At 40.5% G+C, this 144,179-nt stretch overlaps 3 protein-coding genes and 1 long non-coding RNA gene across 7 annotated transcripts in view; 2 read left to right on the top strand and 2 right to left on the bottom strand.

The window, feature by feature from the left end:
• Positions 1 to 5,223: 5,223 nt before the first annotated feature.
• LOC130150130 (uncharacterized) lies at positions 5,224 to 17,376 on the bottom strand. 2 transcript variants are annotated; one of them, XR_008822125.1, is made up of 3 exons: positions 17,041 to 17,376; positions 5,974 to 6,037; positions 5,224 to 5,874 (listed from the first exon to the last, which is right to left on the bottom strand). It is a non-coding gene; the product is annotated as an uncharacterized LOC130150130 (long non-coding RNA). The 2 variants fall into 2 exon arrangements; XR_008822124.1 differs by lacking the exon at positions 17,041 to 17,376 and adding an exon at positions 8,046 to 8,249.
• Positions 17,377 to 18,239: 863 nt separating this feature from the next.
• PROSER2 (proline and serine rich 2) lies at positions 18,240 to 43,937 on the top strand. Of its 3 annotated transcripts, none has more exons than XM_056341244.1 (4): positions 18,240 to 18,434; positions 27,752 to 27,960; positions 39,025 to 39,277; positions 40,155 to 43,937. In XM_056341244.1, the coding sequence occupies exons 2-4, from the start codon at positions 27,826 to 27,828 to the stop codon at positions 41,144 to 41,146; spliced, it is 1,380 nt and encodes a 459-aa protein (XP_056197219.1). In that variant the 5' UTR covers positions 18,240 to 18,434; positions 27,752 to 27,825; the 3' UTR covers positions 41,147 to 43,937. The 3 variants fall into 3 exon arrangements, with proteins under 3 accessions (XP_056197219.1, XP_056197220.1, XP_056197218.1); XM_056341245.1 differs by lacking the exon at positions 18,240 to 18,434 and adding an exon at positions 19,200 to 19,489; XM_056341243.1 differs by lacking the exon at positions 18,240 to 18,434 and adding an exon at positions 30,324 to 30,408 and having other exon boundaries at positions 27,839 to 27,960.
• A 12,996-nt stretch (positions 43,938 to 56,933) lies between these two features.
• On the bottom strand, positions 56,934 to 125,258 carry UPF2 (UPF2 regulator of nonsense mediated mRNA decay). The gene is made up of 22 exons (XM_056339121.1): positions 125,104 to 125,258; positions 119,334 to 119,713; positions 115,458 to 116,237; positions 110,954 to 111,114; positions 109,756 to 109,953; positions 107,746 to 107,895; positions 102,499 to 102,602; positions 101,898 to 101,983; positions 95,058 to 95,166; positions 93,781 to 93,894; positions 92,511 to 92,627; positions 86,594 to 86,779; positions 85,858 to 86,061; positions 84,972 to 85,247; positions 82,992 to 83,175; positions 79,190 to 79,329; positions 77,282 to 77,386; positions 76,249 to 76,347; positions 75,263 to 75,430; positions 69,772 to 69,913; positions 65,924 to 66,044; positions 56,934 to 58,240 (listed from the first exon to the last, which is right to left on the bottom strand). Exons 2-22 carry the CDS (start codon positions 119,693 to 119,695, stop codon positions 58,231 to 58,233), a joined length of 3,816 nt encoding a protein of 1,271 aa, XP_056195096.1. The 5' UTR covers positions 119,696 to 119,713; positions 125,104 to 125,258; the 3' UTR covers positions 56,934 to 58,230.
• Positions 125,259 to 131,149: 5,891 nt separating this feature from the next.
• Positions 131,150 to 144,179, top strand: part of DHTKD1 (dehydrogenase E1 and transketolase domain containing 1) — a 20,699-nt gene continuing 7,669 nt past the window's right edge. The window contains exons 1-9 of the mRNA XM_056340558.1: positions 131,150 to 131,329; positions 133,042 to 133,197; positions 133,967 to 134,178; positions 135,999 to 136,193; positions 136,515 to 136,784; positions 139,817 to 139,988; positions 141,541 to 141,739; positions 142,626 to 142,938; positions 144,003 to 144,087. Of these exons, the coding sequence (XP_056196533.1) occupies positions 131,179 to 131,329; positions 133,042 to 133,197; positions 133,967 to 134,178; positions 135,999 to 136,193; positions 136,515 to 136,784; positions 139,817 to 139,988; positions 141,541 to 141,739; positions 142,626 to 142,938; positions 144,003 to 144,087 (1,753 nt within the window). The 5' untranslated portion in view covers positions 131,150 to 131,178. The remainder of the gene's footprint in view (positions 131,330 to 133,041; positions 133,198 to 133,966; positions 134,179 to 135,998; positions 136,194 to 136,514; positions 136,785 to 139,816; positions 139,989 to 141,540; positions 141,740 to 142,625; positions 142,939 to 144,002; positions 144,088 to 144,179) is intronic.

Here is a 144,179-nt window from a genome sequence, read left to right as displayed (position 1 = left end):
TAGCACTTTGCAAACCTTCCGGTGAAATATTTTTTCTTAAAGTCCAGTCTGAGCCTCGAAGCAGCATTTTTTTGGCCAGTACCCCTTGTCACATTATCTGACATGGAGAAAATTTCAGTTCCATTATCTTTGTAACTCTCTTCAAGCAGTCACAGGCTGCAGTTAGACCATGCATAGATTCCTCTGTGCCAGACTGAACACGTTCAGCTTCCTCCACTTTCTTTGTAGGTCATGTTCTCTAACCAGCTTGGTAGCCCTCCAGTGGACCAATTGCAGTTTCTCCACATCCTTTTTGTACTGGTTGTGCCACAACCGGACTGTATTCCAAATAGAACCTCACGAGTGCTGAGCTGAGGAGAACAAAATATTCCCTGTATCTGCTGGCCAGTTTCAGCCAGTCAGTATCGCTCAGTATGTATGCATTTTGTCTTATTTGTGATGAGAGTGCACTGTTGGCTCATGTCCCGTTGGGCATCCACCATAAGGCCGGTTTCAGCAGGACTGCTGCCCTGCCAGGCAGCACCTGGCCTGTACTGGTGCTTGGGGTTGTTCTTCCCCAGGTGCAGAAACTTGCCTTTCTCCTTAGATTATTCTTCTGGATTGAAGCCAGGCCATTTGGTGTGTCAGCCATTCCCCCGGTTTCTCATCATCTGCAAATCTGCTGAGCATGTATTATTGATGATGATGCCAAGTAATATATATGAGCCTCGGTATCAATCGATGTTGATCATGGGATGGTGTCTCAGCAAAGACATTTTTTCTACAGTTCCACCTAGCCAAATTGTGTAGGCTCATCTGCTTTATCCTTAAACAGGCATCTTAGAAAGACCAGGTGAATCACTATATGGATGGGCCTTTTTTTATTTGTTGACAGTAAAAGTAGCCCAAAGTACTTAGCTCAGACTTAGATGTCTTAAGTTAGATCAGATGAGTCCTACCTACAGCTGCTAAAACTCCAAATATGGAAGTATCATGAATCAAGGATTGTTTTAAGGCATGTTTGCTCCTGTGTCCTTGGTTCCCTGTCTTGTATGAATGTTAGTTCATTCCTTAGTTCTACTCTGGAGTGAATCAGATACCTAGGAAAGTCCTGGCACAGTTCTCTCCAGGGACTGATTACTCCTAGGCAGTAGGGATGAGTCCACATGAGTTTTGGCTCGCTCAACCCTTCACAGTGCCCTGATACCACACCCATAGGCCTTGCCTAACGCTCCTGAGCATCCTTAGCATTATGCTAAAAACCGCCCTGCCAGCAGGCCTGCCTTTATCTTGGGCACTTTGAACTGAAAAACTGCCACAGCAAAAAGTCAACACTTCCGTCTTTGGGCCTTTGGGCCATGAAGCAGCACCTTCATAGAGCTAGAGGAAGCCCAGGGCAAGTGCTATGCAATGCAGTTGATGCAGGTCTAATTCAGAATGACCTAAGCATGAGAGCCACCAAGCAAAGGCCATTGGTGGTGGTGTCAGCCTTGTTGCTGTCCCCCTGTTACGAGAAGTGGTCTCAGGGTTCAATCAATCTGCCTTCCACGCAGCAGCAATGGGCTGCACTCTGTCAGGTGTGCTGCTGGGGTCCAGGCGTTGGATGACATTTTGCTTCCTGAGTAGCGGTACTAAGTTCTGTTATTCCTTATAGTGGAACAAGACCTGAATAGTTTGGGGTAAAAATCAGCCTCTTTTCTTTCTGACTGGCCTACACATTTTCATTCAGTAATATAAAATCTCCTATCATTTATACGTATCCAGCCCCACACAGCAGTTCCCTTTTCCATCTACAAAGCATATTCAGAATGAAAAGAAAGCAATTTCCAGTTCTGCTGCTATTTTTAATGTGATGAATTAAAACTTGAAACTTGAATTTACCATTAAACTAGTTTGTTTCTACAGGAATGTGAAAAATGTGGATCATTGGGAATAGCTGCTTTAAAAATGTTCCCATGAGGAAAATGGGTAAGTTTTACATAAACTCACATAGCGTATTTAGGTTAGGAACTGTTATCAGCATTTAAGAGATAGAAGGGTTAAATTGGAGCCCAATAACCTTCATCATGTCCTTTTTAATGCAGTAAATTGCTGCACTTAGACTCTGTTCCCACATGCTGCTCTAAAAGCATTAGGAAAGAGTAAATTGTTTTTAAAAATATTTATACTTAATGGCTATCTTGCAACTACTCAGCAAATCTCTACTGGCTCTTTTGTTCCAGGCTTTTAGAATAAGTACATTACCTTATTTTTGCAATCTTTCCAACTAACTGCAGTAATAAAATGGTTTCACTGGCCATCTTAAAACATGAGTGATAATTTAGATGAGGATATTCTTTCCAATATTTAGAAATTCACCTTCTGCAGTTGATTGCCACCTATACAAGACGGGCTTTGGCATTATTATTAACTCCTGGTTATAATTTCTGAAGGAAAAAGGTCTGCATTTTAAAAGAATAATAACTTCATTTTAAATTGTTATACTGCAATGGAATCAAATTCTGGTCATCTTATTCCTTCACGTGGATACATTGAATTCAAATGGCCTTGTAAGACAGCGGTATTACAAAGACATACAGGTATCCTTGGCCTTTTTCGCTATGAGCAGGCCGACATTAATGGAAGTGCTATGTAAAGTTAAGAACAGGCATACTTTAGCAAGACAAAACGGTGATGGGAAGTTAACTATCAAAAATTATGTTCTGGTTGTTTATATGATAGGCACAGGGTAGGAGTGTTACCTTACCTTTGGCTTTCCCTGTAAAAGACCAAACACCACACTGCCTTGAGCTCCTTCACAGTTCAAATCCATGGAAGCTGAGGAAACACAGTTCTCTGGATGACTGAGTTCAGATCCTTAAGAACACTGCTTTTCTAGGCTCATGGTCTTTTTCAGTCTAATTCACAGGTGTGTTAAATGTTTCTGTTGTCCTTTCAGGTTGTAAGGAGAAAAAATATTTGTAGGTATGTTTTAACTCAGTTTTCACGGTATTCATTTGTACGACTTCATGCAATGAAGTAATTATGTACTTAGTAATTGTCTGTTCCAAAAATGATGACATCCACAGGAACATTTCCCTCTTGTTTGAACCACTAGACAGAAAAGCTTCAAAAGGTTTTAGAACATTCCTGCACTGGCCCCTGTAGATTGACAAAGCAATATAATTTTTTTTTCTGACTTGTATGGGATTTTTATTTTTGCTCACATCTGCCTTTATTGTTTAGTTGAATGGATTTACTGGCCATTTCTGAGAAACAGACTGGTTCCAGTATTGTTAATTAAGTTCTACAGCCAAGAAACAGCAAACCAAATGATAGATTGGGAGCCTTACCACTGTGGCTATCTACTGCCTGAGGAGAGTTTGTCCCAGAATAGCAAAGAGTCTATCCCTTGTCATATCCATTTTTATTAAAGAATCTGCTCTGCAGCGATATCTGCCAGGTAATTAGCCTAGTTTCAAGTGGCCCTGACAGCATGTGGCATACACACAGCCTTCTCTGTAAACTAAGAAGGAGTTCATCTGCGTACAGCCTCTAGGATGCAGCTTATCACTGCAAATTACAGAGAGGTACGCATTTTCTATTCATATACACAGGAACAGCTGGAGTAGAAACTCGTCAAGAAAACGCAAGTGAGGAATTGCCAGTATGAATGTAATGAACTATCGAGCCACTGACCTCAGTGGCCCTGAGGAATGGCTTTGAGACTCTACCTGGAAATTTTAGAAAAGATATATAGGCAAAATCTGGGGATACGATCATATCACTTTATGATGTAACTTTAGGCTGCTCTCATAAACAAGGCAAGCAAAAAGCCGGGGTGCAGCAACAGCTAGAGCAACACTTGGAACAAGGTTTTTCCTGATTCATGGACCAGGCAACAATCCGCCTCACCACATCAATTAGGAGATGTATGCTGAAGATAGAGTCAGACACCTTTGTCTGATTTGGGTGATGGGCAAGGGATTTATACCTTTCACGTTCCACAGAGCCGAAGAACAGGATGGGACTTCATATAAGCTCATATATAAACCTCATGATGTTTTCTTAAGGCCACCCAACCCAGGATTGAGCAGACTGGGTAAGAATTAGTTTTGTGCTGGTTTGAAGTAACATCCCATAGCCGTGGAGGAGAGAGCTTGAAAATCTGTACTACAAAAGCACAAAAAGCTGGATGTAGGTAACATTAGAAATGCATGACTAACTCATTGGCCAAAGTCAGTGTGGTAGTTTTTACCATCTAGCTCATGATTTCTGAACATTTGGAAGGCAACACTGTGTCCTTCATAGAATTGCCTCTGGGTAATTCCTGTATTGTCATCCCTGTGTTGCAGATGGGGAAATGGAGGCCAAATGTGCTTTACCTGAGGTCTCACAGTGAGCCAGTGGCACTGTAACAGTGGCATTCAGAATGCCAACACCTGCTCCTCATACTTCTTCAGCAACAAAGTTTTAAGCAAAATCAGAGGAAATGAAGGATGATTACATACCCTAGAGAAACTGCAAAGACTTCTGAACAGGAATTATGAGCTACTGCATCAAAGGCCCCATGCTTGACATTTATTGGCTTTTTGATTAACGTTGGGGTAATTTTACTATCAACAGTTTCTCATTAGGAACTGGCAATGTTCTTTCTGACCGTTATCTCGCTCAATATCACATTGGGTTGCTACAAAGAGCAGGGATTTTATGTAAAATCCATCCATCTCTAGCTGCAAAATTTTGTAATAATTCTACATTTAAATAATCTCGTAGAAGTGCTTGCTGCCTTCTCTAAGCAACAGGGATAATAGAGAAACAGTTAAATTTTCATGAAGGCCTAAAGCTATAGGATAAATCTCATACTGCAATGAGCAGGATTAATTTGTCTTGATTTCGCTGGCATTGCACCTTGATCATACTAATTCTGAATTTAGCCACTGAAGAACACATCCCCATCCTGTTTTACACTCACAAAGGAGGGGGAAAAACATCAGAGCTATAACCTTCTATTTCTCCTTTGTATGATGTACCATCTCCTGGCTGCTTGTTGCCAGTATTAGGAATTATTTTTGTCAAACCCGTAGCTTTTATAAAAAGAAAATAGTAGAAATGTACCCCTAATATCACTGTGTATTTGAAAGGGTGAAATTGTTCATTAAACTTCCATGTGTCCAAATGTAGTCATATTCATTATACGGCCTTTTAAAAGTTAATACTTATTTTAAATATTTGTATTCTGGAGTCATGACAATGTGAGCATCACAGAGTTATTGTATATTTTATTGATCATGTTTGTTATAGAGAAAAAATCGAGAACAAAACCAGGTGATAAAATAACAAATTGAATTTGTAGTGCTAAAAGTTAAGCCACATTCATGGGTTTGATCCATGACTGCTGTTCCTAGCTACTTGATACAAGAAAATTTAATTTTCCCTCTTTAGGTAGAATAGTGTTTTCAGCCTGCCGAAACCAAAACTTGTAATGCTGTGGAAGTAGTTCAAAATAGGAAACATTCCTGTAGCCTAGATCAAAATACAATCATCTCTTTAAACTAACTTTCATAGCAGTGCAAGTTAACCTGTTGGACTTAATACAGATATAGGTATAGGTCTCGACCACCAATTCTGCTGAAGGAAAGTCACCTCCTGGAAAGGCATAAAAGGCATGGATGGCAGTATCTTAGACTATCTGCTACTTGGCTCATTAGAGCCACATGCCAGTGAGGTCTGATGTAATGGGTCATGTCTAAGAAAGCAGAAGCTCCAACCGTAGTCTGCTCACTGAAGGAGTCTTTAAGGACAAATTAACTGCAATAAAGAGAATGTTGGCATTCAGGCTGCCTCAGCTGCTGATGACAGAGAAGTCCTTAGGTCTTCCAAAGGGGACTCAGGTTTTATTCCAGACCTGTCCTCCTATAAAAGTTACAGTGGATGAAATCATTTTTGGAAAGATGAGCAATGTTTTCCCTGTCAACTCTACCCTGTCAACATTAAGGATAATGTAATATATACCTGCTCTGGTCTTCTCCACTTCCTGGCCCAAAATCATTCTCAGTGTAGACAGCGAGTGATGCTTCTGGAAAGAAACAATAAAGAATTAGTAAAACTTACATAGAACATGAGGGAAAGGAGAAAGCAAACGAACGCATTAAGTGATTCTCCTAATTCTAGACACAAATATTTTGTTTCTTATACCTCTTTAATAAAATGTACCCTTCATGCCATTAAAACTTTATCCTCTGTTGTTTAAGGGCATTAATCCTATAACAAAAATCTCTATTCTGAGTGTTAAGAGACTATATAAATATAGACATGATGAATACTTAGTCTCCGTTCTCTTTCAAGACCTCACTAGATTAGGTTAAAAATACTTTAAGATTAGTGTGCTTTTTCTTGCTTTTTTGTTTTTGAGTCTTTAGTGTGAAGGCAGAATTTTAATTCTGTTTTATCCTCTCCCTCCTTGGGTTTGTTGTTTGGTTTTTGTTTTCATGAGCGCTGAGGTCATTGCTTCTTGGCCTGCTTACTCCCATACAGCATTGGCCTGAATTGCAACTTTGGTTGAGCTAAGGCAATATCTAACTTTGTGAAGGAAAAAAGAAAAGGAAAAAAAAAAAGGAGAAAAAAAAAAAGAAGATGCCAACAATATGATCCATTACCCTTGCAGTCAGAACTTGTAGCTTATTTCTGCTTTAAATTCATCTGACTACAGCTTCCAGACAAGGTAATAGAGCTGCCTTTCTGTGGGCTCAGCTAGATCTTTCAGTATCTCAGCAGCCTTTATGTAAAATGGTGCTGATCATTCTTTTTTTTTTTTTAATTATTCTTTTTTTTTTCTGTCTTTTCTCTGTAGACAAGCTCGCCAGTGGAAAATCGGCTCTCACTCCATGTACACCTTGCACAACAGCTTAGATGTGGGATGATTGATATGTAGCATCTAAGTTATAACAGGGAGAAAGGACATTAAAAAATCAAGCAATAAACACCGAAAATCTCTGAGAGAGGTTCCTTCAGTTTACTGCAGATCCTCAGAAATCCTTGCTTGCACAACAGAAAACCCATTTTAAACGTGATGGCACTATTAGCAAATTGTCAGCAGAGGGCAATAACAGCTCACATCGTGAAGCAAATCCTGGTTACTGTGCCAGACCAGTTCTGCCAGCGTTGTTTTTCTACTTGCCTGCTCACAAGGAACGAGCCCCTAGGTTAATCAGGCAGCTCTCTGAACAGCACGTGTCTCAGAAAGCACTCCTGGAAGTCATGCAAGTCATGGGTCTAAACTCTCTTCTTCCACTTTCTCTGCAGCCCCTGTCTTTGCATCCTCACTGATTACATCGGAGGATCAGTTGCAGTCCAATAGTCGAGGGACGGTTTGGTACCAAATGCTAGGAAGATCTTTGGAAGCAAAAGGAGACCCTGTTCTGCTTTAAGAAACACAGTTGTGAAAAATACAGATGTGTCTGGGGTCCTGGACCAGTCAGCAGAGCACAGTTTGGGAGAGCCTCGCTGTTCTGGCTTTCCTAGGGAGTTTTAATTGTAGATCCAAATGAGCTTGTGTAAATTGGTAAAAGGTTCTGGAGGGAACAAGTGATTCAGAAAGACCTTCCAGGAGACTGGATCAGCAAACCAGGCAGAAGAGGTGAGCAGAGTGTGACAATCATGCCTTCATGCCTCTTTCAGAACAAAGGATAAATCCACAAAATCAAAATGGATTTCTAAAGCTATCTTCGTCAAAGGAGTTAAGAACAGAGGACACCATTAGATTTTCTCTCTTACAATCCAAGATCAATTCTGCAGGCCAAATCCTCAGCCAACATAAATCAGTCAACTTCATTCAGACAAAGCTGACAGGATTTTATACTGTCATTCCAGATATATACTGCAATCCAGAGGATGGGTCTCTTAGCCAGAGTTTGACCAGCCAGAATCTGTGTCACCTCTTCCACCCTTCTTAACAGTGAACTAAGTGACACCCACCACCTCTGGTCTCCGTGGCTCAGTTTCCCCACCTGTAAAGCAAGCTATAAAGTTCTCTGTGACACACTTACGGCAGTGAATGATAAAAACTAATCAACTGTGCTACTCACAGCTTGGTGATGAACTAATGTGCTTGTCACACTGCTGGCCCATAGTCTGCTGGGTAGATAAGAAAACTGCTGAAGGTGTTAGTCCAGATGGACTGTAAATGCCAAGGCACAACAGGAACTGTTGAAAAATAAAAATATTCTCTCAAGTCCTCTCCCAGCAGGAACAATATTCCAATTGTAATGCAGATACCCTGCATTCATCCCTCATCCATCCCTTAGGGCAAGTGAACACTTTGCAAGAGTCTGCTAATCATTAGACTATTGTAAATATTGAAAAATACAAATGCCAGGTGTTTCTTTATCTGAGCTTTAGCTGTACGCGTGGCTTCATGAAAAGTAAGAAAACATGACCATGCATAATGATACCATTATTAGTATTTGGAATTTCAGGGAACAGTAGTTATTAGGCTGAATTAACTGATTCTCCCCAAATTCCCATACTGTAGAAAAAGGATGGGGAGCAATTACATTGTTCAAAGCCACCACAGTAAACATCAAAAGAGCCAGTTGTACAAGGCTGTGCTGAAGCTACAGAGAAATTCAAATAAACAACATTAAATGACCAGCTCTGGAATGCAGTGAACCCAGGCTGGGTCAACAAGCACACTGATAAGTGTGCCAGGTGACAAGTGGGGTCCAGCCCAGGCTAAATCTCCGGCAGCCCATGGTAACGGGGTAGAGGTTATGGCAGCTTTGTGCTTGGCAGCTTCTAGACAACTCTTACCAGCAGACTGAGTGGAAGATGTAGTTTAACTGCTTCATCAGTTTTTACTACAAAGGCTCTACTCAGACCAGAGTCATCCCTATCAGTCATGATTCAGTGCCTTTTCCACTAGACAGCTTTTCAGCACAGTACAATTGTGCTCCCACACAGCTGAGACAGAGGTGATCTGTGCCCTCTGTTTCGTTTTCCTCTCTGCCACTTTTTGATCTTTCTCTGACTCAGAGAAGCTGGTGCACGCAAAAGCCATTTCAGACTATGGCCATCTGTAACCACAGAAATTGAGCCACCACCAGTAACACTAAAAGCAAGAAGCAGAAACTTTGAAATGAAAAGCAAATATTACCTTGGAGTGATAAGCAGCTATAACAACAGACTTGGCAAGCCAGCATTTTAAGCCAAAAATATGTTAAAGAGATATTTTTGCAACCTTTTTTGAAATATTCTCTTCAAAGAAGCTAAATGCTGGTCTTAGGAAAAAGGTACTGAACATCAGTTTTAAGCAAAGTTATTTTCTTCTTCTGGATTAAAAATCTACATTTTAAAGAGTTTAAACAAAAGTTTATGCAAGCATTTCCATATAGATGAAAAAACCCCAACATTCTTTTATGTGGACAGAGAGTTCCTGTTAAGGCAGTGGTTGCATAGAGGATACAAAAATAGCTGGTAGCATAAGTATATACGGGATGCCATTAAGAAATCAGGTGCTAATGAGACTGCTCAGGACTGATTCACGACTGCCCTGTGGCTATTCCATGACAGCTCTTCCAGGAGGTGTTCTAGCAGCCATGAGTCAGATCCCTTCCCCTGTGTCGATCCTTCAGCAGGAAACTCCCTACAGAAAAGCTGGCAGGTATGTCCTTAAAGGCAAAGGAACCAGGGTTTTCCCGTGATTTAGCTCTTCCAGCTGCAAGAACTGAGGCAGCTTGGAGTGAGCACAGATAAAAGCAGCCTGAGAAGTCTCTGTACACTGGCACAGGCAGGAACCCGTCAGCATCGCAAAGGTACGAAAGATGGCTGTGAGCCAGTTATTCCTGTTGGTCCTTGAACTGATGCTGGCTCTGACACCCTTGTGATCTTGAACACAGGCCTAGAGGACAGACTCTTTATTGCCTGAAATAAAATCCTGCCCTCAGTTACCCTAGGCAAGGTTAATGACTATAATTTATTAAAAGACCTATAATGATTTGTTAAATGATGTTGAAAATGGTAGTTTCATGAATACAAGTTACAAAGCAACCTGACAAACAAAAGGTTTGCACTGTACTTCCTTTTAAAAGGAACATGGCAGATACATCTATTTCTCACTTCTTTTGGGCCAAGAACAACACATTAACTATATACATTCGTATCTACCATATACACACAGGTGCCCTATACCATATTGTTTCTTGATGCCCCAAATGCAACTGCACAATGGTTTCCTTCCCATTGCATGCAGTCCATGGAATTCACGATAATGGTACCGATAGCGGAGTCTGCGTGGAAAGCAACAAGTGAACTAACTGTAAACCACTTCTTTTATTGCTGTCTTCCTCTCGCAATGTAGTCTTAGCGAAGCAGCACCCTTCCTTTTGAGAACCAGCAAAATATCCATAGGCATTACCTCCCGAGAGGCAGGGCTGGCAAGAAGGGAAGAAATTAGTGCACAGGTGACCTCACCTGTCCTGTTTGTACTGATGTTATTCATAAAACACTTTTATAGCTATTAAAGAAAAGCCCAGTATTAAAGACTAACAATGTTACTTTGGTATTTAGCATTTGCAAGAGACCCTGCATGGCTGGAACTCAAAAGTCTCCAGCATTCAAACAATTTTCTCCCCTTTCCAGGGTCATATGCTCTCACTAGCCTGTTGTAAATCTCCTGATATCCAGTGTTTGGAGCTTAGGTCCCCAGCCAAAAATTATATCCAAGCCCAGAGCTAATTGTCCAGGTTCCTTCCATAGTTATAAACAGAAATAAATGTTTCAAAAGATCAAAACACCCGAACTACTGGAAGGTACAGAGCTGCCTAGCAGCAGCTGGTAGGGAACTGATGTCTCTGAGCACTTGACCTTTGCCAGAGAAATCCTTGAGTGCTGGAGTCTGACACATTGTCCTGAGCATAGGAATATTTTCAGGAGTAAAACAGGGCCACTGTTTTCCTCTTGAAATGCACAGAAGATTGTAAAATAAACTTTTTCAATGCTATTATGTTGCTGTGCACATATATCGTTACTTTGCACTTATTTAAGAGCTTGAATATTGCTTTCATCTTGATGTAAGCCTTTTTTATATACTTTTTTTTTTTTTTTTTTAAGTCAGGAATGTCTCTCCCACTCCAGTTTTAGAGATGCATATGATAGCAGTGTCCTGACCTTAGAAACTGAATTCTTAGTGCAAGATTTGGTACTAATTGTCACACTACCTCTTCCATTTGTCTGCACAGCATCAAGAGGATAAAAGGTGGGTGGGTGGAAGCAGTAACAAATGCGCTTTCATTCCTCACTTTTAAGGGTGAGATTTCCCTTCATGGGGGTAGATCTCAAATTATTTACTATTGGAGCCTGATATCTTTAATAGTATCTTCTTTCACCAACAGAAGAAATTCTTCTGAAAAAAAGCCAGTTCTCTGCTTGTTGCCACTGCCAGCTGCATGCAAGTACAAAATTACAAAGCACTCACTTAGTTGAAGTGAATACTTCATTAAACAATTAAGCAATAAGGCAGAACAAAGTCTGTGGTTTCCAGGCCTTGTTCTGTAATTGTATCCTACAGCATTAGGAGAACCAATGCTCCCATAGGGTTGCAATTTAGGCTAGGATTATCCTCTAATAACTTTGTCCTGTGGGATTAGAGGATTGCCATGATGGGGAATTTTTTTATCCATCAATGGCAATGTAAAATAGATGATTTGTCCTTGAAGTTCTGGAGGTGAGGATTCACATCTCTTTCCTCCTTTCATCATCTTGCTGTAATGCCTTGATTAGAAGCTTTTATCTCTGCTTTCACTTTCTGAACCATGAAAGCTATCCACCAGCCCAGTTTCTATGAAGGTACAGTACACAGAAAGCCAGTTTATAAGTAAGTAACACTGAGTATCCCCAAGCACACTGTGGACACTTTGAGCCTGAGTGACATTGAGGATGGAGAATGTGTAAGCCACTACGTTGAACAAGACTAAGTTTGCGCTGAAATTTTCTGTTCATCTCATACAGCACGTGCAGCTAGTGAACTTTCAGGTCAAACTGAGAGGGACCTACAGAGGTAAGGCAGATGCAGGTTTAGATGGCTGGTAGGCAGAGATTGTTTGGATTGCAGATGAAATTTAAATGTCTGAAGTCCATCTACATTCTGCTACAGAGGTCTAAACCCCTTTCTTGATCTAGTAAAGCTCTGATTCAGCTCCTAATGAAATTACCAGGATTTGTTCTACTGACTTGAAGTTGACCCTGGACAGAGCCCACAGCCCTACCAGAATCCCTTTCCAGAACAGTTACAAAACATCCTGGATGGCAACAGCAAGTCCTTGCCTCAAACATGATACATAAGGAATCCCTCCATGCTGTTCTCCTTCTCCATATTCAGTTCTGCTGAAACAGAAAATACATCTCAAATGCAAAATACAGCTCACTGTATGACAGGACACCCTGTCCTTGGGAAGTGGAATTATGATAATCCAGATTCATATTACGGGTTAATGGAAGACCATTAGAAGAATTAACTTCCAGTTCTAACAGGAATCAAACCAGAAATTAAAAAAAAAAAATCTAAACCCATAAAACCCCACAATTTAAAAAGACAAGTTTATTTCTGAATATATGTATCTTATGCTGTCTTAGAATAAATAATTTTCTATACCTCTTTGATTCTACTTGCACTCCTTCCCTTTAGAAATAATATGATTAATATTTAATTAAATTCAGTGGCATATGTCTCCATTCCCCATAGGAAAATAAGTTGCATTCATTTCAGACTTACTGACACTGGAAAATAACTAGCTGCCTATACTCACTGGAATGTATGGGAGAACAAACTATCATTAAAAGTCAGAAAATACATGTTTTAAATAGTAGAAGCCAAGAAAAAGCTATTGGGTATATTTTTGTATTGCATTAATGCTACAGGAGCCTGCTCAAATTGGGCCACTTTCAGCCAGCTACTGCAAAACCAGTAGAAGGCCATCCCACCTCCCTCTGAACAGACAAAACATGGGACAAGGGAAGTATTTGCCCTAGCGAGTAGGATCTGCTGAAGGAAAGGATGAAGGACTAGATCCAATAAGGATTTAGGAGCCAAAACGAGGATTTAAGTGAAAATGAGGTACTGAATGCCAAAAATACACCCCAGCTCCCCTTTCCCTCCCCCCAGCTGAACTGCAGACAAACCCTTGAAGACAGCAAAACTCATCAGGTAACTTCTTTCTCTGTACCTGCAAAACCTTTTCTCATCAGTGAGGTGTACTAACATCAGAAGTAAGGCAAGGAGAGAAATCAGGTCCAACTCATTAGACAAGTCACTAGTATGCCTGTCAGGTTAGGCTCTGGGGCCACAAGGAAGAGGAACATGGTTTGACAGAGACAGAAGGCTGTAGGAAGCCACAAAGACAATATGGAGAGCTCTGGGGGAACAGGGTAAGTCAAGAAACACTGGTGGCGTGGGAGTGATGATGGAGGAGGCAGAAGGGATGGCTTGGGGACAGTGAGATGACCTCAGCAATACAGGAAGGAGATAAGGTACTGAAGAGTGAAGGAGGCAGGAGTGAATCTGGGTATCCACAAGACAAAAGGAGGACTGTGAAGGCTGGCTGGAGGCAAGCTGATAACCACAGCTGCCTCCAGTTGTGCTTCTGCACAGGTACAGAATGGCACGGGCCACAGCAGTTTCAAAGGCAATTTCTCAATTAATTTAGAACACAAGCTGGAACTTAGATATTCTGGCTTAATCACAAATAGAACTAAATGCTAAAGGTGTTCCTAGACAGCGCCCAATAAATGCTGATTGTGTCTGCTCTCCGCAGATCCTATCTTGGCTGGTTTTTTACAGCAGGTGATGGTATCTCAAGTGCTTGTCTAGGAAGTGTGAGTCTAGGAGACTCAGTTGTCTCTGAACAATCACACCATTCGAACTCACCTCTCACTTTAGACACATGTACCCTAATCACTCAGGGGAGGAATGGGAGTTTCTGTCTGCAGCTCAGAATTTTTCCTGGCCCTGTGGCAACAGATCTGGTTTGAGAGGTTGTTATCTGTCTCCCTCAATGTAAAGTTTGGTTTTGTCCCATGACACTCTAAACAAAGTACAAAAATATCTGTGTAAAAAAAAAAAAGATGATACAAGCTCTGCCAAATATGTTCATGGAATCATAGAACAGCCCAGGCTGGAAAGAACCTCAAAAGGTCATCTGGTCCAGCCTTCCATGGGAAAGGGAGCCTACATGGGATTCACCTAGCACCCTGTCCAGTCACATCTTGAAAATCTCCAGCGATGGGGACTCTACCATGTCCCTGGGGAGGTTGTTCCAGTAAGATTGTTCTCACTGTAAACAATGTCCTTTTTATATCAAGATGAACCCCCTCCTGGTGCAACTTCTATCAAGAAGGCCTCTTGCCTTCTTGATGTGGCTTCTTGTGAAGACAGAGCCTCCACTCTCTTTGTAGCAGCCCTTTAAGTACTGGAATACTCTGCTGACATTCCCCTCAAGTTTTCTCCAGGAAGAAGAGACCTAACTCCTTCAGTCTTTTCTCACAGGGCAGGTTCTCCAGTTCTTTGATTATCTCAGTGGCCCATCTTTGGACCCTCTCCAATCTGTGTTTTTTCTTGAATTGCAGAGACCAGAACTGGACACAGTACTCCAGGTGTGGCCTGACAAGTGCTGAGCAGAGTGGGGGGATCATGTCTCTACTTCTGCTAGTAATGTCCCTGTGGATGCAGCCCAGGATCTGATTTGCCTTCATTGCTGCAGTGACACACTGATAACTTGCACTCACCTTGTTGTCTCTGGGACACCCACGTCCTCTCAGCAAGGCTGCTCCCCAGCCACACAGATGCTGGCCTGTATTGGGCTCTTGTGTTTTGTTGTCCCAGGTGCAGGGCCTTGCATTTGTCTTTGTTAAACTTCATAGCGTTCTTGCTAGCCCACTCTCCCAGCCTGTCCAACTGTCTCTATAAGGTGGCTCTCCCTTCTGACATGTCCACCTCACCATCCAGTTTAGTGTCATCAGCAAACTTGGTGAGGGTGCTTTCAATCCCATCATCCAGTGTTGAAAAGCATGGGGCCCGGTATCAATCCCTGGGAGATCCCACTTCTGACTGGCTGCCAGTCTGAGTAAAAACCACTGATCCCCACTTGTAAGCCGATTTCTTACCCATCTCACAGACCACCCATCCAGTCTGTATCTTGCAGGTTTGCCCTGTTTGTTTTGATCTAGTTCACTACGCAAACCTGACTGACAGCACCACAAAAGTCACTGGTTGGGCACGAGAGAGGCAGCAGTGACATCTGGGCTGGAATGTCAGCCTGCTGCTGAGTCACGGATAAATCCCAAGGTTTTGACTACTGTAAGTTTATCTTGCTGTTTGGAAATCCATTCTGCCAGCTAGGCACTGAAAAGCAAGGTGTGCTGTCACACCAAAGCCTGTCATTGGCTCTAGCTGTAAGTGCCTTGCCAAAAAGAGGACACGGTCAGTCAGGAGGAAAAGTTGTATAAATGAGTCATGAAGCCTATTTCATGTGGGATTACTAACTGTAAACAAGAATAACAATGACCGTACACTACCTGGTATTTATACAATACTTTGTACAATAAACCGTGGTCTTGTCTTGAGGTTTCCAATGGCACTCTTCTACAAATAACAAATCATATTACCACATTTATCACAACAGTATGTCAACTATAATGACCATAAATGTAACTCAGCCTTCACTTTGGATAAACCCTGTTTCTTCCACAGTTATTTCATATGTCAATGCACATTTATTCCCTATTTTGTCTACCTGTTGCCTTATGTCTAAAATGTAAGTTACCAGCTTTCTAAAACAGGATTATTTTTTTTACTTTATATACCCTGCCTCACATAAGGGGGCTCCAAATTTTAACTGTGGAACTTTCTAAGCCTACTGAAATTCAAACAAATAACAGATAGCTTTCCACCATTATACATTTTCTTTCTGACTGCTCAGTTCTACTAATTGCTTATCAAACCCAGGCCACATGCTTGGGGAAAAAAAAAAAACAACCAAGAAAAACCCAACCAAAACAACCCTAAAATGAAAATTCTTTATAAAGAAAGTCCAAACCAGGTGAATAAGATCTTCTCTGACCACAGCTGCTTAATTCTATGTGTCTAGTGTCAGCTGTTCGCAGTAATAAATATAATAAGCACATTCTGTGAGAAGAAACTTGAATTTTGACCTGTAACACAAGGAAAAGGAGTCAGATTGCCAAGAGGATTTTTGCAAACACAGGCTTCATCTAGTAGCTCTGGTTTGGGTGGCATTTCCAGAGAAGCTGCAGAATGGACTTCCCATGCATAGGACTATACTGACACTGGCAGCTGGGAATGTTATGACGTCGATGTTGGAGTATGATAGAAGTTAGAAACCCACATAAAATAGTGTTTTGCTCTATTAAGTAGCAACCACAAATGTCAATATCACATGTTAATTAATGATTAATGTTAGAGGAAGGAGATGCATGCCTGACATATTTTTAAACTGGTACAACAAGTTTCCACAGCACAGAAGAGGGAAGTTCTCTAATACATAGTAATGGACTGTGTATTTGGAACTGTGCACCATAAATTTCCCCACCTCCAGGACAGAATGTGTCAACACACGGTTGCTCTCCTAGAATAAAGTTAGTGCTGGGATTAGCAGCTGGTAACGTTGCAGAACAAGGAAAGAAGAAAAAACATACAAATGACGATCAAAAGGAAAAAAAAAAACCTACCACCTCTTTCAGACACACCTGGGGTAGAAAAATGTCAACAGGGCACATTTTTAATATACGACTAGACCTCGTATTACAAAGTGCTGAGAGTAGATCAAGAAATAAAGAAATAACACTGTAGAGCCAACAAAGCCCTGGAACTGTAAGATCTTCCTCAAGGTGATATCCTACTTAGCAAGGAGAGCTTTAGCTCAGGCAGGATGAGTTGGCATATACCTACAAATAACACTGTAAGAATAATACATTGAAGTTATCTAACATCCCACATTGATGAATTCCAAAGCACTCTGCATTTGTGTTATTAGTGCTCCCACACTGGAAATCAATAAAGTACATGCTTACCTTTAAGTACATTCTTGAATTAAATATGTTTCCCAAATAAAGATATCCTCCTTAACCAGGGTCTACATGCTATATGTAGTAGACACCACTCCCCTTTGCTCCTTAATGAAATAATGCACTTTCCTCTCCTGTACTCTTGTGTAACAGATGTTACCCAGGACAGTCATACGATCCTGTACCAAGCTGCTGGCAAAGCCAAGCATAGAAAATAGAGGTAGGCGCACACTGCACAGCTCCTCCTTCCCAGTTCTGCTATGCCATTTACTTTGGGTAGGTTGCATCCTTTTGAAACATCTCCATCTTCCACAGTTTGAGGTCCTTCCTGCTCTAGGATTATTTCTGCCACCACAGCATGGGTGAGAAATAATGATTTCTGAGAGCATGTTGAAATTTTTAGTGTGACATAAGTCAAATAGTTACTTTGACAGCTGTCCTGGCTTTGTGCAACGGAGGAGGGAGGAGACATGACTGCTTGATAAATACCAGTGAGTATGATGATATATTAGCAATAAATAGAAGTACAAATAGGCAATATTTGTCATTGAGCTGCTAAATATACAGGTGGCACAGATGATCAAGGCACGTAAACCTCTTTCCTCTTGGCTGCGGACGCAAGCTCAGGCAGGGAGCATGGGGCCCCAGGGAGAGACCGGCTTCTCCTTCACCTCTTACCCTCAACGTTTCCCAGTAGGTCAGTGGAGGAACAAGCCCCACAGACACCAGATCCAGCACGGTTTATCCCTCATGATCGGGGCTGCCCCCGTCGCCCTGAGAAGCCAGCGCCGGGCAGGGTTTTACCTCAGGGCTCTCAGGGGAACCCGAAGGTATAGTCTCCCACTTTCACGGCTGCGCGCCGCCATGGTGCCCAGCTCACCCCCACCCTCACAGGGGGGCTGTGAGGACCCGCCCTACACACGCTGCTGAGGGGACACTGGGGACCGCTGCTTAGCGAAGCCACCTCAGGCAGCACTGTAGATGCGGGGACACGCGTTTAACCCCCGCTCCAGGGGGACTGTCAGCAACACAACGCAGCCCCCCGGGCCGGACAGGGCCGTACTGCAGGCTGCCGCCCCAATCCGCCCAGGGAGTAGGGAGGAGTACCGGCCTTATGCCCTGCCCAGAGGGTCGGATCAAAGGCGCCCGGTCCCGCCCGAGCTGAGGTGGAGCCATGACGGGGCGCCGCTCCCCCCACAGGGTGAGCCAGCCCCGCCTGGCGCTTTAACCGCCCGCCGTGGGTGGTGGCCGGGCGCAGTGCGCATGAGTTCGGGGCCGACTACCCGGCGCAGCCCGTGCCTGGCTGGGGCTGTCGCTCCGGCCACCTGCCCGCTGCCGCTCGTCCTCCGGGCTCCTCCCCGCCCTCTGCCGGGAGAGGTGCGGGCTGCTCCCCGCAGCCGGTGAGTGCAGCCTCCCCGCAGCGAGCTCCCCGCGCGGAGCCCGGCGGAGGGGACCCTCGTTTCCTCTCCGGTGTGAGGCGACCCGCTCCCGCCGCCCCGCCTCGCCCCTGGCTCAGTCTTCCTCAGCGGCCCCTTCGGGGAGAGGCCGCGGAGCGCTCCGCGCGTTGATCAGCCCCCGATAGGAACGGTTCGGTGTTGGCTTTGTTACTTGCTAAGGGATTTTTCGTTATTCCTCGCCCCGCCAGTTACCGCGGCTCCCCGAGCGGCGGGGGGGACGGCGCGGCTCCCTGTGGCGGTGCGGGCGGCGCTGGGCTCGGCTTGGGTCGCTGGGCAGGGGAAGGGAAAAGCTACGAGCCAGGAGCTTCCCTGCTGCCTGGGAGGCTTAGTTTGAGCTATGTTAAGGAATTATTTTTTTCCCCTTGGATTTCTTGTTCTTCCCCGTCATACCCTGTCTAAAAACAATTTGCACGTGCTAACTGGCAGTTTAGAGAGCATAATAATTAAGGAAAGGTTTTGTACCTGTGCATTGTTAAACTTTGGATGTGTGATGTTACTGGGGATGTGTGTGTGACTAAGGGTAATGGGAAAGAGCTGCCTTATTCCTTTTTATTGTGTTCTGACTGCAATGTAATGTTACTATTGGAAAAACTGTTGGCTTAAACAGTAGCAGATTAAAGTATCTTTTTCCACCTCCTACCCCGTCAAGTGCCTTTTCCATCTGGACACGGCAAGCATGAGATGGCTGGTGCTTAAGGTGGTAGTTCAGGTGAAGTTTAGTACGCGTAAGAGAAACCACAGCCTTAAAAACACTCTCGGGATTTTCAGTAATCCAGGATCTCATGGGCGTGTTTCCTGAATAGTTTTTGTTTTACTGTGGCACTGAGAGGAGGAGGCAGCTGAGAGCAGAGCTCTGTTCTTGGTCCTTGCACTGGTGTAGCAAGAGATGATTCCTGCGGTCGCAAGCACGCCGATGAAATAGGAGGGAAATCTGGAGGAGGCTGTCTCTCTCTCTAAAAATTTTGCGTGGATTGTAAACTATAACAAGTATCAGAAATGTAAGTAACAATTATTTCCTTTCCCCTTCCTTTTATGAAGGGCACAGAAGGAAAGACTTCTTTCCAAACCCTAAAGCACAAGTCTTAGTTTTAAAAGCTTTTGCAATTTCTGTCTTAGGCTAATAAAAAGATATTATTTTAAGACTCTTTGGCTAATGCAGCACTGCAGATGGATTTCCTTGTACAGGTGCTACTGTAAAAAGTAATGATTGTGGCTTTTCTCCTTCCTTTGCAGTAATTACTGCTGTACAAGGGGGAAGCTGGAGTGTAAACAGCAAAGGGGTGTACATGTGTGTGTCCTCAAGCTCACTCAGGTCTCAAAGAAATGAAGATTATTTCTCAAAAATGGAATGATTTTTTTTTCCAGCTGTGTCTCTTATCAAGGATTTGTTGGCATTTTTTACAATGGAGAGTGAATAGCTGAAATGAAGTGTTATGACTGGAATTACAAGTAATACCTGGCATTGGAAAGGAAGAGGGAGATTCTATAGTACATTTCTCTATTTTGTCAGTAGTCTTCTCCTGTTGGTCATAGCTGCTTTTTCTCTGCATGCCTCTGAGAGAAATATTAACCAAGAATGTTGGCAGAGGGGCTTGCTGGTTGGGTATAGTAACTGGAACAACATAACTCCTGAGCAGTTGACACATCTCAGGCTGACCGACCTTCTGAAATACTGGAGCATGAAAATAAATGAGCATATGAATGTTGCTTTCAGAGCCAGCCAGACAGGCTTTGTCAAATACTGTTACCAAGTCCTCCCTCCTTTTTTTTTTTTTTTTAATGAAAAATAAAAGCAAAGAATTTTAATTTCTAGTGTAACTAACTGCCTAAAGATATTCTTTTCAATTGGGTGTGTATTGATTATCCCTGTACCAAGGCAAGTCCAGGGCAAGAATTACTGCTCTGTTTTGCCAGTACTATTTTCAGCTCTGTTTGCCTTGGGCAGGCAGACCTTTATGTACTTACATAAGAATTAAATGTGCATTAAATTAGCTGCTTTTTAAAGTAAACACCTCTCCTTTGTGCTTCAGATGTCTTCTGCCCTCCTCCCTATGCCAGTACAGCAGTCACAAAAAGAAACATAGGAAAACAACCTAAGATCCAGTTGTGAGACTGTGACACAGCCCTCCTGGGGCTGAAAATTATCTTGCTGTCTTACATACTTTGTAAAACAGGATTTGGTTCACCTTTGCTGTGGCTGTAGCAGTAGTTACATAATGAAATCCTAAACCTGAGTGATGCTGCACCTGTAACAAGACAGAAGTTGACTAATTACAGAGGAGTCTGTGCCTGAAATTGTTTGTATACATTTCATGTTTCTAAAGTGGTGGCTGTCATAGATAGCACCACCCTGATGTTAACAGGGAGGACTTAAAAAGAGTAACTTTAAAAGACCTGGACACTTTCCTTGTTGAAATTTACATAAGGACATTTGTATTCAGAAGAGGCCCCAGCCGTCACCTGGATGTGTTTAAAACCCCACATAACCCTGGACTAGAGAGCCCTGGGTATCGTATATAGTTTTCCCACTGAGCAGATACTGGTCAACAAATCTCAGCTTTCTCAAGTGAGAGCCTTATTATCCTGGGGTAAGACATTAATCTAAAGAAAAGTAACTACTTGTCACTGACTGGAGTTCTATTTTTAGTTGGGGCAGTGAGGGATTCTGGTACTGTAAATACATACGAAATGTGAGCACTTCAGGGATCTTTCTCTGGTTGGTTAATCTATGAACCATTGCCACTGGCCTTCACTTTAGGTAATGGGGTTCACCTGAAGCTGTTGGCTGATGTAGTGAACTGGGAACAGAGTTTACTTGCAGGGTGTAAGAGAGAATATGCCTCACAATTGTGGGTTTTTTTCTTTCCCCAGTAAAGTCTGTCTTGAGGGTGGACCAATGTGCTTAGCATCATCAAATCCTGTATTGGTATTCCACTGTAATTCCATTGGTATTCCATTTAAAAAAAGCAGCATTTCCTAAACACTGCAGAGAGGATGATGAGGTAATGATGATCTAAGCTGTCGCAGAAGGTCTCTTGTCTTGTGTTTGCTTGGTTGCCTTCAGTAGGTAACAAAGTTTCTAAAATGTAGGTTCTCAAAAAACTAAAAAGCCTGTTCTTGAAAATCCAGAAAGACCAGTTAAGAATGAGGCACAGTACTGAACCTTCTCTTTCTGGTATCTTGAGGCTTGGATTAACATGGTCAAAGATGTGACCTTAAGCATTGTTTCTGAGCAAAGCGTGATTTGGAGAATTCAGTGTAGCAATTGAATTATTATTAGATGATGAAAATGTTGGTTTGTGATTGTTTCCTTTCTTTTCAAGTGGTTGCTACGTTTAATTTGAGATCCAATTCACCAAACCATTTAAGCATGTGATGAAATACCCTGGTGAAGTCAGCTGGATTTAAGTTTTACTGAATTGGTGCCTTGCCCATCTAGTTCTTTTAAAAACTTATGTACACAGGATTAATTATTTCACTGTTGGCAGCTCTTGCCAATTCTAGCGTGAGTTGTATGAATGACATTCAGTGTGTTTCTTGAGGCTTCAGCTTCCAGGTTTAGAGGACTGAGAGAATCTTTGTGTTTAGTTTTAAAACTAACGGATTTTGTAGTTCTCCAGTGTGTAGAGGAAAGTTTGAATTGTCACAAGTGCAAACCAGGAATCTGAAAGTTTAAAACAAAATAATGGGGTTAGTTTCATTAAATTTTCTTGAATTCTGGGAGTCTTGCATGGTTGTTAGCCCTCAGTTACTTTGGTTGCAGTTGCATGTCTGTCATGCTTCTGTGAGAGTACCCCAAGTTCCCACTTCGCTAAACATTGTTCAAATTTACTTGTCACCCATTCTGAAAATCTCAATCAGAATTGATGTCCCAGGAAGTGTCTGTAAAAATGCTGTTGGCCTGGTGGCTCTTGTTTAGAGGACCATACTGTTGTAGACTCTGTGTGTGTGTGTCTGGGGGTTTTATTGGGTTTGGGTGGTTGTTTTTTTTTTAATAGTCAGCATTTCTATTTGGCTGGCTGTACTATGGTGACAGTCCCTCTCTAAATAAAGGCAGGAATATTTCCTGGTTGCTGGATGTTGAATAACCACGATTGTCTCAGGAATTTTCATTAGCAGATAAGGAAAGTGCACCATAGTAAAATGCATTAGCTTATTATCATAAGCATCTACACTTATGATATGGAGAATAAAAGTTAGAGTTTAACAGTGTTGGCCAATTTTGGTTTAACTTTGTTCCTAAATGTCAAGCACTGTTGATTGTTATTTCAGTTTTATTTTGACTCTTTCTATAAGAACAGCTTATGAATTTACTGTCTGATTCTGGGGTTTTCATGCTCAGTCTTAGTTAGTCAGCTTCCCTGTGAGGTTTGTCCTTGGTAGGCAGTACTGTTACTTAGTCTATTCTTCTACCAGAAAGCTTGAATTTTACTGTATATCACAAGAGTAGGGCATGGGTTACCTCTAAAGCTCAAGAATTTACTCTTTCATATACTGAAGGAGGTAAGAATTCAGTTGCTGATAGCTGTGTTCATAAGGAGGAGATATGTCCATCATACTGGATCAGTTTTGAGGAGTTTGTAACAGCAATGGCTCAGTCAAGACATGTCATGGACCAGTTGGTTTTGTTTAGCTGTGATAGTGTACAGCAGGCCTAAAGGTATGTTGCAGGAGTACATAATACAAGGAAAAAGTCATTAGGTTATTAGACACAAATCCCTGGCCTGTTTTGGAAAGCCTGGTGGCTGACCACAACATGCAGGAATCTGAATGAATTCCTATTCTCTGCGTGCCTTGCTTTACATACTCTTCCCTCTGCTGCGAACTGGCAGAGGTTAATAGCGATACAAGTCTCAAGGCTGCCCCTATATCATCATTTTTATAAAACCTATCCCACTGAAACACTTCAGATGACCTCAGAGTGCTTTCAGATGTTTTTTCCAGATGCTTAACTCTCCAGACTCAAGCACTGCTGTGGAGTGCAAGGCAACTGATAGTGTACATTGGTGTGTCTGTATACAGCAAACAGATTAAACAAACCATGAAGTTCACTGGCCAGTTCTGTTTCAGTTTCATCAGTAAGAAATAGCTATTCAAGAACAGGCAAAGTATGTGTGATGCTCAGAGTACAGTCCAGGCTTAGAAATCTAACTTAAGAAATGGTTCGTGCAGAGTGTTCTAGAAATTGTATGTATATTGAAGGGAGGGAGAGACTCATTGTGCCCTTTTAAAAATGTATGATAACTCTCTAAAAATTGTTGACTCTACTTACTTTAAATATATCGTGCAGTAAATGGCATGATGCTATCTGCTGACTTTCAGCTCCTGGCTTATGTAGTGGTTGACTTTTAGCCTCTAAATGTCTTCAATTTTTTGTAGGATTTTATTTATTTTTTTTGTCTAATAACCTAGTCTTCAAACAGGGTTGTTAATAAACAATTTTTAAAAAATCTCCTGCTACTGTAGGAACAGTGCTAACATTGAACTTCAGTGAAGAAGTAATCTTAGTCAGCAAAACTATAAAAATATCCTTCTTGAAAGGACAGACTCCACCTCACTTTGATGGCAGCTTAATGCAGTCTGTGAGTTATATGCCTCTGTCAAAGCAAAATTAAATCTTTGGAAGTAAAATTCAGTGTTAACTTCTGAATATTTCAATTTCCTACTACTGGTCTCTGACAAACATGTATGATATGTGACTTGGTTTAAATATCTCATAAAGGCTAGCCCTAGTGTAACTGAGAAGTGATCATTTCAGCTGATGGCATCTTTGGGCCGTTGCAATTCTTTTTTGGTTTAATATTTGCAATATTTTCTCCAAATAGTACTGTTCCTGTCACACTTCTGCACTCTTGTATCATGGTCTGACTTTTTTTTATTAATCCCTAATAGTACAGGTACATATCTCTTAAACCATGAAAAAAAAATAAAACAAACCTGACAAAAAACAACCCATTACAATGCATTGAATAGACCAAGCAACAAATCCTGTTGTGAGCAACTTTCATATTTAATGCATCTCTGAAGGTCAGGAGGAACAGCTGCCTGTTATCCTCAGAGAGCAAGAACAGCAGGACAGTCACCTTATTTTTTTGAACCCTTGCTTGTTACCTAGGCAATTCTACTGAAACAGGCAGTGGGGGTAGTCTTGAAATTCATTAGTTTCTTGGCTATTTCTGTCTTAAATCCATTAAGTCCTTCACTTAAAAGAGAGAGCATAAAAATTGTGAAGAGACTTCTGTGTTAGCCATGGTTAGGAGGGGAATTTGTAAAGCTTGCTTTATGCATTCCAGCAGGGTTAGGCAACCTCACATCAGCTGTTGCTGCACAGGGCACTGTACAAATATGTTTTAAGGGAGAAACCCCTACATAAAAAAAACCACAGAAGGGGAGAGGAAACAATGTATATGAATGGGTTATGATCTTGGTAACACATACCCTTGAAGTGTTGAAGATGGTGTAAAAGATAGAAGGAAACAAGATTTTCTCCTTGCTGCCTTTCTGCAGGCTCACAAGCTATCACACAGCTCCTGAGCTTTTCTGAAATGAGTAAAACCTCCAAAGGAGTCACAGCTTACAACACAAGCAGAACCAGTACCGTAATGCTTGCTACTTCATCCTGTGTTCATAGGTCTCTTAACCAGTTGCAGTCAGTGCCTTTATTCATTGTTTGGGAGCTTTGTGAAACATCTGAACTTGAGCTCCAAAATGAGCCCCAGGAGCTTGCTGGAAGCAGAGTTATTTGTTGTTATTTTGAACTTGTGGCTTTAATGTTTATTACTACTGACTCTGGGTGTTCCTGCTGTCCTGGATGTGGATAGCCTATTATGAAGTTTAGACCTAGCTGTGCTAAGGTTTTGCTGTCAGAGAAAGCAGAGCAGTACTCTTAAATATTTTCTTCTCCCTCAAAGTTTTGGCCTATTGATTGGTTTCTTGGTAACTTGGATTAATATCTTTATTTGTTTAGTCTTTAAATGTGGGTCTTGTCTATGATGGCTGTTGTAATCTGGAGCTATAACCCCTCGTAATGTAATCTATAAAATGTTTACAAACAGCTCTGAGTATAATTCCAGAAATCTAGTAGTTGTCTATAATATATCACTGAGGGACTGAACAAATGTGGCATATCCAGGGATACCTGGATAAAAATTAATGCTGCAGCTTAGAAGTGCGGATGACAAATAATACTCACCTTATGTTGGATGTCAGTAGTGGTACTCCCCTCTTGCTGGTCCCTCCTTAGAAAAATACTCTTCAGTCCCAATGTCACTTTAAAGTCATGGGATGAAATCTGAAATCAGTGAGTGTTTTTGGTGAATCTGAGTTTTCAAAATTTTCTCTGATAGTCTTGCCTCCTAAAAATGTTACACATCTGTGTCTGTGCTTTGAGTAGCATTTCAGAGGAGTCAAGACTTTTGCTGATGATGTTGCCTTCTAAAAATGATATATATGTTCTTGTGTGTGTGGCTGTTCAGTGCCGCAGGGTTTCTTGTAGATGGAGCTGCTGTTGCAGTGTGTGTTCTAGACTGATGCTGTTCTTTTCCAGTTTAGCTTTTTGCAGCATAGCTTTTGGGGTTGAGCCTGGGTGCGCGGCAACCAGAGGTACAGCAGCTGCTGCAGTGCTCTCATGTCTGCCTGTCTTGTGATTTTGAAAACCAGGACCAAGAACATGTTTGTACCTCTGTGGCATCACTTAAGGACCATTATCCTGAGGATGCAGTGTATCTATTTATAGCTAGCTATTAATAGAAGAAAGGAAGAATGTTCTTTATGTAAAAGCAAGGCTAAATCTTAATTGTTAGCCTGCCTTATGAACATTAGGTCTATCAGATGATTTTATTGTGGCAATCCAGTGCTCTGTTTGTGGACTGTGCTTCCAAGACTTGCTGGACCACAGCCTAGCTACACTGTGTGGGAGCCTTCCCATAGGACACAGTTGGTGCTATGGCATGGGTGAAGGAGCTTCGTGTGTACCTCTGGTAATGTCATAGCCCTCTCCTGGGAGGAAATGATCAGCAGGATGGAATTGTTGCTCAGTACCAGCAGATGCTATCTCACTGCTATGAAACAGTAATCTGCTTACCAGGAGTTCTGGTTTCTCAGCCTGACAGGGGAAGGGAGGAAGAAGAAGTAATCCAATTGAATTGGAAATGCAGACTTGACTTTGCTTCTCATGTTACCTCTTGAACTATAACAAAGGGAGAAGCACTTGGGAAGCAGGACCATCTCCTTTCATTTGTACAGTGTGAGATAATGGTATCCAGTTCCAGCTGATTGCATATAACATGGTACCTCAGAACAAACTGTTCTGAGGAATGCATCACTGCTGTTTCCTGGTCACAGGCAGGGTGGGGGAAAAAATTAACTTCTAACAAGGCAATTCCTTGTTGCAAAGGATGTTTTAACATCTTGGAGAGATAAATTAGTTAGGTTCTGTTTTTTACCCACCCCATGTTTGTGCAGTTAGTGCACGAGGATGTCATTTGTTTGTGATACTTTGAGAATGAAGGAAGAAGTTCTGCCAAAGTGTTTTGGGAGATGACAACAATTCAGAGGGGTATTACAGCACTGAGCACTAGGATAGCTTAAAAGACTGGGGGCTTTTGCTCCAGTAAGTGTTGGTGCATGTGTCTGTTCCATTAAGCATCTTCCAAATGTACAAGCACTGTTCTTCATGGCTTAGTGAAATAAAAGCTCTGTAAGCTTTAAAAAGCAATTTTGCTGTGTAATGTGATGATACAAAAATGGCACCAAGTTCTGTTCGTGGACCTTTCACCAGGAGTGGTTGGCACAGGAATTAACTGCAGCAGTGTTGGGAAAAGAACTGGGTTCTGTTTCCCCCGTGATCTGATAAATGGCATTCTTGTCTAAAAGCTAATAAAAGATGAAGATGCTTGAACTGGGTCAGTTGATATCTCAGCTGATGGGATTTTATTGCAGTTAATGATGTGTCATAATGGAATACACAAATTGAATCTATAGGACCGGTGTGTATGCAGGGTCCATGCTTGTAACTGTAGACATTTGGTTTGGAAGCACATGAGATGGGGTATAGAACCTTGCTATGTTGGAATTTTAAAGTCAGCTTTTAGAATAAGACGAATTATTTTTTTTTAAAGGTACCCATAGGTAGTAGACACTTTCCAGAGCATAAAGATATGGCCTTTATCAAGAGGGATACGTTTTTAGTATTTATTTTTTACTCCTTTTCAAGTATTTTAAAACCAGATTTAAATGTAACACATTGTTCTTGTTTTCAGAAATGAGTAAGGCTGGCAGCCCTACATAATACACTGATGGCATTCTACGCAGTGTCGGGATCAATAAGAGTGTGATGCCTAGAAATCTCCTCTCAGATTCTCCTGAAATGGCAGCTGAAATCTCTCCAAAGCATGCACATGGGAGCATGGAGAGGGGTGGCGGTGTGGAAAATCATGGCAGCCAAGCTAGGTGCAGGAATCTTGCCTTGGTAAGTGTTTAAAGAACCTTATGTTTAGTAATACAAATTACATCAGTAGCTCTGTTCACATCCCAGGATTTATTTTAAGTGCTGATTTTTGTCATTTCTAGTCCTAAATGGTTGCTTGTAGTCTATGAGTTGCTAACAAACTGAAAGGCTAGAAATAACTGCTCTGACTTGGTACAACAGCTTGTTATTCTAGCTCTGAGAGCTTGGAGAGTGCTTCTCTCTTGACATACCACCATTCCCAGGTCTCTGGGAGGAATGGAGCATGCATTATGCTGGCTACTTGGTGCAACCCACCTACACGTGGTGCACAGTTTGGGGTGCATCTCTGCCCTTGCTTTAAGTAGCTCGTAAAGGAACTTAGGGTGTTAGTTCTATATGCTGTTTCTTGCTTAAGCTGTTTGTTGACACTACTGAATGAAGGTCTTGGCTTATTCCACCTTCATATAATTAGGTGAGTAACAAATACGTCACCATAAACAAAGCTGTCTTTGCGTTAGTGAATATGAGTGTGTGGCCATTTAAATAGTATGTGAGTAATTGAGGGAGTAGGATGCACTTCTGCATTTTTCCAATTAGCAGGATGATTCAGGCAATGAACTCAACAGTACTGTTTGTACTGTGGCAGGCTAAGCCTAGAAAGCAGATATGGTTCCGTGCATGGTTTTCTTATCACAACCATTTGAAAAGCATCCATTTTTAATTGAGGAAAGAACACTACAGTAAACATGCTTTCCCTAAATGAAAATCTAGATTTCTGCTTTGCCTTAAACATAGAATTCTGTATCTTTCCCTTTGACCTCCCTACTAGCTTCCTTTTTAGTGAAGTAGTTTTCTGTGAAAGAATAAGTGGCAGAAATAAGTTGGCAAGTTGATACCTGTATTTGTCTATATACCACAGAAATGCGCAATGGTTTTGTGATACATCTTGAGCTTTTTGGCAACAGGAGGTAATTGTAACTATGCTCCTTCTTGGCTGTTTCTAATGAAAATGCAATTGTGAATATTATGCTGTATCTTTCAACTTGTGTGGCTAGGTAAAACATGAAACAAGTACTACTAAATTTAGTCCCTTAACTTTTCTGATCTGTGATGGAAAAAAGTTGTGAAGAGTCAGGGTGGAAGAGGTCAAGAGCATAGCCAAGTACACCATTTGGACTCGGGTATTTGGAGTATGTTGTTTATTATATGAAGATTGGTTGGATCTTAGAGAATGGCAGTGGGAGCTGGACTTTGTTAAATATTTACAACTTAATTTCATGCAGAAATACAAGTTAATTCTACGCATTACTCTGCAGTTTTCCCAGTTATCAACTAGTTGCCAATTACGTTTCCATGGGTTTTATTCTTAGCTGCAGTAGCAGGCATGAAAGTAGTCATTTGAAAAAAAAAAAAAAAATCAGTGTTGAATAATGAGGCTATGTATAAATCGGTATGTTTCTACTGTCTCATCCTGAGTCTGCTGTGTCAGAATGACAGATTCCTTTAGTCTAACTAGATCTTACCATGTGATAACCAATATGATGATGCATCAGCTAGAAGTGGAATCTCTTTCTACTCTGTAATGCAATAATCTCTAGATGAAGTAAAAGCTAGCTGCAGGTTTAGGCAATTCCCATCAGACCTGCGCATCAACAAAAGAAGTTTCTGAAGCCTTTAGTTTGTCTTGTTTGAGTTTGTGCATGAGGGAAGTGAAATGCCTTTAATTCTGGTGCCATAAATCCCCTTCCATGACTGTTCTTCCAGCAATATAGTAGGTGGCATGTCTGATAAGGCTGACAACTAGTATGTGTAGAATAACAGGTTGGGGAATTAAAATGCTTTTCAATAAAGGCATAATTTTGGTTTCTGAGTTTGAGAAGGAGTCTCTGTTGAACTGAACATGAAGGAAATCTTGCCAATTGTGATTTAAGTAAATAGTAGTCAAGGCTTTAGTGCTGCTTAGGTCTTTCCTTTTTGTGATCTGGTGTGAGGAAAAAAGTGTAATTCTACAGGCTGATGCCTTCTGTCTGTTCAGCCTTGACTGGAACAGGCTTTAGAAATCTTCAGGGTAAAGAGCAGCAGGATTCTTCAAATATTTATTTTTCTATATCCTTGTGTATAATTTTGTACTAAAAGAGTGATTTTTATAGTCCACTAAGCAGATCAGGAGATCTATAAGAGGAAAAGCTAGTTGCTGGAATATGCTCCTAGAGACCCTAACTTCTTGCTTCATTAGTTTTGTTACAAAGTTCATTAGACCCTTAAAGCTTCTGCATCTTCTGAATAGGAGGGGATAGCTAATTCTGTGTAGAAAATTTCTAATTAAACTAATTCTGAGAAAGTATAGGGCAGACTCTCAGGAACACTGTACCTTCCCTTCACAGCCCTGAAACGGAGCAACTACAGACTTACCTGCCTTCTCATATATCGCCTTTCTGGGTCTGTTCACCTAGAGACACAGCAAGAAAGGTCAGGGTTGACTTTAATTTTTTTTTTTTATTGCCTTGCCAAGGAAAGAAGTGTAGCAGTACTTTTTATGACAGGCCAGTACTGCTGCAGATTTCTTCCTACTTGATTACAAAAAAGAGGCTTTTAAGCTTCTTGGTGTCAAATTACATTAGTCACTAAATATAACCTTTGTATTGCATTTGTGGAATTCAGAAAAACCTAGGGATGTGATAATAGAGACAAACATTTGGACTAGCCTATGCTGACTGCTTAGAGCTGGTTTGGCTGACTGTTGGCTGTTCATGCATACTCTGTGTCAGCGCTGGCATTACTTGCTGTGGAACTGGTTGTTGGTTTAGGAATGACTAGGAGATGGACATGAATTGCCATAAGGCAAAAACGTCTTAAAATTCTGTGTGTGATCCTTACCAGTTGGCTGTCATCAGTTAAGTTTAATTTTGCAAGATTTCTCACCTTCTTACCTACGCAAAGGTGCTTTTAGTTATTGTTTGACAATCGCAATCCTTAAAACCAAATTTATTTTTTCAAATGGAAAGCAAGGTGCTGATGTCCTGTCTTGATTGTAGTAGAATTTTCCATATAAATGATAGATTTGGCAGCATAAATCCAGACCTGAACATCTATCACAGCAGCTGAAGACAAGCACAAGAGCCTACATTTAGATGGAAAGAACATTTGCTTTGGTATCTTCATCTCACACCACCTTTCATAACCGTAAAAGCTCTTACAGATGAGGACATGAATTTGCACAATATTCTGGTTTCTTTTTAATGAAGGTGGTATCCATGCATATGCTTGGTAAAAGCATGAGGTAAGTGTACCTTCTCCGTACATGGAATCTGTTGCACTGTCCAAGGGGGAGGGTAAACAAAACCACTCTGTTCTGCTTCACAGTTCTGACTTCCAAAACTCATTCTTGAATGACTCTGACATGTGGTATAAGAATTAACTTGCAGTGAAATACAGTTGCAGCAATTTAAGGACACTTAATTTGGAGATAAAACTAGGTCTTCACTTTTTTTGAAGCAATTTGTCTTCCTCCGTTGACGGAACAAGCACAGACTGACATCTTAAAGCAAATCCTCTTTCAGTGCTTCACCTTGGTAATTGTACTGTGTATCTATTCTCAGCCATGAGTAACTGCTTTAGTTTCTAGGTGTGAACAACATGCTAGAACACTAGTATCGCCTGTGAAATCACACTAAAAGGTGCTGGTTGTGCCTAAAGTGAACTGTGCTACTTGGAACTGTGCTAGTAATAAGCTGTGTCAGTGCCTTGGTTCTGTTGACACGACATCAGTGCTATACCTTCTGTATTTCAACCTATCTTACTGAATGATAGGTTTGAGGGATAGTGAGTTCTTGTTAATCTCAACAGATTGTGCTGTGGGCGTTGTTTTAATTTGTTTTATTTTTGCCACGGTTCATCACCAGTCTTTTTGGGGCAGTGATGACCTCCAGAATTTGGCCAAGTGACTATTGCTTTTGGTCACTAATAAAGTGGTTTAAACTGGAAGATGGCGATGAATCTGAAAAGATGTCAGTCTCATTCCATTTGTTACTTCCGCCAAGTAGCTTCCTCTGTGGCTCTAACAAGACAGTCACTGAAAACAGCTTGTCACTACCAGACACCTTGTATAATACAGGTGACATCTTGAACATTGGTTACATAGACAAGGAGAGCAAGTATCTTGTCAGTAGTCTGAACTGCCTCAGTATCTTATTTTGCACACTTAGTCATTTAACTCAGCCCTGACTTCGTTATTTTGTGGTTATGATGCCTCTTGGAGCCTAAAAGTTAGTTGCTATGACCTTTGTCCTTTTGGGATCAGTACAGATAATCCAAATGCAACAGACCTGGCTCTTTAAGTGTACCACATAACTATATTTGCCCCAGGCTCTCTGCAGATGTCCTAGGATTCCAGTGTAGTTTTAGGAGTTAGTGGAAAAGGACAGATTCTGTGTCTGTTAGCCCACTGCCACCTTTTTTTCCTCACAATTTGAGTGTGCAGAGTCTTGTGATGCTGAACTGCACTTTGGGTGCATTCAAGGGAAAGTCCTGAGAGATTCTTTTCATAAAAATGTGGTTTTTTTTTCCCCTTGATACTGATACTTTATAGGCTTTGCTGTAAAATAAGGTCTTTTTCCATGTCCAACTACTTTGCTAAATAACAATACTCAAAAAATGAGAAGAATTCTTGACTGATACTTTCAATGGATACAACTGTCTTTGGGCAGGCAGAAGCCATTCCTTACATGGTATGGAGAGAAGAGCTATGCTGTGCTTCATCCACTTTAAATTGATATTGGTATGACTTGGAAGCAGTATGCCTTGGAAAAATAAGAGTTACTGTTCCTAGCAGCAGGGCAAGAAGTAGAGAGGAAGAGGTGCTGGAAGACTGTGTGCTTTGGGCCATGGGTATAGAGCTAGGGTAAAGAGCGTGGCTCGTAGCAAGGAATGGCCTTGCTGTAGAATATGCTAGTGAGAATTTAGATACTGAAGACAATTTATGCGCTGTGCACAAACTGCATCGTTCTGCTTCAAAGAAGCATCAATCAGGTAGATAAATGTTATTCCAGCAGGTGGGCAGCTCTGCTCTTCAACCCTCACTGATAGCCATTCCTGAACCTCCAAAGTGGTTTCTTTGTACTCCACCGCTTTTCAAGGAATACTTGGATTAAAATTCTTGTAAAATGAAAGCCACTTTCCACTTGTCTCACCTTTAGTGCACGTATAGAAAATTATTTGTAATGATATAGGTGGTCAACTTTTAATATATATAAATACATACAGGGCTGTGTCTGCCTACCACCCATTCCTCCTTCTCTGTTTTAAAACATAACATGCTCCATTCTTCCAGCCTTCCTGTGCAGCTAAACCCTCAGCACTCCTTGCTTTGTTCTGGACCCTATCTGGCTTGGCTGTATCCTTTCCGAAGTTTAGCGATTGAACTGGAACCCTGTGTTCCAAATGAGGAGTGCTGTTATTTCATCACCCTGGTTAATATATCCCAGAATGACATTTGCATACCTGAACAGCGCTCTTTCCTCTTTACAGCACTTAAACTGACCTGCAGTTCTTTCTGTCTAGTATTGCTACTTAAACATTTTTCATCATTCTAATGTGTTTTTCAACTGAATTTCATGTTACAGACTACTGGCACACTTAATATAGCTCATGAAGGTATCTTCTGCCTTAGTTCTTGCAGCAACATCTTCCAGCATAAGGGGATTTTCAAATACTAAATTAATTTTCTACTGTTGTCAGTGAAGTATCAAGTTCAGAAGTGTAGAGATAAATCTGTTCAGGATTTCTTGCATTATACAATTTGCAATAAATCGTGCTACTTCCCAAAAACAACTCTCCCCTGCCCCCCAGTTACACAGGTACCTTGTAGTACTGCATCTAGGCATAGTTTCCTTATTCATCCATGAGTGTATTTGGGGGGGAGGGGGGGGGGTTGGGGGGGTGGCAGGGGGGGCATGTCATGAAGCCTTCAAATCAAGGTATATGACATCTTGTGCTTATACCTATTGGCCAAGTCAGTAATGCTTTCATGAGAAATGTGATTGGTGTGAAATTACTTGATTTTTATAGACAGTGCTTAGTGGCTTTTGCCTGAAATGTCTCCAATTTTTCTCAATGTCATTCTAGCATAAACATTAAAGGGAAGAAAACTCTAAGCTTATCAGCCGAACTTTGATAACCAAGGTGATGTCTTCAGAGTTTAAGTAGATCTTGCATTGCTCTATCTTGCTTTTTTGAAAATTAGGTTAGGAGTAATTTAATCAGTTTTACTTCAGTTAATCTAGTGTATTTTTTGTTTCCTCACTTATGACCTATTGATTATATGCTTTGCTAACTATTATGAAGCACACAGGTACAATTATGTTAACAAACTGAAAAAAATAACATTCAATATTATAGTCTTCAGCAAATGAAATGGTATTATCAAAATCATCAGATAGTGGGTTGTAAAGGAAGTACTCTTTGACGCAGCACACAATTAAACTATGGAACTCATTGCTACAGAATGCTGTGAATGCCAGCCATTTAAGTGGACTAAAACAATAAGAAAAATTCATGCTAGAAAGCTTATTAAGGGCTATTAAGTACACAGATACGGATGCAACTGGGAAGTCCTTAAATAATGTGTTGCTGGAAACTGGAAGGACGCAGGGAAGAAAAATATAAACCTATCCAATATACAGGAATACTCCTCCCCCCAGCCACATTCCCCTGTCCTGTGCATTCTTGGTGGCTGAAGGCGGGCTACTGAGCTAAATGGACTTTTTGGTCTGATCCTGTGCGGTAGTTCATGGTCTGACCTGTTCTTATCTCTTGCTTCCAACTTAGGCAATGCAGTGGTATGACCCATTCTGTTTCCCTTTCCTGTAAATATAATCAGAGGTACTTGCCTTTTTCTTCTGTGCTGAAGCTTTTGTACCTGTTCCTGATACTGTTCCTGCATGTAGAGCTTTCACTCCTTACAAGTAGGACTGTTTGCTCTGTTATTAACAGGCTAAGGCATAAGTGCTGTTATACTGGTCTCTTTCTACTACATATTAGGATCGTTTGCTCCCTTCATGTTTTTTTGAGAAGCATCCAGTCATTTCTCTACTGTGGAACTATGCCTATTAATTCTTTGGCACTGTCAAGTGATTTATCATTAATCAGTTTAATCTGGTGTTCTGGTATTTTGCTAATTGAAATTTGGTTCTCTAGCAGTTTTCACAAGGAATTATTTTTTTATTTATTTTTGACTGCTACAGATGTCCTGTTATTTCCCCTGCTGTTCTGTTTCTGTCAAAGCTGTACTGGTTTTAAGATTCTAGGCCTGGGTGTGACTTTAAGAATTTCTTCAGATGCATGTGAAAAATTGTGGGCCTCTGATAGATATTAGGTTACTGTTTTGGACAGGTAGGAAAGGGATCTTTTCTATGAAACAGATTCTATTCTGGTCTTTTCCCTTTTTTTTTTTTTGTTTTCCTTGCTTAATTTTTCCTTTTTTATACCTAACACTGTCATAACAGACTCTTTCCTGTTTGGCGGAAGCAGGAAACGTTTGGCTGCACAGAGATCTAAAATATTAATGCCAGCTGAGCATATTCAGCTATTTCAGCTGTTTGTGTCCCAAATTTCTTCTGTCCAAGCAGTCTTTTTAATCCTCAGCTAAGGCACTATTTTCAAATTTTAAATTTAAGCTGTCTTTTGACAGTAGCTTTAAAGTCGGTAGTGCTAGGTATACGTGAGATCGATCTAATTTCGGGAAGTGTGTTTGTGTATTAAGAGTAGGGAGCTGGTGGAATGTATGAGGTAAATAACTTCAGTAGCTGAAAAGACTGCTTTGACTGTTGAAAACCCAGTTTCTTCAAGGAGAAAAAGATGCCTAGAAAACCAGCCCAGAAAGAATACGAACTGTTCCAGTACTCGGAATATGTCAAAAAGGCACTATTTGCAAATGGACTTGGTAACCTTAGTTAAAACTGGCACCAGTTAACTTATGACAAAATTCCTATTAAAAAAAAAAGCTTTACTATATTGTTAGTAATACAAGTGGGCATTTTATAATACCATACTGTTCTCAGACCAGTGGTAAAGCAAGTCACTGCTTGCTTTACATCTCCAAACTCCTTTGGTTTGACCAAATTGAGTAGGTTTATTTTCACTGTGCTTGTGTGTCTAAAATTGGATGATTTCCTTGTCTTGTAAACTGAAACATGCCCTGCCTGAGGAAGTTTCTAGTCAGGCTGTGTGCCTTACATCTCAGTACGGTGACCTGCCATAACGCTGCCCATTCTCCAGAACTGCTGTCTGTCTTTTTGGCTGAGGAGATGTGATATTGGTCATCTTGAAGGAAAACTGCATGAGGAAAGAGACTGAAGTGCTAACTGAGACGAGGTTGGCCATTCACATCTAGGTATGACACTTACTACAAATGTATTTGCAAAGGGTTGATTACTCATTTCAGATCATTAATCTAAAGGGAAAGTGCTCATTCCAGCAAGATCTGTGAGGGGTGGTAAATTTGGCATAGCTCTGCTGACCAGTCCTTCTGCAAATCCCAACTGGCATCGAAAAGTGCTCAGTCTTATAGCACGGAAACAGAAGGAAGGGCTTCTGAAGGTCTTTGCTTCAATTCACCTGTTGTTTTGTACAGCTCTTGATCAAATGTGTTGAGCTCACGTGGGAGCAGGTCTTTTAAATGAACAGTGTGTTGCAGTCATTTCTGTACTGTACTGTATTCTGGATCTGCTGCCACTATGAAATTCTTAAACACAACCCCTTCTTTTCCTTTGCTTGTGGAAGTCTGGCTCTTGCAATGAGCTCACCCACAGCAAAGGCTTCTTGGAGTCCCTGTTCAGCTCCAGCTAGGGCCTACCTAACAACAGCTCCTTTCCTGTCATTCTCTTGCCTACTAGACATAGCAGCTGTATGAGTATTTGGGTGGGGAAGGAAGGAGATTGCAACATCCACGAAGGAGGGGAAAAAAAAAAGGCTTGTCTGTCTCTCACTTCTCAAGTGCAGCCGTAAAACTTTCCTTGGCCTTTGAAAACTGAGCTCTGCCATGTGGTGTGCGCAAGCTGTGGAATACGTCAGCCTTTGAAATTTGTCCTTTAAATAGGCAATTGCAAATGGCATCCAAATTTAAGCTTTTGTAGCAGTTTTGCTGCAAGCTGGAATAAGTTATTTTTTTCTGACAGAGCACTGTGGATGGTAAGACTAAGTTACAAATATCTACACCCCAAACCACGTTCACCCTGATGGCAATAAAACTCAGTCTCTAGAAATGCAGTTGTAGCATGAGCCTCTTGTTGAAACCAACGTTGTATTTCCCTGCAAGGCTTCAGTCTTCTGTTTTAACAGAAAATTGTGCCAGCTGTGACTGAAGGATGCTGTGTTCATGTGATTGCAGCCACAGATCAGAAAACCTGCCCCAAAGTGGCTGGCTGAAACGCTGTGTGTCGGTCTTATGTCATTCATTTATTTACAGGGAAAATGTTGTACAGGCCACACAGAAGGCAACTAAGAGCCTTAAATCACTTATTTTCTCATCTGTAATATTTCGAGTGTTTAGAGCCACTTGGTACAATGCAGCACTTTATAGTTCTTTAATCTATAGGCATTACTTTTCTACAGAGGTACATTGTTCTTATTTTTAATGCTGAGGACAGGGATAAAAGCTTTGTTTGTGCAAGGAGTTAACTGGTAGAGCTGCACACAGCTTTTTCTATTCTAATCTAATGTAAGATGATCTGAACAGGCACAGAGTTTGAAGCAAGTTGCTCTGCCCTAGCAAGAACATATCTACCTCTGGGATATTTGCACTGCATTCCTTTGTGTTTACCTAAATACCCCCAGTCCTCCATTGGGAAGTAGCCTTGTTACCTTGCCTGCATGCATGATCAGATGTCCTTGGAGAAGTGAAAAGCAGAGATGAGAAAGGAAATGGTCTTGTATTGCTTTGCTGGTGCCTTCTTAAGTTATTGACAGCAAAGTTTCCAGTATATGCCTGGCAGGAGAGAAATTCAATCCAGAAAAGGGAAAACCTCACTTACTTTTCAACAATACTTCATTATGTTCCAGAATTTACACAGCTCTCTTGGGAAATGTCTTTCCTGTATCCATTGTCTTAATGTAGTGCCTTTCCTAATCGTTCTTTGTCATCTCCAAGCTTCTGGAAAAGTAAGTGTTTCCTAGGGTGTAGGTGGAGGGGAAAGAGTTCGTGCATTGCTGCCTAGCCTAGCTTCTCATAGTGATACAGTGTTAATCAAGAGCAGTGACTCAGAAAGTGAGAACTGGATAATCCAAGTGATAATTTATCACTTCTGTAGTCTAGAGGATTGTTCCCGCTGGAGAAAATACCCCAAGAAACTTTGCTGCTAGGGAACATATCTTCATATTTACTCTAAATTTTCCTTTCTGTAACTCAAAGGTAAAATCTTTAGAAACCTTTTCCCTCCTTATTATTACTTCTTTGTAATCTATCACGCAACTTCAGATAACTTGGAGATTGCAGTGGTAGAGCCAAATTTCAGCTCTAGCTCTGCCTCTAGAAGCCAAGTCCCACTTTGGTGTAGAGCAAAAAGAGAATCGATGCATTTGTTGGACTGTCCGGAATGCACCCCTTCCTTCCCATGCTGCTCCCTGAGTCTTGTCCCTGAACCTGACACAGCAATTGAAACAGCTTACCCCAGTCTGGAGCCCAAAGAAGTGATCTTAACCCTTGTAAAGGCACAGGGGTGTGTGCAGAGGGTGTTGCCTTTTTTTATTTATGATCTTTTAGCAATTTGTCTTGTCCAGCTGTCGTTCAGCAAAAAAATATCCATTTGAGTTGGGTACTTTAAAGGACAAAATACCAGTTGCTGTCCTTAAGTCATAATTAATGCCCTGTAAACTCCTGGCTTTGTGTTTTTTCCTCTTGCATTGTAGTGGCTGAATGCTCCTTTAGGAAGGGGTGAAACATCAAGCAGGAGATGCCTCTGATGTGACTGCTGCCTGTTTCATCCTGCCTCTTTCTGCCTTTGAAAAGGGGTGCTGTGTTTGCTCTCAGTGTACTTACCTGTACTTGTCCGTAGGAATTAATCTTTCTGGCTTTTTTCTCTTTCCCCATAGGATGATGAGAGTCTGAAATACTTAACTCATGAAGAGCAGGATGTTCTTATGTTCTTTGAGGAAACTATAGATGCCTTAGAAGATGACTTGGAGGAGCCGGTCCTACATGACAGTGGCATCCACTGTCAGTCTCTAAGGTCAACAGAAGAAAATGTGTCCAGTCATTCAGAGGCTGAAGATATCATCGACTTAGTACAGTCTGCACCTGAGAGTAGTGACCATGAAGGCCCTCCTAGCAAAGATACGGAACCAGGTAGTAGTATTTCCTGAAAGTGTGTTTTTTCCCTTTGATCTAGCCCTGACATTCTAGTTCTCATTAGAAACAGCTGAAGAAAGTCTGTACCTTCCTCACTACCTCAAGATGAATCTGTTATGCATCAGGAGCTCTAAGGACCATGATTTCAATTTGATTTGGGATTTCTGGAATTATTGCTGTTATTGCAACTCTTTGTTGGGTTTTTTTCTCATGGAGTCCATGCATATGATGCTGTTGGACTCTTCTCTGTCCCCTACCTGGTGACAGAGTTGTAACAGAACTGAGTATTATGCAGAGTGATCGCAGCAAGGCAGATGAGTGTTCATCAACGTATTCACACTCTGCCTCTCTCAAAGACCTCTTAATACTGTTGCTAAGAGTTTTAAGATAGCAGATTGTTTGTAGTGCTGAGAGGCACTTGATACACCATTTTGTTACAAACTTATTGATAGTATTTTCTTCACCCTGTAGAGTTTGCTCTCTCCGTTCTTGGAGAATGGATTTATCAGCTAGCACATACAGTGGGATGTAATGTGTCCTCTCCTGGCTGTTATAATAAAAAATAACTGCAAAAGTCTTACAGAAAAAGCAGCCATTGAAACACAGCGGAGCTAACATGCAGACTGTGAATGAATAGCAGGAAGGGGGCTTTTAGTGAATGCATTGTAAATATGGGGATTTGAAGCATAGTGTCGCTTACAAGATGCCATTGCTAGGAGTTCAGTTACAGTTTCTTCTGGCAGTGTGGGCTGAGTTTGAGTTTGAAAGGCTGGGAGAGGAGGGTACAGATGCTTGCTAAGGATAGGTGAAAGAAAGCCTTGTATTCTACTCTGTGTGAAGACTTACTGACATTATTGCCACTTTGTCTTTCAAGCGTTGGATGCTGCCTGGAGAGCTGAGAGCCCTAAGCCAACTGTACCTGCTGACCATCCCCCACATCCCCCTGTACCACCACCACTGATGTCAGAGATGCTTCCTCTTCCCCCTCTGCCCCCTCCCCCTGTGCAGCATCCAAAACTGCTTCGTTCTATCCCCACTCCGCTCATCGTGGCTCAGAAGATGTCTGAGCAGCAGGTAGAAAGCAGGGTGCGCTTCCCCAGTGCCCTTAAGGAAGGGAATTTGGACAGGAAGAAAAGCCCAGTAACCAACGGTGATTATTCTGTGGCTCCAAAGCACCCTCCTGCACCTGCACCCAAACTGCACCGGTTCCCGAGCAACATCAACATAACAAATGTCAGTGGCAAAGAATTCAGTGAGACTATTTCAAAAGCAGCGGTTAATGTCCAGGAGCGGAGAGCTCAGGTGCTGGCCAACATCAATGGAGGAGCTGTTCTGGCAGCTGAACTGGAGGAGAAACTGCAGAAAAATGATTTCTTGTCACGTAACAGAAGTTCTTCCTTAAGGGATCTCTCCTCTGAGCAAACACGGTATGAGGCCCTGACAAAACTTGGCCTAGTTAAGGAAAAGCCAGCTGAGGACCAAGTGGACCATGCTGCAAGCACTCAGCAGCTTAATGTGCAGCCGAAACAGGCAGATGCTGTTCCCAATGGATATCAAAACATCCATGAGATTTTAAAAAGCGAGCCTAGCCCTTTCCTTCCTATGGGCAAAACTGTAACAATCAAGCCAGACATAGCTCTTGCTGCTAAGAAGGTCAGCAATGCACAGGAGGACACAGCAAAAAGTTTTAATGATTATAAACAACCTAGTCTAAACCTGGATATGAGGAGAAGATCGGGTTCACTGCCTAGACCTTCAGGATTTCGATCGCAAGGGATAACGGTAAAGTTTTCTGGCCGCGGCTCAACAGAAGAAGCTAGGAGAGAGGCACTTCGGAAACTGGGACTACTGAAAGAGAATGTGTAATTCGGACGGGAATGTTGTGGCAACAGCGGGGAAGTCGTATCATGGCTTTGTTGGCTTTGTGCTAGGATAGTCCCAACAGGATTAGGATCAAACAGATCGGAAGAAGAAAGGAGACTTTCTCTGCTTCAGGCAAGTAAGGAGGTACTAGACACTGCAGAATGACTGCTGGTGTTTATCCTAGAAGGACTGGCACCATGTATGGTCACTTACAGCAGCGGGTTTCAGCTGTCCTTCCTACAGAGAAACTCAGCTGTTCCTCTTTGTGACTAAGAGGAATTTTATTTAAGTAATGCTGGACTATGAGACAGCATCTTGTTAATGAAGTGTACAGTGCAGTATTGTTGTACGTAGCAAACCGAACAGTAAATCTTCTTTGTGCTATTTCTGAAGCCAAAACAGAGAGTTCCCTCCATTTGTCTTGCCCACATGTCTATGTCTGTTCATGGGAGCTCAAGAAAATGTCAAAACTGAAATTTCTGACCAGTGTGACACACCTCCATGACTTCTTGTTGTCTGTGTTATCTGGCTTGGCTTTGTTTCCTACCGGGGCAGAGTCGCCTTCCTCGCTCTGTGCCCACTTGACTCGAGACTGTACAGAAGGGGTTTCTGTTTTGACCTTCTTGACAAAGCAGCCCAAGCTTTGAGTGGGTGACTGCATCACTCTGCTGCTTTGCTTGAGGTCTTGCCTTTCTTCCCAGCCACCTGCTGTTTGGTCACACTCTAGCAACCTAAGCGTCCAGTGAAAGACACCAGATAAGCCTCAAGGATATGCACCACGCACCGGTTTTCTCACTGACAGCCAAAGAGTCTCCTGACAATCTGTGACCCCAACTGTTCTGTACCACTGATGATCTTATAGCAGGGAAGCCATAAGAACAAGTTAATTTTGTACCAAATGAGAGAACCTAATGTTAAAAGTCTTACCTCTTACATTGGGGTTCCCATGAAAAAACTGTTTTTTTTGAACAATAGCTGTACTACATTGAACAGTTGTGCGTTCTGTTACTTCTAAAAAGCCTGTAGTATCACAGCCCCAATGATCCTCTGTTCACAGCCTTATTTGATTATGCCCTGCCAATGCATAACAAGTTACAGCCAAAATTCTTGCAGGCTAAGTGGAGTTACAGGAGAGAGCTGTATGTAAGAGCATGGAGCTGCTGACTGGTCTGAGTTGGCATTATTTTGCCTTTGTTCAACAGACATGCTTTTAAAGATGGTCCCAAAATATATTTTTGTGGTGGTATGATTTTTTTATGGCAAAGCTGCTCTTTTACATTAAAACTCACTTCCCTTTTTGTACACATGAAAACATCAAAAATAGCCATTTTAAAATCAAATGCCAAACTCTGGACCCTATAAATTTCTTGTTATTCCTGCATGTTTAAGAGTTCTCAGTGTTTTGGTTTTTTCTAAAGGGAAAAACTCACTCTCTGCACTTTCTAAAGTCTCAAGCAACTCCCTCTTTTTCCCCGAGTAGCTAAGTAATAACCTTGGAGAAGAGGAGGGGAGCAGCTATTGTAGAAACTGGCACACCCTTCAGTGAGAAGCTCTGATGTAACTGTGATAAACAAGTCTGTAGTCCTTGTGATAAAAGTATTTCAGACTTGCTGAGCTGTACTTTTAAGTGAAGCTGTCGTGAAGGAAAAATCTTTGCGTCATTTTCAACCTGCCTCATAAGTTAAAGTGGTTTTTGTTTTTTGTTTTTTTAATTATCTGCTTGCTGCTTAAATTTTTAATTGTGTTGTTATGGTATCTGGCTGGTTCTGTTATGTAGTATTTCTTTCAGCCTTTTCACTGGGTAAGTGATCATGTTCCTCAGTGTGACAGGCTTACTATACATAAGCAATCGGTAATTAAAATATGTGGCCATTCCTCAGTCTGGCAAAGCACTTACACATGCATAATCAAATGTGAGAAGTGCTGCTGAAACAAAAAAGGCTTCCTGTACGCTGAAAGTAAAGCACGTACTTGTTTTGCTGGGCTCTGAGTCTGTAGTCCTAAATCAGAAAGACAGAAAATACTTTCAAGCACCTGGTTCAGTGCAGCCTGGAACGGAGTCCTACATGTGCATGATGCATCATAACTTATCAATGTAACCTGCTAAGTAAATATAAATGTTTCACGACCTTTGTGCTTTTAAATCCTTTTAAAGTAAATTCTTTGTTATAAATGTGAAGTGCATACAACACAATCTTCACATCTAATAGCTTCTTTCTAGCTCTTTGAGTGGTTTATAGCTGAAAGTCCATGCTAGGCAAACGGGGGGGGGGGCCAAACCAAAACCCTGACACTAATTGTTTCATTGAAATGCAGTCCTGTTCAATAAATCTGTAATATAACCCTATTTAAAAAAACCCACATAAATTAGATGTTTAATATCTGAAGTATAAAGCTGCAGTATGCTGCATTAGCTGGATCATGTTCTTTCATACTTTGTGCTGGGCTGTGTCCTCAGCTGGTGGGAAGTGAGAGTTAAGATTTTTCATTAGGTAAACAGATTTTGGCCCAGTGAGGACTTGGAATGAGGTATTCATTGTGGCCCTTCATTATAGCAAATATCCTACTGGTAAATTCTTCTCTGTGCCTAAAACTGTAGTAAGTAAAGCCATGTACTAAATGAAGTTAAGAGTCTAGCTGCTAATAACCTGTATATAAATTTAGCTCTATTTTGTGTATCTTGTTTTGTGTGTATATGTTGGTGTGATTTTATTTTTTTTCCCCTTGTGTTAGAGGTAACTGTCTCACAGAAATCTGATAAATAATCTATTAAACTGGGATAAAACCAATGAAATGATGGCTGATGGAAGGTGGAATTTTGTTCTTTGTCACTCAGTACCATGCATCTTTCTTGGAGGAGGGAAGTGACTTTCTTTGATAGCTAATACCAACTTAATGGCTTTTCTCTTTGTAACTGTGGATGTAACTTTGTGTGTGGGGGCCAGTTTCTGTCATACCATGGGTGAAGGAGGAGTAAGGGGAAAAAAAAAAAAAAAAGGCAGGGGGGTGCGGCAGAGAGAATTATGTCTGTCCTCTGACAAGAGATATGTGTTCTCACTGCCAGATTTCAGGAACTGTGATAAGGGTCCTTGCAGAAAGCAAGTTCATCCTGAGCAGTGTTTGAAGTAGACAAAAGCCCCCCCTCTCCTAGTGTTTTGCAATACTGAGATGAGTTTTCCAAAAGGAATATTGTTATGTGAAAGAATAGTAATTAATCCTTGTGTTTCCGTGGCTGCCTTCCATGGGTGTTACTGTAAGTGAGTGTGATCCTGCCGAGGGCAGAAATCTATCTTGTTGCACAGGCCAAAGTTCCCCACTAGAGAATATTCCTACCTCTCCCTTCTGAGCATGTGCATGTGTGTTTGCAGCCTTTCTGTCTTTTGTTTGGATACTTGCACATCAAGACTGCTAAAACACTTCCAACAATAATTAGTGCTGACTCTGGCATGCATTACTGGAGTTACTGCTGCTGAGTCGAGCAGAGAGGTGAATGTTCCCTGATGAAATGCTGTGCAGCTGAGGTGGTGGCTAAGTCATCTTGTGCTGAGATTTGTCCCGCTACGAGCAGGGAATGGTTTAGAGCCAAAGTTAACAAACTTGGATTGAATAATGACGACAGCATCCTCGGAAGAACAGCTGTTCAGGAATGAGTGGCTGCTTTTTGCTCAGACTGGCAAGGGCTGTCTTCAGTGGCTTCAGTCCCTCGTGCAGGCTGCTCTGAGTAGGAGGCTGGAGGGTGGCACTACCACTCCAGCTCATACCTGGAAGGAATCCTTGAAACAATTCTACTGTTTTGAAGACTTATTTCATATATATATATATATATACACACAAGCATTGTTGAGCATTTGACCAAATCTCATGTATCATAAAAGATAGGTTGGTTTGGTGCTTTTGTTTTTAGAGTGATTTACATTCTAACTCCTGTTTGCATAAGATACTTTTTGGCTACCACCAATATCCTACCTGGGGGCATTAAAAAAAAAAAAGTATCAGCAGGTCTAGCAGCCTGTCCCCAAGCTTTCCAGGGCTGCCTTGGGGCTCTGGTATGTGTCTCAGCCAGGCCAGGTGGCCTCCTGTAACTGCATCCAGCTCCAGCCTGGAGCCAGTGTGAGAGAATTTAACTTGGCTCAATCTCTAATGAAACTTAAACTAAGTTACAGTGCCTCACCCTTGCCTGTAGGGTAAAACCTCACAGAGCTGCCCGTTTACTGTCAGCCTTCAAGTGGCTGCAGCTTTGGGAATAAGCTTTTGATGTTTTGATCCTTCTGTGCTTGTTTTATAAAATTTGGCTTCTCCCTTAGACAGCTTCAGAAAGTATTATCCATAAACTTATCAGGGAAGGCATGAGGCTAAAGGTAGGTGATAGTTTTAGCCCAGCAGCTTGGGCTGCTTTTCTGTACTGTTAGAGGCACGAACAGAAGGGCTGTAAGTGACAGCGCTCCTGAATGAACTCTTCACTGTTTTGTAACTGAACTCACCAAGGGAAAAATGATAGAACGTGTTTTTCACCTGGCTGGTTGGTGGTGGTTATTCTTGGCAGAGCAGGAGTCCAGGGTAGCACTGCTCAGAGCAGCGCGTACTCCACTCGTGGCAGGGTGTTGTTCAGGCTGCGCTGGAGGCAGCTGCAAAGCTGAGCCCTGATGGTTCAGTTCTCAGGTGTATCCTGTGCCCCTACAGCACCCATAACTCCAACTAACTTGTTCTTAGTGACTTGGACCCTAAGCATGTTGTTTGATGTCTTTAATAGGTCAGCACTAAATGATGCAGAGGTGAATTTGAAGTGAGTGGGAAAAACTTGAAAGTGTTTACTTTATGCAGACACATTTAACTCTAACCTTTCTTCTGCTCTAAGAATCTAAGAATCTTTTTCTCTACCATTCTACTTTTAATATTTTGAGAGGTCAGAACAGCACCGGCTGCAGCTAGGTTGGCAACAGGCACACAGAAAATGGTTTGAGTGGTGTCTTGGGGCCCGTGTTGGTAGGTTGCATGACTGTAGTGACAATGGCAGAGCTGGGGGAGGAAGGGTCTTGGAGCAGGAAGGCAGCAGCATAGTGCTCAACCCAGCACGGTGAGGCTCTCACTTAGCACTGCTTGGCCGCTAGCTGAAATGTGGGTTACGGTAGGTAGATGCCTGTTCTGTATGTAGCTTGGTGTGTAGATATGGACGCTCCCTTAGGTGTGATCTTGGAATAGTAGAATCGTTGAGATTAGAAAAGACCCTTAAGATCTTCAGATCCAACTGTCACCCCAGCACTGGGACCTGCCTCTCACAGCCCCACGCTGGCGGGGCCCGATCCCCTGTGAGCACTTGCTCCAGCTGCCCAGGGTCTTGCTCCCAGGTAATCCCTGCGTCATGCAGAGGCAAAGGCAGAGGAGTGGAGTCTTCCCCACGTTACTGACTCCCAAACTATAAATAACTTCTCCCCTGAGGTAAGGAGGGTCCTTAGACTAGATGGAGCCAACCCCTTCCACGGGAACACACCCTTCTCTGTGTGTTTTGTTTTTGTTTGGTCATCTTTTTTCCCTTCAAAACAGGCCGCTCTCTTCCCATGTGGGGTGGCTCCTCCCATGTTAGGAAATGCCTGGCTTGAAAAGTTGTCAGCGCAGCCGCGACTACTTCACCTAACGGTCAGATGCATTCTTGTCTCAAGGGTTTTGCCAGGAAAGATTATTTTTGTTAATAGGGCTGGTCAATACTTCTCAGCCTTTGGATTTTTCCACTGGGCCATAATTACCTGCTGCTACTTGCAACCGGCAAAATAAAGAAAACCAGAAGAGGCTTCTAGTAACTTTAGGATTAAACTGAACAGGCACGAGGAACCAGCTGGCAGGCTTGGAGAAGCAGCTCGGTTTCAATGTCCTTCTTGTTCGTGAGCCTTTGCACCTGCCCTGAGCTTTCATGAATGTCTCGTGGAGCCCCAGGAGTCAAACTAATTGGGAGAGGTTCCCCGGAGCTGCTGAGGCACTGTTATCCTAGAACCATTATTTTCTCAGATGGGTGTCTCTGTGTCACAAAGAAATGCAGCTGTTACAGTGTCTTCACCGGAGGGACAAAGCAAGCCCAAGGTTTTGGGGGTTCCACCCCTCATCATTTTTTTTTTTTAAAGTATAGTTCCCTTTCCCGATAAAACCTGGCATGTATGTTGAAGGTTTGAATTTAGAAGACAGACATAAAATCCTTCGCTCAACCATTGAATCAGGGTGCAGCTCCAATTTCCAAAGCCTGTTCCATAGCCAGCCCAGGACTCTGCTGAGCTGCTGCCCGAGGTCTGTCACACATAGCTGTTTGCCTTAGTCCCTTCACTTGTGATTGCTCAGCCAGTACAGTGTCCCCCGTGGTGTCCCCTTGGCCACCCTGCTCTCAGACTAGCCCTTGCCTCAGTCCCTGCCCCAGGCTGCAGCAGCCACCTGACCAGCAAAACACTGTGTGGGGAAGGAGGCAACGACTGTCTCACCATATCTATTGCAAAATTTTCTTTATTTGTGAAGCAGCAGCCCAACGCAGAGCTATGAGGAACCTGGGGCAGGCTGGGTTAGGACGTGCAGCTAACTGGTGCCATTCATTGCATAGAAAAGTGCTGTCTACCTTCCACGAGCAGCCCCTGGCGCTGCCGTAGCAGAGGAGCCAGGACATCCTTCCTCTCCATTTCCTGGCTTGCAAATGGAAGATTACAGCAGTTACTGAAAAAGCACCTGACCAAGAAACTAGCAAGACAGGACCAGCAAAGGTCAAGGGATGTTTTGCCAGAGACCGGCCAGACCAGGGGGAAGCCCAGCTTAGCGGGTACTGCTGAACACCACACATGTATTTGTGAGTTTATGCAGAAAACTACAGCCAGGCTCTCCCAGTAAGCTCACATCCACCCCCCCAGCATCACCACACTCCCTGCCAAAGCCCCACACAGACCCTAGGACAGGCCCCATCTCCATAAACCATGGCTTGTCCTGCCCAGGAGTAACAGGGACCTGACGGAGCTCAGTGCAGCTGTATGACAGGGTGCAAGCATCCTTCACCAGCTGGAGAGCCAGCGTGGAGCTGCACGGGGCTCCGGGGACCCCAGCTCTTGCTGGGTGTAGCGCACGCTTGTGCTTAATGGCAGCTGTCACAGTACTCCTCTCCTGTTGCTGACCGTGGCTTCCCATGCAAGTCACTTCCCTCTCTGATTCAGCCTCGGAGAGCTCTTGTAGTGGGATCACTCATTTCCTCAGAGGTTTGGGAAGGTCAACTTCACCATCAAATGTTCGTGATGTACTTTTTCCCATCATTTCAACGGAAGTTCTCTACTCTGAGCTTTTGTTATTGTAAGCATCAGAAATATGTGTCATTTTTTATCTGTTCTCTGCTGGCTTATCCGTCCCCACGAGGAAGGGCAAGGGCTGCGTTTCCCAGCTGGGAAACAAGGACAATGATGTTAAGCCACGAAAAAAAGAGCAGAGATGAGCTTGACCTTTGGGTTGCCAGGTTTATACACTAATCCTGAATCACCCTGCCTCTCCCACCACCACACCTACCACTTCAGTAGCATTTCCTTGCCAGCCCAGGAGAAAAACCAGCAGCCTGGAAGCTAAGACTCACGTGTGCAATGAGTTGTTCATACTGTGATTAACGAAGATAAGCCACCCATTGTGCTGATGCTGAGAGGGTGGAATGACACCAGAAGGAAAAGAGTATTCCTACCAGCCGTCATGGCAGGAGGGAGAGTATTTCTTCATTTCTTAGGAAACAGTTGTCAGCACATTTCTATTTCCGATATACAAGCCAGCACAAAGGTAGAGGATCGACAGGGTCTTCAGGCTTCATGACACAAACTTCATTACCATGGAACATTTCCTGCCTCCTAAACAGGTTTACCTTGCATGATTAGGTTTAAATTTTATTTATGGCATGAGTTCTCCAGCATGCTCAAGCCCAGGAAATAGGCACTGTGTGCCCAGCACGGCAGTTCCTGCTACATCCTGTAATAAATGCCCGGGCTCTGCACTGGCTGTGCCAAGAACAGACTTTCCTCTGCGGCGTGTCACCCTGCAGGCAACAGCGATGCTTTCCCTGAAACCAAAAGCTGGTTTGGTTTTACGTTAGGTAGGACTCACAGCTAGTAATAAACCCCTAGTTTCACAGGGCTTGGGATTTGGGACCCACCTGAATAATAAACCACCGACGATTACACCTCTCAGGTGTTACAGTAAGAAAGGGAGAGTTTGTCTAAGTCCTGCTGTTGCATCCGTCTTTCCACTGGAAAAGAAAGGCTGCCGCAGAAGGGATAAGGAACTGGTGTCTGCCTGGAACAGCTTGGCTGAATTCTCATAAAGAAGCAGACTGCTCCTCCTGACCAGGCTGACCGATGGGTCTTCCTCCCAGGAGAGGGTTCTTCCTGCCACAGGCTTGAGGAGGAAGCCATAGCCCCACCACCACAGGAAAAGCTTCCCAGAGCAGAGATAAGAAAAGTCCCTCTCACTACTAGGTTACCTGGGCTTCATTTCTGTCACTCCAGGGATGCAACTCATAGCAGTTTAATAACCACTTACTGGATTAATACAGCCTAAGCACCAAACCTCTCTTCAGGCAGTTATAAAAGCCTTACCGATGCATTCAATTCTTGCTTCCTGGGAGAGAACACCTGATCTTTAGCTTGCTACAAACAGACATACGAGAGATGTATGTGTGTGCATGTATGTATATCTATACATCTATAATATACCTAATTTTAAGAATTGGATACTGGCGCAGCAAGGAGGATGACCAGCTCAGCTGGGCAGTGACACTGAGACACAGGGGAGCTCTGCAGCCAGGACCAGCTCTTCCTCGTAGAGCAGATGTGGACTTCCCATCACAGCCGGAGGGGCTTCCAGCAATTGTTCCCTGAAGAAATGCAAGCAAGGATGAGCGGCAGCCCCGACACCAGGCAGGCACAGTGCGCGCAGCATCCTGGCCCTGCCGGTGCGAAGGGTTTCTGAAGCTGGCTCTCTCAGGGCATCCTCTGGCTCGGGAGAGGCGGTTGCAGTCCCTCACTCACTGCCGTTTCGTGGCATTGCTATGTTCGATCAGGAGCTGCCCAAGAAGGAAGCCAAGGGTTCAGAAATTAGCGCCTATCTCCAAAATGGGGATTTTTGATTAAATTTGATTTTGATTTAACTAAATTAACCAGAAAAGAGGCTTTTAAGGGACTGAGTGGTGGCTGCAAGCCCTAGGAACTAGGAACAGCAGGTGGAAAACTACAGTCCTGAGCAGGCTGCTTGGGTATCCCCAACTCCTGTACTTGCACAGGCTTGTCCTTGTTGGCAGCGGAGGCGCAGCTGACGGTAGTGGCTAATGCTACCAAAATCAAGACTCTCATTAACTCTGTTTCAGCATTTCTTCTCCCGCAGTGAGCTGACTGCTGTCAGAGCAACCCAATTTGCTTGCTCACAGGTATTTTGAGATGTTTCATGCCCTAGCATACCTTGTCTGAGCCTCTGCTACCACTGGAGGAGGACACAGGTCTACCCCAAGCCCCATATCATATCCGCCAGTCCCACACAGATGCCTTGGGTAACACCTCCAACAGCCTCAGTCACCTACGGGACTCAGCTCCAGATGAAGATGTGAATTTTGGTGGCTATGCACATGTGGGACACCCTGCTCCCACTACTGCAACAGAGATCTCACCCGTGACACCTAGGCAGTGACTGAAGTCACCCTAAAGAAGACACCTAGTAGCTGCTGAGGCTTCACTGATCTGATCTCCACCAGCTGTAGCAGGACTTTGATGCCTTCTACACAGTGTAGACATCTCAGCTGATTTCCACACTCAGGCACCTGGTAGATGCAAGAAGTAGGACCTGAGCAATTTTGCATCTGTATGAGACTTCATGGGTACCAGAGGGCTTTTTTTTTTTTTTTTTTTTTTTTTTTTCACAGAACTGGCAGGAAACAAAACATCACTCTTTACAGCATCACTCCTTGACTGTTTCACACCACCTTTGGTGGTGCTTCCATGGAGCTTTCTGCATTTTAAGGTCTTCTTCTTCCAGTTCAAATTCCTATTTTGAGGAAGAGCAGTACACAGAGGGAACCCCTTCTCACGCACACAGAGCTCAAGTTCCAGTGTCTGGGAAGGAAACTTGCGGTCTAAATACATAAGTGAGATGACGTGAATTCCTACAACAAGCTCTGTCTACCCTGAAACAAGGGTCCTCACCTCTGTCACTGCCAGGATGCCTACATGGACAGAGGAGTGGGGGTGGCCAAACAGCCACCAGGTGTGATGGAGCTTGCCTAGGACACAGCAGCATGAACAGGTTTAGCCATACAGCTTCTTAGATGCAGAGAGAACACCCTGCAGTCATGCCTGGAAGGCCAGTGATAAAAATGCATTCAGGCAATCAGCACACGGGAATGGCCCTGGGCCATGCGGGGAAGGACAGCCCATTAGGACAAGCCACCACAAAAACCATCCCCGTGTTACCAAGGGGGATCCGATGGCAAGAGGAGAACTGGCTACAAGTATCTGCTGCAAACAGAGCTGAGCAATGAAACCAGCCTTAACATATTGGGTAATCTATCAAGAACAGGCCAGCGGTGTTATTTCTTGGGGACGAACATAGCGCCAAGGATTTCACACCGTGTAGATAAAATCAGTAGTTTCCCAAAGTCAGAAGTTTCCCAAAACTTCAATCACTTACACCAAATGGATGGAGCAGAGCGCGCAGCCAGGTACCTACCACAGCCATGTGACCCAAAATACAGGCATCCGCTGGCTTTCTCATCGCACTGCTGACCCTAGGGCTGCACGGTACCTTTAGTGGAGAAGAGCATCACCAGTATTCAAGATCATTTCCCTGGTCCTCACGAGTATTCGGGCTGTGAAACCCATTCGTGAGAATGCGACGTGGGTGTCCTTACCAAGACAACCTTGAGGTACTACCAAAAAATTGCAGACAATTCAGAGATAAATACAACAACGTTTTCAAGCTCTTGGGCTGTCAACCCTGACTCGTTTCCAGCAGAAAAGGCCACTCTCCTTTATCCCACACGCAACAGGAACTTTTTTCTTGCAGGTAAATGCCAAAGAACAAATAAACATCAGCAAAATCTAAGTTTCTTTCTCCTTTTTAAATGTCTGAACCATTTTTTTATTTGCCTGGTGGCTTGGATCCAGACAGTGGAGGGAGGGAAGGAAGGACTGAGTCTTTTTAACAAAACACCATTTGTTCTTCTAATGACATAGATAAACACCAAGTGTTTTAATGGCACAATCATACCCCAACAATAACTTAAAAGCAAACTTTATAATCCAAACAATACAAGTAAATGTTTTGACATTTACTCACTTGTTTGATTCCTGCCCAAAATAGCTTCCTGCTCCCAGCACATTGGGATCTCCTTACCAGTGGTTGGAAAAAAGCTATTTCTAGTTGAGTTCTGAGAGGAGACTATGAAGCGTCATCTCAGATGAGCATCTTCAGCGGGGCAGAATGGCGTGTGGCTGAGGAAAAACCTCAGTGTGGAAAAAATTAGTGGTGAAGCTGAAAAGGAAGGGAAAAAAAAATATTTATTAAGGGGCAACAACAGGCTTGTGGTATCATTATTATCATATTTATTTTGAAAATATTCACTCACCTGGCTAGGATATGTGGTCAACAGCACCGCATTTTGAGGGTAATAGTAACTATCACAGTTTTTTACTCACTGTTTCATTCATCTACTTTAATTTATACCCCTCTGACAGAAAAGCACAATGACCATCTTGATAACAAGTGTGTAGCTGACGGCAGCCCAACAACCCTGCTCGGGCAGCGCAGCCACTGCTGCCGGTGCCACCAGTGCTGCTGGTCCTTCAGGTCCAGCCTGCATGGACTACTAATGGCTTGCCCTTGGTCACAGCCGTCCTGAGTCGGTGCTGATGCTGAACAGCTGGACGAGCTGTGAAAAGCTATGCTGCCAGCTGACCGAGCCCATCCTGGGTGATCTCCCCAAGTCAGCACTTTGCGACAGCACCACATTTACTGAAGTCAAAAGTGTTCCCACGTCAAGCACAGAGAAGGCTGCATCAGCAAACTGCCGAGTCCAGCAGCGTAACTCCTCGCAGCTCTCATCACGCTGCCCCTGCCAAGCCCACAATTACTGCTTTGCTGGAAAGGGCAAATCAAAAAAACCTGAAAACTTGAGCAAATCAGGCAATCTCCACAATACAAAAGTACTTTTCTAAGCCTTAACATACATAAAATTACATTCTGTGTGTGTGCACTGCGGCATGTGCGTCGATGTGCTTGTATATATTTTTAGCTCCATAACAAAGAGGACAACAGTTCTTCCCTTTGAAGGCCTAGAAAGTTAATAAAATTATAGCAACATATAGCTGAAAACTCAGCAAGTCAGGAAGAAAAAAGATCTTTTCTTCTTTTATCACGTTACAGCATTGCAATGGTAGAGAAAGAGAGCAGACAGCACCAGCTGGAGTTCAAGGTGTTGCCTGTGATTATGGACATTCCCAGTGAACCCACCACTTTCCCATTTAAGAGCTTCCCAGCCACCTCGGCTCCATCCTGGAGCAAGGACCAACACAGTACCTCAGCTCAACAGCCTTCCAAGTGACGCCCCATGAATCCTGGAATGGTTTGGGTGGGAAGGGACCTTAAACATCACCTAGTCCACCCCCCTGCCACGGGCAGGGACACCTCCCACCAGCCCAGGTTGCTCCCAGCCCCGTCCAGCCTGGCCTTGAGCACCCCCAGGGATGGGGCAGCCACAGCTGCTCTGGGCAGCCTCTGCCAGCGCCTCACCGCCCTCACAGGGAAGGGTTTCTTCCTGATACCTCATCTAAATTTCCCCTCTTTTAAACTGCTGCCTCTTGTCCTGTCACTACGGGCCCTGCTAAGTCTCTCTCCAGCTTTCTTGAAGCCCCCTTTATATCCTGAAGGGATGCAGTAAGGTCTCCCCAGAGCCGGCTCTGCTCCAGGCTGAAGAACCCCACCTCTCAGCCTGTCCTCACAGGAGAGGGGCTCCAGCCTCTGGGATGCCCCAGGGTGCATCCCATCGGGTCCCATGGACTTACATATGTTCAGGTTCTTCAGCTGGTCACAAACCTGATCTCCTCCAGTGGGAAGGCCTTCATTTCCCCAGCCCCTGCCCTGAGCTTTGGGGGCTTGAGAGCTGCAGGAAGAGAGATTACCATCTAACACCAAAGCCACAGAAAAAATATATGAAGTACCATCATGCAACACACTTTCTGGTTGTCAGCAAGCCAGCTCAACAAGCCTCACATCTGTGAAGGCACAACTTCAAATATCCAGACCTGACTTTAGTCCAAATTCTTTCCAGAGAACGATAACAGAAATCTTTTATGCAAGAAAGAATTTCTCCATCTACGTATGCTTTCCTAGATTTAACTACTTCCATGCATGCTCAGGAACACTACTCTAGAAATACTCTTTGCAAGAGCATATTTAACTAGCATCCCTTGAGAAACATTCCTGGAGGAACATCCTCTCTCTCATCGAACAATGCCACACCTTGAACTTGGTGTGATTCCCCCAGTGACCTGGTGCACCTGCAGGTCACCGTACTCCAGGCAAAGAGGAGATGCTCAGGGGGCTGGAGCCCCTCTGCCGTGAGGCCAGGCTGGGAGAGCTGGGGTGGTTCAGCCTGGAGCAGAGCCGGCTCTGGGGAGACCTTGGAGCAGCTCCCAGTACCTAAAGGGGCCGGCAAGAAAGCTGGGGAGGGACGTTTTACAGGGGCCTGCAGCGACAGGACAAGGGGGAATGGCTTTAACCTGAAAGAGGGGAGATTTAGATTGGATACTGGGAAGAAATTCTTTACTGTGAGGGCGGTGAGGCGCTGGCAGAGGCTGCCCAGAGCAGCTGTGGGTGCCCCATCCCTGGGGGTGCTCAAGGCCAGGCTGGACGGGGCTGGGAGCAACCTGGGCTGGTGGGAGGTGACCCTGTCCGTGGCAGAGGAATGGAACTAGATGGTCTTTAAGGTCCCTTCCCACCCAAACCATCCTACAAATCTATGATATTAGATAAAACTTCATTAATAAAAATAAAAATGTCATCAGGATAAAGCAGCGATACTCACAGGTAAGACAAGCACTGATCAAAATACAGGTTATTTCCCTGTTCCTGTACCGAAAGCAGGCTGCTCACCTCGCCATTTTCAACTAAATATTCTTTAAACAATGACAAAGCATTCTAATGACATAAAATGAAATGACATTCCAATGACATCTAATGAAATAAAATGACTATGGGGTGCTGTAACCCCTACAGCAACAAATTGTACGTGACTCGGGTGGAAAAACTGCTCTGCAAGCAGCAGGATGGCACCTAGCTGCACCACATCTGTGAGGCTGTGGGGCCAGCACAACGGAGAAGCAAAGAATAGATAGGATGCAAATATTTTTTTTTTGCTGTGTATGTTCAAACATCATTGTTTCACTCGCAATGACTTTTGACATAAGATTTCTATTCAGCATACCATCAGAATAATTTATTTTGAAATTAAACTTCAAAAGATTTTTGAGGTCAGCCTGAAGTCCAGGAAATCCCCAACTGACCACCAACTGTTTTCAGCGAGTAATTTTATAAATGTATTTCCATCGATCCAAATTCCATCCAAGACATTAGATTGACACACACAAAACAGCTAAGGTGAACTCACATTTTATGTTTATGCAGTTATTCAATTCAGATAAATTAAATGCTTTTGAAACTAAGCAGCATTTTCAGAAAAGGAAGCTGACTTCAGTTTGAACCACAATTAGATGCTTAATTTGCTATTACGAATTAGTAGGTATTTTTCATCAGGGAAGTGGAAATTGGATTGGCCCGCTGGATACAGTCATACTGCCGTAAGAAGATGTTCCTGGAGGAGCTCAGAGTTACAAATGTGATTAATAAACATACCCATAAATTTTATGTGGAAAAAATTCATAGGAAAAGAAACAGTTGAAACGAAGACCTGGCCTTCCCACAATGTACTCCTCCTTGTAGGGCAGGTACATCCCACAGCCATGCCACGTGAAGGACCTTCTCCAAGCACAGGGACATTTGCAAACAACTGTGACAACGTGGGGTTTTTAAGGTGACTGTACACTTTCAGGATACTTGCCTCCTTACTAAATGATATCCGGCAGCAATCTAGCAAAATGCATCTACACATGACATTGTAAAACCTTCAAGCCACGCCCTGCAAACTGGAAGTTGTCTACCAGCAGCCTGAGCAGAGGTGTCCTTGGGGAAAATGCGCTCCAACGATTTGAACATCTCCCAACCCTGACTGCTGTTACAGCGCACAAATGAGAGGAGCAGACTTAAAGCTGCGCTTGCACTTTGTTCACTCCCACTGTTCAATTTTGTGATTACAGAACACAACGTTAAGTAGGCACATTGCAACAACCTTGAATCTTTCTGTCCAAACCACATCACTTGAATTAAGGTAGGCCAGTTTTCCAGTTCAGTTTCCCAGGTGGCTGCAGCAAGCCCCGGCTCCACACAACACCAAGGGGGCAACAGGAAGCTGCTGCAGACAAGGTGGTGTTAAGCCACTTCTTTCAGAGCCACTGTCAGCATGACAGCTTATGGGATGTGAAACGATGACCTGTTTCACAACTCCTTGCTGAACAAGAAAACCTTGCATTTGGTAGGTGTGCTTCCAGTACATTTCTTGGGGTAGGAATCCTCCTGCTTTGGTAAAATGCCATCTGTTTTTACATTACTTGTCCGAGCTACAGCCTGATGATATATCACAAACTCTTCAAAACATCGTTTCAGAAGGACAAAGTCAACGTAAAGAGACAGACACCAATTCTAAATTACAACACTTTATTGCAGCATTGGCAAAGATCAGATTTCTGAAGCTGGTGAAGATCGGGCGGCATTTCTGTATGAAATGTTGCATTTTACAAGTCTCTCTTCCTACATGCAGAAACCAAAAACAGTGGTAAAAAGGATTTTAAAAGAGCTAGAAAAAAAATTAGTAGTAACATACAGATGAGCTCCTTAACCCAATTAACTATCTCTACCTGAAAGCAAACAAAAATCTATGCTAATAAATAACAGATTGTCAGAAACAGACCAAGAAACCTCAATTTCTACTTAGAAAAAATAGAAATTCTACTTGTTTCCAGACTTAAATCTTGTGGGTTTTTTAAACTTTTTGTTTGTTTCAATAGACACAGAGGCTTATCAGCCCATGAAGATCAACAAAATATTTGGATCCACTCCTTGACATCCTTCTGTTACGCTGACCGGCACATTTTGGTTTTCAATGATACATACAATGGGCTCAACCATATCCCTGTCCTTAGGCTGGTGTCAGGCTGTTCCAAGCAGTTCAAGTCAACACCCTGTGTTAATCAACTTCACATTCTATTTTAAACCTCAACAGATATTTTACCTTCTTGCCTCTTTAAGTTTTTCACACCTTCCCACCTCCTCCTTCCTGCTCATCTGGCAGCAAAAGGCTATTCCTTAACCAAAACCTGTATTGCTGAGGAGTGTTTGATAAGTTAACCTACTTGTCAGGGGCTTCTTTTAGATTTCACTGTTTGCTCTACATTTTTCTATTGTAGATTTGCAGCCCCCAAGGAATATCCTTCCAACACAAAGCGCTTGATTCGGAGATAACGTAACTTGCGCCAAGTTTAGAACTCTGTTCTCCCACATACTGAGCTGTCCAAGACCTTTTCCATTCCAGTGTGATTTATCTGAATTTCAGGTTGATCTTTGTTTTCACCAAGCTGCTCACCAGTCAAGTTAACCATCTCATTCATTTACTTCTGCTCTTACAAAAAGATTAACCCTCAATGTGGTTCCCATTACAAAAAGCTTTTTTTTTCCTTTTATTTTTTTTCTTTTTTTTTTTTTCTTTTTTTTTTGGTAGGCCATGACTGGAAGCTTCCACTTGTTCTGTGTGTATTTGGGGGGGAAGAGGGGAGGCTGTTGTCTCTGCCCCATGGCCCCAGCCTGTCCCAGGTTTTGATTCTGAACGCTCTAGACTGACATGCTGAGATGTGTCCACTGCTCTCATTTAATCACTGGAGAACTCCACTATCCACAACATCAGAGATACAGGACCTAATGAAATGACGCTTGCTGCTGGATCAACGTCTCCTAAGAAAAGGAAAGATAACAGAAATACTTTAGTTATAATATATCCAGTACTATGCAGGTTAGCAACCACTGAAAGCAACTGCTAGCAATTTTGATATTCTTTTACCCTATACATATTCAAGTTAGGTATTTCTATTACCTGCACTAATTTTTTTCAAAAGATTACATCAGATATAAGAAGGTAGATAATGTGTTTCAGGAAAAAGTCCCCTATACAATCTCAGCAGACGAATCTAAAATTGTTCAGAAATAGCTGCCTTATTCTCCCAGATGAGATGCTAAACTACTGAAGTGCACAACTGATTTGTCAATTTGTTGAAATACAAGTTATACTAAATCGTTTTCATCTTTTTGTGCAGTTTCTTAATGTTTAGAAGTACTGCAGAAATGTCAGAGGGCTTTCCAGAGTCAAATAAACATTTAGAACCTTTCTAGAGTCAACAGTTGTATTAAAATCTTCAATCATCCCTTGTTCACAAAATCATGTCCCAACCTAGAAAAAGTCGCATTTAATTACTCTTAAGAACGTAAATATCCATTGAAAAGTTACATCAATTTTCAGGCATGTGACTCAACAAGACCAGAGTAATCTAGCAGTAACGCTAATCCAGTATCCCTAACTTCATCACCACTGTCGGTTACTGGACCTGGGCTGCTTTTCATCTGATTTCTAGACTGCAAATTAAAATCTAGTAGTACAAAGCAAAGTTAAAATTAGACACTATTATAAGAAAGCTCCAGGGCTACACACCCAAGTCTTTTACCATGTAAACGAAACAGTTCCTATTTCTCTACATTAGTGCATAAACCCCAAGCATTTGTGGAACAGTAATTTAATCTAAACTTAGTTTTTATTGAGAAACTTGCAAGATAAATGTTTCAAGTATGTTAACTGGACATAGTAACTATAAAGCTTTCACAGTGATACTGTATTCTTATGTATTGCTTTGTTATGTTACCCAGTATTTGTGTATTTTACTTCAACATACTGTATGTTTTTGCCAGGAAGTACTGAGCTGATGCATCACTAGAACTTACTGCAGTATTGCTTCTATTACTTGGTTTTAACCACCTTTTAGTGAAACATAATATAATACTCCAATTCTTTGTGGCACACTCAATATCAGGAACACTGGCTATGTGTTTGCAAAAGAGAGGAATTATAATTTTAATATATTTAGTCGAATGAGATTTCACTTGCAGAATGTTACAACTTCCAACATCAATGAATTGCAGAATCATGCTTTTACCTCTACATGTCCCTTTAAAAAAATAATTCTGCTGTTGATGGGAAGGGAAGGGGAAAGGCTAGGACTAGCTGCGTGTATTTAACTTCATAAAAGTTACTCTCATCCAAACCAGCATGTTGGTGGCAGGTAAGGGAGAGTAAGCAGTGTTTCAGTGGATTACGGCAAGGTGCTGCTCATAAAAATCTTAGTTGTAGTTTTTCCAAACACAGGTATTTCACATGGCATCTCTCTCCAAACTAGTAAACTTGATTCAAACCTGTATCTGTGGCAAGGTCAAACTTGGTACACAGTTGTAATTAAAAAAAATCCTGAAATCTATGTGCAAAATATATCTTTTTTTCTGCAATCTACTCCCCTCCCCTACTTCCTGCTACCAACGCAGTTATTAATTTGTGTAAAAATCGTATAGTGAGCTTCTCAATGCCACTGCGTAAATATTAATAGTGCCTACATACTCCATGTGATGGAGAAACACATAGATACACTTTTACATAACCATGGCCACAGTAGAAAACTGGAACTCATAAAAATGCACAGAAACATTACACTGTAGTATACGCTACAAAATAATCACAAACCTATTGCACATGTGAAGTTGGGAGAGTCTAAGTCAGCAAGACAACATTATGGCTTAAGATGAAACATGCCCAGGAGAGTACATTAAATCAAGTAATTTCTGCACATCACCGATGTGTCCAGATTATATAAAAAACCTTATTATTTCTTAACATGTGAGACCTTTGAAATTAAACTGCACACTTCTGCCTAATCCCCTCAGGTCCTCCATCAATCCACAATGCCCTATGCATTTCTGAAGTACTGTATTTCTTCACAAATTTCAGGCACCTTCCTTCTCTGAACACCTCCTCTCAGAACTCACCTGGTGCTTTGCTTTTCATGACTAATCTCGGTTTTGGTGCTCTCTGTTGCCTCTCTCCCCTAATCACATTAACCACAAACAGGAATACAGTGAACACCTGAAATTTATTTTTCTGTTTTAAGCATACACTCTTCCACGAACAGCTCTTTTCTTTGTGTGCTTTATTCTGCTGAAAGCACTTTCTTGCTTTCAGATGCATGAGCTTGGGAGGGGACAAACAATTTCTCAGAGGGGAAAACAATCTGAAGTTCAGATTCCTGCTCCAAGCTGCTCCCTGCACGACAGCAGAGATAACTTACAGAGACGGATCTTTGTTTTCTCAGCTCTCCTCCCACAAAACTGCCCTTTGACAGTACGTATGCATTCCTGTATACTGGCAAGAGAAGAAAAATACTGGCAGATAGCAATGTAAATCCTGGGAAACTTAAATTCAAGCACTCGTCAAGCCACAGTCTGCTTCTTTCCTATCTCACACATCTATGGCATTGGACAAAGTATCCCTTGTCTTCCCCATGGCAGTACGCAAGTATGTTCACGTATCAGACCATGAGGTGATTTGATTCGACAGAAATGAATGCAGTAACAGAGATTACAGACTTACTGTACCTTAATACGGGCTGGAGAGAAACATCGACAAATGTAAAGTGTTTAGACTCATTCTAAACACTTTGCTACTGCTCATGTGACTATGCTCTCAACAGCAAAATTGAAAATTACGTTCTGTAGAATGTGAGCCTAGCCATTTCGTATTGCAAAGAAATAGCACTGGACTTTAAACAGCTGTTATCAATTTAGCAGTGCAAGAATATATTATCTGGAATAATCATATTTCAGACCATGTGTTTCCGGACTAATAAAATACTAAGACGCCCATGGCATTTCCTAACAAAATCTGAATTACCAACTTCCATACTGTAAACAGCACAGATTCAAACAATCCACAAAAGCTAGACTCAACTATGTAAGAGAATCTTAAGTTGTGCAAGTTCTTTTTTATATTCTCATCTGTTCAACAAAAATTAAATAACCTGACTAAATAAAATCAAAGTCATAGTATGCCAGATGGGTTATTACCAGGAAGGTGTTTTGAGGATTGTAAGGTAGTTTCCAGAGGGCCACAAAACTGCAGAGGTTTTTGTCTGCTTTATTAGTATGATTATTATTGAAATAACTCTTTTAAACAAAGAGTCATTATAAACTAGTATGCAAATAAATAAAATCTTGCCTTCCTTTCCCTCTAAACTCTAATTGTGATCGGGGTCTCTCCACCTTTGCTACATGGGTTAGACTCCCACCTACATTTGCAGAGCCCAACAAGCACCACCTTGCCAAGACAAACACCTGAGAACCTGGCTTTTCTTACTTTTTTTGGTTCAATTCCAGTGCAGACCATCAAAAGACGCTGCAGGACTTGGCCATCCCCCTACCCCCTTCATATTCCCACCCTGGGCTTCCTCCCATAAAACAGCTGAAGAGGGAGGCTGGAATTTCCCTGCTGAGTTTGGATGGCTTTCGTGGAAGGCTACACTAGCATGTGTATGTATTAGGGAAAAGGATGTAGTACAGGATCGAGAATGACAACTGAGAAAAGGTCAAGATGAAACTAGTAGTGAAAAAGATGGCAAAGAGTAAGGTCAACTGAGCTACCACACAATTAAATAGATGACTGAATTCTTTAGTATCTGTATCTAGTACTTGTATCTAGAATGTAAAAGTGGGAGCCACTTCATCATAAAAATCTCTGAAACTAGCAAAATATTACTGCTAAAGTGATGACCTTTCAATTTTATTTTTTTTAAAGAATACAAGAGATCATTGAAAATTACAACTAAAAATTTCAAAACCAGCATGAATAACCAAGAAATACATTTGTTAGTTGAAGACAGTGCCACACCAACACCCAGGAGTCTGTCTCATTTTAGAAAATGACAATGGTAGTCTATGACAATCAGCCAGACTGAGACTAACAGAGAAACTGGATTTAGGCTGCCCAAGACTTCTGGTATGTCAGTAAGAAGTGAATTCAAACCTTCAAAATACAATATTGGTCAATACATCAGCTACATGGCAGGTGATGTATGAAGTGTGTTTGTCCAGTAGCTGAAACAGGAAATTGTGTTAAATTCACACTTTTCCTTATTACCCCATGCTCTGACTTTTCAGCATTAATGCAATACTATTCATTATGAGAATATTTAGCTAATAAAATCCTAACATTCTGTTACTGCCGTTATGCTTCACTTTTATTTATTAAGTGGGTTAAACAGAAGTAAGAGTCAGATGCAAACAGAAGATGTAAAATTACCAATTAACTTGAATATCGTTTAGTTTATCATAGTGCTGCATCCCAATGAACCTTTAGACACAAACAGGTCCTCTTTCTTTACTATACTTTCAGAACAGCAGTGAGTTTTGAGGTTACTGCTTTTAATAAGGAGAGGTTTAACAAGACAAAAAACCTCCTTGGTAAGGCCCACTTTCTCTATGGTCAAATACTCACTGCAATTCTTGGTAATCAATGTTTTAAAACAGATTTCACAAAATGTGGTTGCTTTCATTTCACTTTATAAGCAAGCCATTTATCAGGTATTCATCCTCTTTAAAGAAAGGAAAAAAATATTTTTGAAGTGAGAGGCCAAAGTCCTCTTTTAATACACAAATGCTACAGAACTGAAGGCAAAAGTGGAAAGTGTTGCCTTCCCAGTTTGCTGAAGCAAATCAAGGAACCCTACTTCCAAAGGAGTCACAGTAAATTATCTTTAAGGCCAGTCAGTCTTGAATGTACGAGTCCCAAAAAGAATCTCCTCCTTGCAGGATTAGCAGGTCTTAAAACCTGAGGCTAAACCAGGCGATTACAAGCAAATAACAATAAACTCCAATTTTTGATCCAGGATTTTGCACATGTTAAATAAGAAGAAATCTGACAAAGTCTGTAAATCTCACTTCATTTAATTCAATATAGAAAAAGTACATACATCACAAAGTAAACACTGTGAAAGATTTCTCTCTTGTTTTTTAACAAAGTGCATGTTATATAGCCACAGCCACTAATTAATTCTTTCATTTACTGTGGGTTTATCACAGGCAAAAGAGGCATCACATCTGTGGGTGATTTTGTTTTTTTTGGGTTTGTTTTGGTTTAGCACCCCACTAGGCCCAAACTGAAATCACAGAAAAATTTAGGTTCCAAGGGCCCTCTGGAGGTCATCTAGTCCAAATCCTGTGCAGACAGCAGGGCTAACTGCAAAGCCAGATCCAGCTGTTCAAGGCCAAAAACATACAAGAGAACAACCAGTCCTGCCCTCATGAATCTCTGAATCATCCATTACGATAGGTCTATTTGGATTTTACTTGCTAAAAGATGTTTGAAACATGGTGCTTAGGACATGTCAGCAGCACAAAAGGATTTGGTGTTTTTACCTTTACATTTCTCTACTCAACAGTACTTAAAATGCAAGAAAGTCCTCATCTCAACTTCAGCTATCAGAACCCATCATATTGTACATTACAGTGGAATCAACAAGGAGATTTATTTGCTCAGATTATCCCTAACCTCAGAAAATTTAAAATAAAAAGTTGCATACCTTAAAGAAAGTAACATACATTATTATTTCCAATAAATTCGAGTTACTATTGTAAGAAAATAATTTATCAGTTTTCCGTATATATGAAGAAACAATGCAACACAGCTCACTCATCACAAGTGATAACAGCATCCCGTAGGAAAGTGAAAACTTCTCTAAACAGATACTAAAATTAATAGCTCAGATCTCTCAGCAAATCGGAAACACTCTGGTGTCCTCTAAGTCCACGGGGTAACTTCTTAACTAAAGCATGACGGGAGTCTGGGCAGAGACTGCAGTCCACCCTTCAAAGTCAGAAGACAATCTTTAATATTCCCTATAAATCAGAAGCTCTAAAAACGTAGGTGACAGACAATCTATACCTGAAGCGGTAAGCCACTGGTGGACCCACAGTCTCTGGTAAGAAAATCTCTGCTTAAATATCTTTCAGTTGGGGTTAAGAAAAGCAAAATTCCCTTACTACAGGCTAAGATGGCTCAACTGATGCATGACCACAAGCCTGAGCACTGCATGACACAACAAATAAAATATGCCTGCTAAAACAAATTTCCTGGTCCCTGCTCTAAGGAGCTTACAGATTAAAAGGAACAAAGAGTAAATTACATAATATAAAACTACATCAGAATTGTAAGTACACGGCACAGCTATTTGAACAAGCAAACACTACTTAAACTGTTTGCTGGACAATGTCTGACCTAGTTTACAGTGAAGTCCTAAACTGTATTTTCCCTAAAACATTTGAAAACAAAAAGCTTTCAAAAGAACTCATTTAAAAAAACCCTGCAAATATTGCACCTGCAGGTCTGGCTGCTGTTTTTAAAGAATTGCAGTGTGCTCCCCATACAGGTTGCAAGGCATTTGGGAAAGATGACCCAAAGAAGAGAAGGCTGCACAGTTATTTATGAAACACCTGCCGATATGGCAATTCAGTGTAACTGAATAGTTTCTATTCCTGTGACAGTATTAGGCCACAGTGCTATGAAAAAGCTAAAAGGACAGCACTGATCATTTTATTGAGTTATATTTGGTTAATTTTAAAAAAATATTATTTTAAACTGCAGCCTGTTTTCAAAAAACAGAGGGATTGTTTTGTTCAAGCAGTATCTGTATAGGGTCTCATTAGAGTGAGTGATCATCAGAGTTATTTTGTAACTATAAAAAAGTACCAGAAAGAATTTGGTAATGGTACTGTAACAGAGGTTTAGTATATTACGTTAACTTATTGGTAGTTTACAAAGACAGACCCATTAGTAGGTAAACTCTCCCTTCCCAGTTGTTGCTCCTATGTGTCCACGGCCAAAATTAACTTGCAAAGAAAACAGAAACATGAAAGCAGTCTGTGTTTCACCTGAAACTGTCTATTCAAATTTGTGCTGCAGGGTTAATTTAATAGTTTATTTGCAAGCTTAATTTGAGTGAGAAAGGACACACTGAGATACATTAAAGTCTCAGAATTACTATTAGGCAATCTGGAATGATTCTTTTCATGTTAATACTGGTTTTGGTATGCTCTCACACACCATATATCAATGGTTCTCCTCCTCCTTCCCCACCTTTACTATATTTACTTTCCATTCATGGCTTCAAATACAGAGGTATAGCTCTCAAATTCACATTCACCAAACTGAAAAAGCACAATGAGAATTTCTCTAGACATTCAATAATATCCTCTCCCCTCTCACTGAGAAAGCAGACTTGCATCCTTTCCTCTATAAAAAAGAGGCTCAGATTCTCCCAGTCATTTCACAACTGAAAAATAATCCTCTGGCTTCCAAACCTGTGTCAAGGAGGTGTTAATAGACACCGTGTTAGAAGCACAAAACACTGCTCAGTATTTTAACAGAGTGCTTTAGAATGGAAACTACTAACAAATGCACTTGCAAGTACACAGATCATTATCTATTTCAATTATGAAGGTAATTACTTGCCTAGAACCGGAATTACCACATTTAAAAGAAGATTGTCCTACCTCCCACCAGTTTTAAAGATTAGATCTGCGTTAGGTGCTCCCTTCGGATGCTGGTAACGAGGCCGCCGTTCACGATTAGTATTTGCTGGAGCTGGACGCTGTGCCAGAGACTGCAGCATCTCTGTAATTTTACACAGAAGAAAGTTAAACACATTTTCTATGCATCATTTTAAAGAGGAATTTACACAAGGATATTTCACCACCATGTAGTAAAAAAGACATCTTATTTACAATTGGCAATACTTCAGGGTTAACACTCAATTTGTTCCACAACAGCTAATTTGTAAAAAGTTACTAAATTGCATAGACAGCTTCGACAAATCCAAGCTACCCCGTAATAAGAATTTGCATTTCCAGATGTTCTTACAGAAGCAACTGCCAGCAATGCTTTCCATCATAGGTGCTCACAAAAAAGGCCTGTGACCTTTTCTTTGTAAACTTATCAGCCACCACTTCTTTTATCAGTGATCAGGGACAAAGCTTCACAACCATATGAGAAGCCACAACATGAAACTACCCTGAAATAGTAACAACCAGACAATGCTACTGCCAATTAAAGACTCAGCAAGAAACCTGTCCTAAAATTAGGCACTGAGAAGTCTAAGCTGGCCATAATAGGATCCTTTTACAGAGAAGACAGGAACCTGAAGAGGGTGACTCAGCTGACCTACATTACACCAGCTGTCCCATGGATGGAGTTTTTCACTTTATGATCAGTGAGAAAAAAATAGGTGAGTGTAGAAAGAAGCCTACACTACCCTGTTTAGACCTGGACATCTAAATTTTAGGCAGTTTAGGCTAGGTAAGTATTGTACTTTGGCATTTGCTAAAAATTTCTAAAATGTCATTTTTTTAATGATACAAAATTGCTCTTTACCAGGCTAAGTTACTGGTTAAGTATCAAATATAATTATGAATACATCATAGGAACCTCCACATAAGCTCTGCCCATATGTTAGTGCATCTAATGGAAAGTATTTCTGACAGTCCACCTGTGCAAGAATCTGCATTACTCAGCAAACAGACAGATGGAATAAATGAAGGGGAAAATCGAATAAGCTTTTAAACAGATTATGTTTGAAAGTCTGCTCTGTCTAGTTCTCTAATCTCTGGTAATCTCATTGGAGACACATAGCCATCATCTGCTAGAAACAAACTCCTGCTACTCTCACAATAACTTGCACAGGGCAAAACTAGAGACTTCAACGAGAATCTTTTGCCATTTACAAAATGCACATGAGGCTTTCAGTAAGTTATCCACCCAATCTTTAAGAAACTGGGAAATCATGAATGATTTTAATAGACAATATTGCTGTCAACAGTTAACAAACCATGTATTCACGCTCCACATACTCCCCTACTGACACCTGGAAAAGGCAAAGAAAGCCATTCAACACACTGACAGTCCATTTTTGTAAACATCATGAAATAACATCCTTTAAACCAATTCTGTATGCCGGGAGAGATCTCTGTTGGCAATGACAAGACTCAGGGAGAAAATAAGAAGAGATTATGGTACACTGCCAGCTAGACAGTAGAAGCAAGGAATGAATGAGCAAGTACGCACATGCCTGTCTCTTCTGTTTTCCAGTGTAGGTGAAAGAAAATATTGGGGTTTGTGAAAAGTCAGTAACTGAGAAACTGCGTAATGGAGAAGGTAACAGAAGGAAGAAATGGCAGGGGAGCACAATGTATTAGCTAGGCTGAAGGCATGTCAACCTACCTTTGGTTTTAGTGAAGAAAAAAGTTATCTACACAGAAAAATACTAGCCTAAATTAGAGACTCACCAGTTCCTAATATTTCTTTAAATGAAAAATGTTATTTTTAAAATTACTAACAAATATTGCTGAAGTATTAAATAATTACCTGATACTACTTTGAAGTACATTAGTGAATTTTAACCTATTAGCTACCTTGTGCAGATTAAAAAAAACCACAAAGTGCAAATGTTAGGACAACTCTGAGGCATTTTTCCAGAAACTGAGACTTCTTCCTCCACTGGCAACTTCAAAGCTTGGAACAGAAATTTAAAACCAACTTTTTCTTTCAATGGGTATGTACCAACTGGTTACAGGCAAGCTGACACTTCAAAAGTAACAATTAAATGCACAATATCTAAATAAAATATAGTTCCAAAGAGAAATGAATATGGCCTGTTTAACCTGATTAAAAGGTCCCTTTTAGTTTGGTTTTACTGTGTATATTATCCAGGTTAATAAAAAAAAATCAATACCCATTTTAAAAATGGACACCAGTTATGGAAAAAGCTCTTTCTTCCACATTGATTTACCCCTGTATTAATGCTTTATACAGGACACCTAGAAAATCTATGAGAAAGTAGAAAACAATTACCAATTACTGGTTATCAATTAGTAGCAGTTGTCTGATTCATTTCTCTTGGACATAATCAATGTGATCCTTTTTTGGATAAAAAGCACAATTGCTCACAATGAAGTCTTAGATTAAACAGACATTTATAAAGATACTAACAAAGTCATATGCCAAGGCATAAACCCCCAAATGACCTGACCAGTAAAAATATCAGAAATATCATTAACGAGGAAAAACCCACAAAAAGCCTGAGAAAAGCACCTAAATGTCTAATTCTAGAGTCTACTGTTTCTCTTCCTTTTTTTTCACAGGTGGGCTATTATAAGAGGGGAGTGTCTCAGAAAATAAGTTGATTAGGTTATTTAATACTAAGAATATACTGTGTTACCATTTCAGAGCTCTGTAGACACTCACTTTGGAAAAAACCTCACTTTTATGAGTACAAGAACTAAACTTGCAATATCAAAGTTCTGAAAGAAGTGTTAGATTCCACTCTGTTTTAGAATTAGAGCTGCTTTGAGTTTCCCATTTCTTGATGAATGATGACCTTTCACTAAATAACCTCAAATGAGATTTCCTGTTAATTAACTACTTATACTGTGATTACCACCAGACTACAACATCTTTACAAAAAAACAGAGCAAGTACTTTGGAGATGTTAAATGGAAACACTAACGCAAGAACTGATTACGATCAACTTTATTGGTCTGGTTTTATCTACTATCTTTGTAAGCCAAGGAAAGTTAAGCCTGAAAAAAGAAAACACCAAACCACAAAACAAACCACCCAACAACCAAACACATCAAATGCATCAGTTTAGGGGCTATCGGATCTGTTGTATTATCTGTTTGCTTCAATCTGTCCAAGTACCAAAATGCCTGCCTTACATACCTCTAAAAAACAAATTAGATCATATAATTTGTACAAAACTTTATTTCTGTTAATATATTCTTATGCTCCATATTTGTAGCACTCTAGAACCCTTAGCAATACGAAGCTGAGGTGACAGTTTTTATTTTTCAGGTGAAGGCTACCTTTTTGTATTTGCAAGTCTTAGCTAGACTGATGAAGATTCTAAATACTATGAATATCTAAAATAACTATTAGTATCTAAAAAGCAGAGTTTAAGTTGCACAGAATCAACTCCTCTTGTATCCAACTCACTTGCCTTGCAGTAATGGAGACAATGCCACAAACAACAGATTAATATTGTGTTATCTTATTTTTAAGGAAAGTCTCAGTTACTCCTCTTTCCCAAAATAAATGGAAATGCTGAGATCTGATGCCCACCTGAAAAGTCTCTTCCATGCAAAAGCTGTAAAAACTTCTTCAAGCACAGAGACCAAAGAGTAAAATAATGAATGACAAACTAAAATACAGGTGTTCCATGAAGTATTGCAAACCAATATTCAGAACTCGAACTGCTAGCTAGTTATCACAAACAATATTTTCTCTAGATCCATGAAAGTTCCTCTGAAAATAAAAATAAAAATTAAATACTTGGTGATTTTCATACCCTGGTAGTCCTCTTGTTCTTGCCGTTCATTGATATCCAAAGTGAGCTTTTTCATCCTCATTCTCTCTTCCTGTTCAGCTTGCTGTTGGTTCCAATGATTTGCAGCAAGTTGGGAAGACATTGGTACATTTAGGATCTTAAACTGCAAATGAAAATACATTTGTAAGTGCTCATCACAGAAAAAACCCAACCCCAAAACAATCCAAAATGCAGAAGGGTTATGGTTATTTCTACGTCATTGTGATGAGATACTTCCTACAGAAGTTTCTACTTCTACTACTAGAAGTATGTTGTTTCTTGGTTTTGTTTGTGGAGTTTTTTTAAACTCTTATTTCACATAAGGAACCATGAGAAAATACAAGACACTCAGATCTCCTAAAGGCACTGAGAACATAAAAAATGCTGACGTGCCGCTAAGGCAAAAGACTATACACACAGTATTTAAGGGGAACAAAACTGATCCTCTTTCTCCAGAAACACATAGCTGTATGCTTTATTTCTTATTTTCATACAAGCCAATGCCCTCACAGTGAATGACACTAGTCTTGAGATAAAAGCACCATGGCTGGCTCAGAAAGCTGCATCTCCCTCCAACAGTCTTTATTTTCTAAAGAGATGAAGCCCCTGAGCAGAATGTCTACTATCACTTGTGATAACAGAGAAAAAAGGTTCCAAGCATTTCAGATATCCTCTGGTATTCATTCCTTGGCTGGTACTTTTCCTTTTAGGGATGACTCGAGCTCCACAGGGCTTCTTACTAGTCTGGAGACAACTGTGGTGCCAAATTTAGTCTTTTCCTCCTCCCCCACATGCAAACACTCACACTACACATTCAACCGATTATCTGATTTGCTATAAGCTATGGTAAAGGTAAGCTTAGTACCACTCCTACGGAAGTACCCTCTCTCTGAAAAATACAGCTGAGCTTTTCAGAGAGGCATAGAGAAGATGCTTTCTTTTTCCCTAGCCTCAGATAATCCAAGTTTTTATTTCCACAGAAGCTCCAGAACAGAAAAGTGATTCTTAATCTTAACTGCAACTGAAATAATAGTTTTCAGAAACGTCTTAATGCTAAAGTTTGTGAACATATTTAGAAAAATTTCACTTCCTCCTTCAACTGCATGTCCATTAGAAAGAAATATTTTCGTGCTATATGTAGGGTAATGCATTTAAGGATAATCACTCTCAATATTCCACAAACTGGTACTAGTCTGAATCCTGCTGCTTGTTCTTGTAATCTATTTCCACAGAAACAGAAGCAGAGCAAACTTCTAAGTGTTCTTTTCTGCTACACTGTCAAAAGCTAGAGACAGAAAGATACATTATCAAAACCTCTGTTGGAAGGTATATAGTAAAAGCAAAATCCTCACTATGTATGGTTAGTATTTAATGCAATCATTACTAGAGAAATCTCAAGGTATCTATTAGATAGTTAGTGCCCCACTAGCAGCAGATGAATGATGTGTGAGAAGACACCAAGTACTCAGATGCAGCATTTGAAAATAAACTGCGTTTGAAACAGTTAAGACAGACCCTTGCAAAGACTTGACAAAAACCTGGGTACAGTGAAACCCTATAAACTACATTTATTTAGATGAGACAGATCAGGCAGAAGATTTTTTTTTTTTTTTAGGGGCCGGGGGAGGGTAATAGCATATTATACTAGAAATTAATACAAGGTTGTTATTAAGGTGTGCAGGGAAGAACAAAACTGAAAATTCTTCAAATTCCAACAGAAAACAGTACTTATTACTGAGAATACTATGCATGTTCCCAGATACTGTCAAATACTTCACACAAACTACATAAATATCTAACCCATTACAAGCATTTCATGATAAAAATAATTCCTTAGCTTCACCACTAAGCTCCTCATCCATTTTAATATGTCCTTTATGTTTTATCAGTACTATGGATTTATCAGCTTAATGGGACTGGTAAGTGTTTTCAGACAGAATGCTTCAAGTATAAAAAAGAGAACTAAGGGTGCATATTAAAGAAAGAAAAAACAACAGACTGGTAATTAACAAAGTATCACTGAGTCACTGTCCCAAGGCATTCAGACAGTTGCCATCTGAAATCAAACTACTGATGACGATTGCTAAAGGATATGATGATTAGTGAGCAAACAAAATATTTTTGATTTGCAAATAATGAAGAGGTATATTAAAAACCTCTTACAAAATCTGTGCGATGAGGACTGAACATAAGGACTTCGCTTTGAAGATGGCAATCTGAAGAAGAAAAATTATCATTCAGAAGACTAGGTTACAGATTTCATAAAAACATTACTGAGATAAAGAACTTCACGTAGGAGAAGGTAATGGATATTGCCACTCTTTTACAGAAATCTTTCAAACAAAAGGATATCTTTTGTCTTAGGTGTTAACCAAGTTTCTGGACATTACGTGACTTGCTTTTTACTGTCTAAATCTCACCTTAGCTCACACCTACCTGGCACAAAACTTCTTGGACAGTTTCAAAAACATCTAATGGTATTAGATAGACCTCAGCTCCGATCCTTTATGATAGCAATATTTCTTTATTTCCCCTTGTCCTCATGGCTTGCAGATAAATCATGATGCCACTGTCTCATTTCCAGTAACAATGTTCAGTTCTCTGCTATTGGTTTTCTAAGTTTTGTTATACAACTTCCTTGCTCAGTTGACAGCTGAAAAACCCACCCATCTACTGCAAGACACTGGTCTACCCAATATCCTTGCTATTGCATGTTTTAGTAAATCACAGTGTGACAAAGGATAAAAATATTGTGTCCTTGTCACTATCAGCCTGTAATGACTATTAATTTGGGTTGTATGCTGCTTTCAGTTGTTCTTGTGTTGCTTGAAAAAACTAGCTGTCAATGCCCCACCAAAATCTGGCTGAACACTGGCACATGAGCTGAGTACTTAGTGACTGGACCTCAACTACCAAATATTAGCCTCCAGAAGGAAGCACAGCACATACCATTTTCATCAGCAAGTACTCTCTTACTGTGTGAATTTCTAGTTTCAGCAGCACTGTTGACAAAGCACACAGAGACCAAACCAACTGCTAAGATAGCAAGTGATTAGGTTGATGTTGTAGTGAAGCAGTGATGCTTATCATTCCCGTGGCAGTGCAGATGAGAAGCTACTCACAGCCTTCCAAGGTTGTCTGCAAACTCCTTTTGACTGTTTTTAAAAAGCTGAAAGTTTACAGCTATAACTTAACACTAAAGCAGGCATCCATCACTTCAAAACTCTGCACATTCTGTTCATGCAGATTTAAAATCAAGTTCCGTAAGAAGGAATAATTATTTTCTTTTCAACTCCACCTCTTCTTCTTTCCTGCTTATTTTTCTGTTAAAACTGACTGCTAAGACTTATTTTTCTGAATACAGAACTATAGACAAAGAAGGCTTTCACTGACTCAAGAACTGCAGTAGTCTACAAAGCAACTGTTTTCTACATTTCTAGAAACACTGAGAGGAGTTTTGGCAGGAAGAGCCTACTCCCAAAACCAAATACTGGGGGAGGAGCAGGGAAAACTCCTGAACAAGTCCTGCTTTCTTCTTAAGCCACACGTTGGCAATATTTTCCCCTCACAGAGTACGAAGATCTTAAAATTCTTGGTAACTACAGATACTCTCAGTAAATTATCCTGAAAAAGCTAAACACCCTTTTTTTTAATAGACTTCTCTTAAATCCCTCCTCAGCCCGATGACAACAGTTAAAACTCCCCACTCAAAATCTCTGTAGAACTTTCAGTCTGGTTTGGGCTGGGGTAGAGTTAATTTTCTTCATAGGAGCTGGCATGTGGTTGTGTTTCACATTTGTGTTGGAAACCGCGCTGATAACACAGTGGTGCTTTCCTTATTGCTGGGCAGCGCTTACACAGCATCAAGGCCTTTTCTGCTCCTCATCCCACCCCACCAGCAAGTCGGCTGGGGGGCACAAGGACTTGGGAGGGGACACAGCCAGGACAGCTGGCCCCAACTGACCAAAGGGATATTCCATACCATATGACATCATGCTCAGCATATAAAGCTGGAGGAAGAATTAGAAAGGGGAAGACATTCGGAGTGATGGCGCTTGTCTTCCCCAGTAACCATCACATGTGGTGAAGCCCTGCTTTCCTGGAGATGGCTGAACACCTGTCTGCCCATGGGAAGTGGTGAATGAATTCCTTGCTTTGCTTAAAGACGTGGCTCTTGCTGACTTTACCTCAACCCGCAAGCTTTCTCACTTCTACTCTTCTGATTCTCCCCCCATCGCACTGTGAAGGGAGTGAGCGAGCAGCCGTGAAGGGCTTAGTTGTCAGCTGGGGTTAAACCACAACAAATTGATATACTACACTCAAGTTCCAGGAAAACAGAATAACCAAAGAAACATAGTAAGGAAATCAGTTAATCACCACTACTAAGTGCAAGCACGTATGTGCCCACTCAAATAGGTATCGCCACTTCCACTTTGAAAGCAGTTAGCACAGCGCACACTCGGTAGTTGAAGTGTTTTATAAGAGGCATCACTTTCTACATTAATTTTTGAAATGTCTTTCATATGAAAGAAAAGAAAGACTCTACTTTGGGTTTATATACCTCAACTGTTACACTACTGTCACAATTCAGTTAACAAATGTCCAGAGTAATTACAGGGATCTAAACACTTAAATGGTACAGATGCATGGAATGAAACAGTGCCTTGGGTTTCCTTTCCATATAAACGCGTTCAATTTACACAACAAAAATGAAAAGGTTCTTTCAAAGACTTAAACCATGATGAGAAATGCATGTGGAACATGTCAGGTATTTATTTGTATACTATGCATTTGCTGACCTAAGAAAATTCAAACATACTGAAGAAACGAGCCAAGACAGATATATAGCTTGGCTGCATGAAGCAAGGCATTTGTTTGGTTTATCTACATTATTTCCATTTAAGTTTCTCCAACAGATTCACTCAGTGTGTTCTGGAATAGTCCCCTATAAATGTCTTCAGAGATAATGACTTTTTTGGCAAGGTGAACAAATTCAGCCAAATGGGAGTTACTCAGGAAATGGAATTTAGCAAATGACATGTATCTCGACTTGAAGCCGAAAGTGTTTTCAGAAGAATCTGTAGAATCTTAAGATTCTGGAATATTCCTTTTTATTTTTTGCTACTCCTTTCAACATTCAGTGGCAGTCCATCAATCGCATCCATTCATCTTCCACAACTGTACTTCAAATACATTTAAGACATACTACTGTCCTACTGGTGTAATCACCAAATGTAACTAGCAATGGTATAATTTAACCACAGAGTTTTTCCACGTGATTTCTATTAACAGCCAAGAACTCCAAGAAACTACATATGGTATTTTCTGTTTAGCAAAAGTAAGTTATCTGTACCCCATTCTGAGAAAAGGGTGAGGAATGAAAACACCTGTGTGACTCAAAAGTCACAGTGTGACTTTAAGTGAAAGGATTTTAGTTATTTAAACAATATCTCGGCCTTATGTAAACTCCTACCTGCTGTTTGTTGCCTTTTCTTGTTAACATGACAAATGGCATTGTGTCTCCAGACTCTGACTCTCCTTCCCCACCACCAAGCGGAGGACCCTTCTTCAGTTGACTTTTGAGATGTAGAGGAATAGCAACATCCAACTGATGTACTTTAACAGATTCACCACTCCGTTGCTATAAAAAAAAAAAAAGTGGTAAATTATATAAATGATCAGATACTAAAAATGTCAGTTAAGTCTGGCAACATGCATATTTTCATGACTGAGAAAAGGTTTAATCTCCCAGGAAAATGGAACAACATAGAAATAAATGTATTAGGCTTTATTACATTTCCCTTTAGTTTCCTTGCTTGTGAAGAAGACAGTTAAAGGGACAGAATACTTCAAATTTTAAAGTTATTCTGAATAACAACCTTCTAAAGAAAGAAATCTAGAGACTTGATTAGACAGACTTGAGAAAGGATATTTTACATTCAAGATTTCTTGTAGGCTCTTAGTAATGTATTCCTCATACAGGGTTTGCTATACTCAACACTATTGATTAGATGTGACTGGAACAAAAAAAAAGAACTTAAAGGTTACGTAAACATAAATGCAGCTACATTTTAAACATATTAAAACCTAGGCATGGATGCTTTAGGATCAAGTCAGAAGCATCGTATAGTATCTGATGTAGCTGTTATATATGTCAGCATGTCATATATTCACTAGGCAAACAACACAACATCTATTTTACTAAAAACTACTTATCCAAATGTGTCAACTACAGAGAAGAGGCCACAGTTAAGAAAAAAAAAAATCATGTTCTTTACTATAGGAAGCTAAGCATTTCAATAGCTTATTTTAAAAAATAATAATTAATATTTATATATATATTTATAGTATATAGAATTATATTTAGAAGTTTAATTTAAAAATTTTTAAAATTAAAACAATCGAATATAGTTAGCTGTACAGCAAATTATATTAATTCAAGAAAATAAATATCTATACCTGAAGATTTTCCAGCATCATTTTATCCAATGCCTGAATGAAGTCCTCATCTTCTGCACAAGGGACATGCTTAAGTCCTCCTCCTTTAATCATTACTTCCTATTGCAGTGGGAATAAACATTCTACTACGTTAGTTTCAGAAATACAAATATGCAGTCTAGAAATAAGTGGAACAATATCCTTATTGCTTATTATGTATCATACATAATCAAAAGCTTTAAACAATTGGATTGTTAAAGAAAAAAAGCTTTCAGCCTGAATTATTTTCTTGAAGAAATATTTCCTGACCCTTATTGCATCAATTATTATGAAGGCTGGCCAGTCATAACATTCTGACATACTAGTGTATGTGCACAGATATGTATGTACACATTCTAGATACGGCAAAAATACAAAGAAAAGTCTCTATCCTTACCACACCTAATTTAACTAATTTTTCCAGTAAGTCCATAAAGTTAGATGGTCTTTTCAAGACAACCACTACTCTTCAGTATTTGGAAAGCATAACATTGTTTCTAGAACAATGTGTTAGGGTACTGGTAATGTTCATTACTTTCCTTACTATGTAACTGCAGTTCAGGATCAACCGGATGGGTTCTTTTGCTACAGGTGTTACAATCTACCAATCCCAAATTTGTATTTTAGCAATTCTGCACTTTGTAGTTTGTCTCCTTTTTAGTTTTGAAATCTAGTGGAGCGTAACTACTTTACCTTGTTGTATAATACCACTTTGCTACCATTGCTAGATTGCAAAACTATCATTTATGCAATCTTTTCCAGACTAGCTACCACCTGTGAAAGCGCACAGTCCTGTGAAAACATGTTGTAGTAAAGTTGACAGCGTCAATATTTTCAGAAGGTAATCATGAAAGTTTGCAAATATAAAAATAACTCTAAAATGTATTTGAAAGAATAGCAAGGAGTTCTTGCCGTATTTTCCCAGACATGTTAGGAGCAGCATGGGAAAAAACATTCAGTAAAGAAAACCAAAGATGCAAAATTCCATTCACTTATCTTAAGCTACAATACATACTGTATTCTCCTCATCAGTTTCATTTTCCTTATTGGAGTCTGTAAGATAATCTGTGTTTTCTTCCTCCTCTTCTTCACCTTCTTCTTCCTCATTGTCAGAGCCCTCCTGAAATATTCAATGAATAACTTCTGACTATTTTAAAACAAAAAAAGCCACTTGCATCTGATTCTTCATTCACCTTTTCTGTACCTTTCCTACCCGCTCCCCAGCCAAATCTGTTTAGTTCAGTTCAGCCTCAGTAAATGTGTTATGTTTTGCATTTAATGTTTCGGTCTGGACTCACTCAGCTTTATCTGACATTTCCACACAAACATACAGCAGAAAACTGGGAGCAATGGCTGATACACGAGATGGTTGTGCTGCCACTCAGAGAGAACTCGACAAACTGGAGGAATGGACTGGCAGGAACTCATGAAGTTCAATGAAGGGAAATGCAAAGTCCAGCATCTGAGGAGCAAGAACCCTGTTCCACCAGTACAGGCTGGAAAGCAGCTCTGCAGAGAAGGACCTGGGGTCCCGGAGGACACCAAACTGACCAAGAACCAGCAATGCACCCTTGCAGCAAAGGCAGCTGACAGCATCCTGGGCTGCATTAGGAAAACATGTTCTTGACATGTCAAACGAGGCGGCCCTTCCTGCCTGCTCAGCACTGGCAAGACACATCTGAAGTGCTGTGCCCAGCTCTGGGTTCCCCAATACACAACAGATATGGACACATGGAGTGAATGCAGCAATAGGCTGTAAAGATGATTAAGGGACTGGAGCACCTGTCATAGGAGGAAAGGCTGAGACAGGTGGTGGTGTTTAGCCTGGGGAGGAGAAGGCTCTGAGTGGGGTGAGATCTTCTCAATGTGTGTAATACCTCAAGGGAGGGAACAAAGAAGAGGGAGCTGGACTTTTCTCAGTGGTGCCCTGTGACAGACCCAGAAGCAGTTGGGCCCCGACTCAGACACAAGTTGAAAATTTCCATTTAGATGTAAGAAAACCAGCCTTCTTTACTGTGACGGTGCCTAAACACTGGACCAGATTACCCAGAAAAGTTGTACAGCCTCCATTCTTGGAGATACTAGAAACTTGATTGGACACTGCCTCAGGCAACCTGCTGTAGGTGACCCTGCTTTGAGCAAGGGAGGCTGGACAAGAAGATCTCCAGCGGTCCTTTCCCCACCCCACAACCACTTCTGATTCTAACGATACTATTAATTTGTGGGTAAAGGCACAAACCCAGCCAAACTTCAGGAACTTTAACACTGAGAAGCATGGATTGGAAGAAAGCTTACTAGTAGACCAACAAACCCAAGCATAAGGAGAAAAGTATTTCCTGTTACCTTGATGAACTCATTTTCTCGTAACACTACCATTACCACGTAAACTGCTGTGTCATAGTGACAAGTTAGAATTTCTATGTACACATCTTTTTTATTGGCTCCACCATTTCTGATTCAAAATATGATTGGCAGAGTAAACAAGGAAGGTTGTTATGCTCCATAACTCTTATTTATTCACATTATACAGGCATACTCTGAACACCTGTTATTTTTCCTACACAACTGCTCAGACATCTAGTCAATGCTTTTGCTTCTACAACAGATAAAGATAATTATCTGAAAGTGTTTTCATGCCAAAAAGTAAAGGCATCTTTTTGTTGAGAAGCAGCACATACCCTGAACAAAGTTATCAGGTTCACATTGCTGCCATAAATTCTCTAGAATAAGCCTCAGACACTGTATTCAGTTTTCCATATATACAAAACTGGGATGGAAATAGCCTCAGAGTACTGAATGAGTTGTGCACACCCACATTTCACCTGCTAACTCCATGAGATAGAAGGGCTTCAGAAAATAATGAGTAATCAAAATACCGATTACTCATTCTTTTTATGCAAGGCAAGTAAATTATTAAGTTCACCTCTTCTTCTGGCTCATTTACTTCACTTTCATTTCCAGATTGTTCCTCTGTCTCTGCTCCACCTTCTTCCTCCTCTTCATCTTCTTCCAGGTTCTCTCCTTCTGTAATGGAATCTTTGGAATCTTTGTCATTTACAATTCCTGAAATGTGGAAAAAGAGAAAGAAGTAGAACACATATAACCGCTCAAGTTATATGTGGAAGATCACTGCAAAAGTCCATTGTTACTGAACATTAAAACTTCCAATGGGTTGTAATACTTGACTTTTGAATGAAACATTTTCTATATAGCTACCTTACTCACAAAGGGTAATAATTTCCCTGCCAGAAAAGGAGGAAAACGTTATGAAGAATGTTTAAAGTCTCCCATAAAACAGAATCAAGATGCTGCACTGTGCAAACTGCTTCAAAATATCCACAAACTAAATGTGCAACCTTACTGAAACATAAGCACTGTTATAGATGCTCTACAAAGCCAGCAGAACCACAGAACACATCAAGACCCTGCAGTCTTAGTTACAGTACTTCACACTACTGCCAATTTACAGGTTTCGAAACAACTATATTCTCAGACTGTAATAAAACTTTCTGACCCTCTTTTCATGCTCTGAGGCTGCACTTGAACCTACGAGGATGTATATATATAAAGTCTTTAAGAAACCAGTCTCTTCCAAAAGTATTATCTAGTATGCTCACCCTACTTGCAGACAGGACTGATAGTTCTTTCACTGTTTTACTTCATCTTCTAGTTTTCCTTACTGTCCTGCTTGCTGTCTCTCAAGACGTTTTGGTTTACTCTGTGTGCACGTTACCAAATGTAGCTCCCTAAACCTCTGCTTTCTTTTAATAAGGTATCCTTCAGTGTAATACCCTTATCTATACCATTCCCACAGCAGTGAACAGTAAGTTTTAGCTTCTTTCAGTGTCCAATTTAGTCTTAGAAATAGACTTCAATCAGAATCGTTTTCAGAGAAAGTATTAAGAATTGAGCATGGTTCTGATTCGGGGGGGGGGGAAATCAATCTGTTTTTCAAGAACGGTCACTGCAAAAAATTAGTCATCCAATGCAAAACAGAACAAGCTTCCAGCACATACACTGTTGTTCTCATACATTCTTTTAATTTGGTTTCATTGATTTACAAAGCCACTTAAGCCTCCAGAGGATCATGGTTTGAGCTAGCACAAAGCAACGCTGATACCAGTCTTCTGCAACACAGCAGAACTAAGCAAGCAATTTTTGAAAGATTTTACTAAGGAGTCAATACAAGTCACTATGCAGTTCGTCATTCATGTTTTGACATCATACTGACCACACCTGGGGATGGCCATTAGCGTAAAGTCTTTTGGAGAGCAAATGAACACATCAGTTCTGTATTCATGCCACTCCTCGTTTGTTCTCTCCATATGCAAAGAACAAATGCAGGAGTACACAATTCCCAAGCAGAAGTCTAGATTCTGAGGGCATATCTCATTGGTTTTTTGTTGGGTTTTTTTTTATTTCTCTTCCAGCTGTCTTTAAGAGATCCAATATGCAGACACACACAGCCAGATCTCTGACAAAAATTTGACTAACATCACAAAGATCAGCTTTAGAAGGAGGTGAATTTTCAGAGCAATGCTCAAATTAAACAAAACTCAGAAATAAAATTAATAGTATATACGGTTTTATGGTAGTTACTGGCAGGAGTACACAATTCCCGAGCAGAAGTCTAGATTCTGAGGGCATATCTCATTGGTTTTTTGTTGGGTTTTTTTTTATTTCTCTTCCAGCTGTCTTTAAGAGATCCAATATGCAGACACACACAGCCAGATCTCTGACAAAAATTTGACTAACATCACAAAGATCAGCTTTAGAAGGAGGTGAATTTTCAGAGCAATGCTCAAATTAAACAAAACTCAGAAATAAAATTAATAGTATATACGGTTTTATGGTAGTTACTGAGGATTTCAGTTCTGTGTAAACACACACATATGCTTCCTCCTTCATATTCCAGACATTTCAAAGCATTCTTCTGCACCGCCCCCCCCCCCCCCCCCCCCCCCTTTATTAATACTGGGCTCTTCAAAGCACGTGCTGCTCCACAATTATGCACAAGTTCCTTTTGAATGACCCTATATTCTTACTGGTAGAAACCCACCAGAGCAGCACAGGAACCAACAGTCAGTCCCAAACGCACACTCTGCAGGCAACAAGCCACCCACTGTTCTGCATAGAATTACACTTAGGACTGACAAAGAGCAAAGCACACCATGGTCTTTTGCACAGTACCTTCTTGGTGTTACTGTCCATGGGCTGGGAAACCGTGGGGACAAACTGAATCAAGAACTGCAGATTTATTAGAGCTTTTGCTCAAGTATTAAAAACCTCATTTCCTTCAGACGTGCTTGCACCTATCATCATAACCTTTTCAAGGCATTTGTAGGAGAGAAGTGCCAAGTGTCTTTCAAAAGAATATTACATTTTATGTCACTACTTGTAAATTGCTTCTTGGTTATCATTTGGAAAGCATAAAAGCTGGTATTTAGATCATACCATAAGGAAATTTTTATCTACGTTACTACATAGGTAATTTTAAGGCATGTCAATTAAACAAACAGCATATTAAAAAACAAATTCCACGTAAAACAGAATTTGCAATGTTTTACCTGGCTCTTACACATACTTATCCAACTGGATTAAAGGATTATTCTTAAAAATTCTATTTGTCTAACTAGATGAAGTGCTATTAAGGCTCTAATTAACACTTAAATAGTGTAAAATTTACATATGAAAGCTTTTAATGAACAATCTTGTCTTCAAATAAAAATAGAAGATTAGAAAACAACTCCATTTAATGAGAAATGAGCACAGTACTATTCAATAATTAGTAAGAACTGATTTGTAAAAAGTTCTAAAAGTTAATATGACAATGATAGTTTAAGATACACACCAGTATTTTGTCAACTGAGCTGTACTGCAAACCCAACCTTTTTCTCCAGGAATTACTGATTTTTAACACAGCAAGATTTATAAATACATATTACTGTAATCTTAGCAAGAACTACAAACTAGCATGGAACCTTGCCAAAAGGTAAATATTAAGAAGAAAAAAAAAAACCTTTAATAATCTAACCAAAGCTCTAATTCATGAAAAGGAAATCACCCTCTGGCCTCTACTGAAATGTAAAGTCCATTCAAAATTATTCCAAAGGAAGTGTAATGCTCAAGGTACCTGATTGTGTTTTAAAAGCAAAATCTGTTCCCAGATTTTTGTAGTCTTAAACTAATGCTTACTTTGACACATTAACTTTGGTGAAATCCAGAACTGGGGAAGGAACACAGAGTTGCAAGCAACCAATCTACCAAAATGACCAAGCTGGTTTTCATCAGTGCTTACCAACCAACAGGCTGAAGGAACTGAGTGCACAGATACTACTTGCTTTTCGTAGTAGAGCATGCTTTCTAAAGTTTTCTGATGATATTCAGTTTTCTTCCTCATCATTTGCACCATACTACTGCATATACTAATATAATGTATCTACAAACAGACACACTCTCCCACTCCAAATACTACTATATTAACAGTATTGGTATTGACTTTTTTTAAAAAAAATAATTCATCACTTTAGAGTTATGGAGAGTCTATATGATCTCCATGGTGATGAGAGAAATGCAAAGAAGTTACACAAATATTCCTATCATGAGACTAAAAAGATTGTACCATGCAAATAACAAGTTACCCATCATTACCACCATACAAAAGACCATTTAAAGAAATACAGGAATTATCAAAACCAACTCATTTCACTTGTACACTTTCTTACCTAATTTTATTAAGAATTCTCGTTCCAAGTCTTGCACCTGTCTGATAGCTTCTTCCAGAGAATTGCAGAGCTTTATCTTTGGTCTCAGCAGTTCCAGAGTATCACTGATCATATAGTCTATGTCTATAGGAAATGGGTGGTCTTTTGTCCAAACATCCAGACTTTTCTTCCACCAAACATACCGCTAGAACACAAAATATTAAAATAAATTATATGCACAGTGGCATTTATAAACTATACAAGTTATTAATGCTTACCTATATTTGTACAGTAAAAAACGCAAAAGATTTCACATCACTGCTCTCCTATTTCATACAACTGTCAGATATTTTGATATCACTAAACACTGTTTGGTAACACTGGGTATCACAAACATTAAGAACATGATCCTTTTATCATAACACTTGCCAGAAGTATGAAGACTGAGCAAAAAGGCACTGAAAAGAAAGCACCTTCTAAGGGTAGATTCTTTCTATGAGAGATGAGCGCTTGACCAGCCAGCTTTCAACTCCTTCTTCTGTATATTTTCAAGAAAATTAATTCCCCCAAAGGCATATTATGAAGAAAAGGGGGGAAACATCACAAAATTTTTAAGACTGCAGCTAACATGAAGTGACTGATACAGTTTGCTTCATAATAAATTAGCACATACCCTTTAAAATAAAAGTGTAAGAAATAAATGCTGATCCTAAGTGAACCTAACAGTGGAATCCAAGAACAAAGGTGTTGCAAAAATCACATCTGAAAACAACATACAAGCAACAGATTTTTTTATTTAAAAGGTGACACGGTCAAAAGGAACGCTTGTCTGAAACCGTAAGGTGTAACAAAAATACAATGACTTTTTCACTGACAAGTTTATTCTGGGTTTAAAAACAAGACCATGCTGTACTTCAAAACATCATTTTACATCTTGTATACAGATGAAGGATATCCATTCTAGAGGTCTGAAATAAGTCGTTATCACCTATTTTTTTAAAATATCCTTGTTTTAGTACAATTTGAAGAGAGAAGCAGAAAGACAAAGAAATTAAAAGCCAAAGATTTTTAGCATGAACTCCATGGGCTGGAATTCCCCACTTTGAGGAACACATTCCAGTGTTTAAACACCCCCATCATGAAATCCTCCCCCCCCCCCCTTACGAAATCCTTCCCCCCCCCATTACATCTATTGAATCAGAACTTTCCTTGCTGCACCTTGTGACCATTACTTCTCATCCTTTCACTGTGCACACCTGAGAAGTTCTGACTCCTCCTCTACAAACACTTTTAGCTGAGGACAGCAACTTAATGAGCATTCTCTTCTCCAAGCTGAGTAAACCCACAATGTGAGCACTGACAGCCTCCTGATCATTTTGGTGAGCCTCCACCGGACCCAGCTTAGTTTGCTGATGTCTCTCCTCTCATCTGCCAGGAAGCCCTGACCTGGAAACAGTGCTCCAGATGTGGTCTCACAAGTGCCAAGAAGGAAAGTGAAAAAAGAAAAAAAATCATTCAAACCTCTGGCTACACCCCTGCCAACACAACACAGTATGCTGTTGGCCTTCATCACCCTAATGGTGAAAAACTTTATGTCATGTTCATACAGTACAGGAGTCCCAGACCTTTTCCTGCAAAGCTGCTGTCTAAGTAGTCAGTACCAGGCAGTATTGCTGCATGGAGCTATTCCATCCCAAATAGAAGACCTGATACTTACCTTGGCTGGAATTCACAAGGTTTCTGTCAGCCCATTTTCCCATTTGCTGAGATCCCCTGAAGGGGGGGAACCCAAACCCTTCAGTGAATCTACCGCTACCCCAGTGTCCTGCAACTTTGCTGGAACAGTAACATCTACATATAAATCACTTTAAAATAAAACTGCTATCAGACAGACAGGATTCTAAGAACTATAGTGCTAGAAAACAATGTAAGTAACAGTGTGACTCATGTTCGGCTTGTTAGAGAAATCTACAGAACTACATAGAATTTAGTTTAGCATACCTGAAAATATACAAGGAAGCAATCAAGTTTACGTTTGCTGGATCCTCTGTCAAAATACTGCCCACAGGTATCGAGGATAGTACAAACTAGTCTGATTCTGAAAAGATGCTCTGGAGGATCCAGTGGACTAGGACTACCATCAGGGTTCACACCAAATGATGTGAAAGAATACAGAGTTCGAAATATTACAGCTGATTCCACCATTCGATAATTGTAAAGCTCCCCCAAAAACTTGGCACTGCTGATCCGCCGTTGGTTAAACTTTGGCTGGTTAACCTTTATCAAAAAAGAAAACAAAAAAATCACTTTATCATGCAGACACAACAGAATCTTTGTAAAAGGTTTGTTGTTTGGTGGGGTTTTGGTTTGCTTTTTTTTTTTTAAAGAAAAAAGTAGCATACAAAAATTGATGCATTTGTTATAATTACAGATGGTTACTTCTGGCTACATACACTAACAAAATCAAACATTAAAAAGTAGTTATGAAAGCTGGTCAACTAATAGTTATTATAAAGTTCACATACATTTAGCACACACTCTATCTTGCCCAGAGAATTCTTGTAAATTCACCTATCAAAATATGGACTAGTCTCCAAAGTTAAGGTGCATGAATCTGACTACACTGTGAAAGAACAAATTGTATGCCATTACTACAAGGGGAGCACAGCAACTATCCTAGTAATGTCTGCAGTTTGCTGGGGTTTTTTTGGGGGTGTTGTTTTTTTTTAATTTAAATAAACCCACACAAAGCAAATAACTGAGGTAAAAAAGTCATCAAACAACAACCCAGAATCCAAGGACACCTTTCTTTAAGCAAGATTATTTTACTATTTTCCTTTCAACATAAGTAGATGAATATAGTTTAGTAAGAATGTCAGTTGTTTACCTCCATTCCTAGTCGAATATCCTCTAGTACTCCATCCACAACATGAATTCCAACATCTTCCTGGTATAAGACCAACCCTGCTAAGAGGTTGGCTACACAGTGAATACTATTATATTTCACATTCCAGATGTTGATCATACAGCATATAACATAGTCTTTTACTTCCGCATCCTGCCAAGGCAGCTTGCGCATCTGTCTCAGGACCTAAACCAAATTTTAAGACAAACAACATTTTAGCAGGCAAAGTAACAGGTTACTCACTGTCATCCCCACATCTCTCAGCTGGGATGAAATCTCTGTAGGCACCTGCAAGCAATCTCATTCTCTTTTTCAAGCATCCTCCAGATCTGCAGTAGCTATGGAAAACTCCATACATGTAACCCAACTTCTGTTCTCTAGCTACTAATGAAGCTGTCCAAATCTGTTCTGTAATTTCCTTGCTCTTACAGTCTGTATTTAACTGTAGCCTTTTATCTCTTACTCTGAACACAAGGTACTTAGCACAAAGATTCTCATTTCATTCTATATTTGTGCAGCACTTAACGCTGTGGAGAACACAGGTCCATGAATGGAACTTCTATGCATTCCAATAAAATAAATTAAGCTATCTTAAAATTTTTTTATTCCTACTTGATCTCTCTTGCTTGCAATTAAAAAAATTATAACCCTCCCCAAACCCTGTAGGTACTATATCACTTCCAGTAAAACCTGTATTAAAGATTTCAAAAGGACTTGCCTTCTCTGTGGTGACTTTGGAGAGATCCTTGTAAAGAAGCTTACGAATATATTCCTGCAAAGGAGGACGTTTTTTCTTCACAGTTTTTTCAGCTGGAGGGGGATTACAGTAGTAATATGCATTTTCTACCATTGTAACATAGCGTGCATCAAGATGCATTGCTTGTTTTTTTCTCATCATTTGTTCCTGGAAATAAATGCAAATGTTCAACTAAAGACATTGATATATTACATTTTCAAGTCAAAGGCTGTTACATCTACGTTTGGGACAAAGGAAACATGAAAGATCACAGAAAAGTAAGTTAAAAGCTTGGGTAGAGAGAAGAAAGGACAATGCATGTATGTAGTTCTGGGTTGCTATTTCCAGGATCATTTTTCTTCACAATCCCCATTTTAATAATGGTTCACCTATGGTGAAAAAAGTTTCAGGACAGTATTTAAAGTTTAACTTGAAATCTAATTGTTATGATTTAGATAAATGATTAATAAGATTATTAGCAATTCCATTCAAAACATGATTTTATTTAACTAAAGTAACTGAAATATTGATGTCTTGACACAAGCATAATGAATTATCATAAGAGTGGCAATCTATTTTCTACATCAGTATGCAACTCCAGAAAGTTTATACTGATGGTTTCACATTGCTTTTCAATGGTTTAGGCAATGACATTTTCCTTATTACATGCTCCATTGTTGTTTACCCAAGCAGAATAGGTAGTTTTTCTTGCAGTCGACCACAATGTATGACTTTGGGGAAAAAAAATTAGACAAGTAAAAGGTTACTACATCAACACTAATTACTGTGCTTAACTGTCAGGTTTGTCCTAATTTTCCTCACTGAATACAATCTTCTCTCCATATTTCATCTTGAATATGTACTTTAAGATTTATTTTGTGGGTTTTAAAAGTTTCTTGTATCTAAAAATTCTGTACAAGAACTAAAGTAGCTGTTCTAAGCCGCTGATTTTTACAGTTAAAGATGACAATGAGCTTAATTCCATTATAAAATATTTTTATACACATATGTGTATTTATGTATATATGTGTGTAATTCTGGAAGTTGCACTGCATTTTTATGTACAACATACGATCCCATATATTCTAAATCACTCTAAAGTGGTTCAACAGAAAAAGAAACTGCACCATTTTAGACTATTATTTAATAGAGGTTGGCTAAACAATAATTTACAGCATCAAACAGATAAACAAAACTAAGGTGTAAGTACTGTTCTATCACTATACGCAAATGTTAGTATATACATTCATGCAGTCCAGTAAACTAATGAAAAGGGTTTAAACCTTTTTTGATCATTAGTAAAGAAGTACAATTCTTCATGCGGTGGACTTTCCAATAAGATTGAGTAATTTAAAGTTTCTTTTACAAGACAGTGGTTGTAAATATACTTAAACAGCTCCTTAACCTTGAGTTTCAGCTGCTAATTCAATAAGGAAGAGCAGCTTTGTGTAACATAGTAACTCAACAAATAATGTGATTTGCCTCCTAGACTGCTCTATTCCTAGGAAGACTAATCTGACAACAATGCTAAGGCATTTCATTTTTAACCTTTTCCATGACACAAATGGCCTCCCCTTTGATTCCCTGAGACTGCTCCCTTCCAAATGGGAAATTTCTGTCAATTAGTAGCAAGTTTACCTACAGATGCTTAACAAATGCATACATAAATTGTGGGGAAAAACCACTTATAGTACAAAGTTCCAAAACCTAACAGTGTCATCATATACGTTAATGTCACCTTTGCAAATTTTTCACCTTTTCTAGATGCATCGGGAGAAAATACATCTTTACTGCCTTAATGACATTTATCATGCTTTACTATAAACTGAAAAATGAAGTGGGGCAAAGTAAAGCATACCAGAGAAAATGGCAGAAGGGCTTGCAAATAAAATTAAAAACTCACTAAAACTACATAATTTTTCTGTCCTCCTGTTATAAAAAGTTGTACATTATACTGTAAATAACAGGCTATAATTAAAATGTTTCTTCCCAGATGAGACAATAGGCACTTCCCCACGTCTCAAAATCACTGTAATTCATAATCTTTTTGAGCAATCCCAAGTATGTATTCTAACTCTAAGTGGATGGTATTAATCTTAATCTCTGTTTAAAATCATCACTATTTTAACCAACCATGTGTATTTCAATCCTTTTCCATTTACGGCATCAAGTCAGATGGACAGGCAACAAAGAGAAACCGTAACAATACACTGCCTACAATAACAAAAAACCTTGACACATTTCAGAAGAAAAAAGCAAGACCTGCAGTCTAAAGCACTTTAGGCTAACTCGTTTTCCTAGTCTAAAATGAAGAATCACAAAGGTAAAGCATTACATTTAAAGATTAGGTTTCTGGTTTTCCTTTAATAAAAAGATATCACAAATAACATTAAAATATCCAAAAGTTAAAACAGCAAAAGGGTTTAGTGTTTGGTTTTTTTCTTGGTACCAAAACCTCTCTGTATGTAGCGTATACTGCAGATGCATTTCAAAAGAAAATCTGGGGAGAATTAGGAGATGCTCCCCTGGTTAATAGTCTTGCTCTTGCCCCCCTCAAGGTGATAACATCAACCTGCATTGCAAGAAATAGAATTTTTGCAAAGCAGACCAAAAAAAAAACAAAAAGAGAGAGAAGGGGGGAAAAAAAAGAGAAGTCACCAAGTAAAACATAAGGAGCAGGAAAAGCCCATTTCAGAAAAGCATTTCAGCATGACTAACATTTACATTATCAGATTGTAATAAAGATTGTAATAAGATACTGAAACAGTTCAGCTTCTCCTTCCCTTTACTACCCACACTACCCTGCTACTTGTTCAACAGTTCAAAATCAAAATTCTAAACTTCTTGGAAGCACAGCACTGTTATAGTGAATTAACAGTCTCATTCTAATTGTAATTCTACAATTACACTGTCACATCCTCCCACAGTTTCAACTCCCTCTACGAAAGGAGTCTCCCCAAGAAACGGCCACTGTGTAGCTTAAGTTCTATATGTTTATGAATAAAAGTGATCTTGCCCTAAAGCTTTAAAAGACAATTGTCTAAATTAAAGGATTAAAAATGCATCAGAAGTCTTTTAATACCGAAACTTGGTATTCTTTTAACAAGGCCAGAACAGCATAAGACAAGAATTTGACATTTTAAAATGATTATATTAAAGAAACATAGATCAAGATAATACTGATCTTCCTTCCAAAGCACCAATTAAAATAATCCAATTCAAATAATCTATTTATCAACAGACCAACCCTAAAGCCAAGCTAGTTTTACATCAGTATTTTAAATTACATAAAGGATATTGAATTTGAAAGACTTGCCAAGAATGATTAACAGAAATAAACATTGCCCTGATAAAAGAATCTTCAAATAATTTGCGAAACCTGACAGTAGTTCTACAAACCCAGAATGTGACCATCAAATGTTTCTCTGAAGTCACTTAGTGCCACTAAGTTTGTGGCACTCTCACAGAACAATTTAGTGCCTAATAATTAATTTTCCCTAAATAACTTTCAAAATCCATTCTTAGCTATGACTTTCTTCCACACCAGGACAAAGCAATATTGTCTTTAATAGGAGACATATGGCCTGTTTGACATCTTACTACATAATATATCGTCAGCAGTGAAGATTTAAGACCAATAATTATCTGGAAGATCAACAGGCCTTAATTCTACTAGTAAGAGTCATTGGTAAGATCAGCTTTACACTTCCTTAGACTTTTACCACAAAATCCTAATTAGCTTGCTTTAGGAGTCATCTTTTCTACAGAATACACTAACTGGTACCACACTATTTAAGTAAAAATGAAATCTCTACATTCTACAGGGCAACATTAGAAGAGGCAGCTGTTAATATGGTTGTAGAATATAAATGTTAAGCTTATTTTACATCTTAATAGATATTCCAAACTTACTTGTCATCTCTAGCTTTTCTCCTGGTTCCTCAATGTGTAAGAAAAGGTTACTTATCCAAAATCTTGTGAGGCTTTAAGCCTCAGTTATTGACAGAGCATTTGTGGTTTGTCTCACACTTCACAGTCAAGTCATGTTTAGCATTCATCCAACAGATTTCAGCAATACAGCTAACAATCAGCATTTTTGCAGTGCATAAGACTAAAAGCAGTCTGTTACAAAAAGCAACTCTGGTAAAGGTATTTGATTTTTCCTGACCTCTAAAATTTTTATTAACTACAAGAAATTGGTAGCAGTGAGTAAAGTGTCTTTTAAAGACAATGGGCTAGTGTTTTCAGGGGAAAATACTTCATTATGGACAGGAATATATTTAACGATAAAACACATCAGCTGGCAAACCTTTCGAAAACTGAGAGATTGAGCCTTTCAAGATACAAAGTACACTGCAACAAAAATCACGAGCTGAGAACTTGCAAATTATTTGCCAATCTCTATCCTCCTGTGACTGACTACGCCACTGAAACAACGCTACAACATTCTAAGATGTTCAGAAAGAAATAGCATTTTGTAGAAAAGAAATCGTATGATGTACCCAAGTATGTAACAACTACGTCTTCATTAACTCTACAGCATGAGAAGGGAGGCTATAGAGTCAAGAAAATGACATGTCAAGTATAAGCCTGTGCTTTGGTAAGGAGGAGAGAGAGCAGACCCAGCAATATTTCAGAGTTTAAGTGCTGTGTCTCTACAGAAAGAGATTCCAAACACTTACAACTGCTCCCTTCCAGAAGGGTAAAATGTCCACTTTCTCCCCCAAACACAAATACTACTTTCTTTACTGCAGATACACATGTCTATATAATTCCTGCAGTGCACAGATTTGAAGGGAACATTAAAACATCTAGTCATACTTCTAATACAACAACATGGGCTATTAGTAGGTCTGTATCTGCTTAAGTTGCTTTTAATTTAACGCAATTTCCTATGGGTAGTATCTATTGTTGATGGACTTCAAACACGTTTGACTCAGTCTCTTGGCTTGGACACAGACTTTTAGGATTGTCTCAAGCCTGTAAACATATTATTCAGGGCTCAAATTCATACATTAAAAAAGACCCAAAGTTAATCCTTGTTATTTTTAAATCTTTGCCAGTACTTACCTAGACTTACAGATACCACTTCTACTCTCACCTTAATTACCAATCTCCATTTCTAAACCCCCTTCCTCTAGCATCTTCATAAACTTTTTCTTCAAATTCAGAACCTCAGGTTGTTATGCAGGGCGCATAAAGGCACACTCTCACGGCTATCTTCACCTCCAGCTGAAATATCTTACTATCTCTGGTTCGATTTACCACCATTTTCCCCCTCAAATAGCATCTCAAGCATGTTCAGGTACAGCTACCATGTTCTTTCAACCTCATCCTCTGGTTTTGCCCTATCTCTGAATTATCTGAAAAACAATAGTTTTTTTGCTTCAGAAACTAAATTCTTTATTTACATTTTAAGTCATGAACAGATTTATAGGTCAGCTGGAGTTCTCCAGCATACTTTCAGAAAGCTGTTCTCACAGGAGGTGCAATCTCAGAGCTGAGACAACACTGGACAGGCTATAAATAACAAGATGACAGGTCCATAGGACTACAAACCAAGGCTGATAGAGCCAAAGCAGCCCAGGACTCGCACATATATAATACTAGTCCATCTCAACCCCATTCCGCAATGAAAAGGCAAGATTTCAGGAAAATTGATTCATTGTCCTCCCATACTTGTCTTCTTTTTATTAAAGAATCTTATCCTCCCTGAGCAGCCAAGATAAAACTTAATGAAAGTTTTCACTTACAATTGTTTCAACATTGTAACTGACAATTAAGATATTAGTCACAATCATTGTTACAGTGACACCACTTCACAAAGCCAGAAAATAGAAGAATTGGTTTAATTAAGTGCATGACACCCTCCCCCATAAGACGATGAGTCTCCTCTTACCAAAAGAACACTGGTTCTTAAGTGAGATTCTGGTGATCTAAAGAGGAATCGTCCACAGGTTTCCAGCAGAGTACATGCCATTTCAATATGGTGATGAGAGAAGTCTGACAGAAGCATCTGGTATATGTTTATGTAAAAACACAGCATGTTAAGCATCTTTTTCAACTGCAGAAAACAGTAAGTTGTATCTACCAGACTTTACATTCCATAGTCTTTAAGAAAAAAACCGCTAATTGATTTTACTGATCAGATGTCAACAAAACCCAAAATATTCATCTTATTAAAAAAATATAAGAACTGTCTAGACCCCAAATTCTGACTCCAGAAGGCTGAAACACAGGACAGTTCCTAAGTCTAGCATAAAAAGACTACAATATTAAAACAAACACTGTAATTTCTCCCATATTCCTTCCAACTCAGGCACATCTCCTTTAAAATTCCTGCTGCTAGACTGGAAAATCACCAAATAATACTGCAAAAGGACACCATAACCTCAGAGCACATCTAATTGAATTGTATTGTTTAAGTTAAGCAATAACTACAAATTAATAGAGCTTTGCATTTTACAATAACCTATAGATGAGAGAAGAAAAATTATGAGTAACTATTTAAGCATTCAGCTTCAATACCTAATGAGTCCATATAAATGAAATTATTCCCACCAGAAGCCATCTTAATTCAAGTGAGTCTTCAACCACCTTTTATGAAAGGCACTTTTATTTTTTTAAACCCATTTTTAATTTGGTATTTGACATCAAGGATAAATTTGAACGTTTAACAGCATACAAATCGAGACTATATGCCTAGAGGTTAACGCTTTCCACAGATTTTTGTTCCTCAACAGAAGCATCTGCTAAAATGGCACATAAGCCTTTCCTTGCATCACTGAAAAACTTTCTGCCTTTAACCTCTCCCCCTTACTGTTATTTTCTCTGTAAAAACATTAATTGAGATCAACATAATGAAAGTTTTGCAATGTCTAGTAGATAAGTAGCAATGTCTACCATCACTTCACACAGAAAATTATTAGCAATTTGATTATGTCCAAAGGTGGAAGTTTATTTTAGTATATTCCTACCACTACAAAAATTAAAACATTCTAACTTCTAGAACAGCTATAAAAAAGTCTCCTCACATACAGTAGCAGCAGACATTAGGGTTAAAACATCTTAAGCAATGAATTAATGGATAACATCATCAACAGAGATACGAAGGGGAACAGGACACAACATCAGCACATACAGTAATACAGGACTGTCACAACACTAACCTTTAAACAGTGGAGAGTATCATTTTTGGAGAACATCTTAAACTTGGTAAGTTCACCAATAAATCTCACAGTTTTATTCTTTGTTTCAATGTTGATCTGGTCCTTTTTTCTTACCTAGGGGAAAAAAAAAGTTTTATTTTAGGCCCTCAAAAATACCTACCTCTTAGAAAATTACTTTGACCTGAATGTGTACAATAAGCTTGGGAATTCAGCAGTGTCTGGTATTTGTGTGGTTCCTTATGCTCTGTTTTTACCTATCACTGAGGTTCCTAAAAGTTTCTACAAACTTGTTTCTTTAGAAGCTTTTCATTTTCTTTCCCCATCCCCCCAAAATACTGAAGTCCTCTGACATACTTAATGTTATAGACATGCATCCACCTGGCCACCCCCACTTTAAGTAGTGGTTAAATATTCTAGATTCTGTATTTTAAAAATCAACAAACAGTCTCTATATGAATATGACCACTTGTATAGTCCATAAGAAAATATTAAACATTGGCAGCTTTTTCAAGCCAGGTTAATAAAGTAAAGACTTTTTTTCTTTTTAAAATTACTGACATCCAGCATAATTTTACTAACAAAGTACAAATTTATATCTACCTCTAAACATAATCCACAAAATAAAAAATGGTATTTCTCCCCAACAGAAAAAGCTTAACTTCAGATAGTTAAGACTTCAGTACATCTGATCAATTCATACACGTTTTTAACAGCAGTATTAGAAAAAAAATTTGAAATCTGTGCCATAAATCTCAGAAAACAGTGAGGGAATCATCACTGTGCACCATAACCGATTTGATTACAGAACTTAGAAGAATGTGGAAGAAACAATGCCACAAAATACGTTTGTGAGGAATATAAAATTCTGGTTGACGAAAACTGTAAAAAATAATTTGACTTAAGCACTACATTACAATAATAACAACTACATTAGAAAAGTAACCTTGTAGTGGGGAACCTGTTGTTAGAATAGGTTGGTTCTCATTTTGAATGCAACTTATTAATTTACAGAAGACTCAACGCTTACTGTTAAAGCAGTTTCTAATTTTTGCAACTTTTGTTTTGTTTGCAACTGTTGTACAGTTCATTTTAATACATATATATGCAGGCATACATGGTAAATTGTAATTCTAGAACAAATTTGCTTGGCTGACAAATATTCACTGAATTTAAGAATTAGTATCAACATAAAAACAAATGTTATTTTATTCCCCAAGGGATGACTTATTAGCAGACTGGTTAATCTGAATGCAAAAAACTGAATCAACAAAACATACATGAAACCTGAAATCCCCTTTCAGCATGGAACAAAGATCCTCTGCTACATCAGACATACACGGATGCAATGTGGCAACCAGTCTTGCATAAAATGGTAGCAAATCCAACCTGCAAACAAAGGAGTTTATAAAATAGACAACTAATTTATAAACAGAAATGCATTTCTGTCTACAAATATGGGCACCACTTTACTTGTGACAAGAATGAATGTATGTGTACCGACAGAACTACGTACATGCAGTTTTATGGGCTCACACTTCAGACTGCAGCATCATTTAAAAACAACAAGACAAGAAGGTATGCCACCACATCCTACTGGAATCCTTCGAAGTTAATTGCCTTTCAAAACTACTGCCTTAGGTGAAATGCCAAACACCACCTTACCTACAGAATTTGACCTTTAAGAAATCACCAGATACAAACAAAATTCAGAACCCATTTCAACATTCAAAACGAAAAATTCTTCCACAACTCCATTTGTTACCACTTTTTTTTTTTTGAGTAGCAGCGGACATACCCAGGAAGGTAAAAATATCTTTATTTCTAAGGCAGTGAACTTCTACATGAATGCAGTAGTTATTACATAAAATAAAGCTCAGCAGATGTGATGTGGCAACCCTGTTCCCCAAAACTAAGCTAGCAGTCCCACAAACATTACTTCAAAATTTTCTATAGAACTTTCCTTATTTTCTTTTTCTTTCCTGGATTATATGCCTTCATACCCATTTCAAAGTACTGCATACTTCCCTTAGGGAATTCTGGAGGGCAATTTGTATTTTCCTTGTTTTGTACTTTGTTCCTTTCCATCAAAGACTATCTGGTTGTAGAAATGGGATAAGTGCTCTTAAACCTGGTTTGCACCATCCTGTAACAGGACACAAAACGTAACACTGCTGCTTTGTGTCAATGTGTATGTATCACTTAAATGCAGAGAAACCAACTGCACTCTGAGGCCTTGTAATATTATTTAACGAGCTGAAAGAAGTCTTCTTGGTTTATTTTCAGAATGTAAGTCAATGCTCCAAACACATGAACTGCAGAATGAGCCTACTGTTTTAAGTGTACAGAAACATCTTAAATTTGCATGCCTCAAGTGAGAAATTGCCTATAAGTGCCTATAAGGGAAAAACGGATCTTGAGTTTACACTTTATGAAGTTTTAAGGTTTTCCCTACTGCTAGGGAAAAGAAAAAAAAATACCAAGAGAAAAAATCTAAAAGCATAGCTGATACATTGAGCTTGCCCTGGCATGAAGTAAAACTGGAAAAGCATAAAGACAAAAACCCCAAAACAAAGAATACTCGACCACCTCCCCTCTCCTTTCTACTGCTATGTCACTAGAGACATTTCCAAGATCTTTAATATCCACTCACAGAAAGAGGGATAATTATTTATTTCAACTGTGGATTAGAAGCGTCAGAATATACTACCTGGAAGAAGCAGCCATAAAACTCCTGGTGAAACATTGCAGGTAGCACAGTTACCTATTTAACAGTTTTTATTCTCTCCTGTTAATCGATAACTGAAGCAGTATTTACATTTTTCAAGCTTGTTGGAACACACAGTCACGAACGACTAGCCACAGCAAGTTACTATGATGTTATTAAGCATTTAGCCATTAACTCTCAGAAAAGTGAAAGTCTCATTACTTCATACACACCTACAAAAGCTCAACTAAGAAAGGACTTTGGCTGAATTGAGGAGGTGTATTTGAACTGAGGGGATTTCTGTATGGTATCTCTTTTAAGAGAAACAGCTGAAAGTTTTATTCTGGTCTGAACAAGTACCTGCCTGCTGAAAGCTAATAATTTCATCTCTGTGTAAAGTGAACATACCTGGGGGAAAATTAAAGTCTTAGAGCACATTGTTGTTATTCCCTTACAGAATACAAAAGGTTTCTTCATGGGGAAGAATACCAAGACTGGGTATTTAGAAATAGGTGAAATATAATAAGGAAAAGCCTTAGGTCAATTACAGTGAAATTGGCAATCAGAGATTGAATCTGTTCCCTCTCTCACAGGGGAGACACAAATTCATGTTCAGAAGTGGAGCTCTCACAGGATCAGTGGCACCATCTACTGGTACTTGCATAAAGGCTTATCAAACCGGGTTTTCTTTTCTCCAAAAGCATTTCTTTTCCTTGAGAAGGCGGGTAGAAATTAAAAAAACCCAACAGGAATCCCACGGGATTGCTTTCCCTTCCTACTCTTCTACATTATGAAGCAAGACCTAGCATCAGGGATGAGTCAGTTACTCTTTGAAGCCCCTGTTAAGCATCCTAAATATAAAGTATCACAGTAAAAACCCCACTACTTCTGACCATTGTCATTTTGACCACACACTTTGGGTTTAAATCTAGTTAACTCTGGATCACATGGACTCCACTTCAGTGCTGAGTACATCTTTTCCTGTAAGTTTCAAATGTTAAACAAAACAAAAAAACCTCAGAAAAATAAAACAACTTCACTCAAAATTAAAGTCCTAATTGCAATCTCTCTAGAAAATTGTATATCCAGAAAGTATATATATATATTTTGTACTTTTTTATATATATATATATATATATATAAAAAACACCTACACCCAGAAAGACTGAAGGGGCATTTTTACATTTATTAACTGGGATGCTCCCAGAAAGCCAGCTTAAAGAATGAAGTAACACAGCAAGAACTCCTGCCTCAGAAAAATAATCATAAACCAGATAAATGCAGCGTATTCACAGGGCCTGAACAGGTACAAACTGCCACCGGCACTGTTCAGTGGGAAGAGAATGATGCAGCGGACCTTGCACGCTGCCAGATAACCACTTTTTGCTTTTCTTTCTTTGCCATGGCATAAACTCCTTGATCTCAAGCACATCCCTCAGTTTTATCCTTAAATGAGACACGCCACTGAAATACTGTTAAGTCACGTTCAATTGAACAAAAAGAACCTGAGGATTCTCAGGATATAGAGCTACAGGACTACAATTTTTTCAGTTAAAATGCTCAGAAATATGCAACACTCAAGAAGCAGTTAATTAATAACAGTGAAAGATAATGCTAAAAACTTCTGAATGGCAAACAACGGATCCTTTCCTTAGTAAACTCACAACTTCAGAGATCACCCTAGATGGCAACAGCAAAAAAATCAGAAGCCACAACTCCTATTTACTGTTTAGCATTTGGCTAGAATTGTTTTGAATTTAAAGCATTTTAAACTTTGCACATTGAAGCTGAAAAATGTGACAGAATTGCTGTATGCAGTTAAACATAAATAATTACATGTATCTGTACAGGAAGATAATTCAGTTAGATAGCAAAGAATTACATATAAATACCCTAAAGCTGCAAGCAGTATGGGTTAAATCACTGTATTGTCACTTTATTGCAAACTATGTAGTCCTGAACTAAAAGGCTAATCATTAGTTTTAAAGCAATCCTCCAATGAAAATCTGAAAGCCACTTGTATGCTAACATTGAAAAATCTTTTTAAAAGGCTTTCTGTTCTGTTGGGTTGGAGGTTCAGATTGCAGCTGAAAATATAAATGCCATCCATTCATAAGTATTTTACAGAGCAGTGCAATGATGTTGTATACTAACACTAATCTACAGTTAGTTCAGGAAACACTGTCCTTTTCTGTCAAGTTCAGGTTTCTGTCTTGAAGAATCCTGCATTTGTCCCAATCTATCCAACCCTAGGAGCAGCGAGAAAGCTCCCTGGCAACACTGCATAATGACTTCAACTTTACGGTGTCTGCCTTACTCCTCCTACATGAAACCAGTTTGTACTTTCTTGGTAAAACTGTTGTCCCTGCACATTTCCTAAAACTCTTTAAGATCTCTCAAGAGTAGAAACAGAACTGACTCGGTTATTGAAACACCTTATTACTGCTGCCAACATAATAGCTAGACTTGGACAGCATTATCTTACATGCTTGGAGACTAAATGCTTTGGAAAATATACTGGTTTATCTACACCCTATAAAGGACACTGTTCCTCTGAGTCTTTCACAAAAATACCCAAAACCTAAAACCCCCACAAAAAAAACCTCCTCCAGGACATAAACACAACAAGCTTTCTTCTCCCATGGTATCCCAGAAGGATATTGCACAAACTCCTGGAATTAGTAAAAACCAGTTGCAGCAACAATAACGGAAGGTAAAGACATACCATTGTGGCTCAATGAAGAGATAAATGAAGCAAAACCACTGTCAAAACATAGCATACAAACCTTCAAAGCAGTGTATTATATAATTTTCTAAGTCAATTTGTAGCATTTTATAGCAGCCATTAGTACTGTGTGCCATATACACAATTCCACAAGGATTATAAACGTTGATTTCAAGACAGAAAGCAGAACTGCTCCTTTACTAACTGCAGTAATAAAGCAAATCTAAATAATACGGATAGATTGCCATTTGAAGTCATCTGCATCTATGGGCAATTCAGCAGGTATTTTCAATGCAACTGTCTGTGGTTCAGAACAAGCAGCTCAGTCCACATCCTGTTTCTCCTGCTTAGTAGTCCAGGGACAGGCACCACTAATGCAGGCAAAAGAACAGGCAGATATACGCTACTGAACTTCAGATCTTACAGCTGGAAGATGGAGCATTAATTAGTCCAGTAGGTCTCTGAGCAGACAGCAGAAAAAGGTATTAAAATACCTTTTTGTACGTGGAATATTAATATTTCCTAATATTAACAATAATATTTATAATTAAAAAGCAACAGTGAGAAGATCAGCTGAGCCATTTCAGTATTAGTTCCAACTATTAGAGAATTGAACTGTCACGAAGATAGCAGCTTCTTGAGCCAACCACACCATCTATACTAGTCTACTAGTTCCTACAGAAAAATTAATCTTTTTAAAATTATTATAAAACACTTTTGTGGGATAATGAAACTACCACTGGGAGGACAGCAACAATGTGGAGACTATATATGTTTCTGGGAACTTACTGTGTTCCTAGTACAGCCTCATCAAAGACACATCTCCTTTTTTTAAGTACTACAATACACAAAAGAATTTAACTTTTGCTTTCATGGTATCTATGAAACCAAGCTGCTGGATTTACAAGCCATTATGATGTTGTTCTTTGAAAAAACCTCTTCCACTGGGGACAATGTCAACAAGTTCCTTCAGATCATTATCATCTAGCACACTGCAGTGGATTATGCAAAAAAAATAATGCATCTTCAAGGAGATTCTAAGAGTTAACAATCAATTTAACCTATCTGGAATCCACAGCACCAGAAAGAAATACAGAGCAGTAGTACAAATATTACTGTATGTTCACAGACCAGCCAACAAGCCCCTTTTAATTTTGCAAACATGGAAAATCCTCTATTATGGTAGAGCTGAAGACAATAATTTAAGTCATCCTGCTGATTTATATTGCTGCAGATGTCATAGACCATGAAAAAAAAAAGTTCTTCTCAAACTGTGTTCTGATGCATTTCATGATTACCAGCAGGCTGATAAATGGAAACATCATTTCCTCTACACCGTCATTCGGACTGAAGAGCACCTAGTTATGTCTAGCACAGAAGATATTCAGCTGCCTGCCTCCTCTATCAGTCATATTTCAGGCACAATCAGGCCTCTATCAAAGCCTCCAAAGACTGAGACGTCAAAACCTTAATTTTTAGAGAAAAGAATGCATAAGAGAATGGAAGATTATGTGTACTATCTAACTGCAAAACCTAGTATCAACATAAGAGTCAGGTTAATGGATACGGTCAGCAAACAAACCATTGCTTTATATACAGCTAAAAGAGCAGGGTTATTAGCACAGGAGATGCTTATTGCAGATGGAGTGTAGAAATAAGCTAGAATTAAGGTTGAAAACACAGTGTAGGAAGTGATTAAAAGGAAAACACCACAACAAAGTGTTTATTCAAAGCAGTAGTCTACACAAGTTTTGAGACAAAATGGACACTCAAACCATGTTTCTTCCCCCAGTGTTAAAAGGGAATGGAATCCAAGTGGTGTGAACTCTTAACAGGATATCCAAGATGTTGATGAAACACTTGAAACTAAAATCAGGATCAAAACAACCAGGAGAAACAAGGCAAGGTGGAGCTGGAAGAGCGACTCCTTCATAATTGCACCTATTTAAGTTACACCTATTAAAGGTGTAAGTTTACCAGAGAGCAGAGAAATATATTATTCTTCCAATGAATTTAACATTTTTATTTTAACATTTGCAATCATTTTGTAAGCAAGGCTCTTCCTGGAAGTGCAGGGACCTTGCTTACACAAAGAGAGACAAGGAAAAAGAGCAAAACTCTACACGGACAGAAGAGGCCAGGCTCAAACTATTCTACTTGCTTTCTCTAAACTGGATGGTGTGGAATCCTCTCCTGCTGCAGAAGATACAAGGCTATTATAACAACTATGTACTGTATCAGAATTAACGTACCACAGAAAATCCTCCTACCTAAACTACACTGTGCTCTAACTATTCACAGGCTCTTACATAAAGCGGTGCAAGTTCTCCTGAATTAAATATATTTTCCTTTTTTGATAGAAGGTAGGTTTTGTTGGTTTCATGGTTAAAAAAAAGTAATGAAAAGATTCACTATAAACACGCAAGTACCAGAAAACGGAAGTAATTATTAAAAGAATTTACACTGCTGTGGCAAAATATTGTGTGAATTGCTTCATCATGAATCCTAAATATTTCTTTGGGGCTCTAGCATAAATTGGTCCAGAAGTGCACATCAGTAATAAACAAATGCTACTTGGAACATACATTGGTTTTCAGTTACTTAAGCAGTTAAAAAATATACACATATATCATATGTTAAGTTAAATAACCAAAGGGTGGATCCAGCTTGTTCCAATTCAGTTCTTACCTCTGTCGAGGCACTATGAAAAGTGCTCGTACTAGTTTTCTTCTGTTCGCTTTTGTATTCATATTCATGCAAAAATCCATTGCTGCCTATAAAGAGAATAGTCAATACAGTACTTCACCTTTAATGGAGTAGGTTTTTTTAAAGCAATATAGCATGCTTTTCAAAAGCATCTTTTAGAGCTATTGCTGTTACATGCAGCTGCTTTAAAAATAACCAGAAAGAAAAATCTTCATTTTTGTCTAGAACTGACATAGCCAGAAAACACGTCCAGTTACAGGAATACAGACTGATTCTTTAAATGAACACAAGGACGAAAGCAGCTGTAGGTAGATGAAGAGTAATTTGTCAGGCAGTAATGGAGGAAAAAAGGAAAAAGTCAAGTCTACTTCCAAAACAAACACACATGTAAGAAAATGGCCAGACTAAATCAGTATCACATGGTATTTGGGCAATGGCTAAGTGAGAAAAAGAAAGTATTTCCTCCAGGTTAAAAATTAATTCAGCTACCGCTAAACTCCAAAACTTCAAATCTTTATTTCTGATCTATTTGATCTAGCATTATAGCTTTTAAGAGTGGAAAAAATGAAAACTATGACTATACCTTGTCTATGAGGTCTCTGTTGACACAGTTTGGAAGCTGCTGGAGAAAAGCATCTACTATAAGTTTTAAATGAGATCCAGTACTGGCTTCTTCATCCTCTTGTTCTAACAGAGTGAAATAAACAAGCAGCACACATCTTTAAGCTATGAAATATCATGATTTACAATCACATTCCCAAAACACAATGCATTTGTAATGATCAGTTAAACATTCATCCACAGATTCAAAAAAATAAGATACAAAGATGAATACAAAATTTCATTTTTTAATGCAAAAAAAAAATAAATCCATTAATTGTCCAGGCTGACAAAAGTCAGAAGTATCACCTTCAAAACCTGTATTTGTATTAATGAAGTTCCTTCCCTCCTAATTTATACTGTCAGCAGCATCATCAAATATATATTCCTAGAAAACTATGGTAACTTCTTGAGGTGATAAAAGGAGGACCACAAGAAAGCCCAAACATGAAGGAAAATAATACAGGAATGAAAAACCCCAAACACCTTAATGCAACTGAAGATTCTACTTTTTCATGTATGTTTGCTCTGCAGGAGGAATAGAATTTTTGATCAAAAATGTCCACTCAGATCATTCTTTCATCCGGTATGCTCTTGACATCTTTTCACTTGAGGCTCTAAAAGCTAGAGGCCAACCTAATTCCTTCAGCTTACAGAAACAAGAGTATAGAACCATAAAGCAACAAGAAGGGAGGGTTGATCATGTAGCAATTGCAAGGCAAGTGACAACTTGTTTTTCAAGCAAATGCTTCTGTGTAATTAGCAACATGGGGAGCAGTGACAGTGACCTGTATCTACTGACTGAGTCAATAACACTACTCAGGTAGAAGACTGCAGGCCAACTCTACCACTGAAATCCAGATTTTCTAACATTAACTGTAAAGATCTCACCAAACCAATCCCCCTAGTTACCCTCCAATTGGAAAACCGTAGTATGCCTCAAAAAATGTCCAGATTTTACTAGAGAGGCATTTAGTTTGCTCTATAGCACAACACAGGTCAAAACAATGAATTATAACACAAACACTCAGAAAGAACCCTTCCTCAGCCAAAGGAACACTAAAGAACACTACTTCCTGAAATAAGGATCATCATGAAGCTTGGTTTTCTTTCAGTTTGAGGATGTTCAGTAGTAACAGAAGTACCCAAGACGTATGTGAAAGGAAAACAGGCACAGACTTCAGAGGAGAATATGGTGGTGGTGGTCGAAATCACACTCAAATAAACTACAAAATACCCAACACCTGGTGAAGTCACTATGTCTTTACAGACTAAACAGTAAGAAAAACCAGCATGAGAACACCCATTCCTTTTTCAAGTTACTGAAAGGCAAAGAGATAACAAAGATGCTACACTGTAGGACTTTTTTTTTTCTTTTTCTTGTTTTTGTAAACTGCTAGGGGCAGGGGTTGAGCTTAGGTAGACAAATGCTAAGCATTGCTCCAAGGAACACTGCCAGATTCCCAGTCTTGAAGGTACTAGAGATTAAAGCAGACAACATTTCCTCCTCTCCGGCACAGGCAACTAGAAGTTGGAAGAACAAGAAAGAAGGGTTCATTAAGAAAGGCAGAAAAAAGGAAGGTGTTCCAGGTGGCTCAGACAAAAGACTACCACAAAGTTTTAAATGCTAATGGAACCCTGACTCTCATCATCCATCTAATCAGAGCTGGAGTTCACTAGGATGCATGCAACAGCTCAAGCCAGATAATTTTTACTAGCAAGTCTTGTTTTAAGGCATTTTTCCATCTAGGTATTTATAGGCACACTTCAGAACATTCTTTTATCTTCCCCTTTTTCCCTCAGAGCAATTAGTTGTCTCACCTCAATCTTCTACTCAAACTGACTCAATGCTCTTGAAATAAATTAAAAAAAATAAGTCTTTGACAATTCAGTCACTTTCCAAGACAATCTTTCAAGATGCCCCGCTACCACATTCGATCTCAACAGTTCCCAAATACAGCTATTCTTTCACTGGTCCTCTCCTTCACTGGAGGGCCACAGATATTCTTAAACCGTATTTCTAAGTATTTCTTTCTCATCGTAGTACACAGACAGTTTTGAAGTGGAAAGGCTCTTTTATAGTACCTGAATCAGGTTTGTGACTTAAGATAGAAAATTAAGAATTTTACAGTGACAGGAAATGAAACAGTCATGGCTTCCTTCTCTAAGGCAAATGACAATTCTAGGTATTTAATTCGTGCAAAAAAAATCACTCATTTCTTGATTTTCACCTTGATCCTCTTGAGTTCCACCGTTTCATCACCACCACATTTTTACAACGGCATTACCTCTTTTTAAATATTTACTACCAGTAGTTACGTGTAACAGTTACAGTTAGACTATTTGTGATAGTCTATCTGGGTGCAGATCAAATCATGCAGTATGATCACTGCAGAGACTGAAAGTAAATCTCTTTTCTTTTTAAACACCTTTATATTTAACCAAAAATGGATGCAACCCTGCAACTTCCAGGGAGCAGAACTGAGAAAGCATTAGAAGACACTAAGGACTTACTGAAGTCATTCTCCTGCAACGATCAGTATCAAACAATCTTCTACTTCAGCAACAACAGTTATTTGCCTTCCCCTCTCCCTACACACATACATTTTCTGAGAAAACCCTGGCTCCCTTATTGGCAACATCTTTTTTTTACTTTTTGCAAAACTCTAAACTTAGAGCAGTCTCTCTCCTAGAAAATCCACTCTGCCTGAAAGCTTCAGTCTACTTTGTACAGCATCACCCAGACAGTGGAAATAGAATTGCTTTTGTAATGCTAGTAGCTATTCCTCTGTAAGACAAATTTCTGTAATGAATCTGATGATGCAGGAGCCCTCACATTCAGATGGTATAAACCAACACCATAAGCAAATTGTTGGCTGGATCCCGCTCTCTGCACAACACTCAGGCATAGTATTAAAGATCTTGTTTGTTGAATCAAAGCCTCACTGAGGAATGTGTTCAGAAGCCAGTCTCACAACTCCAAAAAATATTTCTTAATGACTATTTTTAGATTTTTCTTCAATTCCTGCTTTTCTGATAGGTTTTCTGATAGATTGCTAGCTCTCTGAACAGTGTAGTAAAATTAAAAGGATTGACTTTGAGATTCCTGTGCATTCCTGTGCAACCTGCTCTAGGTGAACCTGCTTTAGCAGGGGTGTTGGACTAGGTGATCTCCAGAGGTCCCTTCCAACCCCAACCATTCTGTGATTCTGTGACTTAATACTTCCTTCTACACATCTTCTCTGCTGCTGAACAACCTTATAAAAACTGGTGCTAGATCAATATGTATTAACATCACTCTTCATGCTTCCAGTACCCTTCATGGCTTTCACCCTGTCCATTCCTTACTTAGCATCTTTGTCTTCATTCACACAGCTTCATTTTTACCATTTTACCTTCTCTCTTAAAAATAACCTCAAAACTCACTTCTTGCAGCATGTTTTCCGCCACTATTTTCAGCTCCAGTGCTATCTGCTCCCTTTCTCTTCCCTGAGCATATTGAAAACAAGAAAATTAAGATTCACTCAAAGTTAACACAATAGAGAAACAAAATAAATTAGCTGAATTCCTGGTAAGCAAATCTCTTCAACTAACTGCATCAACTTTCCTTTTACACGTCATATCTTAAATTTAGCTAACTATAGACTCCAACCAGGGCAGACCTGCTTTAAAAACATACACTTTGGAAAACTGCCTTGTCTGCCTCGTATTTGGATGGGGGAGAAAAGACTGAAGTGACAAGTGATGCAGAAGTAACAGAAGATATGCAGTGCCCACTGTCTGACTGGACTGTCTACCCCATTTATCCTGTTTTCCCCTCTGTAATTTACTTATTTCCTCTGTCAATGAAATCTACACCCCAAGTCATCACCTTACATCAGGCTAGACGGGGCTTTGAGCAATCTGATCTAGTTGAAGATGTCCCTGCTTATTGCAGGGCAGGCAGACTGCTTTAAAGGTCCCTTACAGCCTTTCCATCTTTCAGGAGGAGTCTGAAAAGATCTGGCTCTGGAGCTAACTTCTTTGAATCTGTGAGGTGTCACAGACCAGCATAGTCCCAAGATGAATTTCAGCTCATCTAACTTTAGGTACACGAGAGAGTCATCCAATTTAAAGATTGACATGCCCTAACCCATCCGTATTGCCACCTGAGAGAAACTTGCACTTTCAGTTGTTCAAGCTACTCAACGCCCGAACTGACAGATCCATTCATGAGCCTGATCAGATGAACCCATGCTTTAAACACTGATACACATGCGTTCGCCGGGGTCTGAACTTCTCTGCTTTCACTGTGAACCCCATGGCTTGAAGTTCTGGCTTTAACTTCCTAGCTTTTAAAGACCAATGCAGATTCAAGCAAGAGGATGATTAGATTATAAATTCACTAGATCAGGTAGGATTTTCACTTTTAAACCACAGAATCTCCAGCCAGTCAATTCTAGATGTGATTTTTCCCATACACACACACATTCTAAACACAGAACAAGTTTCCTGCTTCAGAAGTTAAAAGAATCTGCACTGGCCCTTGGAAATCCAAAGCAGCAAAACCGATGGGTCTTACCAACTGGGCTCAAAGAAAACTCCTCACTTGCTCCTTTATACAGCTCTCAATACCTGCTTTACCCCTATTTAGTACTACTGAAACAAAAACTTGCAATTCATAAGAAAAATTCTCAAGAATCATTTTGCTGCTGTTTCCCTTAGTAAAATTAACACAGCTAGATTTTCACAGATGCCATTTGCAGCCCTTTACGCATAATTAGAGGTTAGAATTCTTAAATACTGCTGTGTAAAGCTGTAACATCAAAAGAAAAGTCTTTAATGAATAACAAGACAGAAAGGCAGAGATGAATCATAGATTTCAAGGGAAGTTAAAAACAGAAAACAATTTATTAGTACCCTAAGCACATTTGATGAAAAAATCGTTTATGCATTGAAGTCTATATACTCCTTTCTAGTCACTTTTCAGACAACTGCCTCCACATTCTTTTTTAAAAGCTGTATGAGGGCAACAGTAACTTTCACTATATAAACCTCCATGTATTTTTCACTTGTAGCCGAATGTCTCGTTTTGATTGCATTTCTGACCACAATCCTAACGGTTTCTAGCAACTACTTTCATAACTAAATAAATCTCCCTGAAGTCACTCTACATACTGACTAAAAACCACCAAGCTCAAAAAATGCCACCAGGGAACACCAAAGAATTCCTAAAAACCATTCTTTTTACCTTGCTCATCAAGCAGCTTTTTTGTAAGATCTTCTGCCTCATCTCCACAGTCTAACTCCAGGGGATCATCATTAATATCCAGGTTCTCCAGCTCCAACTCCAAATCCTCACTCCCAGATGCTTCCTTGTTATCTTTGGCATCTTTTGAATCTATTTAAAAGTTCAGTAGAAATATTAAATTATTAAATATACACAGTCACGATTAGAATACAGGAAGACTCGCATTTTGTTAAGTGTCTTCATCTTGTTAAAAGGAAATGGGACAAAGAATACCCACTTCTTGAGACGACACTGTCTCATCTGTTGGGTCTCAGTGGTTTGATACCCTCCATGCAGCTTTAACCACACGCCTAAAAATTGTAAACGTTTACCTGCACTGGGGCCTGTAAAGGACTGCCAACAGTTTTTAGTGCTTTGGTTTGTTTCAAACTATACTTGGTACATCTTCATTGGATGACATGCATACATTGAAATGGAACAAGATTTCAGAAATGTAGCAATCTAAGTCCAAAAGCGCTTAAAATGTAATTGCCAGGCCATCACATGAAAGTACAAGCAAACAAAACGTGCATACTGGGAAGGTCAGGTAAAAAAACATCCTCCAAAAGCCTAGTAACCGAGTATTCACAAACAGTATTCAAAAAGAGCCAGTTTCAAAGATACTAATTCTAATGCCTGCACTGCATATTCTTCATAGCTCAACTGGTAACAAAATGGACAAAGCAAGGTAAGCAAAAGTGTTTTACGCAGACAAAGGGAAAAAAAAAAAGCAAACAGCAGAACAGGAGGAAGATACTAAAGAAATCATGCGCTATGTAGAAGGTCAAATAAAAATCGTATTTTCCTTGAAAACAAATAATCTATGAATCTCTAGATGAAAATTCGGAAAGGAATCGCTAATATTTTTCTTGACAACACCACCAGTCCAGCATACAGCATTTTTCCAAGAGACTGCTATCTACATATTTTGCTATTCTTTCAGGCCTCCTTCAAACCTCACCTGCAGCCTACACATCATAAAAAAAAGTAATTTTCAAGGCAAATAACTTTATTAAAATACTTAAATTCTTCAAACAAAAATGTGACAACTTCTAAACAGTGCACACATCATATGGAAACAGCAGATTCACAAAGCAGGCAACCTGTTTAGAATGACAGATGAAATTAGTCTGGAATGGACCTTGGTGAGGTCTCCAGTTGAACCTTCTGCTCAGAGTGGCTGAGCACTCTATTCACATCAGATTTCTCTCACATTTTTTCCAGTTATCTTGAAAAATCCTTTAAGACAGAGATTCCAGTCTCCCTGGGCAAGCTGCTCCAACACCTAATTATCCTCACAGGGAAAGTTCAGAATTTAGAAATCAGAAAGAAGGCCATGGGCTATAAAGTTGAAATTCCATTAATACTCAGCCCTGACCTACTGCATGTGTATTAGAAAACCACGTGGCCTGTGTCTTTGCTGGCATTTCCTCAATGCCAGAACACTGCTCTTATCCAAAGATGCACCTTGTTACACTTTGAGCCAGCGATGGTGAATGTAATTTTCATCCTGTTATAACTGAAAGCCTACCAATGCCTGGCTGTGAACCTAGCGCTGCGTCAGAAATGAGGAACCACCCAGATCTTTAAATCTACTGGAATTTCGTACTGAGACAGTTAGCTACCATTAACAGTTTAGTGGAAAAAAACCAAAACGAACACTAACCATCTTTCAAAGAAGGTAAACTTTCAGGTTTCCCACAGAAAAGTTAATGTTTACTCACACTGCTTAATCTCCAATTATTTTAAATTTAAAATCCTATCACTATTACAATGCATTTACTTTTTTTTTCTTCCTTAATACCATACCCAGATATAACCCTTATCCCACAGTTTCTTCCCTAAAAATTCATCCAAACTGGTGTACTCTTCTGATCACCACAAATTATTTCATGAGACTCATTACTTCCATCAAATTTGTATACCTGTTGGACAAGATATGTTAAAAAACTACTCATCTAAGCGTTCTACCTCTTGATTCATCTTTGCCAGATTCCTTGTTCTGGGAACATTTTTCATTATCTTTAAACAAAATTGCTGGCACAAAAGCCTTTAAGTCAATGAGATTCTCATAGAAGTTTCTAGCATCTTCATCTTCCCAGATACCCCCTTCCAGGTCATATTCTCCAGGCTTTCCTGGTGTGAAAATATCAATACCAGGTCCATGTTCTGCAAAAAGAGTGAAACCGTAAGTTATTTGCACACATTTCTGATTTCCTAATGGTAGGCCCCTTGAAAGATTAAAAACAATACTTTTAGAAACACATTAATGCATTTATTACTACTACTGTTTTCACTTAAATATTGCAATGTATAAAGTGCTTTTAACAACCCAATCTTAATACTAGATACATCAGTAAGTTATCTTAAAATTGTAAATTTGACAATGATAGAAAACACAGACAGTATCAGCGTGAAAGTCAAATCAAGCAGCACATTATGTGGTAAATTAAAAGGAAAGCTGTAACAGACTAACTCCATTAGCATAAAAAGTAATCGCTTTGAGTATGATAAACTGTACCCCATTACAGTTTAAGAACAGAAGTTTAAAAAGAATAATTTAAATTTAGAGGCATTCAATAAATACAACTTTAAGCTCAAAATCAAGAGATAAGACTAAAGGTACAGTCATCATTTCAACAACATCTCTAAATCTAAAAATTTGAGATTAAGGCACTGAATAGCTCTGCCAGCTTAATGCTGCATTTCTCCTCAGGGGGCCAGAGAGCCACCTAGTGACTCACCCGGTTTAACAATATGTTCCAGCTCATAATATCATGACCCAAAATACACTTCAAACCCATTGTTGAACAATTTTAGATTTCAAAACTCTAACACAAAGTTCTTTAAATATTAAAAAATGCATTATATTAAATGGAATGGATTAGGTTAAAAACATTTTTAGTTTTCTATTTATTCCTATGCTACTTGAAACAAATCTAAAGAGATAGTAAGTTACCATAACTACGTGGCATATACAATAGTTAAGGTTACATGAGGTTTAATTATATTGATTAAAAAGTGTATTATTCGGTTATATCCTTAAGGGGGAAAGCCTAAATAAAAAGAAATCAGTGGAAAGCAAACATCAGAAAGGGTTTGGTTAGCTTTCCCACCACATCCAAGTGAAATCCAGCATTCTGTTTACTTGCTTTAGAAGATGGCCTACCCTCAGGTGTTGGTTTCTCCTGGGGCAGGTCAGGCATATTTTCATCCAAAAGATCAGCTAGAGATTGAGAATTTGCCAACAGCTTCTGATATGACATTGCAAACTCCTCATATTGTTTGTGTCTGTCTTCACTCAGCTCTCCCTTGGAATGAAGAATGCGCCTATAAAAATCAAAGTAAGACCATTTCTTTCTTAAAATATATTTGAGCTATGCTGAACCACTACCAATGAGCAAAGCTAACCTTCCCTCTTCAAGGTAACTGTGAGAATTCTAGTTTAGATCACAATAGCAAAAGTTTGAGCAATTCTGGTTTTTTTCCAACCAACCATACAGAACTACTGATTTTGGTATCATTGCGGATAGTACAGTCAACAGAAGCTCTAACTTCAAAGTCCAAAGAGAAAGGCTAACTTATTTTTTTGCCATGATTATCCTGTTACAGTCTTGCACTATGAAAAGACTTCTGTGGTAAATTAAAACATTCAACTTACATGAAAGCTGGATAAAAGTTGCTTTGCATCTGTAACAATTGTTTGAACAATGTGGAAATATATTAAGTGGGCAATCATTGCCAGGAGGCTCAAAAAAGTTGCATGTTAAAACAAGTCCATTAACTCTCTAACAAACCAAGTTATGTCAAGACCATCAGTCCAAATTAAGAGCAGTTACATTTATTTTTTCATTTGCTCTTTGTTTTCTTTTATGAAACTATCCATACTTAAATTATCATTTGTAAAATTGAAATCTGTTGTCAAAAGCAACTTGCATTTGAAGGAACGTAATCACTGCTTACAAGTACACAATAAAGCAGTTTCAGAATGATATGCAAAACAGTACAACTCAATGTTCTTTACCAAATTACAATTAAGACCATGTTGGATTTTAGACAAGACAAAAAAAATAATCAAGAACTTTCAGTAGTTTGAACCAAACATACAGAACAAAGTAGTCTCTGCTAGTACAAAGCTTGCCACAGAAGACTGATGAAAGACTGTCATTCTTGATTTTAAGTTAACTAAGAATAAGCTCATTGCTCATTAGCAATGTTCTAGTTTGTCCTCAGCTAGGGCTCCCGAGAAGTGCATTTTCCCCTCTGTGGCAGGGTCCACTCTGCATGAACCGTTCTTATATGGACAAGGCACAGTCAGTTCTTTACCAGTAAGGGACGCACTCTGGACCAACGGAGCTGTTTGGGGGCCTACCACAGCAAAGATACAAACGGACTCAGATCAAATGTGGACGTTCAAAGGGAAGCTGACAGAATGAGCTTGCCTTAGCAAGTTTCCAATTTGTTTTACAGTAATTTGGATAATGGTAGTAACATCAGACTGACTAGCTGTGACCACTGACAACACACCCTGCAATGAGATGAAAGAATCAGAAGATAAAAGTTTGAAAAAAGGTGCAATGTCATAATTCCTAAAGCAGGTTGTATCATTACATAATTAATAGGCTTTCATTAAGCAGTAAGTATACAATCATATTCTTGCCAAAATACCCTAACAATTTATGGCATAAAAATTCCAAAGCAGTCTAAGCAACATTGAGGGATATCAATCTTAGCTCTTCTCAGTTCCAGGTTAATTGTAAAATGAAAGTCATCTTTGTACACAACACATTCACAGGGTGAGCAACAAAATCCTTAATATCTGCTCAGAACCAAAACTTGACATAAATATCTTGCTAGAGGGCAAGAAGCAGTAACACTAGCAGAAGTTCTATTTCTTGTCCCTTTTACAAAACCACACATATATAACATGTATTACCTGCTCCTGCAAATTAGAGCAAAAAAAAAATACAATCACTGAAAATTTCTCAAGTGCAGTAGTTCAGTTTGGATTCAGGAAACATGTTAAGTGCCAATTCATAGCCTTTCCATAGAGACAGCTATCCATTAGGTACCTATTTTAAGTTTACAATATACCAGCAGTCTCAAACACGAGCACAGAAGCTCCGTGCTATTATTAAAAAACAAAAAAGCAAAGTGCTGTAACAACAGTACAGTAGCTCCAGTTCTTAGTTTCAGTTCCCAGAAGACAAGTATTAACAAATTCAGGCAAGCTAAAACCTACTAAGTAAACTTCTAAAAGCACAATTAATTTTTGAATACAATTAAAAGTATAGCACACAGCACTTATCTTACTTTATGTCTCTTCAGAATTTCATGAAGTCTCACAGCACAAGTTCAGCAGTTCTTAAAAACATCCTTAATTTAGATAAAAGAAGTTTCTTCTGTATCTAACTCTTGTTTTCGAAAACTCACGCTAGAATTTGGGAATCAAGTTGTTTCCTTCCAATGACCCAGCCTGCACAGATTTTCCTGTGCCCTTAGCTGGGTAACCAAACAACCTTCTACTTAAGGTAGTTTTCTTCATTATGCACTTGCAGAAAACCTTGTGTCTAATAATGTTTTAATTTTACTTAAATGATTCAGCAGGTAACACAGTATTAAAGCACTGTTAAGGTTAGTATATTAATTTCCAACTAACTCAACCAATCTGTACAGCTTGAGTTATGTCACACTCACTCTTCTGACACAGACAAATTCAAGAGGTATTTACCTGACAAACTATCATAACCTAAACATATGACACTATTGATGTACAAGAAGGAACAGTCTGCTGCCTGTTCACCTCATTGGTTCTGGAATAACAGTGGGAATAAAAGCTGTTGCTCTCTACAAAGTGGATCAGGTTTCAAATATAGACGACTTTTTTCTGGTAAGATCATTGCTTTTCTAAAAACAAAAAACCCCAAACAAACAGAAACAGAAAAAAACCCCACAAAACACAAAGCTACAACCTCCCTGCCCCCCCCAAAGAAAACCCAACCCAAAAGCAAGCAGCCAACCAACCACACAATCCCCTTTCCCAAAATCCACAATTTATGAAGGTTTCTATAGTATTCACAGACTTCTTAGTACGAAAGTTTCTATCTTTGACTTCATGCCTTGCACCTCCATAGCATGCAAATGACAAGCACCTCTCTGTTGCAGACATGCTGTAAGCAAATAAAATTAAGCTGGAAAGTTTTTTGATGTCTTGTTTCTTTAACAAAACTTATTCCCCAACTTTTATTAAGCAGTTAAAATACACACTTTACAGTTCAGGTAAATAATAAACTTATTCCAGTGATAAATGATAGTTCTTCATATTTCTTCCCCAAAACAAAGCTTTGCACCCAAGTTCATAGGTGTAATTCAGATAATAAGGTGCATAAAGAGGTCTCTAGTCTGATCTACTCAAAGCAGGCTCAATGATGAGAACAGACCAGGCTGCTCAGAGCTCTATCCAGTCATTTTTATTTAAAGCATATTTCCCTTTCCCAGATCACTTATGTTCTTTCGTCTTCACAGTTTCTTAGCATTCTTCATATCTCTGGGATTTTTTTCACTTTATTTCCTATCATACAGTCTTTGTAACACTCACTCATTGAAATCCCAGAACCAATTGTAACTGTGAAAGTATAAAAGTTTATATTCATCAACTTTTAAAAAATAATAACTAATAGCACACTTTAAAGTAATAAGGTACTTCTGCAAGTTAACAGTAGTTCAAAAGTCAGTTTATAGTCCTGTGAAATAAAATGCCTAGCGGACCAAGACCTGGTGGGACTGCAGCACAATACCACCAGCACAATGGATCCAAGTTGAAAGCCTTGGTTTACGAACATCAAAATTTAATGTATTCTAAGCATACATTTGGCTCTGCATGTTCAGCCTCCTAGTCGAAACCTGTGCCTACACACAATAACACATTCATTTCTCTCTGCCTGAAGTGCTTCCAAAAGGTTTTAAAATGACTGCGTTTTAAGACCAGCAGCTGGGTTTAGGCTGTCTGCAATAATGACAACTCAGGATGCTCTGAAGAAAAGCAAACAATTACTAAACAATGTGAACATGGTAGAAATTAAATTATTCAGATTCCAATGCTGTGTATATCCAGACCCTTCAATATTAGTACTTCATATAGACATTTAAGAGGATTTGAATCAAATTGTCTATACCCTCCTACATTTTAATATATAAAATTTGCCCACATTAAAGTGTAAGGGATACCTTGTTAATCTAACCTAATTTTTCCTCCATACTGATAGGCTAAAAGAAAAAAGTAAACAAGCCAAAGCCATGGTGGCACATGCTCCATTAGGTGCATGTGGGTGGAAAGGGAGAAATCAGATTGTGCCAAAGGGAAAAGGACAGTACCAGCTGGGAAGGCAGCATTACTCTCAAGCTGCTAAGGGAGCATCACCAAAGTAACAGATTTAAGAGAATTAAAGCAAAAGGTAAACCTCTGTTTTCTTTAAAGATATGCAGAGTCTGTTTTGGTTTTGCTTTTTAAATATTCAGAGAATATCTAAAACTTTTTTTCATAAATTGCAGAATATACTTATCGTCTACACATCACCAACAGGCTTTGTTTATAAATACTGCAACAAATCTAGGCATTTCATAAATAAAACTATTTTTTTCTCCATAAATAAAAAGCAACATTCAAGTGTCACCTGTTTTGTCTTTCAATATTTTGTAGCTCCCTGTGGTCCCTTTTCAGGTGTTTGGTCAAAGATGTAAAGTATTCCTTCAACAAATTCTGGAAAGGCTGTTGTTTCTCTGGGCTAATGATCTCACTAGGAGGAAAGCTCAGGTTAAACTTCTCTGCAACAGTTTTTACTTTCCTTGGTACCAAACCGGCAATGTCGTCTCCACAGTGCCGACAAAAGCTGATAACCACAGAAACATGGGTGTGGGATTCTCGATCAGCGTTAATAATATTTTTAAGCTGCTCATAGATTAAAGACAGACCTTCCTTGTCAGTGAAAATCCCAACTATTGTCAATTCTGCAATGAAACGCAAATCAGTTCTTAACTTGGTAATGTTGGGAGTCTTCTCTTCCTTCCTTGCTTCGAAATGTTTTTTCCAAGCCTGAAGTAATGAAGGAGCAAAATCAGCATAGCGCTGGTGAAAGAGAGAACACAAGTGCACAGCACAGTTCACATCTGATATTTTCAGTTTGGCTTCCACTATAGAAGCTACTGCTTCTGCAATGTATTTGCTTAAATTCAGGCTATTAAAGTCATGGGACAAGGAGTCCCTTTGTTGCTCTGTAATGGTTTTTAACTTCTTAACAAAAGCTGTGTTCTTCTTCAGACTAGAATCCAGTCTGCTGAAGAAGTTTTCCTCAGGGCGATTGTCTGGTGCATTCTGGTTTTTGCTGCGAAGCTCTTTTCTTGCCTGATGGCGCTCCCAAGCCTCCTGATGGAGCTGATGTGCTTCCTCTTTTTCCCTAAGAGAAATAAAAATTAGTCATTTTCTTACAGAACTTTAACCAGGTTAACAGTTCAAAGAAAAAAAAAAAATCATAGTTGGAAACCCTCCAGTAGTTCTAACAAGTTAATCATAGAAAGCTGAAGCATCTGCTTCATAAACTCAGTTTAAACTTTTTGCTGCAAAAGGCAAGTACTACTTGTAACAAAATGAAATTTATCAAATGTTTCTATGCAGAACATATTAATCCCAACAGACTTCAAAAATATAAACCTAAAACTCCATTTACTCCCCAGGAAGAGATTACATTCTTACAGAAGAGGACAACCACCTTTCAATAGGTTACTGTATTACACAGTTAAGGGAAATCTTTTATTCCCAGACTACTGAAATTACACAGAAAATTTTAAATAGGTTAAATACATCTGTCCCAGCTAGAATCTGGCAATAACATTGCCTGAGTCTTAGGAAGTGACATATTTCAAACACAAGAACGTCTGAAATCTTGCCTTTATTGGTCTAAAGATGCCATCTTCGACACTGTAGTACCTTTTGATAACATGCTAAGAAACACTGTCTTGGTAGTACCACATTAAACCGCCAGCTTACATGCTAAGAGACTACAGCCATCCTTCACAGTACATTTGCTCCTGTTATGGTCTGTGGTCTGCTAGAGCCTGTTTTCCCAATTTTATGACGCTAACACTCCTCTATCTTAACAGAAACTGCTCTTCTCCATTTTGCTCGCTTTGACTAGGGTAATTTAATTTTCTTCATAGAGGCTGGTATGGGGTCATGTTTGGGATTTTTGCTGGACACAGTGCTGGTAGCAGGCGTGTTTTCATTACCACTGAGCAGCACTGACACAGAGCCAAGGCCTTTTCTGCTTCTCACACGACCCCACCAGTGAGCAGGCTGGGGGTGCACAAGAAGTTGGGAGGGGACACAGGTGGGACAGCTGACCCCCCAACTGACCAAAGGGATATTGCAGACCATACAATGCCACGCTCAGCGGTATAAAGCTGGAGGAAGAAGCAGGGAGATATTTGGTGAGATGGTGTTTGTCTTCCCAAGTAACCATTACACATGACAGAGCCTGGCACTTGCTTGCCTTACTGTATATTAGTCTAGTCCTCATTAGTGGCTGATTTTTGCTTTCACTGCTTGTTGTAGTGCTGTATTGCTTATCATCTCACTCTCCTGTGCCTGTGAACATTATGGTAACAGCAATGGCGATGCACCTGGGCTGGCAGATGGCCAGGGCATCACTAGTGTTTTGGTGCTGCTGTACTGGACAGGCTGGAACTCCAGTATGAACTCAAGTCAAAAGGACCATGACCTGTGGATGAGTCCACACAGGAGCAGGACACCCTGAAGCATCTGTGGTCGTGGATAAGTCCATACCAGAGCACATGTATCTCAGAGCATCTGCAGCCATGGTTATATCGGTGCAGCCAGTACACCTCTGAAGGGACTGTGGCCCATGGAGAATGTCACACTGGAACAGGTGCACCTCAAAGCATCTGTGGATGTGGGTAAGTCTATGCTGCAGCAGACATACCCTTGGAGAGACCATGGCTCACAGGTGTAAGTCTCCACTTGGAGCAGGTACACCCACAAGGGACAGCAGTCTGTAGGTAAGACCACACCAGAGCACAGGCAAAGGAGTTCACTGCAACATAAAGCCCAATGGTCTTGTTCACATGGACCAGGGATGGAGACTGTAGCTTTAAATCATTGTAACCCAGGATTTGGGATGCATGTTAGAGGAATTACTATAGCAGAAACTACCTGTTGCTAGCCAGGCTAGGAGCACGGGGAGGAGTTTACTGCAACGTTAAATCCTACAAACTGGCCCAAATGGATCAGGGGTGGTGACTGTAATGGGAATACTTTTAAACTGTTTTCACCCATTATTTCAGTTGCATGTTACACAAATGACTATACCAGAAACCACCCAAACTAGTGGAGGACAAGTCTTACAAGAAGCAGTGCAAGTGCAGCAGTGACCTGACCTGAGCTGGCTTCGGTGCCCAACACCTCCATGCAACACACCACCTCTCCTGTCCTGAGTGACCACCATAACAGATGGAACACAAAGTCATGGACTCAATGGACATTTTGTGGACTTTTGTAGACATTTTATAGGGGTCATATAAAGACTAAGGGAATGACATCTATGTATTACATCAAAGGACAGGAGAGGGGGTGGTGGTTAATGATGTTCTAATGGATAGTGTGACCTTAGCATGATGTAAATAGTATGGAATAAGGGCAGGAGAAGGTGCTGTTTTGGGCTGGGGTAGAGTTAATTTTCTTCATAGGAGCTGGCATGTGGTTGTGTTTCACATTTGTGTTGGAAACCGCGCTGATAACACAGTGGTGCTTTCCTTATTGCTGGGCAGCGCTTACACAGCATCAAGGCCTTTTCTGCTCCTCATCCCACCCCACCAGCAAGTCAGCTGGGGGGCACAAGGACTTGGGAGGGGACACAGCCAGGACAGCTGGCCCCAACTGACCAAAGGGATATTCCGTACCATATGACATCATGCTCAGCATATAAAGCTGGAGGAAGAATTAGAAAGGGGAAGACATTCGGAGTGATGGCGCTTGTCTTCCCCGGTAACCATCACATGTGGTGAAGCCCTGCTTTCCTGGAGATGGCTGAACACCTGTCTGCCCATGGGAAGTGGTGAATGAATTCCTTGCTTTGCTTAAAGACGTGGCTTTTGCTGACTTTACCTCAACCCGCAAGCTTTCTCACTTCTACTCTTCTGATTCTCCCCCCCATCGCACTGTGAAGGGAGTGAGCGAGCAGCTGTGAAGGGCTTAGTTGCCCGCTGGGGTTAAACCACAACATTTATTCAAGCATAATTGTGCATTACATGGTCATCACATGGAAAATACTATCAAAACCCCATATTAGAGACTAAAGTAACAGGTGTTAGAGGTGAAAACCCAAAACTACGTAGGCATACATTACAAAGCATACCCAGCTAGCCATGTAAAACACTACATAAGTAACTCAAACAGTTAACCTTTTATAATTCTGCCCACAATCCTGACAGCAAGACTACAGCATTTGGCACAATTAAGCCCTTAAAAGACAACTTACTTCAGTTGAGCAGCTGCTTCTTCTTGTTTCTTTTTCTCTTCCTCCTCTTGTTTCTTTCTCTCCTCCTCTTCAAGTTTCTTTTTTTCTTCTTCTTCTTTCTTCTTTTGCTCTTCTTCTGCCTTTACTTTATCCTCTTCTTTCTTCTTCCGCTCCTTGTCTTCCTTTTTTCTTTTATCTTCTTCCAGTTTTTTCTTTTTATCTTCTGGAACCTTTAAAGTCTCTCTCTTCATGCCAACTTTGACGTCTTCTTTCGGCTTCTCCCTGGTGCTTACTGGTCGCCTTTCACTAAATTCTTTTTCTTTATTATTTAATGTAGATTCTTTTTCATCCATATTTGCTGGCTTTTTCCTCTCAGCTGGCATTGTGTTACCCAGGGAAGTCTGGAGAATCACAGGAAAATAAATACTTTTAACTTGTTGATGTATTAGCCATTTCCACAGACCACCCATGCTCACTTAGTTCTTAACCAAGTAAGATAACTCACAAATGTCTCGCCAGAATAAAATACAGCTTTAAAGTAAGTTTTATTGAACTAAGGAATGGACCTAACAACAGGTAAAATCTAATGATTTTGTTATGGCATTATACTGCAAAATTGTCTTCAACAAGACTTGTGAAGTAAAAGCATTTGAAGTTTTGACAACCAGAGGAATACAAAACTTTTTAACAAACTGAAGCCCATCTGGAAAAAAATAATAACCAAGACTGACAAAAGCAAAGTATTCCCAATTTTAAAATAAGTATTTGATTCATCAGCATGCACCTGCACCTCACTGATCTTTCCACACATCTCCTAAGCATACTCCCTCTTCCAGAACCTCTACTTAGGATCACAGGATAACTAGATAGATAGGACCTCAAGTGCGTCCATCTCCTGTTCAAAGCAGGGTCAGCTATGAGGGTCAGACAAGATAGCTCCAGGCTCCAGTCTTTAAAACTGCCAAGGATACAGACTGCACAACCTCTCCAGCCAACTTGCTCCAATACCTGACTGTCCTCATTGTGCAAAGGCATCATCTTGCCCCCTCCTTCTCAGCTTGAGAAGATTTCTCCCCAGTCTTCTCAAGCACTCTTCCCCATAGCACAAGTACCAGCTGGAAGAACATGCTGTGCTAAGATGTACACACAAACCTCCCTGCCAGCAGAACAAATGGAAGTAACAGAAAAACAACAATTAGCAAGCATTATCAATGGCTCCGATTTGTATTTCTTTCTACTCAACCAATGCTATTCTGGAGACTCATAGGAACTTCAGCATCTTTGGGGTTTCTAGCCCTCTAAGCTTTAGTTTCATTTGACTAAGGATACAAAAGATAACATATAGTGAACAAGGGTAGAATCACAGAATAGCTTGGATGGGAAGGAAACTGTGGAGGCCCCCTAGTTCAAGCCCTTGCTCAAAACAAGGTCAAATCAGATCAGGGACTTAGCTATCTAAGTTTTGAGTATCTCCAAGGACAAAGATGCATCGGTCCCCTCTGGGCCCCTGTTCCAGTGCCTGGATAACCACACTGTGAAAAAGCTTTTCCTAATGCCACCCTGGAATTTGCTATGCCCCGTTTTATGTCTATTTCTTTTCATCTTATCCCTGTACAACTTTGAGAAGAACCACCCAGCTCCATCTTCTCTTTAACTCTCCCGTTAGGTTGTTGTAAGCAGTAGCGAGACTTTCCTCTCTCTTCTTACAGATTAAGAAACCCAGTTCTCTCAGACCCTCTTCAGATACGTCCTTCAGCCCCTAATGACCTTGGTGGCCCTCCAGTGAACTTGCTCCAGCATGTCAATGCCGTTCTTGGAACTGAGACTGCACAGCTGGATGTGGTGTCTAAATTTGTTTTGCTAAGCACTAAACAGAGGGAAAGACTCACCTTCCTCAACCAGCTGGGTAACTTGTTACTACAGTCTAGAATGCAGCTGGCCTCAATGCAAAGCATTCTGCTGACTCATGTCCAGGATCAGATAGGGCTGGACAGGACTGAAAGAGGCACCTAGAATCACCTAAGCCTTATTTACTTCAGGTTAAATTAACTTCTTAAAACAAAAAGTAATTTTCACATATTTACGTGCTTCCATTTAAGCACATACATAGGCAGGACTGGTGGGACACATTGCAAGTGATACCTCCTAAATAGTTTTTTATTAGTAACACCAGTTTGATTCCCAATTACCACCCCTACTTTTGCCTTTCTCACATTTTACTCAGACTGGACAATGAAAATATGCTAGATTCACATGGATAATGAGACACTTGCATTCCAATGTAGAGTGCTTCTAGTATTATTTTTAACTATTTTTGAAAGATATTTATAAGTAAGACATCATGCTAAAGAAAACCTCTGTTTCTAACTAAGTATTCCACCTTCCCCCACCACCTCTCAATAAAACGACTTGTATACTATTCCATAAGGAACACTGTGCTACAGTTTTTTATATGCTTGTCCAGGTCCTCTCAAGAAAAAACTGTTTACAAAAGTCCACAGTATATTCAGAAATGGGCAATGACAGCTTCCCAATGGAGAACCTATTTGGGGCTTGGCCTCTCTGGCAGCAAGTGGCAACAGCGCCAATGAAGAAATCTTTGTTCTGACACCAACTTACAAAAGTGAGACCAATCAAATCGGCATTGCTTAAGCAAGTACTAGCAAATGTGGCTCCCTAACGCATGCCTACAACTAAAAGGTTTCACAGTTCAACATAATCTGAACTCCTTAAATTTCACAAACACTGATCTACATCATCTTAAAACAACATTATTATGCAATGAGTACTTAACCAAGAGGGGGAAATCAACAAAACCCAAACAACTAAGCATCGCCCCCAAACCCCTTCATATTAGAGGTCTAAACTAATTTTTGTGCCCTGTAGGGCAGTTAAGTGGGACCTGCTCCTCACACATTCATCTGAGGGATGCGAATCCTCTACAAGTCCCGTTTCAAATTCAACATAACTATTTATTAATCTTTTCTCACTATGAATGCACATTGGAAATTCCATCACTTTGAGACAGCTAAAGCATCTCTCCCACCATTTTTAAAAAAAGCGTTTTGAAAGGGAAGCTTTTAGCATTTAAACATCACCATAATGTCCTACTACTAAGATTAGGTCCATTAGAACATTGCGTTAAGACTCTCCAATAATTGTATCAAAATGTTTTTCACCAAGAAGCCTATTAAACAAAAAGAACAGAGTAACACATTCATTAAAAAGAAATTTAGATTCCAGAAGATAACAACTTGGGAGCCAAGTTTAAAAGGAAAACATTGGGAAAAAATGTTTTCTTGATTAAAGACATGCTGGAAAGGCAAGTCACAATTCCAATACTCTGGCTTTTATCTTTGTCCCCCACCTGTTGTCAGTAGGGCAATTCAATTGATTTGTAAAACAAAAAAAAAACCCCACAAAACAAGATATGCAGCTACACATGTAACTTTTAATGCAGTTGCTTACAAAAATCATCACAGTTCTCAAACCCTTATTAAATTTAGGAACTCAGATTTCTGTTTTAAAGACATATCTGACATTTGGCTTGTACAAAAGCAAAATAGTGAAGATAGGATAAAAAGAAAAGGGATGGAACATAATAGGATACATTGTCATCTTGGCCACAAGGCAGCATTATCCACTTTTCCCTACGAACACTGACTACCAAAATAATCCCAACAACCTATTTTACAATAGATTTCTGTCCTGTATCACGTATCTTACAATACTCCTTACTACCTGCTATGTACATAGCTGCTTATCTCACACTTCTGATCATACTGCCAGCTCATTTATGCCTAACAGCTACTGATGGCAGGAGGCAGGCAGTGCGGTTGCTGCCTCCAAGCTACACACAGACTGATTCAGCGGTCAGCGCGAGTGCCAGCAACAGCACAGACAGAACAGAACTGTCCACTGAGCATATGCTATCACCCTTCCCTCAGCAAGAACAGTAATGTAGCCCTTGTTGCTTTTCCTCAGCTGCCTGTTCTCCCAAGACCTGTAGAATGTTTATACCTTCAAAATATCTGCCTAATTTGACTGAAACTGGCTGAAAGGTTCAAAAGTTGCAGGAAGCAAAGAAAAATGGAAAGAGACAGGTAGCAGGCTAGCCTGGCTCTCATTTCCACAGGAAATAAGGCTGAAGATAAACACTTTGGTCCAGATTAAGAGAATGGCAAGAAAACAGTAAGAAAAAGTTAACCATTAAGAGAAATTCTATTTAATACCTAATGTTTATGTGAATGTACCGATGAAAAGACACAATAATGACATGAACTTCATAAGCAAATAAATCAAAAGAACCGGTGCTCACAACTGAAAATCAGAAAGAACAGAGAAGACAGATACAAGACAAGCATCCATGTGCTTCTGGACTCTTGACAGTCCATTTCCGTAGTGACATTTAGAAGCTTTAATACTCTATCTTCTTCGTTTCATCACTTACAGATGCTATTTTTCAGGAGAAAACCATTTCCCTTAATTTTTTCTATTATTTGACATACCTTAACTCACTCCTAATTAAGAAATTTTTTATTGTACCTGAATTTCTACTTAGTTTTTTTTCATGCTAATCCTGCTATTTGAAAAAGCAATGGGACTGAGCTCATGATACTGTAGGCTCAGAAACTTAAGAAATAAGTCTTGAAATATGCAGACAACATTTAAGAACAAGAATCTATGTACTTACTCTCAAGGAAACCAAAGATTCATATAAGGTATTCAGCATCACTAACTCATTCACCATTCAGAACATATGGATAAACAGCAACACCCTGGCCTGATACGCTTAAACCCTCTCAAATCTGTAAGAACAGCCTACTGTCACAGACTGCACTACCATGAACCAGAACCTCGATCCTTACAAACACTAGTTGGGAGGGGGAAGGAATACAGCTTTATTAAATAAAGCATACAGAGATTTTTTTCACACTTTCTTACTGCTGCTGGAAATTTATCACATAAACATTCCTTTATGCAGCTACTCTATCACAAAAGAGATAAGGGAGGTGAAAGAATGTAAGTAAGACATCCCAGTCCTGACCATGTGAAAAAACTTCAGAGAGGAACAAACTTTTCCACTGTTACAAATCACACCCCTCGAAAATTAAGTTTCAAGAATCGAAACGCAATTAAGGTCTCTCTTAAAGCGAGGAAAGGAACATAAGAGAAAAAGCATGGTGAATCAAAAGAAAGTAAACTTAACCACAACTTTTGAAAGGTGATAGACTGAGCAAGCCAGGCAATCACGGTGCTGAGAAGTCCCCCCTGTGCCCCGGCAGGGGAGGCAGGCCTGCCTGACCAGCCGGGCAGTTTTACTTTCGATTCCATACGTCCCGGAGAAAGTGTTTTGCTGTCACATCTGCAGGAACACGCTTTTCACTGGGAAGAGGCCTACAGACACGCCACTAAATACACGCTGAGCAGAAGACTCCTCAGCGAACAAGCCTCCCCCCTCGCTCCCTCCAGGACGCCCCTCACACGCCGACCTGCGCGCGCAGGCCCTCCCGCGAGCCAGGCAGCCCCCGGCTCTGCCTCCCCCGCCCGCGCCGCAAGCCCGAGAACAGCCGCCACCTGCCCCCCCCCAGCGCTCCCTCCCCTTCACCTTCACGTCCCGCCCTGCCCCGGGACCCCTCAGCCCTGAGGAACCCTCGCCCCGCTCCCCCTCACGGCCCCCGCCCCCGACAGGCCCCCGCGCCCTCCCACCGCCTCCCGGGCCCTCTTCCCCACGCAACACGGCACGGCCCGGCACCGCCCTCCGAGCCGCCCGGCGTCCCCGCTCCGCTACCTCCGCCCGGTGCGAACATGGGCCCGGCCTCCCGCGGAGCGACGACTCCTCCGCCCGCCACAGCCCCCTCCCGGCGCGCGAGGCCCCCTCGCTCTTCTCCCCTCACGACGCCCGCCTCGTTCCTTGCCGGGGCGCCCGCCGCGCTGCCTGACCGACAGCACCGCCCCGGCCGAGCCCGCCGCGCCCGCCCGCGCCGCCCGGCCGCGACAGGAAAGGTAGCGCCGCCTAACCGCGCCGTGGTCGCGGCTGCAGCCGGCTCGGCCAGCGGCGCTTCCCGCCGGGCGGGATCAGGCGGTGCTGAGGGCAGCCCCGGGCGGGGTCCTGGCGGCGGGCGGCCCTGCTCGGGTTACCGGGAGGCGGCGGAGGCGGAAGTAACGGAGGGAGGGGGCGCCCGTACGGCGCCTGGGGGGTTGGCCCCGGGGTGGGGTGTCCGCGGGCCCCGGCGCACTGTTCGGGCTGTTGCTCCGCGTGTTGTCGCTGCGATGGCGTGTCGGTGGCCGTGAGCCGTCACGTCGCATGGCGCTCGTCGTCATGTTCAGGGTGGCCTGCCTGAGGGGGCCGCGCCGCGGCTGCGGGGCACGGGTGGCTGCGGGGCGCGGCGCTGCCTGAGCGGCTCAGCTGTCACCGTGAGAAAACACTGGGAATAACTCTGGCGTAACACCAAGTTACTACATCAGTAGCGATTTAATGAGTGTCGTCGGCTGTGTTGCATAGCCTGAAGCTGGTGCCTGCACTGAGGCCTGCTGGCTGTCCGGTGTGCCAGCCGCTTGTGCCTACCCGGTGTCCGGAGGCCCTTTGCAGCAGTCAACGTGCCAGCACAAAACCCCCCGATTTGAGGCACTCACAACCTGCGTGCCAGTTCCATGTCAGCTGCTGGGCAGCTCTGGAGGTGCTCAAGCTGGAAAAAGCTGGCACAACCCAGAATTCCAGATGATAATCTGCTATTTAATCCTCATTTTGAATCCGGATCCATTTTTCTTGAGTATGGGACAATGTTTACACCGCTCCACGCCTAAGCACCCAGAAATGCCTGACAGTGCCAGCCGGCAGGCCTGGATGTGCATAACGAGATTATTCAGCTGTTAAAGCCACCTTTTTATTCAGAGGCAAGAGTCAGTCCAAATTTAAGACTGTTCACTGATGTAGAGGTTTAGGTGTACTCTACCCACCAGTACAGGACTAGACAGGTGGGTTTTTTTCAGGAAAGACCTCTCCTCCCTGTTTAAATTAATCACAGACACATCTAAAAATCTCTGAGTTTGAAAGGGCAAAGTCATGCTTATTATTTACACAGATCATTCCAGTGTCCCTACTACACAAAGATTTCATTTACTTGCCAAAATATCTGGAGTTACCAGGTTGATTAAGCTTGATTCACTAGAGAGAAGATCCATGTGCTAAATGTGGAAAAAAAGAAGTTAAATGGGGAGGCTAACTCCAGGCTAAGTGTTGGCACTTTATTTTCCAAAGGCACCAATCCCACAGCCTGTTAAAGGATGCCTTTGAATTATTCCTTTTTGAGTCTGTTTTGAAAAGGCGGACTCAGCATTATGTTAGGCTGATGTATCAGTTTCAGTGGCATTCCATCAAGAAATGTTGGCTTGTTTTCTTTTGAAGCATGATATTGCTGCCTTTTCTAACATGACTAAAATGCACTATCAAAATTTTGAAAGGAAACAAGTTCCTTCTGTATTTATACCACACTCCCACGCAGTACACCTGTGTCAGAACTCTGTTCTGTAAAGACCATGCAAGTAAATCTTGTTTTACCTTCGATAGCTCAGAAGGCTTTTCCTTGTAAAGTACCTGTTTCATCGGTGTACATACTGATCAAGTTTTCCTACTAACTTGCCAAAAAGAAAACCAGGTAGATCTCATTTCCTGAGCCTCAGATATAAAACATATCTTTCACTTTTTGTAATTCCTGAAGCTCTTATTCCCAGCTTTTTCAATATGTTTCCTCAATTAACTGCCACCAAACGTGGACACAGTATTCAGAGAGGAATCACAGTCGTGCCAAATACTGACCTAATGTAGAATCTGTAGGTGTCCTCAGTATTTCCTTGTAGCCAAATCCAGAAGATAATCTTTCTTGCCAAGTGAGCTGATATTCACATCACTTTTTTAGACCCATCTGTTTCAGTCCTATGATTTTCAGAGGTAATTCATAGCCACTATTTCCTGGAAAGGAGCTATGTTTTAATGCCTATACTCTTTCAAGGTATACAAGCTTGCGTCTCATCCTGTTAAAATAAATTGCATTTGCTTATGCCCAGTCCATCTTGACACTCAGATCCAAGTTAACCTCTCTTCACCATGTACCTCCAGCTGATAAATTTTGACAGGACTTAATTTGTGGGCAGTTTTTTCAGGTTGATATAGCTGCTGAAGTGGCAAGGACTATAATCCCTTTAGAAATACTCTCAGCTGATGATTTTCTGTTTAAAATATTGCAAGTTTAGATCTGCTAGGTAGTCAATTGCATACTATTTAGTATATATACAACCCTGATTTTCAAGCATTTCTGGTTTTCTTATCCAGAATATCAGGTACTATGAATCAGCCTCACACAGGAGTCCTCTAGGGCAGGCTCTCTGTGCCAGAAGGGTCAGGCCAGGAGAGGCTCCTTGCAAAGCTAGAACATATGCCCTTAGCAGTGGTGTTTCTGCTGGCACAGGCACCACTTTCTCAGATTTAGACATGAACCAAAGTCAACAAAATCTTCTGTTGACCTAGATATAGTTACAGCAAGGCTTTTGCCACGTCTAATCATGTCCTACGCAAGATGATTACACTGGCAAAAGTCTGCAGAGCACTTCAAATCTTTATTAACTGAATTTTGAATCACAGAAAATGCCCAACGAGTTAACTTGATGAAATATATATTCCATAAATACATGCTTAGACTTCATTAAACTGGTAAGTGAACCCATATATACAAATATGCCATTACTTCTCCAAGATCCACATTGTGTGATGGAATCATCTCCTTTAGTCCTTTTTAACTTGGGGAAAAAATTTACTGTTCAAACCCATTCCTATCAGTGCTAGTTGGGAAATACTCAACAAAGTCTCTATCTGCTTTAAAGCAAAGCCACAGTGCTATTTATTTATTTATGCTATTTGACTGATATTTACTTTAGAACTGTGGAAAAGTATTTCATCATCATGCAATCTGTCTGCAACTTTTGTCTTTTTTCCCAAGCACAGAAAGAAATATTTAACTATATCAACCTTTTTTGCCTCTCTACTGTCAACGCCAGGAAATCATGTAACGTTGCAACATTATTTTCAAGGTTTCTTTGTTCTGATATACATTGAAAAAAACAATATCCAAAGCCATATTTCCACTACACTTTACTCTGTTGGCATATGTCAACTGTCCTTCTATAGCTGCATCCTTTTGCTTTCTTTGCAGCATTAAAGGTTTTATTTAAAACATTTAAAGTTTTATTTTTCTCCCAAATTGGCTTTTCTAAATCTGCATAAACCCAGCCATATGAACTCAAGGAACGCAAGTGGTCCCTCTGCAAGAACTGTGAATATCTTAAAATCTGTGTCCAGCTGTGGTGTCATAACTGATTCAGTTGCAAAATGCAGTTCCACCTGTTCCAAAAGCATATAACCGTGGTTTGATGTGAAGGAAAAAAATACTCTTTGAGTTCCCTGTTGTGAAGGCAATATACAAAGTAGATTCATGAGCACAACCAAACCTGTGGAAAGGCAACTGGCCAGCTGCATTCACACAAAGTTTACTGAATGACAGAACGGCTGACATTGGAAGGGACCCCTGGAGATCATCTGGTCCAACCCCCCTGCTCAAGCAGGGCGACCTGCAGCCAGCTGCCCAGGGCTGTCCTGACAGCTTTTGAGTATCTCCAAGGATGGAGACTCTACAACCTCCCTGGGTGACCTGTGCCAGTGCTCAGTCACCCTTGCAGGGACAGAGCGTTTCCTAATGTTCAGAGCGAAGCTCCAGTGTTTCAGTTTGTGCCCATTGCCTCTGGTCCTGCCAGTGGGCACAACTTGTTCTCCTCTTTGTATCCTCCCTTCAACCATTTATGTACACTGATAAAATACCCCCAAGCCTTCTCTTCTCCAGGCTGAAGGGTCCCAGTTCTCTTAGCCCTTCCTCACATGTGAGATGTTCCAGTCCCTTCATCATCTCCATGGCCCTTCATTGGACTTTCTCCCCTATGTCCATGTTTGTCTTGTACTGAGCCAAAAACTCTACACAGGTGAAGCCAGCTGTGGCCTTACCAGCGCTGAGCAGAGGGGGCCTGCTGGCAGTACTTTAGTGAATGCAGCCCAGGATATCATTTGCTACCTTTGCTGCAAAGGTACGATTGCTGGCTCATGTTCAGCTTGGTGCCTGCCAGGAGCTCCAGGCCCTTCTCTGCCAAGCTGCTTGCTAGCTGGGTGGCCCCCAGCATGTGCTGGTGCGTGGGGTTGTACCTCCCCAAGGTGAAGTGAAAAGTTACTACATTGATTACTGCTTATGAAGAAGTGTTTGCCTTTAATTAGGGATCGCTTAACTTGGACAGGGAGCTCAGGGAGCTCAAGGACAGCTTTAATGAGCAGCTGGGGTTTGTCCTGAGCCCCCTCAACCGGCAAGATGTGAGCAGGACCATCCAGACAATAAATACTGTGTGCAGCTGCGTCATGGTGGTAACGCCACCACGCTTGGGGGTCTGGCCAACATCCCTGGCATGTGTGAGCCTTATGAATCATCAGATAGTGCACGCCTGCAATTAGCCTAAACTTAAAAGTTTACATACACTAGGTATATAAACTGGTTTTGTTTTTCACCAACTATGAAGGCTTGCAAGCTCCAGGATTGGGCCAGAAGCCTCACCTACGGGTGGATGCACCACGTAGAAATTCTCCCAGTTACCAAGAGACTCCTGGTGCCAGCTGCAACGGGGCTCCCAGCTGAAGGGTGGGCCTGGGCGGTGTTAAGGTGAGAATTCATCATGTCTCCTTTTCTTAGTCTCGGTAATGCTTTGCAGTTACAAATTGGTGCTTTGCTGCTGTTGCTTCTTTATCATATTGTACATAACTAGTAGTTTCCTTTTATCATATTGCATGCTATTTTTCTTTATTGTATCCTAATATATTAAACTGCATTTATTCTTATATTTGATTTGGAATTCATTTTTGCTTGGCAGCCAGTCAATCAGCAAAACACAGGTGCAGGACTTTGCACTTGTCCTTGCTGAACTGCACAGTACGGCTGTCGGCCTGTTTCTCCAACCTGCTGAGGTCTCCCTGGATAGCAGAATCCCCGTCATGGATCAGCCACTCCTCACGCTTTTGTTTCATGGGCAAACTCCCTCTGTGCCCCATCATCCCGATCATTGGTGAAGATGCTGAACACAACTGGACCCAGTGTTGACCCCCAGGGTACACCGCTCCTCACCAGCCTCCAAGCAGGCTTCACCCTGCTGACAGCCACCCCCTGGCCCCAGCCCTCCTGCCAGTGTGCAGCCGCCCCCCGTCTGCCCCCCCAGCCCATGCATCGCCTGTGAGAGGGTGCGGGGCCTGCCAGGCAGCAGCCCCCAGCCCCTCGCCAGCCCCTCGCCAGCCCCACACGGCAGGCAGCCCAGTTGGTCAAGCAGCGCCAGGCCATGCTGGCGGCTCCTGACCTTCCTCATCCTCCTTGTGTTTCGAAACGGTTCGCAGCACCTGAAAAGCAAAGCTTTTCGGTTTTGTTCCAACTTTCTTCCTCACGGCCTTTTTTGGTGGGTTTTGCGGAGATGGTGAGGTTACCATGCCGCCCTCAGCCCAAGCACAGCCCAGCACGCCGTAGGCACAGGGTGAAGCTTTGACTTTCACCGGAGGGTGAGGCAGCCTTTTAATGGGAAATACCAGGGCACTGGCACACATTTCTGCAGCCGCGGAAAGGATCAAACAAGCAGTGTGGGCGGTCGAAGCCACGGGGGGCACCGGCGCAGCCGCCCCCCCGCCGCCCGGGCCGGCCCCCTCTGGGGGCGCGGGGCGAGAAGCGGCGGCTCCGCCCGGCTGGGGGGCGGTGGTGGCGGCGGGGCCGGCGGTTGGCGGGCGGCAGCAGCAGCCATGGCGGCGGCGAGCTTACGCTGTGCTCCGTGGCGGGGCGGCCTGCGGCGCTGGTACCGCACCGAGCGGGGCGTCTACGGCTACAAGCCGCGGCAGGCGGTGAGCGGGCGAGTGGCGGAGCGGCGCGGCGCCGGGGCGAGCGGCAAAGCAGGTCGGGCATCGGGCACCTCTCCGCTGCTCGCCGGAGCCGCGGCGGGGGCTGCCGGAGGGTCTGCGCGTCCCGCCGCGGCTCGGGGGGCGGCTGGGGTCCCGCCGCGGCGGCCGCAGCCCCGCGCTCGCCTGAGGGAAGGCGACGGCCCTGCGAGGGCTGCGGGGCCCAAAGTCCGAGGGCGCCAAGCGCCGGTCGCAGGCGCTTCGTATTCGGTTGCTTGTGCCTGAACGAGCGCCGTGCGGGGCCGGCGGGGGCCGTGCGGGGCCGGCGGGGACCGTGCGGCAGCGCTGCTCCTCTCCGCGCCGTTTGCTTTGGCTGCCGGGGAGCCACCGGCCCATCCCCGAGGGCTGCCGGCGCCGCCTCAGGCGTGTGCCCCGCTCGTAGGAGTGCCTGCGCCGGGCGCCTGCCGCTCTCCCTCGTTATGTTATGCTGCTTGAACTAGCCAAGTACAGGTAACGCTCTCCTCTAGCAGTAACGGCGATGCTTGTAGCGCACTTACTTTTAGCGCGGAAAGGTAATTTCAAGCACAGAGCCCTCTGGGGCCCTCGGGAGACGCTGGTAGGATTTAAGCCCGTCGCAGAGGAGCCGGGAGCGCAGCCGGTCTTGTAGCTCCTGGACACCAAGTCCTATCACTAAGTAGCCTCCTTGTTAAGCTAGGAAAGGGTTAATATATTTTTACGTTACTTTTTTCAAACTGCTTTCTTGCTGAGAGTGCTGTAGGAGATGTTAGGGTCGTGTTCTGTTAGAGAAAGGGACCAGATTTGGATGCGCCAGCTGTGTGAACATAATAGCTGGAGCAGAGTGCCAGCAGTGGAAACACGCATGTCAGAGAAGTAACTCTGTGAAATGGGCTCCGAAATTGCATTGTTTTGTAAAAATCAGTCTTCAGACCTGAGTGGTGTCAGCATTGCCATCTTTATCAGGGTAACTCCCCCCACTCCCTCCTGCCTGGCCCCAATTGTTTATCCATTATAAACTGGTTCATATCATTACTTTGTAACAGATTCTGCTTGCAATATATTGTATTGTTTTACAGTTTTTCAACCTGGGCTGTGGCATGTGCTCAATGACAGCAATGTTGTGGGCATGACCTTTCAGCTGGTCAAGTTTTGTTTATGTTGATAATTTTTTTTACCTCAGTGCAAAATGCCTGCAACAACGTGTTCCTCGTGTCTGCTGAAAAACATTTTCACCTACTCGAATTTTTAGTGTCTGGCCTAGCTCAGCACATGCATGTGCTGCTGGCTAGTGGCTCCTGTGGATACACTACTGAGTTCTTTTTCAATTATACAACCTGAGTTGTTGTTAAGACCCTATCCTGCCATTCCAGCAAGGAACAGGGAAGCATAAGTGGTATGATCGAGTTGGCTGAGGAAATAAGACTTTGCACACTTGTAGTGTGCTGATCTTGAGTTGGACGTACGTGTTGTAAAGAGATTCAAAGCCAAGTGAAGTAGCTTTGCGTATGTTTACAAGAGCCTGTTGGGGGAAATCTGGAATGTACTTGCTTGAGAATAGGATGGGTGAGCAGATTTAGCAGTTTGATGATAGGAGCTGTTGTGGGGTGTTAAGGTGAAAACAACTGCTTAGAAAAACTGTCTTTACAGCCAGAATCTTGATTATCAGTGGACAGAATGCTCCTGTGTTGGTGCTATAAATGGATTAAATGTGAACACATGTGCGATGCTGTTCTACTTTCTTTTTGGTTTTAGTTGACCATGCTCTTGCTCGTTTAATAACTGCATATGCTGAACATGGCCACAAAGCAGCCAAAATAAACCCATTGTTTGCTGGCCAAGCTGTTATGAACATTGTACCTGAAATCCAAGAGTTGGCGGAAGTTCTTCAAGGGCCTCTCATTACTACAGGTAAGTTTGCAGCCTTATCACAGCAAATTCTCTTCACGGGTGATTTACTGAGAGGCTGTGGCCTCTGCAGATGAGCTAAATATTGAGTGCTGGTTAAATCAGTAATGAACTGTTGGATGGGAAATTGTTAACTTCAGCCTACTTACATGTTTGTTGCAGAAATAATCATGTGATGAGGAGCTACCTTGTAGCATCTTTGGAAATCATGAAAATTTTTACTTGTTACAGCTACTGAGATTGTACATTCATTTCCTGTGTTGCTGTAACATTCTGTGATTTACCATAATACTTAACATGGTAGTGAAGCTGTTGGAGCATTGGGGCAGAAGTCAAGACTTGTCTTTTCTTGGATCAATTAGACTCTTGCTGTGACCTTGAACAAAGGAGGCTCTTCATGCTTTATGTTCTTTGTCTGCAAAACAAGTGCTTAATTATTTGTGATGCAGCTGGGATCAGAGCTCATCTCTCTGAGCCGCAAGATACCAAGTGCTGTACTGAGTCACAAAACTAGTGACTTTGTGTCATTCACAGTAAACCCTTTCCAAAGGGCATTTTGAGCACCGTACAAATAAGGAAGAGACCCTTGTATTAATTACATTGAAGTGCACTTATAAAATAATTTATTGACTTTTGTTTTTAAATGGAGGAAAGGAACACAAGACGTTAATTTGTATGCTCAAAATGTCAATGTAATTGCAAGGCAACAGTTTAGGTCTTAGTGCTTCTCCCTCCTTCCCCAAAGTGACTAACAACATTTATTTCCCACCAGGGCTTCTGAACATGGGAAAAGAAGAGGCTTCCTTAGAGGATGTGTTGGCTTACCTTAACCATATATACTGCGGGCATATTTCCATAGAAACAAGCCAGCTTTCAACTTTGGAGGAGAGAGAATGGTTTGCTAAAAGGTTTGAAGAGCTAAAACAAGAAGCATTCACACCTGAAGAGAAAAAGCACTTGTGCAAACTGATGTTGGAGTCTCAGGTATCTTGTTCATTATTAGTGGATTTTAATAGAATTCTGGAGTCTGTTGTGAACCCTTTACTGCTCCAGACATTACTCATGCAGATAAAGAACAATCGCTCTCCTGAAAGGCTTTTACAGGGTGTAAGAGGAAGAAGTACAAGGTTTTGCCTGAAAAAGTGCAATATACAAATGCAGGAATCTCATTAGAGGTTGTTGCTGAGTTTAGCAGCCATCATCGAAACAAATAGCAATACCTTTTGGTTTGTGTTGATTATTTTGGAAATTATTTCTAGGAAAATATTTCCGGGCAGTTCCAAACTCAAAAGGCTTTTAGAATTAATTAGAACATACACGGTGTGTAATGTATATTCTTGTAACCTATATTCTTTATCATTCAGAGACACAAACAATGACCCTACAAACCCATGAGTAATCAGTCTTTAAAAGTGAGGTTCTCTTAGGCTAATGATCTGACAGCTTATGTTAAATGTTAGTGATGTGAATGCAAGGTTGGGCAGAGCTCTGTGAAATTGTGTGTTCTGGTGTAGCTGTTCTGCGTTTTCCTTCATCCTCGTGATGATCTGTTTACTAGCTTTTTAAGTATGAGGTCTCTCAAGGTTTTGGGAGAGCAAAGAGTCCAACCAGAGAGTTGGACTGAGGTGTTAGCCATATAGCACTGGTACATTTGTTGCTTTTCAGCAAAGGAACCTTTGTTTCATGCATCCTGTACAGAAATGGAAGATTTATGTACTTGCAAAATGTATAGCAAAAATTTATTGCAGTAATTCTGTACTGTGAAAAATCTGCTTTTTTTTTCTCCCCTCTTTTTTCTCCACGTTATCGAGAAGGATGGAAAGGTAGAAGAGCAGGTTCCACAAAAATGTCTGTTTCCAGTTTTCAAGTGAAAGGAGTGTTAAATGTGATATTTACCAATGACAAAACAGAAGTGTATGGCACATTTTGTGTTTTTCTTGCCTGTTTGGCAGTTAGAGGAATTTGACAGTGACACAGGAGGTTGAAACTGAGACCCTGATGTACCCTATCTTGATTTCAGTATGACCAGAAATATGCTTGTATGAGTGTAGAATTTAACCCTGACAGGAAAAACTGCTTCTAGGTGTGGCTAGTTTTGTATACATTATTCCTTAGAACTAAATGTTGCTTAACTAGAAGGAGTTCAGCAGTTGGCTCGGATCTTTGGCTGTGGCTCAGTCTTCCCTTCTCAGTTACAGACTTGATTTATTTTCAGTCTTCATTTGCAAAACACTACAGACACTTCCAGTGCTTCCAAAACTTTGTCATTTAGGAGAGCTGTCTAGGAGTAGATGAATGGAATGAAGTGAGAAGAAAATGAAGTAAATACAGATGTGTGTATTTTCCTTTTCTCAAGCATTCTTCTACCTATGCACTAAGGACTGTGTCCAATAGTAATCAAAATTAAACAGTGTGCTTCTCTAGCACTTTGCATCTCAGAATAGTTAAGGTTTATACTGTAAAAAAGCACCATTCCTTAATTTCCACCTAAAATAGCTAAATGATCAAGGAATTTGTAAATTGCTGTGGTATTGTTTCTTTGTGCACCTCCTTCCATGTTGGATGGAGAGAGTTTGGTCCTCAATTCAACATTTTTCTGCTTAAGAGGAGATAACAGCTGATTTATTGTAGTCATCATAGCTTCTGGTCTTAGTTTGTGTGGGTGGAGAATGAGCTGAGAAATTTAAGGAGTATGCTTAGGTTCCTATGTCTTAAAGGTACAAACATAAATTATATTTCAATTTTACAAACAGAAGACTGCTGCTTAAAATAGCTCAATACTGAAGTTCTCCTGGTTTTAATAGGAGTTTGACCACTTCTTAGCCACAAAGTTTGCCACAGTGAAGCGGTATGGTGGTGAAGGAGCAGAGAGTATGATGGGTTTCTTCCATGAGTTGTTCAAGATGTGCGCGTACAGCGGTGTGACAGATATCATTCTTGGAATGCCTCATCGTGGAAGACTTAATCTTCTCACAGGTTTACTTCAGCTTCCACCTGAGGTGAGTGATTTATATTCTGATTGGCAGTTGCTCTATGCCTGGTTTATTTGCACTAAAGTAAAATCGCAGAAGTTTGTCATGCTGCAAATGCTGGAGCAATAAAAAAAGTTACCTGTGTGAGTGTTTTCCCCTCCTGTCAGCACTTCAGCCAAATACCCACAGGAGACTGTTAAAAGAACTCTTGATGAAGGGGTTTATGTGCTGTTATCAGAAGCATCCTTGCAATTTCAGGACTAAGAGAGCATACAGTTATGTAAATATTTTCCTTTCGTTGTGTCAATGAATCGGAAAGGAAGTTTAACCATATTTATTTCCATGCAGCTCATGTTCCGTAAGATGCGTGGTTTGAGTGAGTTTCCAGAGAATTCAGCAGCCATTGGAGATGTTCTCTCCCACCTGACATCTTCTGTAGATCTCGACTTCGGTTCCCACAGGCCTGTACATGTCACCTTGCTACCTAACCCCTCACACTTAGAAGCGATCAATCCAGTGGCCGTGGGCAAGACACGAGGAAGGCAACAGACTCTGCTCGATGGAGATTATTCCCCAGAGAGCTCGGCACAGCCTGGAGACAAAGTTATTTGCCTGCAGGTATTTTGTTCACAATTTGTAACTAGTCTTTGTAAGGCTTCCTGGACTAGCATGTGAACAGAAGTAGCGTGTATAGAAATATCAAATGAAACCTGAATTAATGTAGAATATCCAGAACTGGGATCCTCTTTATGGAGAAAGAGGGCAAGGAAGATTTCCAGGTGACATATTGGCATTTAAACAATTCCACTTCTAAGATTTCTGAAGGACTGATTCTGATACCTTCCTTTTATTTTAATAGTACTCTGCATTGAGTGCCATGTATGCCTTTCCTCACAGACAACTTTTGCATTTAGGTCACCACTGTTAGTCTTCTTTAAATTTAAATGGGTTTGGAGAAGAGCTGTCAACAAGGTTGCAAAATTATACAGGAGGATGTAGAATTTTGTCATTTTATCATGGTACTGTTGAAGAGTCTTCTGGAATTGATTTTTACTCCTTGAACTGTCTTTTATAGCTGTGGAGGCAGTTCTAAATAGTTCCTTCATAAATTTTCTTTTCTTGTATTATATTCAACTTAGAAATATGAGTGAGTTGAGCTGGCAGTAAAAACAAGTTGAGGCAGAACTGTTCTCCTGTGAAGTATAATAAACGTGGAGGAAGTTACAGGTGGAAGTGCAAATGTATTTCAGTTAAATCTTTTGCTTCCTTCTGGAAGGATGTGGATACTGAGAAAAAGCAGAAAGGAGAATATGAAATACTGAGAGAACTGGAGGCACCTTGGGGTTCTTACTGGTCGTATTTTCTTTTACAAAAAAAAAAAAAAGTCTTTGGGGCATGTGAGTACTGGGAGAAAAGTTTGTTGCCTGATGCATCTTCTCCTCATCTTCCAGTGCAGTTATGTCAGTTAGTTTGATAAGATATTATTGTTTATTAGATTCTGTCGATCTTGTAATGTTAGATCTTCACCATGTAGTAATGAGACTACCACTCTTTAAACAAAGATTCTTCAGAATAAATGGACCTTCCCTATGCAAGAAAAATGTTTTATTTTTGGAAGGGGTAAGTGGTAAGGAGGGTTGATTAGTAGAGAAGAACAACATTGAGCTAGCCGCCTCTTTGTTATCAGTACTTGTGATTGTGTTTTTAAGAGGTCCAAGAATTACATTTTAAAAAAAAAAAAAGCAGCAAATTTTTCCAGTTGTGATAGTTAACTGCTCTCATTCAGCTAGTTTGGAAGCAGGCAGCTCCTCTTTCAGAATCTTGGTTTGGAGATTTCTCTTTGGGCTTTCTGTTTTCATTGCTGCTTTCTCTCCAGAAATATGCGTGGAAACTCTGAATTGAGGTTTACTCTGGCATTTGTTCTTTTATTCCACCAGCCTAAGTGCCAGAGCTTGAGGGTAGAAAGAGTAAAGATGAGCTAAGGTGCCAGTGTCAGTGGTGAGCGTTGTTGTCCAAGGTGTGAAGATCTTATTTTCTAGAACTTTATGGGGCCTGGAGTATATGAAAACTACGCAGCTTTGCATGGTTAACTACCATGGACACTTCTGCAATGTTTAATTGCCTACCTCCGCTGAAAAGCGGCTTATTTTTCACCTTCTCACATATCTTAACTCCACTTTGTGGAGTTCAGGCAGTTACTGGTGTTTATGATTTGAACTGAAATCTGAGAATAAGGTCTCTCTGAAATAAATTTCACATTTGATGTTCCACTGTCAGGGTCACTGTTTGAATTAAACTTGATAGTGACCTTGCTTTTATCTTCTTGGGTAATGCTGCCCAGAAAAAATATGTGCTAGCAAAAACTGTTTCCAGCTTTCAGCTAGAAGGAGTTGTGCCTGCACCACAGGAATTGAATCCTCTGGGGTTTGAGTTGCATATGATGAGTTTTGTGTAGCTGGATAGTCACAATGTCTGTAGGCTTTAATGCTTTGGGATGTACTGAAGGCCATAAAGTTCTTTAAGATACTCTAGGGTCTTCACTCAAATGGTATCACTGAGATACATAGCCTTCTTAGGCAGCAGAAGAAACCAGAAGGGAAAAGTGAAAACACAACACTTCAGGAACAAGTGTAGCGTGGTAAGAGAGTGGAGATGCTGTGTTGTTTCTGTTGCAGTAGTTAACTTTGTTTTTCTGTGGTGCCTTTTAAAAAAAGTCTCTGTATTAGAGCTGCATAAAACCCAGTGCTGCCATTTCACTGGGTGATTGCCCCTCTATTCTCTTCCAGGTGTCCTTGCACCTCCAAAAGTCTCTTAAGGCTTGAAAACACTATCCCATAACTAGAAAATAGAACTGTCATCTGCTTTCAGTAAGAAATCACATCAGTCTGCATAGTGGCTTTGATCTGCAAAGCATCAAGTCTGCATTTTGAGGAAGCTGTGATCATATTGATCAATGGAGAACTACCTCTAGTTTCAAACCACTGAAATGCCAGATGATGCTCATTCTAGTATCTCTCGCCTTTTGGAAGCCTGGGTTGGGAATTACAGTAGTCTCCCCTCCCCTTCGAAACTTTTGTTTTTTGCTTGCAACATTTATTTACAATTTTGAAATGTAATCAAGAACTTCCTACTGAAAGCTTTTAATTGCTTTGGAATGCTTCCATTAGTTCCTTTTCTACTTTTTTTTTTTCTCCTGTTGTGTCTGTTCTTGTCTCTACTTGGTAAGGTGGGAGTAGGTATAAGTTCCAGTTCACTGTCATTTAACTCTCAGCAAAGCATGTAGCGAATGCCATGGTGACTGGCTTCCTTTTGTTCAAGGACTTGCTACTGACTGCTGCAGTTTTCTATAGTCCTGATGCTTGTGGTCACTTGCACACTGGTGAGTCAATTTAAAGAGATTACAGGTCAGTTTCAGGTAGTATTACATCAGGCAGTCATGTACGGATGTTGGCTGCTATGACCTTGTGTTAGTGATAACACTGTATAAATCACGAAGGCAGTCTGAAAGGGGTTAAGAAGTGGATTCTACTGAAAATGTGTCTGTTCTACCTACTCAGTTTAAAATGTCTTGCTTAATGAGTTATAGTTTTGATTTTGCTCTTCCTCCATTGCTTTCTAACGAGACTTTTCAATCTTCTTCCCTAATATAGGTTCATGGAGATGCTGCTTTCTCTGGGCAGGGGATTGTTCCTGAAACACTGACCCTCTCTAATCTACCACATTTCAGAGTTGGTGGAAGCATCCATTTGATTGTTAATAACCAGCTGGGCTACACCACTCCTCCAGAGCGAGGAAGATCATCTCTGTATTGTAGTGATATTGGTATGTACAGTTGAATCAGAAGGAAGATTGCCTGTTCTGTTGGACAGTTTTTTTTACTCCAGTGTGAATATACGCTCTGCTATGGGCTTTTTATAGCAAGTGCCTATCAGCTCCAGGGAGTTAGATTAATATATCTCCATTTTCATGATAAAGTAGAAATTAAAATTATCTCCTACTAGCAAAAATTCAAGATGCTAAAAATATGTCCCCCTCATCTGCTTTTTGGCAAAGACTAAATATTAAGGGAAATCTTGTCACATTTTTAGAGGGTGTTATAAAATATTTGCAAAATTACTGTGAAGTCTTTATATATAACTCATTTTTGCCATGTCATTGACAGCTTTTAAAAATGTATTGTGACGGAGTGTATAATAGATGTATTTTAAATGTATCTTGTTAAATTTAATCAAAATCATTCTAGTGTGTTTCATGACCAAGATTTATAAGTCAGTTATTCCTGCGTTTTTCTGTGATGTTTGTTGTCAGGTGAGCTTGTTGAGCCTTCAATTGAAAGACGAGGCTCACTGCATTTCTAAGCTTAAAGTAGAAGTCTTTTGTTTTGAATTGGTCTTTCTTAGTGATAAACAGATGTATTATGATCAGCAGGATCAGAGACGTAGTAGTTAGTTCCTTTGTGTATGTCTCTTGTAATTAAAAATACACTGGTATAAAAATACATCAAGTGTTTGTCTTACGGTTTCATCAAACTGTGAACAGGTAAATTCACTAAATCTGATAAGATAGATAGTATATGTTATGACTACGTTTTCCCTGGGCTGCTTTTGTGTTGTGAGGTTGGGTATTTTATGTTGTTTCTTTTTCTTCCTCCTTCCTTAGTTTTCTTTTCTTCTTACCTGGTCAGTGAGGAGGGGAGTGTTACCCATTTAAGGTTCGGGATTTTGCTAGGGAGGGAAACTTGATGTGGGTCAGGAATGGCTGAAGGTTCTTAATTTCCCAGAATTTGGGCAGATGAAGTATAAGAGGAGCACTTTGTTGCTGTGAAGATTTGCAGCCAAATTGTCACACAGGAAGGGTGTCAAGATGTTTGACTTTTGCAGCATTTTCTGTAACGAGAGACTTCCCTGCCTGGAGGACGAGTGAATAGAACAACTGCTCACAAGGGAAAAGATTGTTTCTGGCCTGGATGAATTCATAGTAGTGATAGCTTAGGATAAGAAGGAAACAAAAATCATGTTTTCTTTGAAAGAGAAGCAATCAAATAGTTCTCTCCCATTCCCCATAGACTTCCATGGAGATTAATAAGATGCAGGAACTGTGTATAAATACAAAGTCCTTTGGGAATTTAGTGCTGGTAAAGAACTTGTGCTCAAAGTGTCACAAATACAACAGGTTGGGCTAATTGCACTTTCTCTCGGGGAAGACGACTACTCCTTACCCCAGCTCTCATCACAAAGAGCATCTTCTGTAGATTTGTTTTTGTTAAATACACTTCACATGAATTGTCTGTGGCTTTCAGCAGAATAAGTGTGTGTCTGCTTTCTTTGGAAGGCGTTGGGTGTGATTGCTGTTGCTGTTTTGAATTCCTGGGCAGGTAAAATCGTTGGATGTGCAGTTATCCATGTGAATGGGGATGATCCTGAAGAAGTTGTGCGTGCCACACGACTGGCTGTCGAGTACCAACGCCAGTTTCGCAGGGACGTGATAGTAGACTTGCTGTGCTACAGGCAGTGGGGCCACAATGAACTTGATGAGCCATTCTTCACCAACCCCAGCATGTACAAAATCATCAGGTAAGGGTAACACCACCTGATGGGGGAACCCAGAATGTCTACACCAACTCGGTATTGCCTGCTAGCATAGTAGAATTATCTGTATAATGATCCTCTGCTATACCGACAAGTCTTTATTAGTGTAGCTACACTGTCAGCAGCCCTTGACTAAGGTGTGAGTCTGACAGTGTTAATGAAGGTAACCACTAGAATTGGTTCTTGAACATGCGGCTTGATGCTTCTTGGAGAACAATCTTGCGCGTAGCCCTTGGATTTCAAATTCATGATTGCTAGTAATCAGAAGGCAAAGTTGTCTTCTGTGTGTCAGAGGGCAGCATAGATAATGTGGGAGAATAAGCAGGAAGCCAGTAGGGTGGTTGTCTCTTCTTTGCCCGGTCCTTCTGGTTCCAAATGGGGGCTCATCTTTATAAGCATTTAAATGTATTCAGATTCCATCTTTATCCCCAAAGAAAAATACACATAAAAATGTACTAGCCAATGAATTCTTGTATTTTAGGTGGAACATTTATGGAATGGATGGCTTGATTCTCAGCTAATACTGAAATCTGTAAATTTGTTCTCAGCTAATACTGTAAATTTGTTTGAATATGCATGATAGCACAGACTCAGCCTAACTGGGAGGGGTTTTTTTACTTGCTTTTACCTGTAACTGCCAATTATAGGTACTTTTTAAAAAAACGAAGGACTGTAAAGCACATATCCAAAAGAATTGTTATATTTCTGGAAATGCCAGAAAAGCAAACTTGATGCAAATGAGCGTAACGCACCAGGACGTCGTTTATTTTAGTTTTCCATGGTACCTGATGGTACTAAGGTGGTATTTCCTTGTTCTGCAGTGACACTTTTCAGGCTTAATATCTATGGGGTTTGATTCCCTCCCTGACAGATCCCGTAAGAGTATCCCAGATACGTATGCAGAGCACCTAATAGCTGCTGGACTCATGACTGAGGTTGAAGTATCTGAGATAAAGACAACATACTATTCTAAACTGAATGATCGTCTTGCCAACATGACTTTGTATAGTCCACCTCCTACCAACCTGCAGGCTCACTGGAAAGGCTTTGTTGAGCCTTCAGCTAAAATCACCACTTGGGACACGGGTATGCCTATACCACTTCTGCAGTTTATTGGAGTCAAGTCTGTAGAGGTGCCTGAAGAACTCCAGATGCACAGCCATCTTCTGAAGACCTATGCACAGGTCAGTAGAGCATAGTGATGCTTCTAGTCTCATGGATCAAAGATGTGACCTGTTACAGGGAAAACTAAAGACAGCAAGGCTGCCAGTTAGAGAACAGCATAGTATTATCTAGGAAAAAACAAGCTCGTGCTCTTTTTTGAGCCTGAGATCGTAATTTTTCCTCCAGTTTTGAAGAAAGGCATGTCATCTTCCCCAAATCTGACCATATACTTAATTTTGTTACTTCAACAATATTTCCTTGCAATGAAGAAAAAAGCTTATAGAAAATAGTTGTTTATTCTTAGAAATAATACAAACTATTATGATAAATTACTATCATTTATATACTTTATGATTTTAATGAATACTTTGAGAGAATGAATCGGGAGCTTGTAATAGTGTGTGCACTTTCCAAAGCTGGCATTGAATGTTAATGTTTTATATGTATAAACATAAGCATATGCATGTGGCCAAGTTTATCAGTCAGTTTTTGATAGCTTGTAAGTTTGTGTGCAATAATTGGATTGGTTTGGGTTTGTGAATGTTTCCCTTTGATGAATTATGACCACATGTGAGTGTCTGGTTGGCAGCCATAGAGAGGCCATGAGCTGAATATTTCAGAAGACTGGTGTTCTTGTCTTCCCAGCCCAAGGCAAGAACACCACACCTGGGTAAGATCATTTGTCTGCAGTTCTGCAGGCCAGAACAGGGGAGAGTTCTGGTGACTGAAATACTTAAGCCTGGTATCTTCCGTCACTGCTAACCAGACAAACCAGAAGTTTGTCAAGAGTATGCTCTGTGCTGTGCTAAGATTTTTAATATTTTCAGACTTAAGATCTAATTTGTCAGATCACAGTTCGTTGACTGGTAGGTAAACATGTGGGTAATCCGTGGTTCTGTGGTTCTCAGGGAAACCTTCTTCAGGATGTGCTGAAGTAAGACTGTGTGTATTCCAAACCAACCTAAGCTGGTGGCAGGAATATAGCATTTCTCTCTATAATGGTGGAGGTTTTTTCCTCCAGCTTCTCATACTGCTGAAAAAGATGGAAAAAGACAAAATGATAACTTTTCCTTGTTTATTTTAGTCAAGAGTTCAAAAAATGGAGGAAGGAAAAAAGCTGGACTGGGCAACAGCTGAAACTTTAGCATTTGGTTCTCTGCTGAGCCAAGGTAAGAGGCAACTAGAGAGCAGACAAAATATTTTGGCTTTGATGTCAAGGAAGTATAACCTTAGAATTCTTTGGTGTTTCTAAGTCTGAAGA

Source organism: Falco biarmicus, chromosome 5, assembly GCF_023638135.1.
Source record: "Falco biarmicus isolate bFalBia1 chromosome 5, bFalBia1.pri, whole genome shotgun sequence".
Taxonomy (NCBI): domain Eukaryota; kingdom Metazoa; phylum Chordata; class Aves; order Falconiformes; family Falconidae; genus Falco; species Falco biarmicus.
This window is presented reverse-complemented; position numbering and strand designations above follow the sequence as displayed.

Coding starts and splice junctions, on each gene's coding strand:
- PROSER2 (XM_056341243.1), top strand. CDS start 27,884: ATGCACATGGGAGCATGGAGAGGGGTGGCGGTGTGGAAAATCATGGCA. Junction 27,961..30,323: donor GGTGCAGGAATCTTGCCTTG/GTAAGTGTTTAA, acceptor TTCCCTTCACAG/CCCTGAAACGGAGCAACTAC. Junction 39,278..40,154: donor TAGCAAAGATACGGAACCAG/GTAGTAGTATTT, acceptor TTGTCTTTCAAG/CGTTGGATGCTGCCTGGAGA.
- UPF2 (XM_056339121.1), bottom strand. CDS start 119,695: ATGCCAGCTGAGAGGAAAAAGCCAGCAAATATGGATGAAAAAGAATCT. Junction 92,628..93,780: donor ATACTCTCCACTGTTTAAAG/GTTAGTGTTGTG, acceptor AACATATACCAG/ATGCTTCTGTCAGACTTCTC. Junction 69,914..75,262: donor GAAAAGGCAACAAACAGCAG/GTAGGAGTTTAC, acceptor TTTCATTTGCAG/TTTAAGATCCTAAATGTACC.